Source organism: Melospiza melodia, chromosome 26 (genome assembly GCF_035770615.1).
Source record: "Melospiza melodia melodia isolate bMelMel2 chromosome 26, bMelMel2.pri, whole genome shotgun sequence".
Classification (NCBI taxonomy): Eukaryota; Metazoa; Chordata; class Aves; order Passeriformes; family Passerellidae; genus Melospiza; species Melospiza melodia.
Window position 1 is genome coordinate 572,624 of NC_086219.1, and position 113,364 is coordinate 685,987.

The 113,364-nt window shown below is 55.7% G+C and overlaps 2 protein-coding genes across 5 annotated transcripts; one reads left to right on the top strand and one right to left on the bottom strand.

Moving 5' to 3' along the window:
* Positions 1 to 5,443: 5,443 nt before the first annotated feature.
* On the top strand, positions 5,444 to 27,186 carry NOC2L (NOC2 like nucleolar associated transcriptional repressor). 2 transcript variants are annotated; one of them, XM_063176689.1, is made up of 19 exons: positions 5,444 to 5,485; positions 5,617 to 5,796; positions 6,196 to 6,367; positions 6,764 to 6,880; positions 7,911 to 8,028; positions 8,364 to 8,454; positions 8,696 to 8,774; positions 10,506 to 10,616; positions 11,522 to 11,635; positions 12,939 to 13,127; positions 14,779 to 14,918; positions 16,590 to 16,701; positions 18,306 to 18,419; positions 18,576 to 18,677; positions 21,119 to 21,262; positions 21,537 to 21,650; positions 24,187 to 24,322; positions 25,039 to 25,173; positions 25,651 to 27,186. In XM_063176689.1, exons 1-19 carry the CDS (start codon positions 5,466 to 5,468, stop codon positions 25,803 to 25,805), a joined length of 2,343 nt encoding a protein of 780 aa, XP_063032759.1. In that variant the 5' UTR covers positions 5,444 to 5,465; the 3' UTR covers positions 25,806 to 27,186. The 2 variants fall into 2 exon arrangements, with proteins under 2 accessions (XP_063032759.1, XP_063032760.1); XM_063176690.1 differs by having other exon boundaries at positions 6,199 to 6,367.
* Positions 26,536 to 93,325, bottom strand: SAMD11 (sterile alpha motif domain containing 11). 3 transcript variants are annotated; one of them, XM_063176687.1, is made up of 14 exons: positions 92,524 to 93,325; positions 90,891 to 90,931; positions 76,411 to 76,592; positions 73,991 to 74,041; positions 66,324 to 66,448; positions 54,281 to 54,373; positions 47,127 to 47,294; positions 42,640 to 42,787; positions 35,625 to 35,740; positions 35,165 to 35,243; positions 34,112 to 34,791; positions 30,118 to 30,242; positions 29,344 to 29,454; positions 26,536 to 27,952 (listed from the first exon to the last, which is right to left on the bottom strand). In XM_063176687.1, the coding sequence occupies exons 1-14, from the start codon at positions 93,299 to 93,301 to the stop codon at positions 27,719 to 27,721; spliced, it is 2,931 nt and encodes a 976-aa protein (XP_063032757.1). In that variant the 5' UTR covers positions 93,302 to 93,325; the 3' UTR covers positions 26,536 to 27,718. The 3 variants fall into 3 exon arrangements, with proteins under 3 accessions (XP_063032757.1, XP_063032756.1, XP_063032758.1); XM_063176686.1 differs by having other exon boundaries at positions 90,840 to 90,931; positions 92,524 to 93,324; XM_063176688.1 differs by lacking the exon at positions 92,524 to 93,325 and adding an exon at positions 91,632 to 91,764 and having other exon boundaries at positions 90,840 to 90,931.
* Between the last annotated feature and the right edge of the window lie 20,039 nt (positions 93,326 to 113,364).

Genomic DNA, 113,364 nt, shown 5'->3' on the forward strand with positions numbered 1-113,364 from the left:
CCATTCAGCTGTGCCTGTCCAGGAGCCAGACGCCAGGCAGGCACTGAACCCAGGCAGCTGTCCCCAGCAGGATGTGTCACCCAGCGCCACTGACACAGAAAATGAAACGCTCTGGGGTCCAGGCCTTGCTCAGCCCGCAGCCAGGGAGCTCCCACAGGCACTGACAGCATCAGCAGCTCCTTGTGAGCTCAGCCTGGAAAGCTGAGCCTGGAAAAGCTCAGCCTGGGAGAGGCAGGGCTGGCAAGCAGCAGAGGGAGGGAGCTGCTCTGGCACCAAGGGGATGCTCTGAGCTGCAGATCCTCATCGCTCCCCACAGCAGAGTTTTGCACCTGTGCAGAGCTCAGGGCTGAGATTTTGGATGGAAGTGGCAGCAAGGGAGCTGTCCCTCCTGGAACCAGCCCTGCCCTGGGGAGGGAGCAGGAACTGGGGAGCTGGCAGTGCCAGGGAAGCTGGGGACCCAAGGACACACAAATGGGGTGAGCAGCAGGGACAAGGAGCACAGCCCGGCCCTAAAAACCCCTAAAAACCCCTCCAAACCTCCTAAAACCCCTCCAAACACCCTCTCCTGCATCCCCTGCTGCTCCTGCAGCTTCCTGGCACGGCTGTGCTGCCTCAAGGCAGGGCAGGGCAGCACAGACAGCGCTGACTCTGCAGCACTGAGAATCCCCAGCTCCCAGGAGGGCTGGGGCTTTTTTATTTATTTAATTTTTTTTTTTTTTTAAATGAATTAGGCATAACTGACACGCACTGAATCCTCCTGTCTAGACATCTGCAAAGAAGTGACAAGCTGCCAGGGAGGATGTGGAGCCTCAGCAAGGGGGTGGGGAGGACAGGGAGAAGCTGCACTCAGCTGCCAGCCCCAGGCACAGGGGCACTGCTGGCTCCAGGCAAGGAGGGCTCTCGGCACCCTGACCTGGGCACGGCCTCCCAGCCCCTCCTGTAATCACCACGCTCTCCTAATTACAGCCTGGCTCCTCGCTGCTCCCTGGGGAGTTTTGCTGGGAAGCTCCAACTGCTCTCAGTCACCCCAAAAAGTGAGCATGAGAAAGAGGCTCAATGCCTTGGGAGATTCCCACATATCAGGGGGATGAAGAGCATCCTCACCATCCTCATCTCAGTGCCCACAGCCTTGTCCTCACCTCCCCCAGGCAGCAGCTCCTCCAAACTCAGCTTTTGTCCTGCAGCTCCAAGCAAGGCTCCATGCTTGAGGGGTTCTGCGCCAAGATTTGGGTCATTTTCAAGAAATTGGTGGTGAGGGTCAGCACTGAGGAGGTTTGGGACTGCTGAACTCCCGGGCTGGGGAGGAACAAGGAGTGGAAATGGACTCCTGCCAGAAGGTGCAGGTGCCAGCTGCACTGGGTTGGACTGCAGCTCCCAGAGGCCAGCACAGAGCACACCAAAAGCTGAGCAGGACGAGCCCTGTGGCTCTGAGAGCAGCTGCAAATGTGGGTCATGTCCTGATTCCCCTGCCCAGCGTCCCCAGCAGCAGGGCTGGGCACAGCTCTGGTCACCAGTGGGCACTGCTGGCTCTGCCCTCTCACACCAAGGGGAAGGGATGGTTCCCAAAGCCTCCTCCAGCCAACAGAGACCAGCCCAGCTCTGCACCTCCTGCTCTGAACCAGCTCTGAGCTTCTGTGGAGCAGTTGGAAAGCCATTCCAAGGCAGGAAACAAAAGGATTCCCTCCCATCTCCTGGCCAGCAGCGGCACAGGCCACATCCCCAAACACAGAGAGAGCTACGTGACACCATGGCCTTGAGCTCACTGGCACAACGAGGGCCTGCCAAGGCCAGCAGGTCCCAGCCCTTGGAGGAGCTGGAGGAGCTCAAATTCCTGTCCCTGAGGAGCCACATCCTTCAGGGATGGCTACAGCAGCCCAGATGGAGCCTCTCAGGCCTCCCAAGCCCAGGCTGTGCCCAGAGCCAGGAGGCAGCACTGGGGCATCAGTGGGGCTGCTGAAATGGAGCAGGGAATGGGCCCAGAGCAGCTCCCCAGCAGATCTGCACATGGAGTTCATGAAACACAGCAAAGAATGGGCCCAGAGCAGCTCCCCAGCAGATCTGCACACAGAGCTCATGAAACACAGCAAAGAATGGGCCCAGAGCAGCTCCCCAGCAGATCTGCACATGGCTGTTCCTGACATGGAGCAGGGAATGGGCCCAGAGCAGCTCCCCAGCAGCTCCCCAGCCCTTCAGAGGACGCCTGCTCTGATTCCCAGGCCGTCTCCAGCACCAGGCTGGCGCAAGGGAGCGGGGCAGATGGTCACAGCCTGTGCTGGCAGAACAGAGCCCTCCCAGTGCCACCCCCGTGGAGCTGCCCCGGGCTGGCAGCAGGCACAGGGACCCCCCAGCCCCCCGAGGTGCCCGGGAGCTGCCCCCTGTGCGTGCTGGGCTCCCTGGCCAAGGGAGCAGGTGCCTGCTGCGCCTGCCAGCGCCTGGTGTGCTCTGAATTAGCTGCTCTCCGCTGTGATTCATTAATCACTCAGTGCTCAGGAAGGAAACTCGCATCTCTACACCCAACATCTCCCCGGGTCTTACTCACTGCTCTGCTGAATAAAGGGTTTCCAGCAGATGTTCACGGGCCAGGGAGAAACTCGGGGTGCAGAGGGAACGGGGCTTGCTTTGAAAACCAAAAGGTTTTCATCCCTGAGGGGTCAGTGAGCCCCAGAACACCAAACCTGCAACAAACCAGCACCAGTGAGCCCCAATACACCAAAACACCAAACCTGCAACAAACCAGCACCAGTGAGCCCCAATACACCAAACCTGCAACAAAACCAGCACCAATGAGCCCCAGAACACCAAACCTGCAACAAACCAGCACCAATGAGCCCCAAAACACCAAACCTGTAACAAACCAGCACCAGTGAGCCCCAAAACACCAGACCTGTAACAAACCAGCACCAGTGAGCCCCAGAACACCAAACCTGTAACAAAACCAGTACCAGTGAGCCCCAATACACCAAACCTGTAACAAAACCAGCACTAAACACAAAATGCACCCAGAAACATCCACGTGTTGCTGAATCACCCCAGAATCACCTCCAGCAATGCAGAGCCCCCCGGAACAATGCTGTGGGACAGCAGGAAGTGACAGCAGAGCTGCACAGAGAGGCACCAAAGCAAGGCCACAGCTCCTGCGGGCTGGCACCGCACAGGGACAGCGCAGGGACAGCCAGGGACAGCCAGGGACAGCCACCCCGTCCTTCCCTGCCGAGGTGCACGGCTCTGCTCCCCGGAGAGGGAGGTTTTGCTCAGCCAGCAGAACCAGCCCAGCTGCCAGCCTGGCCTGAGCTGCAGGACCAGCTCCAGCCCCAGCTCCAGCAGCGATGCTGAGGCTCAAGGAGAGCCCTCTGCCCCGGCAGCCCCTGCAGAGGCCACCAAAAAGCTGCGTCCCACAAGTTTCCAGGAGGGCAAGTGCCTCTCCCTGTGCCCTTCACTGCCAGCCCCGAGCCCCCCAGGGCAGGGGACACCCCGGGGCTGCGGCTTTCCCATTTCCAACGGGATCCGGCAGCGCTTGGCAGAGGGCAGACGGGAGGAGGGCACAGGGATGTTGCCGGCCCGAGTTGATGCAGAGAGAGCGGCCGCACGGGCTGGGGAGGGCACCGGCCGCTCCGAACCCCTGCAGATATTCGGGAACCACAGCGGCTGGGCCAAAACCTTCGGAAGGTGCGGCGGGGTACCCCGAAAGCAAACTCGCTCTGCGAGGAGGGATGTGCAGGGGCAGCGCCGGCAGTGATGGAGCGGCGGCTCCTCCGGGGGTCCCCCATCATCCCCGGGGACCGCTCCGGTGTGCCCCCATCCCGTTATCCCTCCGGTGTGCCCCATCCCCGGTGTGCCCCATCCCGTTATCCCTCCGATATTCCCCCATCCCCGGTGACCCCTCCGGTGTTCCCCCATCCCGTTACCCTCCGCTCCCGCTCCTCCCGCGGCCGGGCCCTGCGGGAAGAGGGACAGAGCGAGAGAGAGAGAGGAGGAAGAAGAGGGAGAGGAAGAGGCAGCCGGAGAGGAAGAGGAGCGGAGGCGCGGGCGGCAGGGCCGTGCCCCGGCGGTACTCACGGCTCCGGGGCGGCCACGGCCCGAGCCGGGCGATGCCGCGGGTCCCGCTACACCCGCAGCGGCCCCGCGCCGGGGATTCGGGGCGGGCCGGGGGCGGGCAGGTGCGGCGGCGGCTCCGGGGCTGCGGCTTCCTCCGTCACCCGGAATAACCCCGCGGCGGCCCGGCCCGGCCCGGCCCCGCACGTGTGGCCGTGTGTCCGTGTGTCCGTGTGTCCGTGTGTCCGTGCGCGGGCCCAGCGCTCCGCACCCAGCGGCACCGGCCCCGCTGCGGGCCCGGCACCGGCACCGGCACCGGGGGCGGGGCCAGCGGGCGGGGGCGGGGCCAAACGGGGAATGAGGCGGGGCGATGAGCAGAGGCCACGCCCCCGCTGCCGAGCGCCGCACAAAGGGTGAGGGGCGGGGCTAATGCGGGGGCGTGGCCAGTGCTGGTGGGCGTGGCCTGAGGGGTGTCCCGAAATAATTTATGCAGGGAAAGAGTTTTGGGTCACGGGCCCATCAGCACCTTGTCACCGCCCAAAGTACTGAGTGCCGCCTCCAGGAGCTCCTGGACACCTCCAGGGAGGCCAGCCTGGGGCTGATGAACTCCTTGTCACAGCCCAGAGCACTGAGTGCCACTTCCAGGGATGGGGACTCCAACCCGTCACTGTGCACCCCCTGCCAAGGCCTGATCCGCCTTTCCATGGAGAAATTCATGCTGGTGTCCAACCTCAAACCAGCCCCGGTGCAGCTTAAAACTCCGTCCTCGTGTCCTGTCACTTGTTACGTGGGCAAAGAGACTGACCACTACCTGGCTACAGCCTCCTGTCAGGTTGGTGTGCAGCGTGAGAAGGTCCCATCTGAGCCTTCTTTTCTCCAGGCTCAGCTCCTTCATAGAACATGTGGCGCAGACCCTTCCCCAGCTCCATTCCCCTTTGTCAGACACACTGCAGCCGCGCAGTGTCCTTCCAGTGGACACACTGCACCCCAATATCCTTCCAGTGGACACACTGCGCCCTGATACCCTCCCAGTGGACACGCTCCAGCCCTTCAATGCCCTTCCAGTGGACACACAGCATCCCAACCCCCTTCCAGTGGACACACAGCAGCACCCCCAGTGTTCTCCCCGAACTGAGGGGCCCAGAACTGGTCAGGGCACTCGGGGCACGGGCTCTGCACTGCAGAGAAGGGAGACAATCCCATCCTTTCCCTCCCGTCCCTCGCTGGCCCCCATCCTGCCCGGGAATGCCCGGGACAGAGGGATCGGCGGGAGGGGCGGGGCCAACACAGAGGGGCGGAGCCAGTGTTGTTATGGGGCGTGACTAAACAGGAAAATGAGCTAAATTTACATATTTGTGGGCGCGGTCTGATCGCCCCGCCGCGCCCGCGCTGTACGCCGGGACCGGAAGTGGCGGCCGCGTGGCGGAGGCAGCATGGCGGCCCCCGGGAGGAGGTGAGCGCGGCACCGGAGGGGAGCCGGGAGCGGGCCCGGACACGCCGGGATGGGCCTTCCCCTCACACACGTTCCTGTCTCTCCCCTCACACACGCTCCTTTCCCCCCTCACACTCTTTTGTCCCCCGCAGAAAACTGGAGGAGCTGAGCCTGGACGAGTTCCTCGCTGCCGGCTCGGACTCGGAGCATGACGGCGGCTGGGAGGATGAGGAGGATGAGGAGGAGGAAGGCGGCCGGGCCCTTAATGGCACTGCGAGGCAGAGACGGCCGAGCGGGAAGGCGGCCCAGGGGCTGCAGGCGCGGCCGGGCAGGTGAGAGGCGCTCAGCCGGCACAAAAGGAGATTTTTCTGCTTTCCACAAGCCCCTGACAGGAGGGGACAGCCCCAGGCGGGGCTCTGCTCCCAGGGAACACCCTCAGTGTCACCAGGGCAGGCTCAGGGGGGTCATCAGGAGGAATTTCTCCATGGAAAGGGTGGTCAGGCTTTGGCAGGGGCTGCCCAGGGAAATGGTGTGGTCCCCATCTCTGCAGCTACTCTGAGGAACTGAGGAACAGATTTGTGATGGTTTTTCCATGTGTTTCCATCTATCCCACTGCAGTCTGGTATCTTGCTGTCAAGATTTCTTAATCCTTAACGAAATGTTCTTGTCCCAGCCTCAGCAGAGCTCCGAGCAGTTAATGAACAGTTAATGAACCATTTATTCTGTCCCAGCAGGAAGAAGGGAAAGGCGTCAGAGCACAAGGATCAGCTCTCCAGGCTGAAGGACAGAGACCCCGAGTTTTACAAGTTCCTGCAGGAGAACGACCGCAAGCTGCTGGACTTTGACGCCTCGGACAGCTCAGAGGAGGAGGAGGCTCTGCACAGACCCCCTGACACCCTGGAGGTACCTGCTGGCATCACACACCTCAGTGCCATGGGCAGTGTTTGTGTTCCAGTGCCAGCCCGGAGTGATTTGGGCTGGAAAGGGACTTGGAACCCATCCAGCTCCAAGCCCAGGCTGCTCCAAGCCCTGCCCAGCCTGGCCTGGGGCACCTCCAGGGGTGGAGCAGCCCCAGGTTCCCTGTGCCAGCCTCACAGGGAGGATTCATTCCCCATACCCTGGGCTGTCACCCCATCAGGTGTTCGTTCCATCTGAAGCATCCCTGCTTGGCACAGCGTGCTGGGGGCAGCGCTCCCCACCAGCCCTGCCTGCCTCCCTCCTCAGCAGTGCTCAGGGAGAGCTGGGGCCAGCCAGGGCTTGGAGAAACCTCTCCTCAGTCCCTCCTGCTGCTCTCTCTAGGAAGCCAGTGACGAGGATGAGGATGAAGACGAAGAGCAAGAAAAAGTCAAAAGGAAGAAAGTTTCCCTCATCCATGTGAGCTTGAAGATGGTGGAGGAGTGGAAGAAAGCTGCCCAGGTGAGCAGGGAGTGGGAGCACACAGCACTGGGGGGTTCTCCTCTCTGCCTCTAAAAGGGCCAGCTTGGGGTTTGTTCATCTGCCACAAAGTTTATTTATTTATTTGTTCATGTGGCAGAAAATTTATTTATTTATTTGTTCATCTTGCACGAAATTTATTTATTTATTTGTTCATCCAGTGCAAAAATTATTTATTTTTATCTTTATTATTTATTTATTTATTGGTTAATCTGGCACAAAGTTATTTATTTATTTGTTCATCCGGCACAAAAATTATTTATTTATTTATTGGTCCATCTGGCACAAAATTAATTAATTTATGTATTTATTTATTTATTTATTGGTTCATCTGGCACAAAATTATTTATTTATTTGTTCATCTGACACGAAAATTATTTATTTGTTTGTTTATTTATTGTTTCATCTGGCACAAAAATTATTTATTTATTGGTTCATCTTTCACAAAATTTGTCTGTTTGTTTATCTTGCATAAAATTTATTTATTTATTTATTTATTTATTTATTTATTTATTTATTTATTTATTTATGTATGTATTTATTTATTTATTTATCTGTTTGTTTGTTCATCTGGCACAACATTTCTGTCCCCAGCCCCCAGAGCTCTTGTGCCTTCAGCTTGACTTTGGGCTGTACAATTCAAGTGCTGCCATCCCATATGAGGGGGAAGCTGCAGAAGTGTGGCTCAGAAGAGGCCAGAATGATCAAATTTGGGGTTTTTACCCTCTGGCAGCTCCAGGAGCTTTCTTAGTGCCATATTTAGCAGGATGGAATAGCTGAGGGGAATGAAGCTCAAATTTGAAGGTGCTTGCTGTTGATTAATTCCTTCAGCAGCCTCAGCAATTCAAAGCCAATTTCAGGGAGGGCACTGAGTTTGTTAACCCTGCCCTGATGCCTGAGGATGGAGCTCTGTTTGCCATCAAATTCCCAGTGAATTCCAGTCCCCTGTCCCAGTCAGGAGCTCCAGGAGATCCCTTGCTTCCCTTAACACCCCCTTTTCTTCTCTCCCCAGAGGAATCTCACCCCAAAGCTCTTCCATGAGATCACCCAGGCCTACAAGGCAGCTGTGGCCACCACCAAAGGGGACAGTGGTGGTGACCCCAGCAAGTTCCAGGTGACTGACACTGCAGGTGAGGGAAGGGGAATCATCTGGGGGAGTTGGGATGAGCCCTGGCAGGAGTTATTCACCCTTTCAGTGCATCCAGGAGCTTGTCCTGCTCTGCTGCTCTGGGAGCTTTTCCTTCAAGGGTGGCTTTGGTGCTGTTTCCTCGGGGAGGTGGCCCCTGTGTCTGCTGATCTTTGATAAAAAATGGAATATGAGGCAGACTGGGGGTTCTAGAAGGAAATGCAGGAGTTCTGCCGTGGAAATCACTGGTTTCAGTTCCCCAGGGTCCCCTTTTCCCATGAGGAAAGCCAGAATTCATGGAAAATCACTTACAGTGCTTTCCTGCCTTGTTTCACCCAGTGTTCAACGCCCTGGTGTCCTTCTGTATCCGGGACCTGTTCCACCTCCTGCACAAGCTGCTGCTCCCCAAAGCCCCCAAGAACAAGCTCAAGTGAGTCTGGGGGGTTTGGGATGTTCAGGAAAGCTGGGGGGGTTTCCAGAGCTGCCTTTGGACCTGGGGAAGGGATGCCAGCTCATCCAAGCACTGAGTGCCTGCTGCTGCTCACAGGGCTCTCCTTTGCTTCCCCCAAGGAAGAAGGAAGAAGGAATTGATCTCACTGCTCATTTTGCTGCTGAAATCTGATTTATTTGGGTTTTTTTTAAAGCTAAACCCAGCTCTTGCTCCTTTCCAGAATGGTTCTCCCTTCCACCAGCCCCCTGTGGGGAAAGCTACGACTGGACATCAAAGTTTATCTTGGCTGTACCATACAGGTAAGAAACATGATCATTTTCTGGTTGTGGGTCAGTCTGTGCCTTGCTGGGCTGTTTTGGGGTGAGGCAGGTGGGGTTTGCCCCCATGAGATTTGTGTTCATTGTTTCCCTGGGTTGTTTTGGAATTACTTGGTCCAATTAACAACGTGGAGCTTCAGAGGATGCTTGGGTCAGAGTAGGTAAGGCAGTAAAGAAGGGTTGAATTAACATTCTGGCAGCTCTCTCTGTTTAATTTGTCTGGCAGATTAATATTTAATAGGCTTTAAAGGAGTTTGCAGTGTGTGTTCTGCATTCTGCATCATTAATTCAGTTTTTGGTGCTGTGATCTCTGCACTTGAGGCAAACTCTGAGATGTTCTCTTGGTGATCTCACATGAGGCATCTCTGACTATGACAAAGTTCCATCCCACCCATGCGAAATTTCTGGTGTTTCAGAGATGATTTATGGATTATTTCTGGAGGAAACTCCTGCCCCCACTTAATTTTATTTTGAGATTGCTTTGTTAGTATCCCCAAATTGGAATATTAAAAGCAAACCAACACTGATTCTTCAGCACTGAGGGAAGGGATGCCAGGAGTGACAACCAGGAACTGCTGTGCCTCAGCTGGGAGCTGGCACAATGACTTAGCAGAAAGAGCAATTGGATCAGGAGAGCTTTTTGCTTTTTCTTTTTTTTTTTCTCTCAAGCTGTGGTGCCTCTCTCCAGCAGCAGAGCATTGCAGACAGGGAAAAGCTGGGAATGCAGTCCCTGGGAATGCAGTCCCTGGGAGCAATCCCTGCCCCTGGGCTGTCTCCTGAGAGCCCTCAGCCCCAGCCTTCACCACTGTGGGTTTTCTGGCACCATTTCTGAACAAAATCTTCTCCTTTTGGTGTCCTTGGCCAAGTCTGCTCAGTCCAGAATCCTTGCAGAGCGAGGAGGAGGGTGAGGAGGCAAATTAACTGTGGACAAAATGCCTGTGCTGCTTCCAGCAGCTGGGGCTGCATCAGGCAGAGCCTCTCAGAGTCACCTGGAGCTCACCTTGACTGGAATCTGGGTTTGCTGCAGTGAGCTGAGCTGGACAAGCTGCACACACACAGGTTTGGTTCCTCACATTTTGTCAGAGCCTTTCCTTGAGGGAGAGGTGACCCAAATACCCAGAGAATTCCACCTTCCCACCCAGAAATCCTGGAGAAATCCAGCGTGCTGCCAGGCAGCTCAGGTCATGTTTCCTTGTGCAGACTGAGGGGGAGTTGGGCCATTCTGGTGTCCTGCACTGCAGATAATAAAGTGGAGCCCCCAGTCCCAGGCTGAGGGACCTGCAGGGCAGCTCTCACCCTCTGCCCTGGCCATTCTGGTGTCCTGCACTGCAGATAATAAAGTGGAGCCCCCAGTCCCAGGCTGAGGGACCTGCAGGGCAGCTCTTTCCCCTCTGCCCTGGCCATTCTGGTGTCCTGCACTGCAGATAATAAAGTGGAGCCCCCATCCCCAGGCTGAGGGACCTGCAGGGCAGCTCTTTCCCCTCTGCCCTGGCCATTCTGGTGTCCTGCACTGCAGATAATAAAGTGGAGCCCCCAGTCCCAGGCTGAGGGACCTGCAGGGCAGCTCTCACCCTCTGCTCCTGCCCTGATCCAACTGTTGGGTTTGTGTGAGCTCCTTCCTGGCCGAGCAGTGCTGGGAACCGGTGAAATTCGGCTGGCACAGGAGGGTGACAGCCCTGCCTGCCAACTGGGGTGTTTCTCTCTCCTCCACAGCTGCTGTCCTGCCTGACAGAGGCCTCAGTGGGTGCAGCAGTCCTGCAGCACGTCAACTCCACAGTCCCATACTACCTGTCCTTCCCCAAGCAGTGCCGGGCCCTGCTCAAGGTAAGGGCACAGCTGGGATGTGCCATTGGCCTCTGAGGTGCTTTTCCCTCCTTCAGCTGAGCATTTGTGGTGTTTGGGCTGCACCCCCTGGCAGGCAGTCCCCTGTAGAGTCCCCTGCTTTGCTGCTGTTCCTGCAGAGCATTCCTGCCTCTCTGCAGGTGCCACGGGGTGATGCCAGGCTGAGGTGGCTGTGGGGGTGGCTCTGTTTGGTGCTGCTGCTCCCCAGGGAGGTGTTTTGGGAAGCTGCTTCCTCCTCCCAGATGGAGGGATTGCTGCCAGGCCCTGGGAATGCCTGTGCTGGGGGTGGAATATTTCTGTGGCAGCTCAGTCTCAGCTGCTGAGCGTGAGCAGCAGCACAGGAGGTGTGGGGGACACGGGGGCAGCAGGGTGGCATTGACTGCAAACTGCAGCTCTGCAAGCAGCCGGGGAGCCTTTGGTGCTGGAGATGGCTGGAGTCAGGCAGGGCTGGAGGCTGGCACGCCTCCCAGCTGCTGCAGGCGTTTCTGAGAGGGCTCTTGCAGCCCTGCACTGAGCCCCCTCTGTGCTGGACTCTTCACTGCTGCAGCTGAGCTGGCTGGGTGTGGGGGCACCGGGTGCTCCTGGGGGAGATGGAGTCACTCAGGAGAGTTCAAATGCGTGTTTAACCACACAAATGAAAGCTGAGTATTGTTTAGAGGTGCTGGTTTTGGACAGGTTCCTTTATTGACCATGGGAACATCAGCCTGGGCTGTGTGTGTGGTGTCCCAGCCAGAGTGTGAGGACAGGAGGGCTGCCAGTGACTGACTGAGAGCACATTGTGTCACCTCTGTGTCACCTCTGCTGGGAAGGACAGAGGTTCAGGCCTGTGTGTGGCCAGCCAGGAGCTCTGTGTGCCTTCACTCACCTGTCTGTGTGCTTTGTCCCAGCAAACCATCACTCTGTGGAGCACAGGGGAGGAGACAGTCAGGGTCCTGGCCTTCCTGGTGCTGAACAAGATCTGCAGGCACAAGAAGGAGGTTTACCTCAGCCCCCTGCTCAAGGTAAGCCTGGCTTTGCTGAGCTCTGCACCTTTTCTTCCTCAGGTTGTGTGCAAATACCTCAGAGCCTTGAGCTGCAGCTGAGCAGGTGCAGGAGGTGATGCAGGCAGCCCGCAGAGACCCAAAGAGGGCAGAAATTCTGTGAGCTCAGGGGGATTCCTGCTTCCCACTGCTGGCTCCTCCAGAGACCCAAAGAGGGCAGAAATTCTGTGAGCTCAGGGGGATTCCTGCTTCCCACTGCTGGCAGCCTCCAGAGAACCAAAGAGGGCAGAAATTCTGTCAGGTCAGGGTGGTTCCTGCTTCCCAGTGCTGCCCTTGCTGCTGGGGGCACAGAGACTGAGCAGGGGGGTCTCTGGTGTTGATGAATCTGCATCCCCAGGTTCCTGGGTGCTGCCATCCTCCTGAGCTGCTCTGGCCTCCCAGCTGGGTGCCCAGGTGTATTTTCCTGCCTGCCACAGTGGCACTGAGCAGGAGAGCTGTGCCCAGCCATCCCCAGGTGTGCAGCCCCTCCTGCAGCCTTGTCCCCTTGCTGCCAAGCAGTGCTGGGCACATGGCCAAGCCAAGCTCCTGTCTCCCCTGCAGAAGGGACAGGCTGGGTTACTCCTTTCTGTGATCAGAGCAGCACTTCAGCCCTGGTTTGGTGTTAAATATAAGCAAAACCTTACAGAAGAAAGGCCTTGTAAAACCTAGTTTAGGCCTTACTAAGAGAGTATGAGTATTCTGATGGGAACTTGCCTAGCTAAGCTAGCCTGACGAGTTCCCATAAGAATAAAATCCTATAACAGTGAAAATGTGCTTATTCTCCAAGGCTGTAACTGTTAACAGCATCTGTAAAAACTGTCCTGAATCATTGAAAGAAAAATGCAAACAATATCTAGAAAGAGACACAAGCGTGCAACCACCTAGTGAAGTGAGCAATCAGACAAGGTAACAGCTGGTTACCAACCAATTAGAATTAGGAACAATAGTTATAGAAAACTGTGTAAATTCAGGCTATGCTTTATATTTTTTATTTATATTAAATATTATTTATACATATTATTTATTTTAAGTGCTTTGTATTTATTATTTCTATTAAATAATAATATATGTATTATTTCTATTAATACATTAAATATTTATAATTAATTTTCTTCTTAATTTATAATTAGTTCACTTCTTTCACTGCTTGAAGAAGAGTGTGCCTCATCAGTCTCTAACCTGAGCTTATGGTGACAGTTTGGTCACACTGGGAGGGGCAGAGGAGTCCCAGAATGCTTTTTACTCCTGTTTTACACGCTGCTTTCTCATCCTCTTCCCCTGGCAGCAAATGTACATTGCCTTTGTGAAGAACTCCAGGTTCACCTCTCCCAACGTGCTGCCCATGATCAACTTCATGCAGAGGACACTGACGGAGATGCTGGCCCTGGACAGCGCCACGTCCTACCAGCACAGCTTCATCTACATCCGCCAGCTGGCCATCCACCTGCGCAGCGCCATGACCCTCAGGAAGAAGGTGGGCACCCTCCTCATCCTCATCCTCATCCTCCTGGGGCTCCCTGCAGCAGGGCTGGGCACAGTTACCGGTGTAAAGAGGGGATTTGCTGCTGGGCACCCTCCTCATCCTCATCCTCCTGGGGCTCCCTGCAGCGGGGCTGGGCACAGGTACAGGCGTAAAGAGGGGATTTATGACATGGCATACACCACGGGCAGGACAGGAGCCTGAGGGAGGCTCTGTCAGTGCTGAGGAAGAAATGGCACATTGTAAGCAGAATATATCACAGTGTGCAGCAGCCTCTGGTGTGAAACAAGCAGGTAAAGCACATGTGGGTAGGGTTATGGAAACCACAAAGCGCAGAGCTCCAGGCACACTGCAGCTGCAGAAGGCGTCCCAAGGGGAACACAAAACTGCCACAACATGGCTGTCTCTGTGGCTTTTTCCTTGCAACTAGCCCTAGGCTGGTTTTACAGCTCTTCCTAGGCCACCCTGGGGTGTTGCAGCTCCCCAGCAAATTCTGGGGCGTTCAATGGACTTAACAAAGCAGCTCAGAGCATTGGGAGCAGCCCTGGTTTCAGGCACCTCCAGTGTGACCTGGGAAATCTGAGTCAGATTGCTAATCCTGGATTTTGTCCTGTTTAGCAAAACAGACCCCACAGATTAATTGCTGAGCTGCCCCCAAACAGGGCAGGGTTGGTGCCCAGCTAAATCTCCTGGCCTGTCAGACATAGGGATAAATAAGCAGAGATAAATGAAGTCTGGGCTGCAGATCCCCTAATTGGATTGCACTGGCTCCTTACACCCTCAGTTGTGGCCCAGACAAGAAGTAAATCCATTTGATTTCACAGCTGGGGGGGCTCGTGGCCCTTCAGATGGGCATGGCACCACCAAAGTGTCCAAATGCAAGCACTAAGCCTGTCTGAATGGGCAGGGATGGTGCTGGAAGGTGATTACCAGAGCAGATTGCTCGTCTGCTCTGTGCAGGAGGAGCTGAGAAAATCTTATGGTGCATCCCAGTGACCTGGGCTGAGCTGGCACAGCCCTGCCACGTCCAGCTGTGCCTTGGCTCAGGGCCCTGCTGCAAGGCTTGACCCAGTGGCTGCAGTTAAGCATTCTGTGCCTGTCTCAGGACTGTGCATCATCCTGCTGCTCCATGCAGGAGAGATCAGCTGGGCCTTGGAAATCTGGGAAAAACCACAAATGGGGGCTGAGGCACCTTGTGAGTGCAGTCTGCTGGTTTGGGCAATACCTGCAGAGCTGCGGGACTGAGGGAAGGGTTTCCTTCAGGGAATCCTGCTCCAGCTGGGCTTTTATATTTTATTATTATTCAGGATTCCCCAGAAGTGCTGGGCTGATATTTGCTGCATTGCTCAGCTCAGGATTCCCCAAAAGTGCTGTTTGATCCCTTCTCCAGTGCTCAGCTCAGGTTCCCTGTCCCTGGCCAATCCCAGTCCCTGCTGTGAGGTTGGGAACTTTTCCTTCTCAAAGCAGCCCCACTTAGCACAGCAGCCTGGTTTTATTCACTTCATTTCCTTCAGGCACTGGTACCAGTGAATTTGCTGCCCTGGGGATGGCAGCTCCAGCGTTGTTATTCCTCCCTGGGCAGGGAGCAGAGTGAGCACCTCTCAAATGCCACATTTTCACTTTTCTGCCTTTATTTTTCCTGCAGGAGAACTTCCAGTCAGTGTACAACTGGCAGTACATCCACTGCCTGTACTTCTGGTGTCGAGTTCTCAGCACCATCCACCCCAGTGAGGTCATGGAGCCCCTCATCTACCCCTTGACACAGGTCATCATTGGCTGCATCAAGTGAGTGGGGTTCCTCGTTCTCTTTGCTCGGCTTTGGTGTGTTATTTGGTGTTATGTGGGTTATTCTTTCTTCTTTATACAAGAGAAGTCTCAGCCTGAATAACCTGGGCAGATTATCCTTGTGACTGCAAGGAAAATGATCCAGAAAATCCTCACCCTCAGCTCTGTAAATGCATTCAGAAGCTGCATTTTTGGTGCCTGTTTGTTGGGACTGGAAGAAGTGGGCCACAGTTGTTGTTTTCAGGGTGTCTGCTGAGAATTCCCTCCTCACATCAGCTCAGATGGATGAAATGTTTGTGCTCTGAGGTGCCTGTTAACATTAGCATTGAGGGAATTTGGGGATCTCGGGTGATCTCCCAAATCCTGTTAGCTCTGCTAACCAGATTCTCAGCTCTAAAGCCAGCTCTGGAGGAGCTCCCCACGGTGATGGAGATAAGCAGATTTAAACGATCAGATAAGAGGATGCAAACATCCCCCTGGCACCCCCCTGCTCTGGGATGGATCCAGGCACCTCCCTGCCTGTCCTGCAGGTCACCCAGGGGCTGGGGCTGGGGCAGGGCATGGGGTGAGGCCCAGCAGGGTTTGAGCAGCTTGGCATGAGCTGCAGGAACTGCCTGGTGAGGCTTTGGGGGCTTGGGAACCCCCCAGGTGGGTTTGGGGTCACCTCACTGTGCCCTTCCAGGAGCTGAAGGAGCTGCAAGGGAGATGGAGAGAGGATTTCCAAAGGATGGAGGGACAGGACACAGGGAGTGGCTCCAAACTGAGAGAGGGGGCTTCAGATGAGAGAGCAGGAAAAAATCCCTGCTCCTGAGGGTGGGCAGGCCCTGGAATGGATGTGCCAGAGCAGCTGGGGCTGTCCCACCCCTGGCAGTGCCCAAGGCCAGGCTGGACAGGGCTTGGAGCAGCCTGGGACAGTGCAAGGTGTCCCTGCTATGGCACTGGATCAGCTTTAGGTCCCTTCCAACCCAAACCATTCCCTGATTCTGTGATTCCAGCCTTGGGAAAACAGAGTCAGATCCCACCTGGATCCCCTTGGAGCCAGGCTGGGCTGTGGAGGAGGCAGAGTGGCAGCTCTGGGGGCTGTGGCTCCATGGGACGGGCACTGTGTTTTTATTTAATATTTTTATTATTTTTATTTGAATTTATTTTTATTTAATATATTTATTTTTATTTATTTTTATTTAATAATTTAGGTTTTTTTACTATTTTATTTCTTTTTATTTAATATTGTAAAAATGTATTTTTATTATTTTATTCAATATTTTATTTTTATTTAATGTTTTTATTTTAATTTAATTGTATTTAATTTTTTTATTTTTATTTACTATTTACTGTTTATTCTTTTTATTTAATGGTTTAATATTTTTATTATAGTTTTATTTAATATATTTTTTATTTCTTTTTATTTAATATTATTATTTTTATTTCTTATTTTTATTATTTAAATTTTGTTTAATATATTTGTTTTTATTTGTTTTATTTAATATTTTAAATTTTAATTTTATTTAATATTTTAAATTTTATTTAACATTTTTATTTCTTTTTATTTCATATATTTTTATTTATTTAATATGTTAAAATTTATTCTTATTCAATATTTTAATTTTAATTTATTTTTATTTAAGATTTTTAATTATTATTTCTTTTTATTTCTCTGTTTTTGCTGCCCAGGCTGGTGCCAACGTCTCGGTTCTACCCCCTGCGCATGCACTGCATCCGTGCCCTCACGCTGCTGTCGCAGAGCACCAGGACCTTCATCCCCGTGCTGCCCTTCATCCTGGAGGTGGGTTGGTGCCTGCTGCACGCCCTCAGCAGCAGCTCGGGGCTCCCACTCCCCCAGAGCCCTGGCAGGCAGCGCCACAATTGCTGAGGAAAAAGAAAAGGGAAGCTGGAATTCAGCTTTTACTGTGTGGGAGCTGTGCCTGGGGCAGCTGGGCGCAGCATGGCCCCCCAGGCACAGGGGGAATTCAGAGCTGCAGGAATTCTTCCCCAGCCCCATCCTGCTGCTGTGGTCATCTCTGGTGAGGGCACAGTGGTTCCTGACTGCAGACAGTGGGAAATGGAAGGAAAAAACACTTCAAGAATGAAAAAAGCTTACACATATCTTCCTGAAGGAGGCCTGGGAGCTGAGAAAATGGAATTGCTGCGTCCCAGCTCCCTGCCCGCTCCCCACGTGGCAACTGGGAGTGCCAGAAATCCCCGAATCCCTCTCCTTCCTGCCTGTCCTGCCCTCAGTCTGCCTGTGGTTTCCTGGTGAGGTTCTGTGGCCCTGGTCCCTCATTATCCCCTCCCAGCCTGCCCCCAGGCTTCCTGGACATCAGTGAGGCCGTGCCCAGCCTGGCTGCACCCTCAGCGTGGGAGCCACACTTCCTCCCTGCCCTGAGGCCCTGCCAGCGCCCCTGGCTGCCCTCCCCTGCCTGCCTGGAGGGTGCCAGGGAGCCCCAGAGGCTGAGCTGGGGATCGATAGCTGTGTTTGGGCCACAGAAATAACTGTGCATAACGAGGTTTGTGCCATCGATCCCCCAGGCAGGGCCTCTTTGTTTGCACTCCTGTCCCTCCCTCCCAGAGAACCTGGATTGACAAATAAAATGTCAGGAATCAATAGCAGCCTCCTGCTCCTGTGGCCTGGGGGCACTGCTGTGACCTGAGCAGCCTCTGCCTGCTGTCAGCCTCCCTGTGCTGCATGCCCTCCATGGGGATGGGCTGCGGGTGGATCTGCTGCTGCTGCTCACAGGGAGGGAAATGGTTCCCTGCTCTGGAGGGCAGTCCCACAGTGTTTGGGCACTGGAGAGAGGAGCTGGGGCTGCTGCAGGGCGTGGGTGAGCAGGAGGGGCTCCTCAGCCCTCTCTGGGTGCCAGCAGATGTCATCAGCTGGTGGCTTTTTTATGTTTAAATGACATTGGAGCCTTCCCTGATGGCCACATGGGACCTTGCTTCAGACCAGTGGTTGGATCAGGTGTCCTGGGACAGTGATTTCAGTGACAGTAGTGAATTTGGTGTGAACATCACTTTGTGTTGCTTTGGAACTCTCCTCACCTTCAGGGACAGCTCCAAACCCCACTCCAGCTCTGGGGTGCAGCCTCTGACCGTGACAGAGTGGGGCTGAGGAGCAAACCCCAGCTTCCTGTGCCCTTGCCTGTGTTGGTTTCCTCTTCACACCTTGCACAGCCAGGGCTCCACAGCCTCAGGTGGGGCTTTGTTTGCTCCCTCCCTGTCCCTGCCTGGGATATTTGGGAATGCTGTGGGGCAGTGAGCAGGAATTGGGGCTCCTGGATTGTTTTCTTGGCTCTGCCACCACCTGCCTGCCCTTGGCTGAGTTGTGTGCTGGTTGATTTGTGCTGTGATCACCTTTACACTCTTTTTTTTATTTTTTTTTTTCTCTCCCAGGTTTTCCAGCAAGTCGATTTCAACAAGAAGCCAGGACGGATGAGTTCCAAGCCCATCAACTTTGCTGTGATCCTGAAACTCTCCAATGCCAACCTGCAGGAAAAGGCCTTCAGGGTGAGTGGGACCTGGGCTCCCTGTGACAAGGAATGTGCTCCATGTCCCTGTCCCCAAAGGCTGGACACGCCTTTCCCAGGCTGGGTTTGGGTGCTGTAGGAGTTCTGTGGGGTTCAGGTCGTACCCAGTCCCGTGATTTGTGTTTCTCTTGCTCAGGATGGGCTCATTGACCAGCTCTATGACCTGCTGCTGGAGTACCTGCATGGCCAAGCCCACAGCATTGGCTTCCCAGAGCTGGTTCTGCCCACTGTCATCCAGGTAAGGGGGCAGGCACTCTGGGGGTGCCATGGATGTGCACAGGGTGGGATGAATGATTTAAACTAGCAGTGACCTCAGGATGGCCCTCAGAATGAGAGGAGAGCCATTTACCTGTGCTTAATTTTTATTTTGAGTTTTATTTGTGTTTTGGGGGAGAACAGAGGCATCCCATCCAGTTAGGCTGGAGGCAGGGGAAGGTGCTCTGGAGTTTGCCACCTGTTGGGAGCCAGAGGCTGCAGAACTGCTCTGGGATGGGGCTGGGATGGTGAAGTCAGCTGAGTTCTTGGGCGTTCAGAGCTGCTGCTGTGGGGTCTGGGAGCAGAACCTGCTCTGAGCCCCAGCTTTTCCTTGTGCTCAGCCTCCCCGAGGTGCTCTCCACAAGATGGCAATCTTCCCTGCCAGTCTGGCCTTCCCAATCTTTCCCTTCCCAATCTTTCCCTTCCCAATCTTTCCTTCCCAATCTCTCCTTCCAGTTTTCCCTTCCCAATCTTCCCTTTCCCAGTCTTCCCTCCCTTCTCAGGCTCCCTTACCTGGAGCTGCAGACAGCCCAGCTCAGTGTGCCACTGTTGGGATGTGTTCCCTCATTCCCTCTGCTTTTACCTCAGGACTGGCTGCTGTCACATCCTCTGTGGGGACACGAACCTGTGCTTGTCCTGCTGTGTGCCACCAGCCCCTGCACACCTTGGGGTGTCCCTGGTGCTGGGGGAGCCCTGGCTGTGCCCCACAGGCTGTTTGGGGTGTCCCTGGTGCTGGGGCTGTGCCCCACAGGCTGTTTGGGGAGCAGAACTCTGCATCCTTTCTGAGAGCTGGCATCTGTCAGGGGCTGGCATGTGCCAGGCTCTTGGCTGCGTGCCCCGGGCTGGCACAGGGCTGCCTTGGCTGCTGGGAGCTGGCAGCCCCTGTGTGAGCAGCCAGAGCAGCTCCTGAGCCTGTGGCTGTGCCTGTCCCCCCTGTTGGCAGCCCTGTGCTGCAGCCAGCAGCTCTGGGAGCTGTGCAGGGCATTGCTGCATCCCTGCATTGCTGCATCCCTGCATTGCTGCATCCCTGCCTGGCTGCTCTGCCCACAGCCCCGGGGTGTCTGCCAGGCTGGGGCTGCCCTTGGCTCCCAAAAGCTGCCTGGGGAGAGGATTTTCTGCTGGAGAGCTTCCAGCCCAGCCCTGCTTCCATCCATGTGTGCCCAGCCTGCCTCCCTCCCTGCTGGGCTGCTCCAGCTGGCAGCGGCCGTGTCCCTCCTCCTCCTCCTCCTCTTCCTCCTCTGCTCTGGGGGGAGCTGGGCTGAGCTTCCCAGGCTCTGCTTCCCAAATTCTCTGCTGCAAGGCAGGAGGCCCTGGCAGATGAAAGGAGAGCCAGTGGGGATGGGAGGCACTTCAAAGCTGCTGCTGCTGCTGCTGCTGCTGCTGCTGGCCCAGGGCTGACCCTGGGGTCTCTGCCTGCAGGGGCTGGGGGCAAGAGCCCCTGCCCTGCCCTGCCCTGCCAGCAGCTCTCTGCTGCTGCTGTCCCCAGCCCTGTCCCAGGGCAATGTCCCTGTGCCAGCAGGGAGCTGGGCAGGGTTTGGCTCCCCTGCAGCACTTCCAGTCAGAGCAGCTGGGGTTTTGCTCTGGGGTTTTGCTCTGGGGTGTTTGAGGCTGGCACTGGGACAGAAGCAGCCCCAGCAATGACAGGGCTGGGCTGGGAAGCCTCAGTGCCATGTCCACAGACACACGTGGGTGTGCTGAGTGCTTCACTCTGCTGAGATCCCCTTGCTCCGTTTGGCAGAGCAGGGAAAAGCACACACAGACCCTGCTTTTCCCCTCTCTGTCCTTTGTCCTCTTTTACTGCCCTGGTTGTGTCCCTGCCTCTCCAGCCAGGGCTGAGATCTCGTTGGGTTCCATTAATTTCTGTGGCAGCCAGGGGTGGGACTGTGAGGGGAGCAGGGATGGAGCAGGGGCTGTGCAGGGATGGAGCAGGGCCTGTGCAGGGAGCACACAGCTGCAGAGTGCCCTGGCAGAGCCCAGAGTGCTGCAGGATTTCTGGTGACACTTTGTGGAGCACACAGCTCCAGAGTGCCCTGGCAGAGCCCAGGACTCTGCAGCATTTCTGGTGACACCTTTGCAAGGGAAGAACAATGATAGTGGATGTGGCAGCGATGGAATGGATCTGAGGCTGCAGCTGGGGGCTCAAGTGAGATAAATCCAATGACAAATGCATCTCTCAGTGGAGATAAATATGCAGCACCTATAAAAAATAAGTATTTTAGGAGGGGAGGGTGAGGGCAAGACAGGCTTCAGCAGCAGAGGAATTGTGTTGGTGGTTTCTTTGTGCTTTGGGGGAGGCAGGGAAGGTCTGGCTCTCAATTCCCATTTTTCTGGGCTGTGCTGTGCTGGCAGCTGGGGTGTGCTGGAGGGACAGGGACAAGGCTCCCTGCCATGGCTTCAGTTCTTCCTGTCCCTTTCCTCCTGCAGCTGAAATCCTTCCTGAAGGAGTGCAAGGTGGCCAACTACTGCAGGCCCATGAGGCAGCTGCTGGAGAAGCTGCAGGAGAACTCAGCCCACATCTGCAGCAGGAGGCAGAGAGTGACCTTTGGGGTGGCCAGCACAGCTGCTGTGGTGAGCATGGGGACAGCCTGGGGACAGCATGGGGACAGCCTGGGAACAGCCTGGGGACAAGGGACGGACACTTTTCCACTTCAGTTTTTGGCTCCCTGTGTGTTCCTGCAGTGCCCAGGCCTGGGGGGCAGTTCCCAGTGCCACCACTCCTGACCCAGGAGCTGGGAAAATGGGGTTGGAGAAGGGTCCCCACCGTGTGCCCCTGGCTGCCTGTGCTGGTTGGAAACAGCCTGGAAACCCTTGGAATGTGTGTGTGTGTGTCCTTTGTCCACAGGAGCAGTGGGAGAAGCAGCTGAAGGAGGAGGGCACGCCCCTGAGCAGGTACTACATGCAGTGGAAGAAGCTGAGGGAGAAGGAGATCCAGCTGGAGATCAGTGGCAAGGAAAGGGTGAGCAGCAAACCCTGGGTGTGACCCTGGGGACAGCAGAGCCACAGCCTGGGGACAGCCAGGGAACGGGGTGCTGGGATAGGGACAGCAATGGGGACAGGGGGACAGCCTGGGAATGGGGACAGGGACAGCCCAGAGTGGGGCCAAGCTCCTGCCCCAGACTGGCCCTGCTGCTGTGGTGGGACATTGCCCTGCTGCTGGAGCAGCTCTCTGCAGATTTGGGATTTTTTTCTGTTCAGAAAGGCAGATTTGGGGGTCTTTTTCCTGTTAAGAAAGGCAGATTTAAGGGTTTTTTTCTGTACAAAGAGAGGCAGATTTGGGGTTTGCTCTGTTCAGAAAAAATCAGATTTGGGGTTTGCTTTCAGCAGACAGAGGCACATTTGGGGTTTGCTCTGTTCAGAGAGGATTTGCAATGCAGAGAGACAGATTTGGGGTTTGCTGTGTTCAAAGAGAAGCAGATTTGGGGTTGCTGTGTTCAGAGACAGACAGATTTGGGGTTTGCTGTGCTGCAGGCTGCCCTGCTGGTGAATGGGGCTGTTATGTGCCTCGGTGGGGACTGGTGCCTTAATGATGCAGCTTTGTGAGCCCCAGCAGGAGAGGGAACACCATGAGGCCCATTAGGGCTGGGAAAATCCATGTCCCATTAGCAGCCATTGGGGAAGAAAGGCAATAACAGGAGAAAAAGAAAGCCAGCCTGGCTGGGAGCTGCAGCCTGCCTCAGACAGCAGCTCTGACCCTGCCTGCCCATTCCATTTGCTTTTCCCAATGCTTTTTAATGGGATGGGGACTAATCAGCTTGGTGAGTCCCTGCAGATAGCAGCCCTCTAGCTGGGGATTAAAAGGCTGGCCCCCTAATTAGCTAATTAGTGCTTGTGTGTGATGAGCACAGGGCTGTGGGCTGTGCCAGTGCAGGTCTCAGTCCTCTGGGGCCACTCCAGAGCACGCTGGGTTAATGTTGTGCCCATCCTGAGGGGTCTCAGAATGGGGGAGTGGCACAGCTCAGCCAGCACCAGGTCGTGCTTGGTGTGCTGAGGTTGTGCTGATGTCCCCCAGAGCTGCCTTTGCAAATGGGGATTTTTCCCTGTGGGAATGTGGAACCCCAGCTGGCAAACCCCTGCTGCCAGGACAGGAGCCTGCCTTGTGCCCCAGAAATGGGGGGAATGATGGAAATGATGGGAATTGTGGCAAACGCTTTCAGCCCTTGGTGGGGCTGCAGCATAACCAGCCTGGGGCTGCCCCATCCCTGCACAGTGCAGGGCCAGGCTGGAGGAGGCTCTGGGCAGTGCAAGGGGGCCCTGCCATGGGGCTGGGGGAGATTTGGGGTCCTTTCCTGCCCACACCAGCCTGGGGCCCTCTGAGCAGCCTGGGGTGGATGCCAGCCGTGGGGGCAGGCAGGTGAGAGCAGCACTTTGGCCGTGCCTCTGTCCATTTTGCTGTCCAAATCTCCTCCTTGGCACCTCTGGGCTGGGTGGTTTTCAAAGCCAGCCCTGAGCTGCTCCCAGCACAGACAGGGAGGAGCAGAGGCCTCTCCCCTGTGGCAGGAAGAGCAGGGGGAGGATGGTGATGATGATGATGATGATGATGATGATTTAAAATGAGGCCCCTGCGGTGGTGGAGGGTGATTTATTCCCTTCCCTACCATCCCTGCTGGGCAGTGCTCAGCCCCAGGATCAATATGGCCCAGCTGGGGACCATAACCCTGGGCAGGCTGGGGGAAATGGCTGGAATTGGCTGCAGGAGCAAAGCCACAGCTCCATCTCCTGCCCCTGTGCCTGTGCTCTCCCACTCAGGCTGTTCTGGCTGCTGGGGGTGGCTGTGCTTGGGCTGGAGAGGCTTTGGGCTGCTCTGGGGGTGCCAGGGGCAGCAGATGAGTGCTGAGTGTTTCCAGGCCAGCCCTGGTGAGCGTTTCCAAGCCAGCTGAGCATTTCCAGGCCAGCCCCGGTGTGTGCTGGTGCCCCAGTGCCTCCCAGGAGGGGTGAGCAGCCAGGCAGGCTGAGCTCTCAGAGCACTTGGGGTTTCATTTGCGTTCTGATTGTCTCTGCCCTGCTGGCCTGAGCCCTTGCAGGTAAATCCTGCCCCTAATCCCCCTCCGGAGAGGTGCAAAGAGCACCGAGGTGGTGTCAATGGAGGGCAGTTAATGGCATGATATTGGCTGCCTGCCCCAGGGGCCCCGGGCCCATCCATCTCCTGCAGGGCACGGATGCAGCCCTTGAGCATCCCCAGCACCTGGAACGCTGAAATTGCACCCAAACCCAGGGGGTGGCTCAGGATCTGCTGCTCCTGAGGTGCCCCATGGACGGATATCCTCATCCTCATCCCTGCATGTTCCAAGAGCTAAGGCAGTTTGTGAGGGCAGGATCAATGCAGAGCAGAGCTCTGTGAGCCCCCCTCACCCCGGGCACCCTCACAAGTCTGGCTGGCAGCTCACAGCCCCAGCTGCTCTGGGCAGAGCCAAGTTCTGCCTCTAAACACAGCCTTTGGCACTCAACGGCACCAGTGAGGGCTGCTCCTACGCTGGGGTTTGTTTGCTTTCCAGCTTGAGGACTTGAACTTCCCAGAAATCAAACGCAGGAGGCCGGATGAGAGGAAGGAGGAGGATAAGAAGGAATTCAAGGATCTCTTTGAGCTGGACAGTGACTCTGAGGAGGAGAATGGTGGATTCTCTGTGAAAGGTACAGGGCTGGGGCTGGGCTTGCCTTCTCCTTGTCCACAGTCCCCTTTTCCTTGTCCACAATTCCAGTTTCCTTGTCCACAGCTCCTTTTTCCTTGTCCACAGTCCCCTTTTCCTTGTCCACAGTCCCCCATTTTCCCTTTCCACAATCCCTGAGCAGGTTCTGTGCATGGCAGGGGCTCCCACCAGCACGGGGACCTTTGCTCCTGTCCTTGCTGCAATTCTGATTAATTTCTTTAATTTTGTCATTCATGTTATCCTGCCTGATGCTCCCAAGGAGCCCAGAAATGCCGGAGAGCAGGGGCTGGTGTCACCTGGCTGTGACCACGAGAGGGCCACAGGAAATTGTGCAGCCTGCCTGGAAGCTGAGCACAGAGTTTGGGATGAATCTGGGAGTTCCCTGGGGTTTGGGATGTCCTGGGTGTGTGAGAAGGGCAGGAAGGGAGGGAGGGGAATCTGCAGCCCCGCCTTGGTGCTGTGGATCCAGGGGAGGCTCCTGCTCTCCTGTTGCCAGCAGGATTTCTGGCAGAAAGGGAAAGCTGGGAATTGGGAATGGCTCAGGAGGAGGTGCTGGGCCCCTGCAGCACAGGGAAGTGCCTTTGGGGGGATGTCAGTGAGAAATGAGGAGAAATCTGCCCTTGGGTGAGTCCGGCCCTCCTGAGCTCCCTCCCTCACCTGTGCTGCTGCTCGTGTTCACTCACACCCTGAACCCCTCAGGGAAGGGCACGGCCTCAGATGACAGCTCAGAAGCCAGCAGCAAGGAGTTTGGGGAGGAGGATGATGATGAAGAAGGAAATTACGAGGTGGAGGAGGACGAGGAGGAAGAGCTGGAAGAGGACAGCGAGGCAGAGGGTGAGTGGGGAGTTGCTGACAGCACCAGGGCTTTCTGTCCTGCCAGGGTGCCAGGAGGGGCTGCACAGGGGTTAAAGTGCACACAGACCCTGCAGGTGCCACCCCAGGGTGCCCTCACCCTTCACCTGGGGCACAGGGGCACGGGGTAACCCTTTCCTTGCTGGAGAGCTCCCAGATTTCCCTTGGTGTTCCAGCCCCAGTGGGGCACTCTGGCCTCCTGTTCCTGGGGAACTCTGGGCTCCTGTTCCTGCCCCAGGGGGGAACTCTGGGCTCCTGTTCCTGCCCCTGTGGGGCACTTTGGGCTCCTGTTCCTGCCCCTGTGGGGCGCTTTGGGCTCCTGTGCCCCCCAGGCACGGCTGCTGTGCCCAGCCCTGCAGGGCTCTCCAGGATGAGTTAATGAGTGCCTGGCGTTAATTAGTGACCCCTGGCAGGCAGGCAGGCAGGCAGGATCCCTGACGCGGTGTCTCTCCCCAGCAGAGGAGGGCAGGGAAGGAGCCCAGCGTGCCCAGGGTGCCCAGGGTGCCCAGCAGAGGCGGAGCTGCCCCCGGGGCCTGTCCCGCGCGGACCTGCAGCAGCTGGCACAGGGAGGGGAGGACCTGGTGCAGGACCTGGAGTTTTCTGATGAGGACTGAGCAGCCCAGCCCTGTCCAGCCCGAGCCCTGCAGCACCTGGAGCTCAGCTGGGACCAGCCCCACATCCACAGCCTGGACTCTGCAGCTCAACTTGGACTTCTCCGGCTCTTTCTACCAGTTCTGCTTTTGGTACCAATAAACCCGAGGCCGAGCCAAACTGCTCAGCAGAGGGAATAAAACCCCATTAAAATCTGCTTTCAATAGCACAGGGTTCACTTGCAGCTCCTGCTGAGTGAGCTGAGCAAGGGCAGGGTGAGGGCTTGTCCAAGGTTCCCCCTCTCTGCCCCAGCAGCCACCCCAGATTCAGCTCTGGGGCCATCCCCAAACCCTCCTGGTGCCCAGAGTGCCTCAAGGACTGCAGAGACTCCACCAGAGCTTTGCAGCTTCCCTGGAAGCCCTGATCAGTTCAAGCTGCCCCAGGTGTGCTGCAGAAGGAAACTTTCAATTAAAGTTTCTTGGGTTAGGGACGTGCAGGCATGAAGGAATAAAGAAAGGCAAAACCGATAATTTAGGAAACTGCCCAGGTGAGAACTGCACCACTTTAACTGTAAAAAAAAATCACTTTGTAGAGGATTTTAACTTACCTGTCATTCCCAAAGAGAAAGGAATTCCCTTTTTCTCCTGGCTCTAACTTGGCTGCCTTGTGCCAGCTGGGAGCCAAGCCTGGATGGGATTCCAGGCAGGAATGTGGAAAGGAAGGACAGAGACTGCTTGGGTAAAGCCAGGTACCATCTGTAAATTAAGTGTTTTTCTTTTTTATTTAAATTGATTGCTGGAAAGCATTTTTATCGTGATGTGATGGATAATGAATTTTTTTTTTCCTTTTTTTACAATATAAAGAAGCTAAAGTACCACCAAAGCTATTCTGTAAGAAAAACGGCAGCACGTGCAACGTTTAAACAAAAAACAAACCCAAAAATAAAAAGGGGATGGGGGGGGGAGGAGAGGGAGGGAGAGAAAAGTACCACATGTGATTGTTGCTCACAACTGTACAAGTCACAGGAGGTCACCCCCAGCAGTTCCCAGCTCATTCACAGTAGTAAAAACTCTGCCCATTGCTTCAGCCTGGCCCCCTCCCTGCAGCCAGGGCTGGGGGGGCAGGGTCTGTCTGGTGGGCCACAGCAGCCAGATGTGCACTGAGCCGCCTCTGGAACCAGCAGCCAGGTGTGCACTGAGCCACCTCTGGAGCAAGGCTGCGCACACAGGAGCCTCCTCCCCGAGAGCAGCTGCTGCTCCTGGGCCCGACCATCCCAGGGAAATCCATCCAGCCCTGCAGGGCTGGGGCACGGGCACCGTCCCCTCTCTGGGCACTGCCAGGCCCCCGTGCCAGGGCAGGGTGGCTCTGTACCATCCGCACGAAGTAAACATGGACGGGAACTTGCCTTCTGTCCTTTTGTTTTTTTTGTCTCTCTTTTTTTTTTGTCTTTTTATCCTTTTTGTCTGTCTTTGGTATTGTTTTCAAAGTTGCTAGAGATGCATAGAACACCTGAATGAGGACGTGAGCCCGGTTGCAGGGAGGAGGAGAGCTTGGCTGGGGTGCCCGTGGCTGGGATTGTTTGCTCGAGGTACTGGGGCAGCAGCAGAGCCCCTTCCCCTCCCCGTGGAGGCAGAGAGCAGCCTGTCCGTGCCTCCCTGCAGGGCTCTGCAGCTCCACTGAGCAGCGTGGAAGGGACGGCAACGCTGCCTCCATCCTCCAGCATCCTTCTCTTCACTTGGCGTCGTCCCACGACAACATCTTTGGATCATTTTCCTTCCTTCCCTTTCAATCTTTTTTTTCTTTTTTTTTTTTGACAGTTCAGAAATCTCCGTGGTTCTTCTTTTATTTTCCCCAAACAAATAAAAAAAAGCAAACGCATCCAAAATAAAAAAACCACCCGAAACAGACCGTTCCCGCGGCGGGGGCGCTGGCCCCGTTAGGACGGGGGCTTGGTGGTGTCGCCGAGCAGGGCGGCGTTGCCGTTCTCCTGCTTCGGGGAGCCCCGGCTGGGCGCGGCGCCGCCGAAGGGCGAGGCCACGCTGCCGGTGGAGGCCGGGCGGAGCTCGCCCGGGGCCGCCTCCCGCTCCGGGGGCCGCAGCCCCGGCGGCTGCAGCGGCAGCGCCAGCGGGAACCCGGCCATGCACAGCACCCGGCCCAGCCGCTTGGCCACCTGCGGGAACGGGAAACACAGGGTGAGGGTGGGAGAGAGGGGCAGCACCCAGCGGCGTGCAGGACGCCGGGGCTGCTGCTGAGAGAAGCGTTCAAACAGCCCCGGGCGTGTCCGAAGGCAGCCTGGACACCCTGGAGCACCCGGGGACAGTGCGAAGCGTCCCCCCATGGCAGGGCTGGCACGGATGGGATTGATCTCTATGGAGCAACCCCATCCCAGTGCCCCTGAAAACCAGAGCAGGGCCGGTTCCTCCTCTCCTCTCCTCTCCTCAAGGATTCTGTCCTGCAGCCCTGCTCCTGGGCACTGCTGGAGCCCCAGGGCTGCCCTGGGTGTGCTGGGACAGCCCAGCTGAGGGGCCCGGGCTCATCCCTGCCCTCCTACCCACGGACACTTCACAGGGCGCTGCTCTCCCTCTGCCCAGGGCGCAGCGCCGCAGGAATTGCTCTTCAAAGGGCCGAGGCAGGGAGGGAAAACAAAACTGCTGAACCTCTCCCTGCTGCAGCAGCTCCTGCCTCCCTGCCAGCACCTCCACAGCTGCTTCCCATTTGAGCTTAACCAAAACCAGGGGCTGCTGCTGGACCCAGACAAGTGGGACATTATTCAGGGAGCAGCATCGGGGCTCTGCTCCCCCCGTCCAACCCCCAGCCCTGCCTGGTTATACAACTTTAAATGCTATTGATGAAATTGAAGGCATTTTTCAAGCTCGTATCTCACATTCCCCCCGCCCCAAGCCCCATCTCCGAGCTGTTCAGGGCTCTCTTGTTTTTTAAGGAACATAAGAGTTTTATTTCCTCCTGAATTGACCCACGGGGAACAATTGCCCACAGACCCTTTTTACGAGCCCCCTCATAAACAGGGAGGGCTGCAGGGAAAGCACTAAAGTCTCTCATTGTTTGTTCCAAGGCAGCACGAGCAGCGTGGGCTGGGGAGCCGTGCCAGGGCTGGCACTGCCACAGCCCTGCAGGACAATCCCAGGGCACACAGCACAGCACGGGCAGCAGGGACTGCCCAGCACTCAGAGGGAAAGGATCCAGCAGGGATGCTCTGGGTTTGAGTCCCGCTGAGGGGAGGGGGAAGGGAGCTGCTGTGGCTGGAACCAGCCCATTGAGAGCTTCCCTGTTATTCCCTCACTGCATCCCTGTCACTCCCTGCCACCACTCAGCCTGGAATATCCATTTCTGCCCCTGGGCAGGGAATTCTGTCAGTGGTTTCTCCCTGAAACAGCTGTGACAGCTTTCAGGTGAGGCCATGGAACATTTTCAAGGACAAATAAAGCGTTCTTGAAACAGAATTGCAACTGAATTATTGCTGAATAAATGACATTCTATAAACCACGTTTCTGGACACCCCAGGGACAGCTTCACCTGTTCTGGGAGAGGAGATTTTCCTACCTGTGACCTGATCTTCAGGGCAGGCCCCAGCTTGAGCCCCATGTTGTTCAGTAAGTGCTCTTCTGTCAGGAGGGGCAGGGTCTCCCCATCGATGGCCTGCTCTCGGAATACCTGAGGGGACACACAGGGACACACCTGAGCCACCCTGGCACCCTGGAAAAGGTGAACTCAAAACCCTCAGAGCCTGGATTCATCCCCCAGGGGTGTTTGCAGCCCTGTACCCACAGCCTGGAGCCATCCCTCTGGAGCCAAGGGGATTTTCTGCTCTTGGACCCAGCACAACTCACTGCACCCATTCCCATTCCCTTCCCCTCCTCTGCAGGAGCCAAAACTCTCCCTGAAACACTCCACAAAAAGCCTGCACTTGGGAAAAGCATCCCCTGGGGGCAGAGACAAAGCTGAATCCCAGCCAGGCTGGGGCAACTCTGAGTTGTGCTGGAGTTCCCTGAGATGTGGTTCTGGAACCACAGCATTCCAGGGAATCCTGCAGGTTTCGGATGATGAACATTCCAGGGAATTCTGCAGGGTTTCCTGGCTCTGGAACCACAGCATTCCAGGGAACTTTCCAGCATTCTCCTGGCTCTGGAATCACAGCATTCCAGGGAAGCTCCCAGGCCCCATCCCACGGCTTGGCCGGCAGCAGGCTCAGCAATCCATGAGGATAAAAGCCAGGAAGGCCCTCGGGGCTCTGAGATGGAGCTCCCAGGAGGGACAAGCCCAGCTGGGAGGGAGCAGACCCCCGGGGAAGGAGGATGCTCCTCCTTTCGGGCGTACCTGAGTGTACTCGGTGCAGCCAGACAGGTTGGACACGAAGCTGCAGACGTCCTCCACTGTCCATTTGCTGATGTCCTCCAGCGCTGGGCTCTCCTCCCCATCCAGAAACAGACCTCCCATGGTGCCTGGGGTGTGGGAAGGACGGGAGGAGAAAGGAACATAAATCATTAAAATCCCACACGGACAACAAGCAGCCTGCAATCTGAATATCTGTCTCCAGCCACACATTCATCTTTAATGACCTGTCAATTAAAGCTCTGGGCAGGGTCAATTCATAGGCCTCTTCCTCCTGGAGGTCCCCGGCTGGGGGAGGGAAGGAAAAATCCCAGCTAATGCATTTCATGTGTGCAATGCTGCTCAGCTGCGGGGGAAGCGGGGAGGGCAGGGCAGCACGGAGCCTGCAGGAGTTTGTGCTCCCGGAGCACAGAGCTCTGCCTGCCCCGGGGCTGCTGCAACAGCCCTGCTCCTGGAACGTGCCAGGAATGACAACGACGGCAGCTCCTGCTGCTTCCCGGGGCTGGAACGGTAACGGGATCACTGGGCAGCTCCTGCTCATTCCCATTCCCATTCCCAGGGCTGGAATGGTAACAGGATCACTGGGCAGCTCCTGCTCATTCCCATTCCCATTCCCATTCCCATTCCCATTCCCATTCCCAGGGCTGGAACGGTAACAGGATCACTGGGCAGCTCCTGCTCATTCCCATTCCCATTCCCAGGGCTGGAACAGTAACGGGATCACTGGGCAGCTCCTGCTCATTCCCATTCCCATTCCCATTCCCGGGGCTGGAATGACAACAGGATCACTGGGCAGCTCCTGCTCATTCCCATTCCCATTCCCTGGCTGGAATGATAACGGGATCACTGGGCAGCTCCTGCTCCTTGCCAGGGCTCCAGTCCCACCCTGCCCAGCCCGAGCTGTGCTGTCCCTGCAGCCCTGTCACTGTCACACAGAGCGTGTCACCCAGAGGGTGTGACAGTGGCTCCCAGGGGCTGGGGCAGCCCCCCGGCCCTGCAGCCTGACAGAACACCCAGAAAAACCCCAAAGGGAGCCAGGGACAGGCACAGGGGGTGGAAATGGGGACAGGAACACTCAGGGACTCAGAGCTGCTGTGGGGGAAAGGTGAGGACACAGAACAAACCCAACCCCACAAACCAAATCCCACAAACCAAACCAATTCCCACAGAATACCTCTTTAGGGTGGGGAAAGCCAACACCAGCCCCTGGAACTGGCTGCTGGCTGCTGTTTGGACCAGCAGAGCACAAGGACGTTTACAAGGATGAGAACATCCAGGATTCTCAGGCAGGGAAAGAGTTTATGAGGGGTGTGAGCTGCTCTGCTCAGCGCATGGAGAATGCAATTGCCAGGAGAAAAATATTTCTCCCAGGAGCCTGTCATGACAGAATGATCTGTCCTGTGGGCTTGGGGCTTCTCCCGGGTGGATCAGATGGATATAACCCCTGCTTCTGCCCACAACTGTGGGACAGCACAAGGGAAAAACAAATACAACAAAGCCATGGAGGGGAGCACAGGCCAAGGAGCAGCCAATTCCCTGGGGAATAGCCCAGGGCTGAGGGAACAGGCAGGGAAAGGAGCAGAGCCACACACAGGGCCTCCAGCACATGCAGGGAGGCAGGGAAAGCTTGGGATCTGCAGGGCTAGCTACGGTGCCAGGGAGATGCTTTAGGGCAGCAGGGCCTGCCCAGGGAGCAGGCACAGCCTCTGCAATCGTTCCCACACGTTTCCTTCCCATTTCCTGCTCCCTGGGCTGTCCCTGGGCAGGGGACAGCTGGGGCTGCTAACCCAGAGCCACAGCACCCTGTGATCCCTGTGTCCCCTCCCTGCTCGGGCAGCCCAGACAATGAGAACAAATGGGTGCCAGGGGCTGCAGCTCCCGTGGCAGTAATGACCTGTCAGCTCACAGCAGCCACCGAGGGCAGCACCAGAGCCGGGCCTGCTCTGCCTGGCTGCCTGATAAATGATGCTCCGGGGCTGCAATGGACTGGGGAGCGCCCCAGCAGCTCCTGTGGGGCTGGGAGGAACCCATGGTGCCAGGACAGTGTCCCCAGCCCAGGCACACAGGGCCACCCTGGCACCACAGGGCCACCCTGGCACCGGCCCACCTCTGGGCTCCATCAGCCCCGTCCCCATCCCTGAGCACCCCCTGTGTCCCCCAGTGAGGGCTGGGGTCAGCAGCAGCACAAGGCTGCGCTAATTGCTCTCCAGACTGCAATCAATAGAAGGATTTTAGCCTCCTGCACACTCCATCCTTCACCTCTTCCAGAGGACGGGGCTGCACAGGGCCCTGGGAGGAGGAGGAGGAGGAGGAGGAGGCTGAAACCTTGAGGAGATGAGGTCATGGAGCCACAGCCCCAGAAAGCCGCTCTGGGAATGGAGCTGGACCAGCAGGGACAGAGCAGCTCCTCCTCCAGCTGCCTCCAACTCCTCACCCTCCTCAGCTGGGTGCAAAAAGGGGTTCAGGAATTGTGTGGCACAGGGGTTCAGGTGGGTGCAGCCCTGCCTGCCTGCCCTGGGTGCTTTGTGCTCCCCCAGAGCCGCAGAACACATTTGTCACCCACCCCAGGACGGCTGGATCAATACAACCCTCAATATTTCAGCTGCTGAGCTCCCACCTCGAGCCCTGGTGCTGCATCCTCCACACCCCCTGTCCTCCCGAGGCTGTGCAGGCGGGAGGATTCGCTCTGGAGCAGCACAAACCCTCAGGGAGAGCAGCCCCACGCTGGGTGAAACCAGCCAGAAGCCAAAGAGCCCTCGGGAAGAGACCCCCAGCCCTGGCTCAGGCTGCACAAGGCAGGGGAGGAGGGCAGGGAAACCCAGCCCGGAGCTGTGCTGGTGATATAAATCCAAAGTGATAATAATAAATGGGCTATTAGAGCATCTCACACACGGCTGGGGGAGGCAGGGAGGGCAGCCAGCCCCAGCCCAGCTCCCCACAGGGCCAGCAGCACCGTGAGCTGAGCCCAGCCCTCTCTAATGGCCGGGAGGAAACGGCTCCTGCAGCAAGGCTGGGCAGCCCGAGGCAGCAGGAATATTCATCATCCTGGCCACCTGCCTGCCGCTGAAACATCGCTGAAACATCGCTGAAAAATCGCTTCCTCCTTGCTGCCTGGGAGGCAGCTCTAATGAGGGATGGGCAGGCAGCTCCTGGTGTGGGGAACAGCACGGCACAGCACGGCACAGCACGGCATGGCACGGCACGGCACAGCCCCTCTCCCTCCCCGTGTGCCCTGCCTCCTGCTAATTGCCCTGCCAGGTAATGAGCTGGGGCAGGTTTGGGTTCTGGGCTGGGCTGGCGGGGCTCCCTGGCTGTGAGACCACATTTGTGCCACCCCCAGCCTCTCTCAGGGCTGGCAGTGACCTCCCTGTCTGTCTGTCTGTCTGTCCGTCCCATCCAGCCCAGCTCTCCCAGTGTCTGTGACACAGAGAGGCACCACAAAGAGCCCCTGCCCTGGAACAGGGCACCTGGGAGCCAGGCTGGAGAACCCTCCAAGGCCATCAAATCCAACCTTTGCCCAATGCCCACCATGTCCCCAGCTCAGAGCACCACGTCCATCCTTCCTTGGCCACCTCCAGGGATGGTGACACCATCACCACTACCCTGGGCAGCCCTTCCAACACCTGACCACCCTTTCCATGCACAAACTCTTCCTTTAGACACAAGAGAACCTCACAAAGCAACCACAACCATGAGCAGGGGGCAGAACCCCCATTCCAGCTCCATCAAATCCATCCCTACTCCACACCACCATCTCCACAGCCTCGCCTGCATGGAAGTAGGGGCCCTTGGACATTCCAGGGATGGTGACACCACCACCTCCCTGGACAGCTCTTCCAATGCCCAACAACCCTTTCCATGCACAAACTCTTCCCTTAAAGCCAAGAGAACCTCACAAAGCAACCACAACCATGAGCAGGAAGCATTCCAGCCCTTCCCAACCCATCCCTGCCCCGCGCCAGCACCTCCCCAGCCTCACCTGCATGGAAGTAGGGGCTCATGGTGTAGGGGAAGCCGAAGGGCAGCGGCTGCGGGGCGGGCAGCGAGGTCGGAGGCAGGTATTTCACCTCGGCCTTGCCCACGGCGGGCCCCAGCAGGTGGCTGGGGGACTCGGCGCTGGAGGAGCCGCAGGGCACGGTGCCGGGCGCCGCGCCCGCCTCGCCCGCCTCCTTGGCGCCCTCGCAGGCCTTGCCCGCGCCGCCGTCCTTGCCCTCCTTGGGCTCCGCGGCCGCGCCGCCCTCGCCCTTGAGCGCCTCGGCCTTGTCGTCGCCGTCGCTCTCCGAGTCCTTCATGTCGTCGTCGTTAGAGTCCTGGGCGCCCGCGCGCGGCTCCCGCGGCTCGCCGGGGCCCTGCGGCTCGGCCCGCGCCTGCGAGGGGCCCTTGCGGCCCGCCCGCCGCGGCTGCTCCTTGGCCGGGGCGGCGGCGCCCGGCGCCAGGGACAGCAGCGGCGCGTTGTTGTGGCGCAGCACCAGCATGGCGTTGCGCCGGGACAGCTCGTCGCGCAGCGCCTGGCCCTCGGGGACGTCGTGCACGCTGCGCAGCGCCGGGTGGTCGGGGGGCAGCCCCGGGTGCAGGCCCAGCGGGTCGGCGGCCAGCAGCCTCTGCCGGTGCAGGTTCTCCAGCTCCTTCTGGCGGATCAGCTCGGCCGACATCTCCAGCCTGTGGGGAGAGGGGATTGTGGTGAGGGGTCGGGGGAATGTGGTGCCAACCCAGCCCTGCAGGAGTGAGGTGTGACCTCCACACCTGGCCAACATCTCCAGCCTGTGGAGAGAGGGGACTGTGGTGAGGGGTCAGGGGAATGTGGTGCCAACCCAGCCCCGCAGGAGTGAGGTGTGACCTCCACACCTGGCCAACATCTCCAGCCTGCGGGGAAAGCGGATTGTGGTGAGGGGTTGGGAGAACGTGGTCCCATCCAGCCTCGCGGGAGCCAGCTGGCACCTCCACACCTGCACAGGCCTCACTGGGACCCTGCTGTGCCATCCCCACCCAGCTCACCCCGCAGCAGGACAAACCCAGCCCTTCCCACTCCTACCTGGCCAGGTTTTGCTTCCGTAGCATCTCCTGCTGCCGTGCAAACATCTCTGCCTGTGCCGGCTGCAGGAACCCGTAACCTGGGCAGGGAGAACATTGCAGGTTATTGCTGTCAGCACTGACCCCTGGCTGCCCCAGGGCCAGCTCCCCAGGGGAAAAAAGGACACCTGAGTGTCCCACCTGAGTGCTGCTTTTTGTTCCAGAGCCCAGCTATCCCCCTCACTGCCATGGCAGGAACACAGGGCCAGGAAGAGCAGCCAAGGAATCTGCTCCTCTGGCTGCAGAACCAGGGGCAAGTTGGCACAGCAGCCATGGGGAGACACTGAAATGTGTGTGGGGTGTGTGGCTGCAGGGCAGACTGTCCCAGCAGCCATGGGGAGACACTGAAATCCTGTGTGGCTGCAGGGCAGACTGTCCCAGGCTGCCCCTCTGCCCTGCCCTGGCATCACCTGGGCGCTCACCTGGAGTCTGGCACAGTGCTGAAGGCACCCCGAGGAAGGGAGGCCTCAAGTGGGGCCCCAGGGCGATGTGGGGAGCGTTCTGGGGCGACAGCAGAGGCGGAGGGTGGGAGATCTCCCTGCAGGAATCACAAAATAAAGCCCTGTTGGAAACCTGGAGGCTCCCAAGGGCTCAGGAAGAACATCTTGGCTCCAGATGAGCTGCATCCTGCCCCAGAGGCTCTCTCTGCCTCCTCACCCTCATGCGGAGCTTCTGAAGTGGAGAGAAAAAAGCAAAAAGAGCAGAACCAAAAGGGGAACAAAGCAGCCAGGACTCCACAGGTCCCACACATTTCCCACCTTTGCTCCTGTGGCCTTTCAGCCGGGCTGTCCAAAGGATTTGCCCTGGCAGCTTAAAAGGGAGGGCTGAGGATGCTCCATGTGCCCCTCCCTCATCACATTTGGGTTTCTGCCTCCACTGCCTCACACCTGAGAAGGAATTCTGTGCTTGGGGAGTGGGTTTGGGAAGATCTGAAAGCATCACTGGCTTGCAAAAACCCCTGTCCTAGCTGGGCTAAGGGATGACCTTTAATCATGGAGAGGAGAGCTGAAGTGAGGCAGAGGGAAATACAGACAGGAGAGGGATGTGAGCAGGAAGGGCAGTGGGGTCAGGGGGAAGGAATCCTGCTGGAGAAGGGTGGGTGAAGCCAGGCAGAATGGGCAGAGCAGACGCCAGGGGCTGGGGAGACTCAGAGCGGCAGCACTGGGTGGTGGGAAGGGGACAATCCTGGAGAGAGGCAGGGAGCACTTGCAGCAGCAGGAAAGCAGGAAAAAAAAGGCAGGAAGGGAATAAGAGCCAAGGTCTCTTCCATTAGTCAAATCTGCCCTGGGAGCCTGCAAGCAAATCTGCTTTCCGGCTGCACGTCTCTTAATTCCTTTTGATGGCCACTTACAACATTATTACCTTCAGCAGGGCATCCAGAGGCACAGCCAAGTGCCGGGCCGTTTATTTTCATTTTACAGTATCTCCCTGCAAAAATCTGCTCTGGGAGAGGCTGGAGGCCAAGGCACAGGGAGGCAGAAGGTGCCTGTGACTTTGCAACAAGCACAGCACGTGCAGAGGCGCTGCTGCGGGGGGATAACAACGGGAGCATCCTGGCCATCCATGGATCATTGTGGGCACGGATAGTTCATGGGCATGGGTCAGAACATGGGCATGGATGGTTCATGGACGTGGATCATATTGTGGGAGTGGATCAGATTGTGGGAATGGATAGCTCATGGGAATGGATCAGAGTGTGGAAATGGATCAGATTGTGGGCATGGATAGTTCATGGGAATGGATCAGATTGTGGGAATGGATCAGCTCGTGGGCATGGATAGTTCAGGGGAACGGATCAGGTCATGGCCATGGATCAGACCGTGGAAATGGATCAGATCACAGGCATGGACCAGGTCATGGAAATGGATCAGCTTCTGGAAATGGATCAGATCACGAGCATGGACAGCTCATAGGAATGGATCAGCTCATGGCCATGGACAGTTCATGGGCATGGACAGCCCATGGACAGCCAGACAAGGATTCCTGAGCACAAAGTGGGCGAGGAGAGCCCTTCCCAGCTGCACTTTACCCCACTCTGCGCATCCACTACACCACACTGAGCCGGCTGCGCTGCCCCTCCCCAGCCCCTCTGTTCCCGGCGCCCCCTCCCCGCGGCCTCTCCGGCTCCGTGCCCCCCTCCCCGGCTCTGCCCTAACCTAATTGCGCCCCGGCGGTGTCTGGAGGCGCGGCGCGGATCGATCGCGGCTGCCGCAATGTTAATGCCGCCCGCGCGCCGCTGGCAGCTCCAATTAATCTCAGGTAACGCCGCGCTCGACCTTCGCCTCCGAGCTGGGGCAGCAGCCAAGCGATGCTTATGTAATTACACCGTGAAGTGTGTAATCACCTGCCCCGATCCCCGAGGCCTCGCAATTAGCCGGGCCGCGGTGGCGGGGCTGCCAAGTGCTGCTGCCACCCGGGCCGGCCGCCGATGAATGAGGGACAATTAAAGCGGCGTGACGGGGGCTCCGAGGTGTCCGCTCGATCGTAATTAGCTGTAATCACGGCGAGACGAGCCTGGCAGACGTGCTGGTCGTTTTATAAGAAGCAATTTAGGAAATCAAGCCGCTGTTAACCATCGCGTGGCCGTGCCCTCCTTCCCCCGCCTTGCCTTGGGGATGTGCAGGGTGCTGCGGGACAGCCACGCTGCCCATGGAGAGCCCAAAACCAAGGAGCTCCTTGGCTGGTGCCAGTCTGTGCCCAGGGAGCAGAGGGTGGGATGGCATCAGGGCTGGGAGCTGGAAAAGGAGAGGTTCTCCCATGCTGGCAGCCCAGTGCTCTCCCCAGGTTGTTTTGATGCTTTCATGTTGTGCTACGGGCACGACTTTGATCCCTGAGGAATTCACATCTGCTCCAGACTCTGCAGTTCATTCCCTCAGAGCTTCCCTGCCTTCCTGGGCCGGGCAGAGCCCCGGGGAGCCCCTCAGCTGTGTGACACGAGCGACAGACCCTCTGTGCCAGCCCACAGAGCCACCCACGGGCACAGAACCTGCTGGAGCCTGCCCTGCTCCCTGCCAGCCCCTCTGCCCCATCCCTGGCACAGGAGGAAGGCAGCAGCACCACGCTGTGCCCTGGCACAGCCTGGGCATCCTCCCAGCCTTGCCAGCCAGCTGGGAGAAGAACTGGCAAGGCCAGAGCACAAAGCCCCCGAGACCTCAGCAAAGGCTGCCGTGCCTTCAGCCAGGTGTGCAGCAAACGCTGACCCTGCATCCCCTCCCAGGTACCTGCCAGCCTCAGATCCCCCATCAGATTCCCAAATTCCTTCCTCATCTTTCTCCTCGGCTCAGAGGCAGAACTGCAGTGCCCCGCTCTGAGGAGGTGAATTTAGCCCCTGGCAATTACATCTGATAAGCCTTGTCCTTCCCTGGAAGAGAGCAATTCTGTGCTGCTCACATTCCTCCCCCTGCCCCCTTTTCCTTTTCCCCCCCTGAAATGCCAGCTGGAGGCTTGTGAGCTGGGTATTAGGGGATTTGCACTGCACGCTGCTAAATTTGATATGTCCTTTAACAGGAGACAAATGGTTCTCGAGGCTTAAAAAGTATCGACTTTTCTTTAACAATAAGCACTAATGGCCTTCAAATAATCAATATTTAAAGTCATTATGGGGTTACACATTATACTGTTAAAACCAAGCCTTTCACTTTAACCCCATGATATCCTCCCCAGGCTGGAGCAGAGCTCCCCCCTGGCTCGAGCCAGGCTCTGGGGGCAGGCCGGGAGCACAGGCTGTGACTGGAGATGTGAGAGGGTCAGGAAATGCAGATTGAAACCGGCAAGGCATGGAAATAAATTTAGAACGGATGGAAGAAGAGGGAAGGGAGGGGGGCAAAGAACGCATGAAAGCTCTGCTTTCTTCTGCTCTGCATTTGATAGGAAGAGACACTTTAAACCCGAGGTAACAGGCAGGAGGCACAGAGCTCCTGGCTGCTCTGCCTTCCCCAGACACTGCCAGCAAGGGAGAATAAATAAAATCAAAGGCCTTGCTAGAAATGCTGTTTGGGATTTCCAGGCAGGAGAAGAACATGTGCTGGCACTGGAGAGGGGCTGCTTTGTGCTGCCCCCTCAAAATGCAGACTGCTGAAACCAAACTGCTTAAACCAGGGCAGGATCTTTGGCCTTTGCTCTGCAGCGCCTTCAGCCAGGTGGGAACCAGGGAGGAGGGATCCTGGCAGGGCAGAAATCAGCACCACAGAGCCTGCAGAGAGGAGAGGGGACACAGGGCTGGGCTGGGTGAGAGCAGGAGAGAGATGGTGCCCACAGAGGGCAGGAGCTGTGCCCAGACAGGGCAGGAGATGGTGCCCACAGAGGGCAGGAGATGGTGCCCACAGAGGGCAGGAGGGGTGCCCAGAGAGGGCAGGAGATGGTGCCCACAGAGGGCAGGAGATGGTGCCCACAGAGGGCAGGAGGGGTGCCCAGAGAGGGCAGGAGATGGTGCCCACAGAGGGCAGGAGATGGTGCCCAGACAGGGCAGGAGGGGTGCCCAGAGAGGGCAGGAGATGATGCCCACAGAGGGCAGGAGCTGTGCCCAGACAGGGCAGGAGCTGGTGCCCACAGAGGGCAGGAGATGGTGCCCACAGAGGGCAGGAGCTGAGCCCAAGGAGCCAGCAGGAAAAGGAAAACCTCCCCAGAGCAGGGAGGAGGAATGAGGCGGTGGAGAACAAACCGCAGCAACAGCAGATGGGAGGAAGGGAATCCAAAAAGCCAGGCTGGGTATTTTGGGCACATCTCTGCTGAGAGGAAGCCTCTGGCTGGTGCAGGGTGTCTGTCAGCCCCTGCAGGGAGGCAGGGGGTGTTTTAGGGGGTGCCTCTCTCGGGCTCCCAGCCCAGCTCAGTGCTGCCAAGGGGCTGGGCTTCCCAGGAGCCCGGGCTGGGGGTGCTGCTGGCACCTCAGCCTGGCACATTCCGTGCTCCTGGCACTCCTGCTGCCTCCCCCGGCTCCTGGGGGACGAGCTGTGCTCCCCCTGCCTGCTCAGAGCCACGCTGCTTGTGCCAGCACCTGCCTCAGCACCTGCCTGGCTCTGCCCTCTGCTCCCGTGAGAGGGGTGGGACCCCCAGAGCCCACAGTGCAGGCACAAAAACCAACTCCCAACAGCTGCCAGCACAGAAAAACGCACCCAACACAGCCAAGGAGCTTCACATCAGTGAGCAGAGAGGGCAGCACAGGAACCCAGCCCTGCCCCAGCTCCTCTCCAAGCCCAGTGAGCACAGAGCCCAACATCTCACCCAGCCCTGCCCCAGCTCCTCTCCGAGCCCAGTGAGCACAGAGCCCAACATCTCACCCAGCCCTGCCCCAGCTCCTCTCCGAGCCCTTCTCCGTGCAGGCCATGGGAGATTTCCCCTCAAGAGGAATCTTTCCCCGCGCAGAGAGAAGCAGGGATGAGCACCCCGGGGAGGAAATGCCAGGCTGAAGGAGCCCAGCAGAACTCTGCCAACAGGCCCTGGAGGCACAGCCGAGGAGCAGCACCCCAGCAGCTCTGCAGGGTACAGCCACCTGCCAGCCTGCAGGAGAGGCAGCAGCGTGCAGATGGAGGAGCTCCAGGCTGGGGTGCTTACGGTGGCACCTTTCAGTTGTACCCTCTCCTCTTCCAAGTCTTTTTATAACACCGAACTCGAGCATCTTCCCAAGCAGGCCGCCAGGCCCTGGCATCCCAGCTGGATCCATCTCCAAAGGGATCCAGGAAACCAAAACCACGAAGCCAAATGAATTCTCCAGCAGACTGTGCCTTGGGTCTGCTGTTGGCAGGATGCCTCAGTTCCACTGACTCCAGGGAGCACAGAGATGAAGGCACCAACCACTCTGCCACAACCACGACCTGGGCCCAAGAAAATCCGGATCTGTGTGTTTGTGTGCCTCATCCCCACAGAGCCAACCTCCCAGCCCCTTTCTGACCAGCAAAGATGCAATAATTAATTCATTAATTAATGGCACCCCTGGACCTCCCCAAGCTCAGTTCACCCCTCCTGCCAGCAGCACCTCCCCGTGAGCAGCCTCCAATTAATTAATATTTAATTAATTAATGGCACTCCTGGGATTACATGGACCTCCCCACGAGCAGCCCCTCCCTGTGAACAGCCTCCAATTAATTAATAATTAATTAATTAATGGCACCCCTGGGTTCCTCTGGACCTCCCCACAAGCAGTCTCCAATTAATTAATAATTAATTAATGGCAGCCCCGGGTTCCTCGCCAGCAGCCCCCTCCCCAGAGCAGCCCCCAGCCTGCCGTGGACGCTTTCTGAGGCAGCCCCGGGGCCGGGCTGGCTCCTCTCCAGCCCACACAGCGCCGGGGAAAGCGGCTGCAGGAGGCTCCTCCGCGCCTGCATTCCTCCCAGGTCTGCTCAGGAGCTGGGATTTATGGCCTGGGTTAGCCAAAGCACACGCTGTGGGAGAGACAGAGCCTTCCAGAGCTGCCCGGCCCCTCCACAGTGCCAAGGTGTTGCTGGGAGAGCAGGAAATCCAGGCGGGATCTCCAAGGCTCTGAAAGGGGGAATTCTGGGCTCGGCACACCCGTGCACTCACTGCAGGGCTGAGGGTGCAGCCCGCTCTGCCCCCAGCCCGGCACAAAAGCCAAGAGAAGTGGAAATGCCAGAGCCCTTCACTGCTCATCCCACGACATGCACAGCCCGCGCATCCCCACAGCCCCCTCCTGCCCCTCCGTCGCTGTCAGGAACGCACACAGCTTTAATTTAATTTCCCTCTGAAGTTCTTGATTGCAGAGGGAATGGCTCGTGGCACAGAGCAAGATAAATGAGCTAGAATTTCCTGGGGGTGGGGGATATCAGCTTTCCAGCACTCCCGGCAGTGGGAGAGGCAAGCTGAGGCTCCTTTCCCTAACAAAGAAAACTTCTTCTCCCTCTGTTCCACCTCAGAGCGCTTCTCCTCTCTCATTATCCGGGGATGCTACGAAATGCAAACTTCAACACCTCCACTTGCTCTGTGCCCACCGACGGGTGAGAGTGGCACCTCCAGCACAGCTTTGGGATCATCCCAGCCTGGCACTCACTGCCCTGGATGTGGATGTGCACAGGCAGAGACTCCCCCCTTTCCACAGAGACACCCCTGAGCGGGGCAGGAGCATCCCCACCCAGCACCTGCACAACCCCAGAGGAGACGGTCACACCTTGCCAGGGAAATCAGCTCTGCCCAGCTCCGAATTACACAACCCCAAATTCTGGAAAAACCCTCTAAAATCACCGAGTCCAGCCACCACGGACACCACCATGGTCACCACCAAACCACGTCCCCAGTGCCACATCCACACGCTTTTTGAACGCTTCCAGGCATGGTGACTCCCAAACTGCCCATCCCATGGATCCCATCCCATCCCATGGATCCCATCCCATGGATCCCATCCCATCCCATCCCATGGATCCCATCCCATCGCAGCCCTCCCAGCCCGGCAAACCCCGGCAAACCCCGCCCCGGGGCCGTGCCTGGTACCTGTCGGGGAAGTGGCTGTCGCGGTGCTGGGGCAGGCCCTGCTTCCTGCGCTGGCTGGACGAGTTGCTGCCCGAGGGGATGTGCGCTTCCATCGCGCCCGGGGTCCGCGCCGCCGCCGCCGCCGCCTCCTGCCGCGCCCGGAGCAGATCTGGGGACACGGGGGAGCGAACGGTCAGGAGATGCTGGAGGAGCTGCTGGAGCTGCTGCTGGCCGCCCCGAGCCCCGCTCGGACACACGGACACGCACACGGACCCGCTGTGCCCCGGGGCCGCTCCCCCCGGGCCACGGCGGCTCCGCTGCTCCCCGCTTCCCGGTCTGTTCCCCCTTCCCGGTCTGTCTCCCCTTCCCGGTCTGTTCCCCCTTCCCGGTCTGTCTCCCCTTCCCCGGTCTGTTCCCCCTTCCCCAGTCTGTTCCCCCTTCCCGGTCTGTCTCCCCTTCCCCGGTCTGTCTCCCCTTCCCGGTCTGTCTCCCCTTCCCGGTCTGTTCCCCCTTCCCGGTCTGTTCCCCCTTCCCGGTCTGTTCCCCCTTCCCGGTCTGTTCCCCCTTCCCCGGTCTGTTCCCCCTTCCCCGGTCTGTTCCCCCTTCCCCGGTCTGTTCCCCGCTTTCCCGGTCTGTCTCCCCTTCCCCGGTCTGTCTCCCCTTCCCGGTCCGTTCCCCCTTCCCCGGGGCCAGCCCGCGGCTCGGGGCGGCTCTCGGGCGCCGGGGCGGCGGCGGAGCCCGGCGGGGAGCGGCGGCCCCGGCTCGCACTCGGCTCTCACCCGGCGGCCCCGGCTCCGAGCGGCTCCGGGCGCGATCCGCCCCCGCCGCCCTGGGAGTCGGGCGGCGGAGGAAATTGTGCAACTACGGCAGGGGGGTGGATTTGCGGCTTAATTGCCTTCCTGCCGGAGGGAGGGAGGCAGGGAAGGAGCGGAAAAAAGGGAGGGAAGGATGGAAGGAGGGATGGATGGAAGCGAGGGGAGCGGGAGGAGAGCGCGGCGTTCATTGCCCGCACTCCCTCTCCCGGCCGGTCCCGAGCGGAGCCGCGCTGGCACCTGCCCCGCTCCCAACGAGTCTGTCGGGGCTCTGTGCCCCGGGGGCTCCGCAGCGCTGAACCCGCCCAGCACAGGGAAGGGCCGGGCCCCGAGCAGCTGAGCATGGGGCACAGAAGGGGACCCCCCTCCTATCCCGAGCAGTGCCCCGAGACAGCTGCAGGTGAGCGGGAAACGCAGCCCTGCACTGTCCTGGGACCATGGCAGGACTGTCACATGTGTCACCACCCTGTCTGTAATACCTGTGACACCCTGCCTGTGACAGCCAGGTCACCCTGCCTGTGACACCCTGCCTGTGACATTTGTGACACCGAGCCTGCAATAACTGTGTCACCCTGCCCTGTGACACCCGTGCAGTGACACCTGCACGGCCCCTTGGGGGGTCAGTGCAGCCCACACGGTGCCCTGGGATGGACAGAGCAGGCAAGGCCAGAATCACACATGCACACGGCCAAGGAGCCCCAGGGAGGGGCAGGTGATGCAGGTACAGCCCAGGTGCCCTGCCCTGGCCCCAGGGAACAAGTGACGTGGACACGCCTGTGCCAGGAGCCCCTCAGTGCCGGTATCAGTGTGAAATCCCCCTGCACACAGCTCACACCCCACCCAGAGCCTCTGCTGCCCTTCGCGTGGTGCACAGGAAACATCCCCGCAGAGGAAACCTCCCTGACACCATCAGCGTGCCACAGGAAACCACAGCACAGCTGGGGAGAGCAGCAGCACGGGCAGATTTACCTCCCCGAGCACAGCCTGGGCAGGATCAGCTCCAGCACCGACCCTCAGAGCCCTCACACTCAGCAGCACATGCACCTCATGCACCTCTTCCCACTGCAGAGCTGTAGGAGCACTGCAAACCCTGGGAACGCCACACTTCCCATCTCTGTGTCTCCCTTTTCCCCACCAGGCTCTTTCTGCAAATCCCAGCCAGCCCTCCTGGCACCAAGGTGTGCCCAGCCCAGCCTGAGCTCCATCAACCACAGCATCCAACACCGTGGTGATGCTCAGGGCTGGAGCCCCGTGCTGGGCTGGGAACGTTCCCACAGCTGCTGTTTGTGCTGGCAGCAAGGGGGACAGCAGTGCCCAATTCCTGCCCCAGACAGGGGGACAGCAGTGCCCAATTCCTGCCCACATTCCTGCCCCAGACAGGGGGACAGCAGTGCCCAATTCCTGCCCTGGACAGGGGGACAGCAGTGCCCAATTCCTGCCCACATTCCTGCCCCAGACAGGGGGACAGCAGTGCCCAATTCCTGCCCTGGACAGGGGGACAGCAGTGCCCAATTCCTGCCCACATTCCTGCCCCAGACAGGGGGACAGCAGTGCCCAATTCCTGCCCCAGACAGGGGTACAGCAGTGCCCAATTCCTGCCCACATTCCTGCCCCAGCCGAGGGGACAAACACTGAAACCATTCTGAACTGCACGAGCACGCAAGGAACAGCCAAACACCATCAGATCACAGAAAAGAAAAAACCCCGAGAATTGGCCGAGGCAGGCAGAGCGTGCAACCTTGCAATGTTTATAAATTAATTATCTGAAAAGCCCAGGTCAGTGCTGATTGCCACGGCGGCTGTAATTTAGAGGGCTGGCGCGCAGCCAGCTGCAGGAGCCGCATTGATCCTGAGTGACCGCAACAACCCCCGCTCGCACCCCCTCCCCTCCCTGCCTTCCCCTCCCTGCCTGCTGCCCGGGCCCCCCCGAGGATCTGTTATTTACAATCCCACCCTGACAGTTGGGAAATCAGATTGATTGACAGAGGGACGCTGGCGGATGGAGGTTCCAGGCACGGAGACAGACTGAATTCAGAATGTGGGATGAATGCCACTGGGAGAACGGGGGAGGAGGAGGGGAGGGGGGGGGCTGGAAAGCAATTAAAAAAAAAAAAAAGATTTCTAAATTATTAACATTTTTTAAATTATTAATGTTATTGGTGCCTCCGTGTGAGCCCGCAGATAAACTGCGCTTTGTACTGGCACTAATAATTTATAGCCCAACCAGAGCCCTGTGGTGTGGAGACAATCCAAAAATACACCAAGTTTTGTCTTGTCAGAGCTCCACCAGCCAGTGTGCCTGTGCAGGCTCCTTCTCCCCCCAAACCCCAGCGTGACCCCCACCAAATGCTGATGAGGGAATTTAATCATCACCACAAAAACACGCCGGGCTCTCAAGGTAATGAGCTCCTCTCGTTATTCTGGGGGCAGGGGTGACCCAGCTGTCCCCCAGCACACTCCGGAGGGATGGACACGTCCCTGTGGCCAGCAGCCACCAGGGCCAGTGTCTGTGCCAGCCCCGGTGCCACCCCACACTCTGTGCTGTGCCCGAGCCCTGCCAGGCTCCAGTCTGAATATTCAGTGCCACCCTTTTGTCACCCTCTGTGTGTCCTATGTGCCATCCCGGCCCTGTGGCACACAAACTCGGCCACCAGAGCTGGGTTTGCAGGGGCTCTGCAGTGCCTGGCACAGCCCAGCCCCAGCCCCAGCTGCTGCCACCTCCCCACGGGGCCGGGGCAGGTTTGTGTTTGTGCCTGTGCTGATAAGCAAATCCTTCCTCCACAGCAATCCTCGCTGCCCCCAGAGAAGCCAATCAAATCAAACAGAGTGGAAAGAAGACAGCCTCTTCATTAACCTAACAAGGAGCCCTGGGGATTCACACTGGGAACACAGATCCTCCTGCAGCTCCAGCCATGTTCTGCTGGGGCTGCCGCTGCTCCTGAGGCAGGCAGGACGTGCCAGCCCTGCTCTCCACCTGTGCAGGGATGTTCTACCTGTGCAGGGATGCTGTACCTGTGCAGGGATGCTGTACCTGTGCAGGGATGCTGTACCTGTGCAGGGATGCTCTACCCGTGCAGGGATGCTCTACCTGTGCAGGGATGCTGTACCTGTGCAGGGATGCTGTACCTGTGCAGGGATGCTCTCTACCTGTGCAGGGATGCTCTACCTGTGCAGGGATGCTCTACCTGTGCAGGGATGCTCTCTACCTGTGCAGGGATGCTGTACCCGTGCAGGGATGTTCTACCTGTGCAGGGATGCTCTCTACCTGTGCAGGGATGCTCTACCTGTGCAGGGATGCTGTACCTGTGCAGGGATGCTCTACCTGTGCAGGGATGCTCTCTACCTGTGCAGGGATGCTGTACCTGTGCAGGGATGCTCTCTACCTGTGCAGGGATGCTCATGATCCTGCAACCTCCTGGTGCCCCCTTTAGGCACAGCCCAGGACGTGCTGGATGCAGCCAGCTCCCTCCAAACCATCTCCCAGACCCATCCCAAAGCAGTCCAGAGCTCAGGGACAGCTCCCAAACCCATCCCAAACAGCCCCAGGGCTCGGGAACATCTCCCAGATCCATCCCAGACAACTCCAGGGCTCAGGAACATCTCCCAAGCCCACCCCAAACACCCCCAGGGCTCGGGGCCGCCCCCGTGCCACTCCCCCGTGTCAGCAGCCCCCGTGCCCGTGCCGGCCGTGCCTACCCCCGTGGCTGGGCACTGCCATGCTGTTGGCCAGCTGGAAGAGGCGCTGCTGCTGCTGCTGCTGCTCCTCGAAGGAGCCGTGCTCGTTGAGGGCGGACATCATGCGCCTGTAGTGCTCCTCGGGGGTCATCTGCGCCACCTCCTCCAGCGCCGGCGTCTGCGACGTCTCTGGGGACAGACGGACACACGGACACGCTCAGCCCCGGGGAAATGGGGCTGCTGGGACACGGGCTCTGCCCGCAGGACAGCTGGGTGTCCGCTCACACTGGGTATTTATGGGGAGTACCAGAGGGGATGTGCTGGCTGCACCGAGGGGAATTCAGGCTGGAGGTTGGGAAGAAGGTTTTTACAGAAAGGTGATGATGTTCTGGAATGAGACCAGGGCTCAGGAACATCTTCCAGACCTGGCCCAAAGGAATCCAGGACTCAGGAACATCTTCCAAACCCATCCCAAGTGAGTCCAGAGCTCAGGAACATCTCCCAAACCCATCCCAAAGGAGTCCAGGGTGCCAAGGTTTAGTTGAGATGTTGGGGCTGAGCTGGACTCAGTGGTCTTGAAGGTCCCTCCCAACCTGAGGATTCTGAGAATTTGGGGGAATTCTGTGAATGTGAGGGAATTCTTTCCTTGTAAGAACTTATAAGCCTGTTGGTAATTCAGAACTCAGCAGAGCAAGGCCTGACAGTGCTGACACCCTCCCAAGGGTCAGTGCTGCCACCCACCCCAGGGACAGTGCTGCCACCCACCAAAGGGACAGTGCTGACATATACCCAAGGGACAGTGCCACCCACCGCAGGGTCAGTGCTGCCACCCACCTGCCCAGCCCTCAGCAGGACACCTCAGAGCCGCCTGTTTCCCCTCTGGGGGGGCTCCCAAAGCCCCTCCCTGCCCGTGCAGTGCCCGAGGGATCCCGGGCTGGCAGGAAAACCGCAGGGGTTTGTGTTTACTGTAAGCACAGCTCTCAGTAATTACTGCTCTCCGCCCTGGCTGCTCCAGCGCTGCTTTATCTCACATCTCTCCCACAGGCAAAGCCTTTTCATTACCCACAGAGGAACTCCCAGGCACAGGGGAGGGGGTGGCAGGGCTGGCACGGACAGGGCCACCCTCCTGCGTGCCCAATTCCTGCGCAGGGCTCACGGGGTGGCACCTGCCACAGCACGGCACTGGAAATGCTGCTGGGGGCTGAGAGAGGGGCTCCCGTCGGGAAAGGGGCAGCAGGAGCAGCCCAGCACACACAGGGGCTCAGAAATGGGGCAGCTCAGGGGCTGGCGCTGCCTTGGTCTGACCCAACCCATGGGGCTCAGCCTTTGGGGGTGAAACTTTCCATGGGTTGTAATGAGACCACCACCCCCTCCCCAAAATACGGGAGGGAAACATCATCATCATCATCATCATCATCATCATCACCATAATATCATCATCATCATCATAATATCATCATCATCATCATCATGATATCATCATCATCATCATCATGATATCATCATCATCATTATCATCATGATATCATCATCATCATCATCATCATCATCACCATAATATCATCATCATCATCATAATATCATCATCATCATCATCATATCATCATCATCGTTATCATCATGATATCATCATCTCATCATCATATCACCATCATCTCATCATCATCCCAATAATAAATTATAACAATAATAAAATAGAAAAATAAATAACAATGAATAATGAGTAACTATAACAACAATAATAATGATTGTAATTATGGTTATTGAAATAATAATAATAATAATAATAACAATAATAATAATAATAATAATAATAATAATAATAATAATAATAATAATAATAATAATAATAATAATAATAATAATAATAATAATAATAATAATAATCCTCCGAGCTGCACACCATTTCCGCACGGCAGGGCTGCATCCCCGGCTGCCAAGAGCAGCAGGGAAATGCCTCCAGCTCAGCGCAGCCCTGCAGCAGGGCCAGGGCTCTGCTCACACAGCACTCTGGCTGCCCTGCAGCCCCAGCCCGTGCCCCAGTGACCCACATCTGCCCGCTGCTGCCTACCCAGACCCCGAGGGCAGGGCAGGGGCTGCTCTGGGAACAGCCCTGCTCCCCCAACCCCATCCCGAACCTGCAGGGCAGCCCTGGCAGCAGCGGGGCAGGGAGGAGAGGGCAGAATTCCCTTCCAGGTCTCTTCCCAGCAGGGAGGATTCCCTCCTCCTCCTCCTCCTCGTGCCCCAGGGATGCAGGAGCTCACTGCCTCAGCTCCCTCCTGATGCTCTTACCCAAAGGTCTCAGGAGCAAAGCCACAGACCTGATTTAGAAAAACACTGATTTATTTTTTTTTTTTTTCTTCTCCCCCCACAGCTGTGTCATTAGAGCAAAGAAAAGGGAGGGGGGAGGGGATTTAATAACACTTAATTACCATAAACTCCACGGGATCAGCCGCAGAGCAGATTTCAGGTGCAGGGAGGGGAGGGACAACGGGGGTGGCTGAGAGGGGAGGCTAAGAGGAAGGAGGAATCCAGGGAAAGGCTGGATTTCCATGCTTAAAACTTGGGAGATTTCACATGACTCAGCCAGCAGTAATTCCAGCTTTGCTGGAGCTTTGCTGTCTGCTTTTGTCATTACCAGGGGTAATGCTGGAGACTGATCTGCCAAAGCTCCCGCAGGCGCCAGGTGTGAAATGGACTCTGGCCAGCCCTGGGCAGGCTGTGAGAGCCAGGCCTGGCATCTGCTGGGCCCTCTGCAGCCCCAGCACATGCCCTGAGCAGCCCAGCCCAGCCCAGCCCAGCCTCCCATCTCCCACCTTCCCATCTCCCATCTCCCACCTTCCCATCTCCCATCTCCCACCTTCCCATCTCCCATCTCCCACCCCAGCCAGGGCAGCCCCTGGGCACTCAGCTCCTGCACAGCCAAGGACATTTCCCTGCTGCACCAGGGCATCTCTCCAGGCTCATCCTGCCCAGGCAATGCAGACGAGGCAGGAGCACCCAGCCTGTCCATCAGCACACCCCAGACAGGCCAAAGTTCCCTTTATTGAACCCCAAGGACCTGCAGCAAACCCAGGTGAGCCCAGAGCCCAGGGCTGGCTCAGCAGCCTCAGGGGTTTCTCCTGCCTGTGCCCACTCCTGGCATGTTCAGCAGCCTGGCTTAGGGGCACTGATGCTGTGAACAGGGCCAAAACCTCATTTCTTCCCCTGGCCTAACTGGGGAAACAGCTGCCAAAGCCACCAGCATGTGGGTGTCCCCCCAAGGAGAGGGACAGACGGACAGAGGCTGGGTCTGAACCGCTCAGCTGCAGTCCAGCTCTGGTTCTGGGCTCCCCTGTTAAGCAGAGGTCTTGTTTTGGTTTAACTGGTCCCCAGCAGCACAGAGAAGAGGATGGCAGAGCAGCAGCAGCCTGTGAGCTCACCCCCATGCAGGGTGAGAGCCCCAGAGCCTTCCCCGGGTGTGTTTCCCAGCCCTCCATCCAGCCTGCTTTCCTACCTCTCCATCCATCCAGCCTGCTCCTGCTCTCCCAGCCCTCCATCCATCCTGCTCTCCCACCTCCCCGAGGCTCCCACCACAGGGATTCTCCAGCTGCTCCAGCAGGAACTGAACGCTCTTCCCAATTTTCCCTTTCCCATCCTCCAGTTCCAGCCTCGAGGCGCTGGGGAAGGAGCTGTGCAGGCAGGCAGGAGAGGATTCACTGGGGAAGGAGCTGTGCAGGCAGGCAGGAGAGGATTCATTCGCTGGGGAACCGTGTCCCCCTGCCCTGGCAGCCCAGGCCTGGCTCCAGAACGTTCTGCTCCGTTTGGCAGGGCCCCGTTTCCCCAGCCCAGCCAGGGCTCCCCTTTGATCTCTGGAGCGAGCTCTGGGGAGGGAGCAGGGCAGGCACGGGGGCAGTGTCCCCCTGGGAGGGTTTCCAGCCCCACAGGTGTTTTTGCACTCAGCCAGGGAGCAGCAGGGATTGCCTTGGCTGCCTCTGCTCCCCTCGGCGCGCCAGGAGCGGCCGCGCAGCGCCAGCGGGGCCACGGGCTCTGCCCTCCTCCAGAGCTCCTGTTCACAGCCTTCCCTTCCAAAGGCTTCCCTTCCAAATCCTCCTCTTCCAAAGGCTCCTGTTCCAGAGCCTTCCCTTCCAAAGGCTTCTCTTCCAGTCTCCTCTTCCAAATCCTCCTCTTCCAAAGGCTCCCCTTCCACATCCTCCCCTTCCAAAGGCGCCCCTTCCACATCCTTCCCTTCCACATCCTCCTCTTCCAAAGACTCCCCTTCCAAAGGCTCTTTCAGATCCAGCCCAGCTGTGCCTGAGCCAGAGCTGCTCCCAGGGCCAGTGTGGGATGGAGAGGGGCAGATCCTGCCCTGGATCTCGATCACTGGAGAGGGGCAGATCCTGCCCTGGATCTCTGGCACAGAGAGGGCAGGTCCTGCTGGGATCTCTGGGATGGAGAGGGGCAGATCCTGCTGGGATGTCTGGGATGGAGAGGGGCAGATCCTGCCCTGGATCTCTGGCACAGAGAGGGCAGGTCCTGCTGGGATCTCTGGGATGGAGAGGGGCAGATCCTGCTGGGATGGAGAGGGGCAGATCCTGCTGGGATCTCTGGAGAGGGGCAGATCCTGCTCTGGATCTCTGGCACGGAGAGGGCAGGTCCTGCTGGGATCTCTGGGATGGAGAGGGGCAGATCCTGCTGGGATGGAGAGGGGCAGATCCTGCTGGGATCTCTGGAGAGGGGCAGATCCTGCTCTGGATCTCTGGCACAGAGAGGGCAGGTCCTGCTGGGATCTCTGGGATGGAGAGGGGCAGATCCTGCTGGGATGGAGAGGGGCAGATCCTGCTGGGATCTCTGGAGAGGGGCAGATCCTGCTCTGGACCTCTGGCACGGAGAGGGCAGGTCCTGCCTGGAGCCCATCCCCAGCGCAGGGATGCAGGAGGTGCAGCAGCAGCACCTCCAGGAGGCCCAGGACCCCCAGGCTGCAGGAAAAGGGGTGCCAGGAGATGCTGCAGCCCTGGCTCCCCCAGCAGGACACGTGGGGCTGGTGGGAGCCTGAATTCCAGGCAGCCCTGGCCCCCCTTCCCACTCCCAAATCCCCACGGTGCCCAGCAGCCCCCAAAGCCCAGGGCAGCACCCACGAGGGCCCATCCCATCTGGGAATGGTTCCCCACACGAGCTGGAGCCTCCTGCTCCCTGGGACACAGGGATTCTGTTTTCCCCATGGCATCCATGGCACAGGGATGCTGCTGCAGCCACAGCAGGATGGGAGCTGCCGCTGCTTGGGGTGGGACACAAACCCTCCTGTCACCCCCTTTTCACAGCACAGAAACCTCAGCCCCTCACCCTTCCAATGAATTCCAGCATCAGCACAGCCTGGGCTAACATTCCTGCACAGCTCTGGGGGCTCCCCAAGGATTTAATAAAAAAATGGGAGATCAGCAAAAGCCCCAGTTCCCAATTTCCATTCTGCCTCACCTCAAAGTGGGAGCAGAGAACAAAACTTTGCTTTATTCAGGGTTTCCTGGTACCCCTCTGTTCAAAGGCTGGGGAATCCCTGGAGCTCTGGGAGCCAAGGGCAGGATTCAATCCTGAGTGCTTCCTGCAAAGCCAGGGCTCCTTAGCCCACTAAATAAAGGTGGGGAGTCCAAAGGGAAGGAACAGAGTGACAACACTTGACCCTGTGCCCCAAACATCCACCTGTGCCAGCTCGGGCACTTCTTCAGGATGAATCCAAAGCAACCCCTTGGCTTGGGTGAAGTTCAGCCCATTCCCAGCCAGGCCCCACAGGTTCCCTGCACTCAGCTCTCAACCAGAAACTTGGGATTACCAGGGGCACAACCTCAGCTAAATATAAATATAAATATAAATATAAATATAAATATAAATATAAATATAAATATAAATATAAATATAAATATAAATATAAATATAAATATAATTATAAATATAAATATAAATAGTGTGTCCCAGGGGCCTCGTGCCTGATGGAACAAATCTGTCTCTGCATGAACCTGTGGAAGCATCACCTGGAACTCACCTGCACAGCCACCATAAACATTTCAGAGATAACAGGAATAGAGCAGATGGGAGAAAAATTCAAGGAAAACATGAGGAGGAGCAGTTTAAAGGGTTCCCAGCAAGATCTGAGGCATTTCTGCTGCCATGAAAGAGTTAATGGGCAGGAGAGGGTTGCATCAGAGAGAGGATTTGGTATTTTCCACAGTCCTCTCAGAGAATTCTGCCCCCAGAGCATCCTGTGGGCACAGGGAGGGCAGAGCCAGGGGCGCTCTGTGCCACCAGGATGCAGGACAGGTCCCACAGTGCATCTCCACAAGGCAGAACGTGGGGTGGAGGAGGCTCCAGGACACAGTGCTGCCCTTGGAGATGCCCTGGATGGGTCCCTGGGATGCAGCTGGGTCCGTGGGGCAGGATCAGCCCCAGAGCTGCTCTGGGTGCTCAGGGAGAGCAGGTTTGGGCACAGGCACGGAGCTGGGTATCACTGACAGCTCATTAGCCCGATATTAACAACAAAGCCTTTCTGTAAACGGCCTGCAAAACCTCATTTACCCAACCTGGAGACAAACTCATTAACTGCAGGCTCCATTAGCCAGCCCACTTTGCCACTCATAAAGAAAGTTTAAAAATCCTGTTTATAGGAAAGAACTGGAAGGCAAATCAAGAGATAAAATAAATAAATAAATAAATAAATAAATAAAAAGACAACAAACCGAACCCTAAATAGAGAAACCTTCTGCAGATTCCATCTCTATAGGAACGGTGCCATAAATGCACAAGAGAAAACTCAGCAGCCCCATTCTCCCTGGCAGGCTCCCTTTTTCCCTTTAAAGGAGCAGATGCCAGCACGATAAGCCCGTGTGCACCTCTCACATTGAACATGTCACCGAGACATTTCTGCCTGAAGAAAGCAGGAACACCCCTGAAATCCACCTGGAGGGCTGCAGCCTGTTTTGTTTTTTGTTTTTTTTTTTTTTTTTTTGATCACGAAGCAATTACAGCAATTAAGAGGCAATCCCTGCGCGCCCTGCCAGCAGATAAAGGGAAGCAGAGCCTCCCCCTGCAGCCCCGGTGCCAGACACAGCTCCCACCCCACAGCCCTCCCTCCTCCATCTCAGTGGAGCTCCACGGGGGGAGAGCAGAAGGCAGGGGAAGGGGATGGGGAGCAGAGCAGCACTTACCCTTTGGGGACTCACTCCGGGCTTTCTTGCTCTCCAGAGGACACTCACTGCTGCTGTTGGGGGAGCATACTCTCCTCTTGCCTAGAATCTCATCTGGAGGGAGAGCAGAGAGCTCAGTGTCACAGAGGCTGCACTTTGCAGGAGAGACCAGAGACACTTTGCTGTTTTGCTGCTCTCCCTCACACACACACACTCTGATATTACGAGCAGAGAGAGAAAAAAAAATGAAAGTAAGAAAAATCATCATCCTGAGAGCCTTGATCTGCTTTCCTAATCACGCAGCCCAAAAGCACATAATGACTATTCATACTCTGATCAATGCAACGTTTTCCAGCCATAAATTCTGAATCCAGTTGATTTCCTTACTGAGTTTCATCATTTGCTCTGGTGCCTTTTGTCCCCCCGGTGTTTCCACTCCTTTCATGCCCTGATGCAAAGCAACTGGGGGGGGAGAGGAAGGGGAGGAAGAAAACAACACAGGGAAGGGATAAAAAAAAAAAAAAGCACAACAGATCTCTGAATCTTCCTAGCACAGTATCTGTGTCTGCCTCTGTCTCTCCCTCTCAGTCTCTCCCCTCCCTCCCTCCTCCTCCTCCTTCAAAACCTCAAGGTCCTCAGCAATCTTCCCCCTCTGGATTGCACGGAAGCGCTCGAGCCCTGTGCATTACTGCAGCCCTCGGAGCAGCCCCGAATCCCTGAGACACAATTACAGCGTCCCCGAGCAGCTTTGGAATCAATATCCTCCCTAATAACGCCGGGGAAACTGAAAGCATGATGGTGCATATGGGCAGGAAGGAAGAGCCTGCTTGTCACTGCAAGCACCAAACCCTCGTCTATCAAGGGCTTGTTAAAGATGCAGCATCTTAAAGGAGAGAAAATGATAATAATAATAATAAAAAATTGAGAAACGAGGAGAGAGAGAGAGGGCTGGATGTGCCTGAGAGCCCAAGCACTGCCAGGCTGCTGCAATGTGGGGGTTAAGGGAGGTTACAAACCCCCTGCTCCTATTTATAACAACAACAACAACAACATCCTCCTGTTCCAGGGGACATTTCCAGCCAAGAACTGTCCCCAGCACTCAGCATCACTCCCCAGCACCGGGGGTGCAGCTGGGCAGCCCAGGTGCTGCCGTGGCTGGGATTTATTGGGGATGTATTGGGGAGCAGAGCACAGCAGCCCCAGCAGGCGCCTCTGCCCAAGGGGCATCTCAAGGCTTTCAAAGAGGCATTTCTGCCTCCAAACCCAGCCTGCCAGGACCCTGCCACCAAATCCTGGACAGAACTGGCACTGGGGATGGTGCAGAACCCAAAGGCAAGGAGGCACAGCAGAGCAGAGGGGCTGGGGAGAGCCAGGGAAGAACAGAAGCACCCTGACAGCTCTCAGCACTCACATCCCGGCTGCCTGTCCATGCAATTGGGATTTTCTCACTCCTCCTGCCTCAGTTTACCCCTCAAAAAACTCCTGCCCAGCCACGTCAGCTCCCCAAGCTCGAGAGTAGCAGGGAGCACACCCAGACCCTGTCCACAAAAATCAGAATTCTCCCACTCTTCCTGCCTCAGTTTACCCCTTACACAACTCCCGCACAGCCACATCAGCTCCCCAAGCTTGGGGCTCGCAGGGAGAACATCCAGAGCCCGTCCACACACTCAGAATTTTCTCTGTCCATGCAATCGGAACGTTCTCTGTCCACACAATCGGAATTTTCTCTGTCCATGCAATCGGAACGTTCCCTGTCCACACAATCGGAATTTTCGCTCTCGCTCCTCCCGCCTCAGTTTCCCCCTGTCCAAGCTCAGGGCTGGCAGGAGCACTCCCAGAGCCCCCGTGTCCCTCTCCCTGCCGCGCTCCGTCCCTCAGCGCTCATTTTCCTGGAAGCTCTGCCCCACGCTGCAATCCCCAGCGCTGGAGGCCGAGATCACACATCCTGCTCCTCCGCAGCCAGGGCTGCTCCCAGCCAGGCTCCGTGGCTTTGGAGCCAGCTCCAGTCTGGGCTCTGCCGGGCTGCAGGCAGAGGAGGCTCCAGGCACGGAGCTGGTGGCAGCAGCACGGGCTCCATGTGACAGCCCTGGGATGTGAGCAGTGAAGATTCCTCGCTTTCACAGCTCTGCCAAGGCTCCTGTTCCCCCTCGCGTCCCTCCCGCTGCTCCTCTCCCACCCCCGGGCCCATCTGCCGGCAGCGCTGCTCCCTCGGGGCTGCTAGGCACTGACATGCCCAGATATTCACAGATATGCACAGATATTCCCTGCTATGCACAGATATTCCCTGCTATGCACTGACATGCCCAGATATTCACAGATATTCCCTGCTATGCACTGATATTCACAGATATTCACAGATATTCACAGATATTCACAGATATTCACAGATATTCCCTGCTATGCACTGATATGCCCAGATATTCACAGATATTCACAGATATTCACAGATATTCACAGATATTCCCTGCTATGCACTGATATGCCCAGATATTCACAGATATTCCCTGCTATGCACTGATATTCACAGATATTCACAGATATTCCCTGCTATGCACTGATATGCCCAGATATTCACAGATACTCCCAGATATTCCCTGCTATGCACTGATATGCCCAAATATTCACAGATATTCCCTGCTATGCACTGATATGCCCAGATATTCACAAACATTCCCAGCTTTCCCAGATATTCCCTGCTATGCACTGATATTCCCAGATATTCACAGCCATTCCCTGCTATGCACTGATATTCACAGATATTCCCTGCTATGCAGAGATATTCCCACTTTTCACAGATATTCCCACTTTTCACAGATATTCCCAGCCATTTTCAGCTATTCATAGCCATTCCCAGATACTCCTTTTCACAGATATTCACAGCCATTCCCAGCTTTCCCAGATATTCCCAGATATTCCCAGCCATTCCCTGCCCATTCCCAGCCATTCTTAGTTTTCTCAGCTATTCCCAGCCATTCCCATGTCATTCCCATGTCATTCCCAGATATTCCTTGCTATTCACAAACAGTCCCTGCTATTCCCATGCCACTCCCTGCTATTCCAAGCCATTCCCTGCCCATTCCCAGCCATTTCCTGCCATTCCCATATATTCCCAGCCATTCCCACACACCTCAGCCCCATCTCCCTCCCAGCCAGGGGCAGGGCAGCACCAGGATCCCGCAGAGCTCTGACCTGGCACCAGGTTATTGCCCAGCCTGGCTTCATCACTCCGCAGTTCCACTGACAATGTCTTTCACTCTCAGCTGTGATATTAAACCCTGCCCTGACCTGCCTCCCTCTCAGCTGCAGAGCTCTGCAAGGAGGCAGAGCAGGGACTGGGGGAGCAGAGCCCCAGATGTGCCTGCCCATCCTCTCAGGTGATGCTCTGCACCTCCTGCAGGTGCAGGGCTGAGCAGAGCCCCAGATGTGCCTGCCCATCCTCTCAGGTGATGCTCTGCACCTCCTGCAGGTGCAGGGACTGGGGGAGCAGAGCCCCAGATGTGCCTGCCCATCCTCTCAGGTGATGCTCTGCACCTCCTGCAGGTGCAGGGACTGGGGAGCAGAGCCCCAGATGTGCCTGCCCATCCCCTCAGGTGATGCTCTGCACCTCCTGCAGGTGCAGGGCTGAGCAGAACCTGCCTGGGGCTCTGTGCTGGATGAGCAGCAGGCACTGGAAGCACAGCCTGGCTCTGGGAGGGGGCCGAGGCATCCAGAGCTGCTCTGCCAGCTCATTTGCAAAGCAGATTTGGGTCTGCTGCTGCTGCTGCAAAGTCAGGGGCGATGGGCACGGGCTGCTCCCACCCCGGCTCTGTGTGTGAGAGGGCTCAGGGCGGCAGCAGGACGGGAGCAGGGCACTGCCCAGCTGGCACAGCTGGCACGGCAGCCAGCCTGGGGATGTTTTGTCTCCTGGCTGCTCTAATCCTCAGGCTCCCCACGCCGAGCAGAGCCAGCCCAGCTAAGCAGCCCGAGGCTCTGATCAGCTTCCAGCAGAGCCTCGGGCTGGGGGATTAGAAACCCTATCCCCAGGATCCCCAGAGGCACAGGGGGGCTTCGTCCCACCCTGCACGGGGATCTGCTCCAGGGACACCCCTGGGCACGGGGGGACACCGGGCAAGGGAATCGGGGAGGGCTTGGCTGAAGGGGCTGCAAAGGGTCCCAGTCTGGGCCCAAACCGCACAATGGGGAGGGATGGGGACCTGTCTCACGCTCCCCACCCAGCTCTGGGCTGCTCTGAACGATTCCTGGAGCACAAAGCCCTGAGCAAACACAGAATGGAGCCAAGTTCCACGGGAAAGCACCCAGGCTGGGCCAGCCAGCATCCACGGGAGCACAGCCCCTCTCCCATCTCCTCCCCATCGTTTTAGGAGAGGGGAAAAGGGAAAAACATCCTCCATCTCCTCCTCATCACTTCAGGAGAGGGCAAAACATCCTCCATCTCCTCCTCATCGTTTTAGGAGAGGGGAAAACATCCTCCATCTCCTCCTCATCACTTCAGGAGAGGGGAAAAAAGGGAAAACCATTGTGCCTGGCTCTGAGCTGCAGCCCTGAGCAGGACAGTCCCCACTGGCCAGCCTGGGATGCCCTGGCAGCCTCTCCCTGCTCTCCTTTGGCAGGGACAGCTCCCACAGAGGAGCTGTGAGCCCAGCCCGGCCACTCCTGCTGTCCCTGTGCCCAGCCCACAGCCCTGGGGACACCCTGGGGACACCCAGGCCCCAGGGGTGACCCAGAGGGAGGTGCAGGGGATGCTGGAGCCATCCTGCTGCCTCTCATCCATCAGGGAATGTACCCCAGCATCCCCCTGGCTCCCAGGCTCTCCCAAAATTCATTTTTACAGCGAGCACCGAAGGCACAGGGAGGTGGTAAATATTCATAGTGCGAGAAAGGCTCGTGGAAAGGATATACTGCACTTAAGAGAGAGATGTGAATTAATTTTATATGCTGCAGAGAGGCTTTTTAGCAATCACAAACTTGTGAATCTCAACTTTCTTTTAGAAAAGCTCTAAAGGACGCAGCTGGGAGGGTGGGCTGGAAGTCCAGGCTCATTTCCCTGCCTGGAAAGGAGCAGGAACAGTGGGAATTGTGACAAACCAGAGGCACAGGCACAGCCAGGCTGTGCATTCCCCATCCCTGGCAGTGCCCAGGCCAGGCTGGGCAGGGCTGGGAGCAGCCTGGGGCAGTGCAAGGCGTCCCTGCCATGGCAAGGAAGGCTCTGGGTGCTCCCTTTTAATTTAATTAAAATTAAATTTATTTATTTATTAATAAAGAAAGGATTTTTATTTATTATAAATTTATAAGAAATTTATAATTTTATTATAAATAAATGTATAACATATATTTTATTTTTAATTCAATTCGATTTTTATTATTTTATTTTTAATTTTTTATTAATTAATTTTATTTATTTATTTATTTAATTAATTCCCTTCCCACCACTCTGGGGTGCCGTGAGCACAAACCTCTTGGGCAAAGCCTGTTTGGCCTCATGTCCCTGGGCCCTGGGGGTGTCCCCTGGCCCAGGGACTGCAGCTCTGTCCCCCTGCAGGCTCAGGAGGCAGCAGAGCTGCTCCAGCTCCCTGGAATTCTGCTTTTCCTGCCCCTTCCAGAGCGTTCCCTCAGCCCAGCATGGCCAGCAGAGCTGCTGGTGGGGCTGGACCCCCTTAGCACCATTTAAATGTCCAATTGCACTCATTCGGCCCCTGAAAAAAGCCCTGCTGCTCCTGCAGCCCGTGACAGCTTTGACAGCCAGACTCCTTAATTCCTTTTTCTTATTCCCTTAATCTGTCATCTTTATCAGGCTGGGGAAGTGCCAGGCTGCGAGCAGGAGCCCCGGCCCCGATCAATCTGCACATTACAGCTGACAGAATGGTGCTAATAACTTATTGATCTCATGTTTGCCAGGCCCCGGTGGGGCTGGAAGGCTCCCATTGATTGGCTTGGGGGAAGGAGGGTGGAAAACCTTCAAATTGTCTCCTTCCCCAGGAGCTGGGCAGGGAGGGAGGGCAGGGACCTGCTCAGGGAACCCGGGAGGAGGAGGAGGAGGAGTGCAGAGGAAGAAGGATGTGCGTGAGAGAGATGGGGATTAGGAATGGAAAAGGAACTGGGGGGAAAAGGGTTTGAGAAGAAAGAAATGCAAGGAGGAGGAGGAGGAGGGGGAAGAGCAGGGAAGGGGAGAGAAGCAAAGGAGAAAAGGAACTGGGAACAAAAAGATTGTGCTGAGCTGAGAAATGAATGAAAGAGGCAGCTGAGCCTCTCCTTGCTCACAGCAAATCATTAATAAAACCCTCCCCATGCCCGGCCCTCCATCCCTGAATAACTCTTCCCAATCTGCTCGTGGCTGGCACAAAGCAACGCTCACTGCCTGGGCAGGGTGGGAGCAGAGCTTTACTGGGGCCAGGGCAGCAGCAGCAGGACAGTCCCCTCGGTGACAGAGCCACAATTCAACCCTGGAAAATCCCAACTCAGCTCCTTCATTTCCCCTGAAGAGATCAGGAGCCACCAGGGATGCTCCTGGCAGGGTGGGAGCAGAGCTTTACTGGGCCAGGGCAGCAGCAGCAGGACAGTCCCCTCGGTGACAGAGCCACAATCCCACCCTGAAACCCCAGATCCTCCTTCATCTGCTCTGCAGAGACCAGGAGCCACCAGGGATGCTGAGCCCTGCCCAGGCTGGCCTTGGTGATCTCAGAGGTCTTTTCCAACCGTGAACTCCAACAACAGGGCCTGGCCTGCCTCAGCTCCTTCTGCTCCAAAGCCAAGGGTAAAACCTGAGCAAAAAAATCTGCAAAACCCTGCCCTGACCTGTGCTGGCACAGCCAAAGGAAACACTCCCTTCCACCTTGGCTTTTCCCACTTCCCAACTCCTCTGCTGGTATTACAAGGGCTCTTGGTCACATCCCACTCCTGCAAGGCCTCAGGAGGTGCAAAACCAAATTTAAACAGAGCCCAGAGAGGGGAAACAGAGCCCCATCTCCAAGGGCCGGGGATGCAGGGCAGGGACACAGCCTGGACACTCAAGGTAAACAATTGTCCTTCAGGGTAAAACATGTCAACAACAGGGCCTGGCCCTCCAGCTCCTGGCTGCCCATTTGGTGCTGATTTTCTGCTCAATTTAAGGCAGCAGTCCAATAAAGGCTGCTGCTTTTTTCGCCCGTTGTTTGGCTGAGCTAAATGAAAACATGTCTGCAGCCCAGCTCATTACCCCAGCCCTGTGCTGGGATGCTGTCTCCAGCCATTAGCAGCAGCATCCCTGATCCCAATTCCTTTTCATGCCCAATATTAACTCCTCCTTAGCATATGAGAGCTCTGGGGCTCAGTGCAGAGGCAAACCAGGTCACTGCAAGGCCATGGCAGGGACACAGAGCCCAGGGCTAGGCCTGAGCAGCCAGCTGTGCATCCACACTGGGGATAAAAACCCCAAATTCTCACTTTTGAAACTCTTTACAGCCCCAAAATTCCTCCTTGCCCCTTGCTTGGCCAACAGGGAAAGATGGGGCAAGAGGGTGAGCACAGAATAAATCCTCTCCCAGGGACACAGCTCAGCTCTGTGGTGTTTTTGAGGTAATAAAACCCCAAATTCTCACACCTGAATCTCTGAATTCTCACATTTTAAGCTCTTTACAGCCCAAAATTCCTCCTTCTCCCTTGCTTGGCCAACAGGGCACCACGTGGAAAGACTGGGCAAGAGGGTGAGCACAGAATAAATCCTGGGAGAGGTTTTTGCTGCAAAAGCACCAGGAACACAGGAGCACCTGGAAAAGCCTCTCTGGGGCTCTGCAAGGCTCTCAGGTTTCTCACTCCCATCACACTGCCCAAAATCCCTGGAAAAGCCCCTCTGGAGCTCTCAGGGTTTGTCACTCCCATCACATCACCCAAAAACCCCTGGAAAAGCCTCTGAGGGTTTCTCACTCCCATCACATTGCCCAAAACCCCTGGAAAAGCCTCTCTGGAGCTCTCAGGGTTTGTCACTCCCATGGCACTGCCCAAAACCCCTGGAAAAGCCTCTCTGGAGCTCTGCCCTGCTGCTGCTGCTGCCTGCCCCGAGGCAGGGCAGGCTCAGCCCCAGGTGCTCCTGCTCACAGGGCATTTCTCCTGCCTGGCGCAGCACTGTCTCCCCTCTGGGGCCTCTCGGAGCCCCTCCAGCCAGCACAGCAGCTCCCTGAGCACGAGGGGCAGAAGGAGGAGAGGGAAGAGCTACCCACCTTCCTCTAGCATGAGGGAGCCTGAATCCTCCACTTCTATCCATGCAAATAGTCCTACTGCCACTGGAACCCCATGAAATCTGGCACTGCAGAACAGAGGGTGTGTGAGGAGAGAAAGAGGAGAGATTAACAGGATTTTTGGGCAGGACAGGGATGAATCAGAGCCCGGGGAGCAGGAGCCAAGGGCTGCCTCAGGCCCTACAGCAGCCTGGGGAAGGCACTTGGAGACCCCCAGGGAAGCACAGAGCCCATTCCATGCACCTTTCCTCTCCTCTGAGGTGTTTTTGAGATAAAACAACTCCCCTTCCATCCCCAGCTGCAGTGCAATTAGCACCAAGGAGAGCACTCCCCACTGCAGAGCCAGCAGGGAGTCCTCTGCAGGGTCAGACCAGCCCTGGTTTGTAGGGAAACTGCTCTGGGGGCTTGGGGAATCCCAAATCTGCTTCTTCTGCCTGGCCCCTGTGCAGGCTGGCTTGGGGAATCACCAAATTGGCTTCTTCTGCTGCTCCCAGTGCAGGCTGGCAGTGCCAAGGGGAACCAACCTCACCCCAGCCCCAGGCAGCTCTGCCCTGAGCCCTTTCCTGCCTTCCTGAAGTCAGAAAAGCCCCAGAACCACACACAATTAATTTTCCAGCCCATTTCTGCATTTCAAAGACCATCCAGACCCAGTGATATTGCTGATTTCCCAGCCCACGCTGCTGGAAACTACAGCACTGCCTCTAATCCTGGTCGTACCAACCAGAGAAGGAATTCCCTCCCAGCATTAACCACGGAGCAGCCAGCTCCAGCCTTTCTGCTGGCAGTGAGCACGTCTGTGCCGTTTGTGCCCTCCTTGCTCCCCATCCTCCCCGGGGCTGGGGCAGGGAGGAGCAGGCACTGCTGGGTCCCGCTCCAGCAGCACCCTGAGCTCCTCCTGCCCTGCCTGGCCCCCAGTCCCACCCATGGAGCAGCACAGGAACATTCCAGCAGCACCAGAACGTCTCCGAGCAGAGCCCTGCAGCTCCCAGGCAGGACTCTTTGAACCCCAGCACCATCTATTCAGCGTGGTTCGTGCGCAGGAGGGGGAGATTCTCACAACCCAGCACACGGGGCAGTAACTGCGGGCAAAGCTCCTCTGCCCTTCTGGCTGGAACAAAATGGCTTCAACGACAGCAAGCAGTGCTTCAGCGCCTCTGAAAACTCTGTGTAAATTCATCATGGCCCAGCTCCCCTCCCAGCACAACCAGCCCCAAAGCACAAATGCACCTGGCCCTGGGGACAGGTGACAAAGTGACAAAGCCCCCCCTGTCCCCTCAGACACCTCCTGTGCCCTCCTGAACACCCCAAACGTGTCATTCCTTAGAGCTTTGTCACTGCCTTGGTGCCTCCTGTGCGCCTCAGCCTCTTCTTTTCACTCCTGAACGTTCCACAGGATCAGAAAGGTTGGGAGAGACCTCCAGGGCCAGCCAGGCCAAGCATTAACCAGCCTTAACCAACCAGCCTTAACCATTAACCAACCCACATCCCCCGGTGACCTGGACACCTCCAGGTGGTGACTCCACCCCTGCCCTGGGCAGCCTCTTCCCCCTGGAAATTGTTCCTAATATTGATAATATTTCCCCTAAAAATTGTTCCTAATATTGACAGTATTTCCCCCAGGAAATTGTTCCTAATATTGATCATATTGTTCCTAATATTGATAATATTTCCCCCAAGAAATTGTTCCTAATATTGATAATATTGCTCCTAATATTGATAATATTGTTCCTAATAATTGCTCCTAATAATTATCATATTGTTCCTAATAATTGTTCCTAATATTGATCATATTGTTCCTAATTATTGCTCCTAATATTGATCACATTGTTCCTAATATTGATAATATTGCTCCTAATAATCGTTCCTAATATTGATAATATTGTTCCTAATAACTCATCCTAATATTGTGCCTCTGCTGGCACAACTTGAGGCCATTTCTTACAGTTTCCTAATTTAAAAACAAACCAGAGCAGCTCAAACACCAATTAAGAGAGAGGAGTCAGAGCTCCTACACCTCATCCCTTCTCCTGGTGGGAATGAGAAGAACCCTTTGCATTTCTGGGATGCCACGGGTCCCAGAGAATTCCAGCAATGCTGATCAAGCCCAGCAGCTTCTCTGCAAAGCAAACAAGACTGAAACCCACTCTGGCACCCAGGGTCAGCTGAGCCACGCAGGCTGCAGCAGGGTCACGGGGAAAAATGGATTTATGGCCAGTTTGGCCTTTGGAGCTGCGCAGGGAAAGGGGCTTTGGGAAATTGTTAATGATGAGATTGGAGATTCAGCTGTGAGAGCAGAGCCTGGGAGCTGCCATGGCTGATTTACACACACACACACACCACAAACCCCTCCTGAGTCCATCCTGAAGATGTGATTGAAGTTTTCACCCCATTCCCAAAGATATTCAGGTGTGGGGCTCCCTCTGGATCTGGGGTTCACTCACACACTCAGCAGAATGACTGACAAAACACATGAACACAACCAGACAGACTTTCTGAAAAGGCCCAAAACAGCACACAGGGAGGTGCAGCTCTGATTTGGAAGGACAGGGTATAAAACTGAATAAAACGCTATAAAAACTGACAGAAACCCCAGCTTTTCCTCAACTTTCATTTCTAACTGAAGGATCCTTCAATCATCAAGCAGACGTTGGTTTATTCATCCCACACTGCCACTTGTGGACTTCTGCACCCCCAGACCCCCCTCCCTGAGCCCAGGGCAGGATCCCACAGGAGCATCTCTGGTTCCACGCTGGGTGCGTTTCAAACCAGGGCACAACGCAAACCCTGCCCAGAAACCCACCCCACCGTGCTCCCAGAGAGCTGGCAGCCCTGCAGCAGCGTGGGGAACCCGGGATTAATGAAATTACAAATCCAATCACGCTCCGTGCGAGGCCTTTCTGCCTCACTTGGCACCAGCCCTGGGGACGCTGCCGCGCCGCGTGCCTCAAGCTCCTCTGACACGGCCCACTGGGTTTGGGCACCTCCAGAGGGCTTCTCCAGCACCACAAAACCCTTCCCACCTTCTTCAGCCACCCTCCCCACCTTCCTCTTTAGCCACAGCACCACAGGACTTCCTCCAGCTAAAATGCAACGTGGAAAAATCCAACAGGACAACAAAGGGACCGGGGAGTGAGTGTAGCCGTGATATTCTATGAAAAATCCTTTTGCCAGGATTTCTCTCCTGAGAAGCTGGGAGGCCTCAGGAATTAAATGTAATCAATGGTTATCTGCTGCTGTGGAATGCAACAGGTGCATCTGTGATTGGTCTCATGTGGTTGTTTCTAATTAATGGCCAGTCACAGTCTGGCTGTCTTGGACTCTCTGAGAGCCACACGAGCTTTTGTTACCATTCCACTTCTTTCCTTCTGATGAAACCCTTTCTTCTGTTCTTTTAGTATAGTTTAAATATATATTAATATATATAAAAACTATTATATATATATAATATACATCATAAAATAATAACTAATCTACATAATAAAAAATGTATATCATATATCATAAAATAATTATAATATATAATTATATATATCATAATATATAATACTATATAGAAAATAATAATAATAATAATAATGATAATGATAATGATAATGATAATAATAATGATAATAATAATGATAATAATAATAATAATAATAATAATAATAATAATAATAATAATAATAATAATAATAATAATAATAATAATATCTATAATAAAATAATGACTCAGCCTTCTGAAACACGGAGTCAAGTCAAGATTTCCATCTCTCCCCTCGCCCCGGGACCCCTGTGAGCACCAGCACAGGCGCGAGGGAGCGGAGGGGAGGGAGCCCAGGAGCCCGGGGCCGCAGGGGCGCCCCAGCCCTCACCTGCTGCTGCCAGCCCCACGTCCAGGGGGTTCCTCTTGAGCTCGCAGCGGCTCTGGCTCTCTGGCATGCCGAGCTGGCGGCCCTGCTGCAGGCTGGAGATGATGCTGGACAGGTCGGAGTCGCGGCTGCGGCAGAGCACAGAAACCCCGCGTTAGGGAAACCCCGCCTCTGAAGGAACCTGAAGTACCTATTACCCCAGAACTGATTCTTTCCCCAGTGTGAGCACAGCTGGGAGAGGTTTTTGTGTGCTGCAGCACTGCTGGATTGCAGGATTGCCCCTTCCTTCCTTCCCTCCCTCCCTCCCTCCGTAACCTCTCCCGGATTTTTGAGGATTCCAAAGCCCTTCCCAAACTCCCCTCTCATTTCCCATCAAGGGCCCTGCAGCTGCCAGAGCTGCTGATTCCTGATCCCAGCCCTGCCAGAGAGAACTTGCGTGGGCCAGGACTCGCATCGAGGATGGAAAATCTGCAAGCGGAGGAATTGGCAGAGCTGCTCCAGAATGAATAGGAAACTTGAACTGAAATAACTGATAGTTTTCTATCAGCTGCCACCCTTCTATTCTTGCAAACCCAAGTTTTTCCATTCCATCAGTGCTGGGACAAAAGGCTGTTTGGTTTGATTGAATGATGGTTTTCTCCTCAGAGAGGAGCCCACCACGAGCCTGGGCAGCAGCGTTCCCCAGAGCTGAGGGCATAGATTTATTTACAAAACCCATTTTCAATTCCCCCTCCAACAGATCCTGAAACAATGCTCTTCCTTCTGGGAAAAGAGACTGCGTTAGAGCAATTCAGCATTATTTTGCCTGCTCTCCTTGCATCACACTGCTGCTAACTAGGCTTGGTTAGTCCTTTTTTCTATTTTTTTTTCCTTCTATGGAGATAATGAACACAACAATCAATTTGCTGTAGCAGATACTGCAGCTCAGTGGTGAATTCTTTTGCTGGCAAACCACTCTCCAGTTGCAAAACATTCCTGAGTCAAGGATCTACAAGGAGTGAGGAGGAAGAAGAAGGTGGCAGGAGCTGGTGGTGCAGGAACATCTCCCTTTGGTTTGTCTGCTTGCAGGAGATGCTGAGCTCCCATCCTGCCAGCACCAGGGGCTCACCCCCAGCTAAACAGGACAACTTCTCCTGCCCTGTCTCTGAAGGGAGGATGACAGCCAGGAGAGCCAGAGACACTTGGCAGAAAGGACAGAAATGAGGAATAAATGAGGAATAAAGGAGGAATAAAGGAGGAACGCTGCCCTCCCTGCCCAGCCACAGCTCCCGCCCTGCTCCCACCCGGGGTGTCCTCACCTGGGCCCGGCAGGGCAGCCCGGAGGGTGCATTATCTGCAGCATTACCCAGCCCTGATCTGCCTTAAATATCCCCCCGGTGCTGCTGCCCGGCCCGAGCAGCTCCGGGGCTCCGGCCCGGCCCGGCTGCAGCAGGGACGGAGCTAATCCGTGTCTAGCTGCTGCTAAGCTCATCAGCCCAGGACAGAAAGTCTTTAGGTACTTTCAGCGGGCGTCTGGCCGCAGATTGCGGGGCAGGCTGCAGACACAAACAGCCCCTGATTCCCTCCAGGATCCCCATCCCCGGGGGGATCAGCAGGAGCAGGGATGCTGGGCTCCCAAATCCCCCGAGCAGCCTCCCACCTCCCCCCGGAGCTCCTTATGCAAGCACGAGGCTCATTACTTAAGCAAGCCCACAGGTGAGTGGGAAGCCCATTTCTCCTGTGCCAAGCAGTTTTGGGTCTTATCCTCTTTTAGCTGCCACCTTTAAGATGCATTATGCAAATATTTTGGTGTCTTAAGTCATTTATGGGATTAATGTGAAGTGATTATCAGTTCTTTTTAATCATGCCAATCAATAAGCGGCTGTCAGGGACAGAGGACAAATGCAGATAAACGCTGCCATCAGCACAAGGCCCGGAAAGGGCGGAGGAGAGGAGCCAGGAGAGCAGGGAGTGGGAAGAGAAAAATGGGATAATTACATCTTTGCATTTGCACGCTGCCTCGCATCCCAACGGAGCCCGGAGCAGGCTGCTGGGCAAACACCTTCAGCTGCTGCGAGGGGTTGTTCCAACCAGCAGGAAAATGCAGCCCCTCTCTATGGAGCAGCTCCTCAGAGCCCAGGGAGGGCAGGACACCGGGAGGGATCCAGGGAAAACAGAGCCCAGGGCAGGGAATCATCCCCACCAGCACCAGCAGCGCTGCTCTCCTGCCCCAAAAAAACATCATGGTGTGCTGCTCGCCTGCCCCAAAACCTCCTGCTGCCTGATCTTCCATGGTTTGAAATAAAAACCATCGAGGTGCGCACAGGTGCATCAGCAAATCCACGCTCAGGGGGGCACAGACACAGTCCTGCCTCAGTTTACCCGTGGAATCAGGCAGAACCCAGTCCCATTGTCCACCCCAGCCCCCCGGCTGCTGGCCTGTGACCCCAGTGGGCACAGAGGTGCTGACAGACGTCCCCGAGGGTCACAGCCACCCCCAGCCTGCCCAGGCAGACCCAGGCTGGCACAACCCTCCCAGATGTGCTTCATTTGCAGCCATTAGCAGCGAGTGCATGTCTGAGGAGGAGAGGGATGAGCAGACTAATGGCTGGAGACAATTAAGCAGAGGATAAATCAGTGTCAGGCCTCTGCAGAGCGCAGGCAGCCAGGCGCCCGCAGGCTCTGCTCGCAGACTGCACGGGGGAAGGAGACAGCCCGGGCAAAATGGGAACAACTCCCACCAGGGGCTGCCCTTCCCGGGCAAAATGGGAATGACTCCCACCAGGGGCTGCCCTTCCCTTCCTGCAGCTCCCTCTGCCCCCAGTGAGGAGGTGCTGGGGCTGCTCCCAGCCCCTCATCCTCCTCAGGGGTGAGGCTGAAGGAGCCGGGCAGCGTCTGCCACCCTGCTGGCACTGCCAGCTGTGCCCTGCCCTGAGCCCCAGGGTCACTGCAGAGAGATGCCAGCCAGAGGATGGGCAGTGCCCGGCAGAGGAGGGGTTCAGCCAGCTGCAGCTCCGACAGGGCTGCTCCACAGTGAGGTGTGGGTGTCAATGTGGAGCTCCAGAGTGAGGTGTTGGTGTGAATCTGGAGCTCAGGCTGTCCTTGCCCTGCTCCAGAGTAAGGTGTTGGTGTAATTTTGGAGCTCAGGTTGTTCTTGCTCTGCTCCAGAGTGAGCTGTTGGTCTAATTTTGGAGCTCCAGAGTGAGGTGCTGTGTAATTCTGGAGCTCAGAATCCCCCTATTCTGCTCCAGTGCAAGGTGCTGTGTAATTCTGGAGCTCAGGCTGTCCTTGCCCTGCTCCAGAGTGAGCTGTTGGTGTGAATCTGGAGCTCCAGAGTGAGATCCTGTGTAATTTTGGAGCTCAGGCTCTCCCTGCCCTGCTCCAGACCTCTCTGGGCTGGCAGCTCTGGGATGCCCAGGAATGGAGCAGACAGCAGAGCCCACCTGGCCCTGCAGCCTCAGGAGCTCCAGAGAGAGCTGGGACAGAACCTCAGGGACTCCCAAAGCAGCAGGGACAGAATTCCACAGGTCCAGGAACGGCAGGAGAGCTGAGGGAATGGGGAACAGACCCAGCACCACACCAGAGTGGGGAACCTTCCCTAAAGCTCCATCAAATCAAAGCAAAGCTGGGAAAACGCTCAAAATTCTCTGCAGGAATGCAAAGCAGGGGACTGGAAGAGAAGAGAGACTCAGAAAGTGAAATAGGAAGGAAATAAAATGGAAAAACATTTCTTTTAGAACACATCCCAGCGGCTCTCCATCCCCTTAACGATCAGGCAGTAAGTGCAGGGATTATATTAAATTTTCCTGATCAATACAGCAGCCATAAAACTGCCCCGACCCTCTGCCCCTCCCTCCAATAAAGAAAGGGAAAATCCAATATGCAAAGGGAGGGATGTCAGAGCTGCAGGGAGGGGACAGCAGGGCAGGGCCCGGGGCAGGGGCAGCTGCTCCATGGCTCAGGTGCAGGCTCAGGGCTTCCCCTCTGCACTGCAAACCCTGTGTGTCATTCCCCGCTGACCTGCCTGGCCAGGCTGAGGCACCCACAGGCATTCTGAGCAATCCGTGTCTCCAGCAAGGGAACAACTGTCCCTGGCTGTCCCTGGCGTGGCCCCCGAGCAGGGTCAGTGTCCCAGGGCAGCATTAAGCCGGGCTCCTGAGTCAGCAGAGGCAGGGCTGGGATCAGGGAAAGCCTCGGCTCAGCCCCACCGCCCCTCCTGGCCACGGTCACCTTGGGCAGAGCCCCAAAGCCACCCAGGGCACCCGGGGCAGGGATTGGGGTCAAGGGGACAGGGCAGGGTGGGGGCAGCAGCCGGAGCCCTCCTGTGGGGCTGGCACCCTCCCGGCTGGGCTGGCACCTGTCCTGCAGCACTGTCAGCTCCCTGGCACAGCCCTGGCACAGCCAGCCAAGGCAGCTCCTGGAAATGCCCCCCGCCACAGGAGCAGGATGCTCCCCATGGGAATTAATTCTGTTCTCTAAACAGAACCCAGCAGGCAAAGCTCAGGGAAAGCCTCCCCTTATTATTATTTTGATTTGTAAAATATATTTATATATGTTTATAATATAAATATAGTGTATAGTATATTTATACTGTATATTACATTGTATATATTATATTGTATTATTATATATTATTATACTCTATTATATATTATATGTTATATTATACTATACTATACTATACTATACTATACTATACTATTATATTATATTATATTATATTATATTATATTATATTATATTATATTATATTATATTATATTATATTATATTATATTATATTATATTATTGTACATATTATATATTTTATTGTATTATATATTATTATACTCTATTATATATAATATTGCTATATGTATTGTATTATTATATTTATTCTATTTATTATATATAAAAATATATATTATTAAATACTAGTATATACTATAAATACATTATTTCTTGTGTATTATAATATTATGTATATGTATATTATGTTTAATATATTATATTGTATAGTGTGCTTCTTCTTCTTCTTCTTCTTCTTCTTCTTCTTCTTATTATTATTATTATTATTATTATTATTATTATTATTATTATTATTATCTATATTGAATTTGTATTGTATTTTTATTGCTCTGTCTTTTGGGTAACTTTTCCAACTTCCCCCCTGGTACAAAGCCCTGCGTGTCACTGTGTCCTTGTCACACGTGGATCTGCCAGAACAATTCCCCAGCCTCCCCCTCTGCCTGCCAGGGCCCCGCACCCCTGAGCTTCACCCAGCAGCACCAAGGGAAAAGGGGAAATGAGGAGAGGAAAAGAGGGAGGATAAACAAAGTTTTCCCAAATGGAGGGAGCAGAGAGGCCTGAAAACCCCAACCCTCCCCATGGGCAGCACAGCCCTAAACCTCCCTGCAGCCTGAGCCTGGAAAAACAAATTAATCATCCTGCAATGTCCCCAGCAAAATGCCCATAAAATTTCATTAATGCTCATGACAGTTCATAAAAATGATCAGTAGGGCTGGCAACTCCAAAATAAGGTGGAAATAAGTATGAAGATGTTTTCACTGTAAGCCTGCTCTGTCATTCAGCTCCCTGCAAGCTCATAAATAAAAAGCAGCTGGAATTGCAGCACCCTGAGGGAGGGAGGAGAGGCATCCCTGAGTGTGGGACCTGTCAGGAGATTTCTGCCCAGCAGGGACAGGGACGTGGGGCTGGCACAGCTGATGGGGCTCAGGGCTCCTCCAACACCCCAGATTCCCTTCACTTTCTCCCCTCACCAAGGGCAGCTGATGAAACATTAAAATAATATTAAAATAATGCAACGCGGTGTATAAAATAATGGGAAAAATGGAAAATAAAATGAGCAGCTCTGGTGCCACTGATAATGTCACCTGTGTCACCCAGCAGAGCTCTGCTGAGTCAGGAGCAGCCTTGACACCTCCACCAGCAGCTGCTTCTCAATCCTGCCCTGCTCTCCTTTCCAAAGCACAGAGCTAAATCACTGCAGTTCCCATTTTCTCTGCTTCTCCCATCTCCTTTCCCAGGTGTTTTTCACCTCCTCCTTTTCCCCAGCCTGATTTATGTCCCTTTTCCCCCGTTCCATTCCCCTTCAGCAGCTGCACACCCAGCAGGGCAGGTCTGTGACAGCACCTGAACCTGTCTGCCAGCCCTGCTGGAACTGAAATCTGCTTTACTGGGCTGGTGCTGCTCAAATACAGAAAACCCCAAATCCTTCCTCTGCCACACAGCACAACCAGGTTTGTTCCCTTGGGAATGGGCTGGATGGGCAGCTTTTGGCAGCTGGGCTCCTCAGGAAAAGCACAACTTCTGCTCCCAAGAGGAATTACTGAGGTTTCTCCCAGGACAGAGCTAAACTGAAGGGAACAGTCAAGCTGAGGAAGACCAGGAAATGCATCTGACATAAAAACCACACCATTATTTTATTCCACACACTGCAAGCTCAGAATTATTTTTTTAAGACAGGGATTCTAATTTCCAAAGGTGTTGGCACCCTCAGCTGCCATTGTGCAGAATCATTGCTCACAGGGCCATTAATTAAGGCACTGTCAGCACTTCCATCCCAAACCTCTGCCTTTTAGGAGTTTATAACAGCCATAAAATTCTGCTCTGGGCTGAAATTTCGCATGGAAGGAATCCATCCCTTTGTATTTGAGAGTCCCAGCACTTGGAGCAGCCAGGCAGGGTTTGCAGTCTAGGGCTGCCTTTCCCAAACCTGCTTTTATGGTGCTGAGCTGCTGCACCGGCTCCTGGTGCTCACTGTGGGCTGGGTTTGTGCTCCTAATGCTGAAAATTTGGGAATTGTGCGGGTTTGTGGTTCACAGCTGCAGCCTGAAACACCGGTTAAACACCAGAGAATTGCTCTGCCCTCACTGCTCCCTGCTGGAGGATGAGCCCACGTGGATTTCCCACCTTCATTATTCCCATGGCCAAGGCTGAATCCCTCTCCAGTTAAAGACATGGACATTGCTCCATCAGTAGCAACAATTTCCCTTTTTTCCATCTCTAACTGAACAGGCTCACACAAAACACCAAAAAATTCCCTTTCAGCAAAACTCCAATTTCTCCCTGGGAGCAGATCCTGATTTCCCCAGCACTCAGGAGTGGAGGGAGCCCCCCCAGACCCCACCCTGCTGCTTTCTCCTCCCTGAGAAGTTTCCCAGCTGCTCAGATTTATTGTTCTCATTCCACAAACCAAGCAGTTCTCTACAACTCAAGGGCTGCGTCCTGATCTGGAAATCCAGAATGAAAGAGACCTTTCAAAATGGCAGGTTTTAGTGCAAATTTCTGGATTTTTAAAGGATGAGAGGAGTTTGTGGCTGCTGGCAGCACATGAAGATAATGCACCACGCCCAGGATATCAGGGGTCACAGAGGAATATTCAGTTTGCAACTGGAGAGCTTCAATTTATGAATTTCTACCTTCTTAGGACCAGAGTAAACTCATAAAAATCGGGCTTTCCTTAGCAATCTCATCAATTCTCTCCTCCGACGTAAAAGGGACTGTTTGCCCCACAGCTTCCCCCAAAATAACAACAAAATAGAGGCTGTGTGGGAAGGGGAGGATGAGGAACAAAGGGAGGAAGAAATAAACCCCAGAAGTGCCAGAAATGTTCATTTCCATCCATCAGCACCCAGGAACAATCAGAAACTCTCAGCCCACCACACAGAGAGTGGCCCAAAAACGGTACCTGCAAGAGCTCTCTCGGAAGGAGATGTTCAGATCCCAGTGGGTGTGAATCCTGCAACAACAAACAAACCAAAAACAGAGCTCAGAGACAGGGCTGAGCACTCATGTCCTGCCCCTGAACCCTGCTCCAGCCTGGGGACCCGCAGAGACCCCCAGCCCCAATTCCTGCCTTGGCCAGCCCCCAATTCCAGCCCCAATTCCTGCCTTGGCCAGCCCCCAATTCAAGCCCCAATTCCTGCCTTGTTCAACCCCAATTCCAGCTCCAATTCCTGCCCTGTTCAACCCCAATTCCAGCTCCAATTCCTGCCTTGTTCAACCCCAATTCCAGCTCCAATTCCTGCCCTGTTCAACCCCAATTCCAGCCCCAATTCCTGCCTTGTTCAACCCCAATTCCAGCTCCAATTCCTGCCTTGTTCAACCCCAATTCCAGCCCCAATTCCTGCCTTGGCCAGCCCCCAATTCCAGCTCCAATTCCAGCCCCAATTCCTGCCCTGTTCAACCCCAGTTCCAGCCCCAATTCCTGCCCAATTCCAGCCCCAATTTCTGCCTTCTCCAGCCCCAATTCCAGCTCCAATTCCTGCCTAATTCCAGCCCCAATTCCTGCCTTGTCCTGCCTTGTCCAGCCCCAGTTCCTGCCTTGTTCAACCCCAATTCCAGCCCCAATTTCTGCCTTCTCCAGCCCCAATTCCAGCTCCAATTCCTGCCCAATTCCAGCCTTGTCCAGCCCCAATTCCAGCCCCATCCCAGTTTAACCCAGGTTTGCTGAGGGAGGCCTGGCCCAGTTTCCCATCCCAGTTTAACCCAGTTCTGCTCTCAGTGGAGGCCAGCAAAGCCCCTCAGCCCAGGGGGAGGCCACAGCAGGTGAATTAAGTCTGGAGCAGATGGGGCACAGCCCCTGCAGGGCCCAGCTGTCATGTCTGGGCTCTGGGGCCGCTGTGCTGCTCCTGATGTCCCCAGGGCCATCACAAGGGGGTCAGGCTGCTCCTGATGTCCCCAGGGCCATCCCAGGCCATCAGGAGGGGTCACTGTTCCATTCTCCCCCCACTGGGACAGGAGACCCCTGGGCTCCCCTGCCTGAGGGATGAATGCTCAGGGATGCTGGGGCTGGGAGCAGGAGATGCTCCCTGGGCACTGAGCACTGAATTCCTGGTTTTTCCAGCTGTTCCTGCCCTCGGGGGAATTCTACCTGTCCCACCTGCCCAGCATACTGCAGCACAGGTCCCAGGGAAGGAAAGAACAAATGCACAAAATCAGGGAAAGGAAAAGAGCAAGGGCACAAAATCAGAGAAAGGAAAAGAGCAAGGGCACACAATCACAGACAGATGAACCCAGCTGGGAGAATCCTGCTCCCACCAAGGAAATTAAAGTTAACCAAGGGGCACAAACTGCAGGAGAGCACATCCCTGGCAGGCTGGGGATCACTGCCTGGGAGCTCCCACACATTCCTCCTTCATTTCCCAGCAAACCAGGCACAGCAATTACAATAATTAAAGATTTGAGATAGGGGCACTTTGTGTTTGGGGGGCCCAGCGTTATCAATTGCAGTTATCACGTTGTTCTCCCCCTAATGAGACAATCCAGCACTAATTCTGCTGCATTAAAAGCACAATTAAAGGGGCAGGAGGGGCAGGGCAGATCACCAAAGCTCCCTGGGAGGGTTCCCTGAGCTCCTGAGCAGCCCAGGTGCATCCCAAAACACATTTCCATTTCCAGCAGCACCCCTGGACAGCTGCAATGATAAAATTAATTACGGGAGGCTTTATGGGCAGAGCTGGCTGCTCCTTCCCTGAGCTGCTGGGGGTACAGAATCTGTCTGAGCAGGGGGAACAGCTCCTGCACTGCCAGCCAAGGAGCACATAAACCACCAGGAAAGCAATTACAGCCCTCAGCTCCCTCTGCTCTGCTTTTACAGCCTTGTCTCAGGAGCTGAGCCCTGCTGTGCATCACGGGGAGGGGACAGCCCAGGGGGATGGGGCACAGTCCTTTGGGGCTGTGCTCTCTGGGGTCACAGATCCTCTGAAATTCCTGCTTTTCCAGAGGGCTGGGAGCACCTGGAATTTGGGAGCTGAATATTGAGGGCACTGAGGCCTCCCAGGAGAGGATCTGGAATTTGGGAGCTGAATGTTGAGGAGAGCCCAGATGAGGGTCACCACTCACTCAGGGCCATCCCTTCTCCTCCTCCTCTAGGGCTGCACAGTCCCAGGAGGAATGTCCATGGCACTGAGAAGAACAGGACCAAAATCCAGCAGCTCCTGCTCCCTGCTGCAGCTCCAGCATTGCTCCCCTGCTCCCAGAGGCTCTCAGGATGCTCCGAGGCTTGGAACCAAGCATCAAACCCCACAACACCTCGGCTCCCCGGGGCAGGGCTGCCTGTGCCCGGGTTCCTGTGCCCGTGTTCCCCCCAGCCCTGCCTGCAGGCACCTTCTTTTCATGATACTGATGTGCAGATCCTCCTCCTGCTTCACGTGGGGCTGCTGCTGCCCATGGCTCCTGTCGCTGTCCTGGCTGTCCTCGCTGGGGGACAGGAGGGGGCCCAGCTCCTTCTTGGGGACCCTGCTGGGGGGCAGGGGGATGCTCCTCTTCTCTGCCAGCCGGCCCCGGTTCTGCCACGGGAGAGACAAAACCACAGGGTTTGGTGAGGAACCGCAGCATTTCCACAAACACCAAACACCACCGAGAAACCTCAGCATTTCCACAAACGCCAAACACCACCGAGAAACCTCAGCATTTCCACAAACACCAAACACCACCGAGAAACCTCAGCATTTCCACAAACGCCAAACACCACTGAGGAACCTCAGCATTTCCACAAACACCAAACAAAAACGTGTTCATCTCTGTCAGAAAGCTCCTCCTGACCAGTCACGGCTGTCACACACGGCTCACAAAGCACACGTGGCTTACGCTCTGTCACTTTTCAAAGGACTTTGCAGCTCAGGCGCTCCTGATTGTGGTTTCTCCAGTCCTGACCAAGCCCTGCACCTCCAGCCTCTCCCAGCCCTTCATCCCCAGCCTGCCCCTCATCCTCAGGGAGAGGAAAGGGAGGAGGCAGCACAATCAGGCTCCAATCTCTGCCTCCGGAATATCTCCCACCAAATAATCCCACGCCACCATTCAGTGAAAGCTTTCCCAGGGAATTCCTGACCCTGCCAGCAGCAGGAACACCCTGCAAACCACAGAGCAGCACTGCCACTGCCACACAGAATCTGCAATTTCAGCCAATCAAATGGAACTGGATTTCATTTTTAATCCAAGTTCCAGTGGGCCAAGAATTGGAAAATATCAAAGCTGTTTGCAAGGTGATTCACGTGCCTGTGATTCAGCCCTCAGAAATAATTGTCATTGGATAAAAACCTGCAGGGGAAAGCAGCCCCTGCTCCCAGGTAAGGCTGGGAAGCACAGGGAGCAGCCAGGGAATGCTGGGGCAGCTCTGGGAGCAGGAGCATTCTAAATCTCTTCCATATGTGAAGGAAATCCTCGAGCCCAGACAGCATTTTCCCCCTCTTTTTATTGATAATAAAGATAGGGGAGAGGAAAGGGGGAGGCTCAGAGAGCCTGGGATGTTTTCCTTTGCTTTTCCCAATAACAAACGTGGGGAATGGCTTTAATTAGGGCATTACAGAGCAGTGGGGACACATTCCCTGCAGGAGTGGCAGAGTTTGCACTCCCCCTCAGCTGTGATCAGTGCAAACACCTCCCAAGGGCCGGGATAATCCTGCCCTGTCCCTTGGGCCTTCATTAGCCCCGAGTGCTCCAGGGAAACATCCAGCAATTATTAAATAATAACATAAATGATAATATAAACAACAACAATAAACAATAATTTATAAATATAACTATATTTATAAGTATAAAACTACTTATAAATATAAATATATTAATAAATATAACTATATTTATAAATATAAAACTAAATATAAATATATGTGTACATGAAAATGTAAATATAAATATAATTATAAATGTAAATATAATTATAAATATAAATGTAAATATAAATGTAAATATAAATGTAAATATAAATGTAAATATGAATATAACTATTTTATACATATAAATAAATGTAAATAATAATTATGGATAATAAATCTATATTTTAGATTTAAATATCGAAATAATACATTTAAATAATAAATAGAAATAATAAATCTAAATAATAAATGAATTTTTTTTCTCTGGAGACATTTCCCCATCTCTCAGGTGAAGGGACAAGGAGCAGAGGCAGGTTCAGAGGATGCTCTCAGGCATTTCCCCTCTGTTCCCAATGCCAGCTGTGGCACCTCTGGAGCAGCAGAACAACAGGAGCAGCTCCCAGGGCTCTCCCTGTCCCCAGCACCTTCCCTGGCACCACACACAGAACGCTGCAAAACCACCCAAAAATGCCAATTCCCCTCCCCTGTGCCCCTTCCTGCAGTTTTACTCCTTCCCCAGCCTCCCGTGCCTCCCACCCCACACAGCCCCGAGCCCGCAGCCCAGCTCTGCCATTTCCCTGCCACACCTGGGGGATTTCCCAGCAAATTGTATTACTTTATTTGGTCAATTGGCCTACAAATTGATTTTCCTGTACAAATAATGAACATTTATGGTTATTTTCCCCATAGACTGCTTTATTTCACGTGTAACAAAGACTGATTTCCTGCAGGTTTCAGACCTGAGCTGCAGTTCCTGTGACCCCTGGCTGATGGATGGCAAAGGGCTCCAAGCACAACTGGAGGCTTTGGGGCTTTTTTTTGTACCCTGAGGTGGCTGCCGGAAGCAAATGTTGGTGCCAGAGCAAGGTATTCCACAGAATAAATGGGAATAAATTGTTTTAGAAGAGATTCAGTGCTGGGATCAGGCCAAGGAAATGCAGGGGAAGGAGATGGGGATAGAGGGCAGAGCTGGGGTGGCCAAATCCCTGCTCATGACAGCCTTGGGGGACTGGCCACATTAACAATCACCAGAACACACACCCAGCTGCCAAGAATAAACCCTGCACCCCAAAAATCACCAGAACACTCACCCAGCTGCCAAGGATAAATCCCTATATCCCAAAAATCACCAGGAACACTCACCCAGCTGCCAAGGATAAATCCCTATATCCCAAAAATCACCAGAACACTCACCCAGCTGCAAAGAATAAATTCCTGTACTCCAAAAATCACCAGAACACTCACCCAGCTGCAAATGATCAATCCCTGCACCCCAAAAATCACCAGCTCAGCACTCTGTGAGCCCCACCAGGTGACACCACAGGATTTTACAACATTAGTGTTTATAACTAACACTGGGAAATGAGTGACCAATAAATTCAGTGGCTTCCCAAGGAGCACAAGGGAGGGTGCAGGGGGTGTTGGGAGTTGTGTGTTTTGAAGGTAAACACAAAGAGAATATAAAAAAAAGTAATACTAGAGAGGTAAATAATTCATCAAAAGAGTGGAGAACAAGAAGCTGGGAGGGAAGAAAGGAAAAGGAGCAATGCCAGAGGGGAGAGTCTTCTGAGAAGGTGAAAAAATCCCAATCTCACATGGGAGTGGAAGCAGAACCAGAGTCAATTGGAGTAAAACAGAGGGGAAGTTTGGAAATTTAATGTGGAAATGGCCTCTCCCCTCTGGGCACTGAGGAATTCCAGGGTGGGAAGCAGAGCTGGGGTCTGACACCATGGACAGAGCCCTGCAGCAGGGCTGGGGATGCCTGAGGGAATTCCAGGAGCAAAAACCACCCAGAGCCCCAGCCCTCACCTGTGACACACTCAGCAGGGCTGGGGATGCCTGAGGGAATTCCAGAATTCCATCAGCCATCCCACCCCGAGCCCCCAGCCCTGACCTGTGACTGACAAAGCAGAGATGGGGATGCCTAAGGGAATTCCAGAATTCCAGCAGCAATCCCACCCCGAGCCCCCAGCCCTGACCTGCTGCACGCAAACCCACACTAACACACTGTGCCCACAACCTGGAGGTTTCCTCAGTTTTTGAACCACGACCTGCTGCACAGCTGGGTTTTGCTGCTGGCCACCCTGCAGCTGCTTTAAGCCCCAGCCCACCTGCAGAAAGCCAAGCGAAACCACACAATTTCAGAGTGAACACGCTGGGTCTGTCCTGCACCCCAGGCTGGAGTGATGCTTGGAAAGGCCCAGGATGAGGTTCCACCTGCATGAGCTCAGGTAAAACACACCTGTGCAGAGCAGGGGAGCTGCGAGAGCACCTCCTGCACAGCAACCTCAGAACCCCAATTTAACCTTTACCTGCTGATTTCCCAGGCAAGCAGGAGCTGCACCAGTGACGCTGCGGCAACCCCAAATCCCCTGAGCTGCAGCAGCCTCGGGCTCCTCCTGATCCTCTTGGGCTCTGCTAAGCAGCTCTGGGTCACCCCTGGGCACTGCAGCGGGCTGGCACAGGGAAAGTGAAATCACACCTGGGCCTGCTTTCCATCTCCTCCTGCAGGAGCCACCGCCTGCAAATCACAGCTTTGGATTCACCCCTGCAGACAGCCAGAACCAGGGCGGCACCGGCTTCACAGGCCAGGGAGGAATTCTGCTCCAGGGATTTGGGCCATGGACAAATCCTGCTCCAGAGATCCTTGTCATGGATAAATCCTGCTCCAGGAATCTCTGCCATGGACAAATCCTGCTCCAGGAATTCTTGTCACGGACAAATCCTGCTCCAGGAATTTGGGTCATGGATAAATCCTGCTCCAGGAATCTCTGCCATGGACAAATCCTGCTCCAGGAATTCCTGCCATGGACAAATCCTGCTCCAGGAATTCTTGTCATGGACAAATCCTGCTCCAGGAATCTCTGCCATGGACAAAACTTGCACCAGGAATTCCTGCCATGGACGGCCCTGCCACGGACAAATCCTGCTCCAGGAATTCCTGCCATGGACAAATCATTGCTCCATGAATTCTTATCATGGACAAATCCTGCTCCAGAAATTCCTACTATGGACAAATCCTGCTCCAAGAATTCCTGCCATGGACAAAACCTGCACCAGGAATTCCTGCCATGGACAGCCCTGCCATGGAGAAATCCTGCTCCAGAAATTCCTGCCATGGACAAATCCTACTCCAGGAATTCCTGCCATGGACAAATCATTGCTCCATGAATTCTTATAATGGACAAATCCTGCTCCAAGAATTCCTACCATGGAGAAATCCTGCTCCAGAAATTCCTGCCATGGACAAATCCTGCTCCAGGAATCTTTCCCTGTATTTCCCTCACTCCAGCTCAAAGCAAAAGTAAAACACCAATGTCGGAGCACAGCACCATGTGCTCTGCACTCCACAGGGCATGGAGCACCATACCGATAATAATTACTTTTACTTATTTAACAGAGGCATCTCTGCACAGGTAAAACCAAGATCAAACCCAGCACAAACCCAAATTCCCACGGAGAAACAGCCAAAATAAGGGTTAAATCAAACCAGGGTCAAACTCTCACACCGCAGCTCAGGTGTGAGGCAGCTCCTGAGCAGCGAATGCCCCATTAAAACAAACAGCATGAGGAGCACAAATCCCTGCAGAGCCTCCCCAGGCCCGGCTGGATCTGCTGTCCCTGAGCTGCTGAGGCAGGGGAGCCCTGCCCAAACACGGCAGCAGCACCAGGCACACCCCTGCCTCTGTTTGGACACTGCAGGAAAATCCCCTCTGAAACCACATTTGGGGTCGGGAAGGCAAACAAAAGACAAGAGCAGGATTGTGAAAAACACAAATTAAAGGAATAATAACTGCAGGCTCTTCCACCCAGGCAGCCAAGGGGGGACTTGGGGGAAGGAAGTGATTTAGGGGGAAGCAGTGATTTAGGAGGTGTCCGAGCAGAAACTTCCAAAATTATTCAGGTTTAAATCAGCAAACTTGCGTACTTTGCTCTCAAAGACTTGCAGAATTCCAATCCAGGGAAGTTCTTGTGACACTTCAGGTTTTTAATGGGCCTCAGAACAATGAGGAAATACAAGGTGAATGGGAAAACACAGCACTGTGACTGTATTTTAAAAAGCTTAAGCAGAATAATCCCAGTAATTTTATAACCCCCAGGAGAAATAATGAAATAGAGGAAACCGAAGAAGTAATAATAAATTAACAGGGGGTGATATAATTTATGCAAATTAAAGCTTGTTAATGGAAAATATGTTAAACCAATATATCTTTTTTTGCTGGGACAATAGTGCCAACACAACGTGCTTGGGTTTCTGCGAGGATGGAAGTTGTGCAGCCCAAGGAAAAGCTCAGCAACTCGGAGCCCATCATTTCAAACACCCTTTAAACACACTTTGTGCAGGTCCTGCAGTGCTTTAAAGACAACAGCACAGGCAGAGCTAAATCCTCCCAAAGCAAGGATGATTTCTGCCCTCTGCACACGCCAGGGGACAGAAATGCTCCCCAGCCTTTGGAATTACTCTGAACTCAACTTCTGCCTCAGAAATCCATCACAGCAAGGTGAGACTTCAAAAAAAAAAAAAAAACCCAAACCCAGATCCACAGTGCTGATACAAACCAGCCCAGATCCTGACCTGCGCCAGCAGCTCATGAATTTCAAGCCAAAGACATTGTAAGAAATCACACTGCTAATGCAGGAATTAGAGAATGAATTGGATTTTAATTCTGAATTAAAGGCACTCTGCAGAGGAGCTGTGATTTCTTGTGTTTTCATGTATTTTCGTATTTTCGTGTATTTTGCCATGAATTTTGCCATGAATTTTGCCATTATTTCTTCTATGAATTTCCCATGAATTTCCCATGAATTTTCCATGAATTTTCCATGAATTTTTCCATGAATTTTTCCATGAATTTTTCCATGAATTTCCCGTTAATTTCCCGTTAATTTCCCGTTAATTTCCCGTTAATTTCCCGTTAATTTCCCGTTAATTTCCCGTTAATTTCCCGTTAATTTCCCGTTAATTTCACCATGTATTTGCCATTAATTTTCCCATGAATTTCCCATGAATTTTCCCATGCATTTTGTATTTTCATGTATTTTCATTTCCTTCCTTTAACTCTAGAACACTGTAATATCTAAGAGTGATGGTGGGCAGTGCTTAAGCAACCCCAGAGCTGTAAATTCCAGTGCAGTGAATCATCCCTGGAGAACCCTGCAGTGCCCTCCTCTGCAAGGGCACCTTAGGGTTAAGTGGGTGAATCACAAGGGGGAAATAAAAGAGGAATTGATATTATTTGTCCCCTCTGGGAGGGGAAAAAAGAAAATAAAATTAAAAAGAGGCAGGTTTGTGTGGCTCACCCCGTGCCACAGAAAAAGAGATCTCAAGAACCACAGCTGCGACGAGCAGCAGGGAAAGTTATTGATCTGAAAGAATTCATTTTTATTATAGGGGCTGGTACTTTTACTTATTTAATAAAGGCCTGGCGTCAAATCAGCGAGAATTCCAGGATTATCTAATTCCATCTAATCTCATTCAATCAGCGATGCTGCAGAGAGGAATGTTTGCCCTTTCCTGTCTGCAGGGGCCATCCCTGGTTGTCCTGGCAACCCAGCAGCAGCAGCAGCAGCTCCATCCCAGCTGGGATGAGGGGATCACGGAGGGCCGGGGTCCCCGGGGGCTCTGGGGTGGGATGGGATGGGAGCAGGAGCTGTGGGGTGGGATCCAGCCCAGCCCCAGAGCTCGGAGAAACACAAACCCCAGGCAGGGAACGGCCAAGAGTCCCGCCCAGGAGCTGTGCTGGCTTACAGCTCCTTTAAAGTCCTTTAAAGGTGCTTTAGGAAAGTCCTTCAGAGGTCCTGGAGTCCTTTAAAATCCCAGAGCTGCTGCTGAAACCAATCCCTGCACTGAACTGGGCACCAGCTCCAAGCAAACACAACTTTTCTAAAATAACACAGAAAATACAGAAAATAATATTTTGGGTCAAGGAATAATTAAATAAAAACAGGGAGGATTTCTTTTCCAAACCCAGGGCCAATGACAAAACCCCAGGCGTGGAAGGAACCCTAAATCCCAGCCCATGGCAATGGCAAATGGCCAATTCCAGCCCTAAATTCCTGTCCCACGGTGGCAGGTGCCCCACGGCAGGGACAGCTCCAGCAGGATTCCAGCAGGGACCTCCTCCTGCTCTCCCTGTGCCACAGCTGAGCCACAAGGAGCCCTCTGCAGAGCCCAGCACCCCTGCAGCCCTGACCTGACGGGCAATTCCAAATTAACGAAGGTTCTGAGGGCACCCTTTGCCTCCCAGCTCCCTCTGAGCCAGGCCAGCGAGCCTGGACACACAGCAGAGCAAATTAACACCAGGTGCCTGTGCCCTGAAGCACCACAGACAGCCCTAAGCGCTTTAATGACATCTCTAAATAATTCTGACAGCAAAATTACTTCTCCTGTGTCACCTCTCGGCTGCCCTTGACGCGGCACTAACGAGGTGATGCTGCTCCCCCACGTTTATTTGTCTGTCTCTCCTTCCCTCAGAGCGGAATTCCAGCAGCACTGCCGGGCTGCTGGGTCGCACTGAGGGCTCAGGAATTGCCTTTTCCTGCAGCAGGGCCCAGCACACTGCAGGGAATGCTGAAGGGCTGCGGGGTGGGGGATCCCTGGGAGCATCCCAAGGAGGAGATGATGTGTTCCCTCCATAGGAGCCCTCCCACACCAAGCTCAGCTGGGGTTTTCCTTCCCTCTCTCCCCTGGCCTGGTTTCCACAAGCCCTGACCTCACACAGGGCCCCTGCTCTGCCCCTCCATCCCCACTGTCTCCTGTCCAGAGCAGGGATCTTCACCTTCACCAGGCAAACCTCACCCCTCTGGAGCCCCTCAAAGCCCCTCCGAGATAAAATTATTTCCTTAAACCACAGCTGCTCCTACATCTCCGCTGTTCCCTCCCAAGCCTGCAATCCAATTAATATTTTCCTTTCCAGAGGGTATTTAATAATCCACAAAATTAAATCCTTCAGCATTGTGCTGGCACTGTCAGTGCCATTGATCTGGGCCGGTTGTGCCTCTGTGCAGAACAATAACTGCTCCTGCTGCTGCTTGTGCTGCCCAGGAGCAGAACTGGGACCATCAGCAATAACTTCCACCCCAAAGAGCTTTCACAGCCACCCTGATCCCCATTTCCAGGTGTTTGCCATGGAGAAGAGGATGAGGAGCAGAGCTGGGACCATCAGCAATAACTTCCACCCCAAAGAGCTTTCACAGCCACCCTGATCCCCATTTCCAGGTGTTTGCAATGGGAAAAGAGGATGGGGACCATCCCATGCAGAGCTGGGACCATCAGCAGCAACTTCCACCCCAAAGAGCCTTTCAGAGTTCCTTTCCAGCCACCCTGATCCCCATTTCCAGGTGTTTGCCATGGAAAAGAGGATGAGGAACAGAACTGGGACCATCAGCAATAACTTCCACCCCAAAGAGCTTTCAGAGCCACCCTGATCCCATTTCCAGCTGTTTGCCATGGAGAAGAGGATGAGGAGCAGGGCTGGGACCATCAGCAGCAACTTCCACTCCAAGAGCATTTCACAGCACCTCTCCAGCCACCCTGGTCCCCATTCCCAGCTGTTTGCCCCCCAAATCCCCCTCTGCAATGCTCCCTGGCCCCACAGCAGTGGATTTTGGGGACCTTTCTGTGTCAGCAGCAGCACAGGGGCTCCCACTGCCCCCAGAGCAGGAGCCCTGGGAGCTGGACCAAGCTCAGCACCCCAAACTCAGCACTGGGGGGGCTTTGGGGGTCCCTCACCCCATTTCAGAGCAGGAGTCACCTCATCTCCATAAAGCTGAAACCTGACAGAGATTGAACCAACTTCTGCTAAGAATTCACCCTGCAAGTCTGCAGTGCAGCACAGGTTAAAATGCACCTGGGCCAAGTCCTTTAAAACAACAAAACAGAACCAAAACAACCCTGCAAACAAACAGAAAGAGCCCATCTATCCCAAAACCTCCAACAAACACTAACCTGAACTGAAATGAGCTGGATTAAAAGCAACAAGCCAAATCAGCATGAAACCACAAATAAAAACCAACAGACTGTGCCAAAGTCCTTGGGGGGATTTGGAGGTTTGTAATTCTGCTTTGCAGAGGGGCTTTTTCCACATTCATGAGGCTGCCCCGAGGGCACAAAGGCAGAGTTATGGAAACAGCCCCTGCACACAAACCCCAACATTCTCCAATGCCATCCCTGAACCCAGAGCAGCTCAGAGAGGAACCCAAATCTGATCTACTCAGTTAACAGTGAAATTTCAGAATTAATCCTGCCAAGGAAATTCTGCAGCAGGCAAAGTCCCCTTGGCACAGCAAAGTTCTCCTGGAAGACTCGTGCCTGGTATGGGAGATTCCCTTTTTGATGAAAACCTCTGAATTTGGATCCCACCATGCCCTGGAGGCCCTGGATGTCCCTTCCTTGCCCTGCTCTGCTCCCCAAGGAAACTGTGGAGCAGCCAGGGAAGGACAGAAAGGAGCCCAGCACCAGGAGTGGCACAGAGCCACTCTGGGGACACTCAGAGCTGCCTTCCACCCAAAACAGGGCCCAGGAGGAGGCTCAGGAACCTCAGGGCTAACAAACAGATTTGCTCCTCACTGGCATTGTTGAAGTTAGCAGCACAGAGTTCCTCCCTCCATCCCTGACAAAGTCTTGGACTGGGGCCTGAACCTCGGGGCAGCAAAGGAAAACAACAACCACGATGAGGAAAGCAAAAAGCAGCAAATAAAGGAATCACGCATAAATCAAACCAAGAGCAAAACACAGCCCAGCAAATTAATTCCCACTGTCAGTGCTCAGCCCTGCACAGCCACCCTGTGCCTCTGCATGGGATGGACAGGGGCAAACCCCAAACATCATTTATGGCTCCTTTTGTTTGTTTGTTTGAATGTGGCCATGCCACAACAGATCCGGGGAAAGGGGTCTTCTCTACCTCAACCCCATAAGAGCCACCTTTCCAACAGAAACCCTATCCCAGAAACCAAATATCCATGGGAAACAGAGGGAAAAGAGGATGAGGAGCAGCCAGCCCCCAGCCCTAACTCCCCTTCAGAGGCCGCACCAGAGAATGGAACACACAGCAAGGGTCACACTCTGTCTGTAAGGGAAACAATCCAGTGGTTAGCTTTGTCCGTCCTAAAGAGAAGGGAGGGAGGGGCAGACAGAAGGATGGAGGGACAGAAGGATGGGTGGGCAGACAGGGGGATGGAGGCAGGGATGAATGGAGGGACAGAAGGACAGATGGAGAGAAAGACAGATGGAGAGAAGGATGGAGGGATGCATGGATGGATGGATGGATCCATGGATGGAAGGATGAAAGGATGGATGGATGGACGCATGGATGGATGGATGGATGGACGCATGGACGGATGGATGGATGGATGGATGGATGGACGCATGGACGGATGGATGATGGATGGACGCATGGACGGACGGATGGATGGATGGATGGACGGACGCATGGACGGATGGATGGATGGATGATGGATGAATGGATGGATGGATGGACGCATGGACGCCTGGCTGCCGGCCGGCGGCGCGGGGCAGGCCGGGGGCGGAGGCGCCGCCGGGGCCGCTCCCCCCGGGGCCCGGCGCAGGAAACCGGCGGGGCGGTCGGTGCGGAGCGGCCCCGGCGCCGGCCCCGTCTGCAGCTGCAGCGCGGGCGGCGGGGGGCGGGCGCCGGGCCCCGGGGCCGCCGGGTCACGGGCGGGGAACGCGGCGCCAGCGGCGGCCGGGGGGAGCGGGGGGAGCCGGGGGGAGCGGGGGGCCCGGGGCGCTGCCGGCGCGGGGCTGCGGTCGCTGCAATTTCCCCTCCAGACCGAGCGCGGGGCTCGGAGCCGCCGGCGCTGCCCCGGGGCTGCTCGGGACTGGCAGGGGACACACACAGGGGACACACAGGGGACACGCTCGGGGATGCCAGGGGACACACACACGGGACACGCGCAGGGGACACACACAGGGGACACAGTCACCGCTCCCGCCCGGACAGCCGGAGCACAGCGCTGCCTTTGCTGCCCGCTGGGCTGATGGATCACGCAGAGGTGCAGAGCCTGCCTTGCCCCTGCCACGGCACTGCCCGAGTTTCGCCGGCCCATCCCCGCTGCCCAAGGACCGACTGCAGAGCGCGGAAGCAGCTGCAGACAGGATGAGCTCCCCATCTGCACAGCCCCACCGATCACACCGGACCAGGCACTGCAAGTCTCTGTCATCTGCATTATAAATAAAGCATTTCTGCTTCTGAGGAGAATCAGCCCCTGGATCTCAGCGGTGCTCGAATGGGCAATCACTAAATGGGGAAATAAAAACCATGCCCAATTCCTTATCCTCCTCCTTGTGTGGCTGCTCTGGATGTGCAGTGGATGCAGCTACCACAAAGAATTCAGGTTCAAAATGTGGAACTGTCCTTTGGTCAGGGACTTGAGCTAAGTACAGCACAGAAAGTGCAGGGAGCACTGAGAAACAGCTCTGACAGAGCTCCTCACTGGGCTCTGGCCTTGCTGTGCAAATTCTGACATCCTAAACCCCTTTCCCAGCTGGGGAAGCAGTGGGAGGCAAATCCAGAAAGATTTATTTCTCCTTGCCCAAAGCTGCACCAACCTTTTTTTTCCCCTCCATCTGTACTTTCCAAACCCAGCTCTCAAATACTGTACCACACACTGGCTTCATGCAGAGCTGTCTGTGCTGGAAATGCACCTGAAAACCCTGAAAATGCTAATGCTAGGAAAGTGCATAGTGAATTTTGGGTACTGCTAGCCCAGAAAACACCCAGCAGCCAGCATCACCTGGCCAGGCACTGCTCACATCCCCAGCACAGCATCACCTGGCCAGGCCCTGCTCACATCCCACAGCATCACCTGGCCAGGCCCTGCTCACATCCCCAGCACAGCATCACCTGGCCAGGCCCTGCTCACATCCCCAGCACAGCATCACCTGGCCAGGCACTGCTCACATCCCCAGCACAGCATCACCTGGCCAGGCACTGCTCACATCCCCAGCACAGCATCACCTGGCCAGGCCCTGCTCACATCCCCACACAGCATCACCTGGCCAGGCACTGCTCACATCCCTCAGCATCACCTGGCCAGGCCCTGCTCACATCCCACAGCATCACCTGGCCAGGCACTGCCCACATCCCACAGCATCACCTGGCCAGGCACTGCTCACATCCCCACCCAGCATCACCTGGCCAGGCCCTGCTCACATCCCACAGCATCACCTGGCCAGGCCCTGCTCACATCCCACAGCATCACCTGGCCAGGCCCTGCTCACATCCCACAGCATCACCTGGCCAGGCCCTGCCCACATCCCACAGCATCACCTGGCCAGGCACTGCTCACATCCCCACCCAGCATCACCTGGCCAGGCCCTGCTCACATCCCACAGCATCACCTGGCCAGGCCCTGCTCACATCCCACAGCATCACCTGGCCAGGCCCTGCCCACATCCCCTCACCACAGCACATCCCTGGCACCGGCAGATTCTGGCTCTGAGCCACACAAGTGACAAGACAGACAGACAGACAGACAGACAGACAGACCTCCCAGCTGGAGGGAACTGCTCACACCCCATCCCACCTTGTGCCACCCACTCCAGGGGCTGGGGAGAGCCAGGTTCCAGCACAGTGGGGTCAAACACCAGGCAGGGCTGTGGGGTGGCTGTGCCACACCACACAGGCAGGACACATCTCCCCGTTCATTTCTGAGCTGCTGGTTACTGCTCTGAACCCTTTCCCGTGGTGTTTGTAACACACAGAGGGCACTAGGCAGGAAGGACTGGAACTCCCAGCTCTGTCCTTTCCAATCACAGACACTGCATCTGAGCATCTGAGCACAGACTGCCCACTCCAGCCCAAGCAAGCAACAAAACCAAAAATGGGTGCTTTCCAGTGGATAAAATCACGTAAATTTCCACCTGGATTTGTTTCCACAATGTTTTAAGTTGTTGTTCTTTCAGACCAAGAGCTGCTTCTGCCCCTCCCAGTTATTGTACCTTATGGTTATTTTTACACACCATGAACTGTTTTAAGGCCTTACTTTACTACGATTCCGGTCACCTTTTATTTATACCATCAACATCTTTCCCATGAAAATCCTGATGAGAGAATTTGAAATTCTCGGGTTAAAAGCAAGAACACACAAGGAACCCCAAATCTGGGAAGGAAAGATCTACAAGAGCCATAAGTGAGCTATGGCACGAATGATGCTCAAGCTGTCAGCATTTGGGTTGTTCCTCATGCAGCTCACTTCACCAGGGTTTGTACAATGCCTGCTCTCACTCTAACACGTGGGCAACAATTACATTTCCCTTTTGCTTTATTTAGCCACTTTCACACCTGTGCACAACGCACAGAAACCAAGGGGTGGGAACACCAAAGAGGCTCCTCAATGATTTGCCTCTGCACACACACAGAGCTCCCCCTGAAAACAAAAAAATGCCACCATGTGCTGCTTCCCTCGGCTCAAACACTGCCCAATAAATGCCACCGAGTGCTGCTTCCCTCTGCCCAAACACTGCCCAAAAAATGCCACCGAGTGCTGCTTCCCTCGGCTCAAACACTGCCCAATAAATGCCACCGAGTGCTGCTTCCCTCGGCTCAAACACTGCCCAATAAATGCCACCGAGTGCTGCTTCCTTCGGCTCAAACACTGCCCAATAAATGCCACCGAGTGCTGCTTCCCTCTGCCCAAACACTGCCCAATAAATGCCACCGAGTGCTGCTTCCTTCGGCTCAAACACTGCTCTCTTGCCGTCTGCTCTGCTTCCAAGCTCCTGTCTAACACTGCTGGAACCCTCCCAGGGCAGGCAGGGCTCTGGCAGCCTCCACGACCCTCGCAGATCACGGTTCCACCAGCACAAAAGCAAAGAGAATTTTTCTTCTTTTTCTTTTTTTTTTTTTTTTTTTTAAGGGAAGGAGGCAGAGGAGAGGGAAGATGTCTTAACCAAAGCACATAGTTTAACAATAATCTTACCACTGGAGACGAAATTCGACACCCAGGGCAATCACAGATTGGAGGATGTACCTGTAAGATTCCTTTGGACATAAGAGTCTTCAAACTTTTCCCTATATGCAGAAGAGGAGAAAAAGCACAAGAAGAAAAAGAAATCAGCACGTTTATAAAAGGAAAGTATTTAGGGAAGGGGGGACGGGGGAGGCACGAGCCTGCTTCCATATAAACAGCCTGCCTGCCCAGCAGCACCATCCCCAACTGCAACGCAACCGAGTTTGTGCCCCGAGGGTCCCGGGGAAAGGGAGCCCAGCACAGCCCGGCACGGCCCCAGCAAGAACCGGGGAGAGGAGCCCGGCACGGCCCGGTACAGTCCCCGCGGGTCCCGGGAAGGGGAGCCCGGCAGGAACCGAGAGAAGCCCGGCACAGCTCGGTACAATCCCCGCGGGTCCCGGGAAGGGGAGCCCGGCAGGAACCGAGAGGAGCCCGGCACGGCCCGGTACAATGCCCGCAGGTCCCGGGTGGAGGAGCCCCGCACAGCCCGGCACAGCTCGGTACAATCCCCGCAGGTCTCGGGAAGGGAGCCCGGCAGGAACCGAGAGGAGCCCGGCACAGCCCGGTACAATCCCCGCAGGTCCCGGGAAGGGGAGCCCGGCACGGCCCCCGAGGGTCTCAGGCAGGGGAGCCCCGCACGGCCCCCTCAGCCCCGCCGGGCTCGGTGCCGGCGCTGCCGCAGCCCCGGGGAAGCGGAGGCGCTCCCGCAGCCCCCGCAGCGGGCACGGCCCCGGGCACCTCCCGCCGCTCCTCCTGACTCACCCCAGAGCGACTGAGGCTTCCCGAAGGCAGCGGGAGCGCAGCCATCAAAGCGCCGGGCGGCGGCAATTAGCGCGGCCCCCGCTCTCCGGCGATCAATGCCGCGCCGAGGTGTCAGTCACCTCCTAATCGCTCCTCAGCGCCCCGGGCCGCCGCCTCCAGCTCTGGGCTCATTAGGAGCCGCCCGGGCCGTGCCCGCCCGCCCCCGCCGCTCCCCCCGGGCCCGCTCTCCACCTGCCGCCCGCAGCAGCGGAGCCGCGACTGGGGCGCCGGCTCGGGCGGGGAGGGGAGGGAGGGAGGCAGGGCAGGCGCCCGTCAGCAGCCGCCGGCGCCGCGGAGGGCCCGCACCACCCAGCTGCGAGGGGAACACCCCCGAGCCCCGCCCGCCGCCCCGCCGGTGCCGGCCCGGGCCGCGCTGCCGCTCCCCGCCGCGCCGCCGCCGCCACCGACACCGACACCGCCGGCGGCTGCAGGGGCGGGCGGGGGGCCACCGAGCACCGCGAGCCCCCGGCACCGAGCACCCCGATCCCCGAGCACCCCGAGCCCCCCAAGCCCCTGGTACCGAGCACCCCAAGCCACCGAGCCCCCCGAGCCCCGGGGCTCGCACCCCAAGCCACCCGCCCGCCGTTCAAATCTCTCTCCGCCCGCGCCACATCAAACTTCTCCCCGGCGGAGAGGAGCCCCCCAAATCCCCCCCGCCTTCCCCAACGCCCAACCCCACCCCAGAGGGAAGCGTTCCCAAATGGCTCGGAAAAGTTCGGCGGTACCGGGGCGCGGCGATCCGCAGAGAGGGGCCGGGGCAGCGGGGAGGGGGCTCGGTTCTGCCCGAGCACGGGGCGAGAGGGAGGATGCGAGGAGGAGCGGGGCGGCGCGGGGACCCCGGCGCTGCCTTTACCTTTGTGCCTGATGCTGCGCTTCCAGTCCTTGGCCGTCTCCCTGCCGCTGACGAACTGGAACTCGTTGGGGGTGAGCCACTCTCCCCGGTACCGGATGGAGGGTCCTTTGCTGCCTTGGCACAACTTATTGATGTAGAGCAGCGCCTTGTTCTCCCCGCACTCCACCTCGATGCAAGGCTCCCCGTTGTCAAAGAAGGGCTGGAAATCCGGGATGGAGGAGAACCTCTCCAGCATCAGGTCCTCGGGGAGGTGCTGGGGGTGGTGCGGGTGGGGCTCCTGGAAGCCCAGGTACGCGCGGTGGGCGAAGATGTGCTCGTACGCCGGCGGGTGCGGGGTGACCACCGGCATGGCAGCGGCGGCCAGGGGCGCCAGGTACTCGGGCAGCGTTTCCATGGGCTGGTTGAAAGCCGCCAGGGCCATCTCCTCCCTGTCAAGTCGCTCCTTCTTGATGGCAGGCATGGTGCCGCCGCGCTCCCCGTGCGCCCCGGCGTCTCCGAAGCACAGCGGCTCCAATGCCTCCGGCTCAACTTGCCCTGGCTCCGGCTGGAGTTTGGCTGAAATGCGCCAGCAGCAGCAGCAGCAGCAGCACGGGCACCTTTGGCGCTCGGGTGCCGGAGGTGGCTGGTATCCCCCGGAGCAGACCGCTAACAAATCTCCTGGGCTGGCTCCCCAGCAGAGCTGTCCGGGATCCCTCTCCCACGGAGAGCCTAATGGACCGTAGACCCGGGAGCTGCCGTGTGCCTCGCAGATCTGCCCCTCCGGACTAATACCTGACATCTCGGAGAGGTCTCTGCTGCCGTAGACATTATTTTGGTTTAAGGAGGAAAAAAAAAAAAAAAGCTTATTGATTCCCCTAGATCAACCCACCTTCTCGCCAGGCTGGAGGGTTCCCCGCCGCCCAGCCAGCCAGCCAGCCAGCCCCCTTTCACCCTGCCCCCCTGCTTCCTTTAAACTGACACCTGGTTTATTTATTTATATGCAATAATTAAAATTAAACGCTGCGCCCCCGCCGCCGCCGCGCGCCCCCTCCCCGCCCCGCCGGCGCCCGGCGGGAGGACGGAGCCGCGGCCGGGGCCGGCTCTGCCCGCGGGGCTCCAGACGCCCGGGCGGCGGCGAACTTTCCCCGGGGCCGCCGCCTCCTTCACCTGCGCCGCGGCCTCGCCCCGCTGCCGGCGGAGCCGCTCCGCTCCCGTTTGAATCCCCGCTCCCGCGGGAAGCGTGCACCAACGCGGGGCCGCGCTCCTCGCCCCTCTGTGTACACACATACAAATAGATATATATATCTATGAATACGAGCGCTCCGCACACGCACAGCCGCACGGACATCTACAGAGCCGTCCCCGCCAGCGCTGCGCTCCCCGCAGCCCCCGGGCCGGGCCGGGCCCCCGAGCCGGGACAGACACGCATTGATCGGGGCTCAGAAGTCACCGCACAGTTCGGAGACTCCGACCAAACAAGATTTCCCTCCGCCGCCGCCGCTTCTCTAACTTGGCCCATTTAAACAGCGGAGGCGCTGGGAAGCGCCGCGCCGGCGGCGGCGAGGGGGTGAGCGACGGACGGCGGGGCCAGCGCCAGCTCAGCCAGCCCGGGGCCACCGCGGGGACACAGACCCGCGGGGACACGGCCGGGACTCGCTGTGCCACCCCCCGGCACCCCCGGGCACGGGGCTGGCAGTGCCCGGCCGATGGGAGCTGGATCCGGGAGGGAGGGATGGATGGATGTGGAGAGATCCATGGATGCATGGATGGATGGATGGATGGGGATAGATCCATGGATGCATGGATGGATCCATGGATGCATGGATGGATGGATCGCGGGATAGAGAGATCAAGGGATAGATGGATCCATGAATCCATGGATGGAGGGATGGATCCATGGATGGACAGAAGGACACACTGGGTGAATTTGTTTTCTGTCACAAACTGTGGCAGACACAGCACAAGGTCCATGTGGAACTGCCCCGAGAGGATGAGGTGGCCCAAAATGAAGCTGTGTGGTTGTCACAGGGATGTGTCACCTCAGCAGGATGGAGTTCCCTGCCTCTGGATGCCAAAGTGGGATCCAGTGGGCAGGAGGAATCCTACCCAGGATGGGAACAACAATAAATTATCCCCCTAACCATGGGACAATAAATGTGCCCACGAGTCTCTGGCGGTGGCAGAGCAGTGGGAGCTGTGTGTGAGCGCTGCCTCAGAGCTCCCAGAACTCCCAGTTTGTCCCAGGCCGTGTCCCCTGACTTACCTTCCTGCAGGGTGGGCTGGGGACAGTCTGACCGTGCCCTGCAGCTGGTGAGGAGTGGCTTTGCTGTGTGCCATCAGCCCCTGGCAGAGCTGGCAGGGCCATTGCTGAGCCACCTGACACCGTCCTTGTTTTGTGCCATTTTATCCTCCAGCAGCTCCAGCTCTGGGATCCATCTTTGGCTCTGATGAAGGAGGCACATCCACAGACCCATCAAACCCTCTCATTGAGGCTTTCAGGCTTAGGCTCTTATTCTTAATGCTCCTGATTGCCTGAGATGACAGGGGGAAAATCACTTTCTATTATCACCTAATGATCCAAGGAGAATGCTTGGGAGAGGCTGTGGGAGACACAGACATTGCTGTGGCAGCCAGAGCATCCTGGATGGAGGGCAGAGGGGCTGTGTGGTGCGAGGGGCTCACTCTTGGCTTCCAAAACCCTTCACTCTATCACATCCAACTGCACTGGGCTCTCACTCTTGGCTCCCAAAGCCCTTTATTCTATCACATCCAACTGCACTGGGCTCTCACTCTTGGCTTCCAAAACCCTTCACTCTATCACATCCAACTGCCTGGGCTCTTGAGAGCCTTGGGTTCTTCCTCAGCCTTCCCTTGACTCCATCTCCTTTGGAGCTTCCTGGGCCTGAATTCCTTGCACTTTTTTAAGGGAGTGGGGATATTTTCTCGAAGCTTCTTTCCTTTACAGCCATCAGGGCTGTCACCCTTCCACCTCCAAGGGCAGGGACAGCTTGGCCACAGGCTCTCCAAGGGAAGGCCCCGTGTTTGCTCCAGGAGGGGTGACAGGAGAGCAGGGCAGCAGCGGCCCCCATCCTGCAGGACCCTCTCCCACCCGGGGAAGATGCTCTGGCGGATCTCAGGGAAGTTTGGGGGTGCGAGAGGCACAGGCTGGGACTGATGCCATCCCTGTCCCAAGCACGGGGGTCACTGAGGGCTCCTGCCTGCAGAGAACAGAGCTCTGAGCTCCCAGCAGAGCCCGGAGTTGCTCAGCTCCAGTCTCTAATAGCAGAGCTTTTGGGATTAGCGTAAACAGATTCACCTCTGGAGAGCAGATCAGAGAGCAGCAGGCAAATCCGTGCACATGTGGAGAGAGGGGAGCCAGGTTTGCTCTGCACACTCCCCAGACTGGAACAGGTTCCCAGTCTGGGGCAGGGACCTCTCTCTGAGCTCTTTGTTGTTGTGTGTTTCCAGGGCAGCAGGCAAAGTGAAAGCATGAGTCTTCATTTGCTCACTGCCACAGCAAACAGAGTAAATAGCGATCATTTCTCACCATTCCTTCCCCACCTCTGGGATACATCACCTGGGATTGAAACAAAACCTCTCTCTCAGGTCAATGCGTCAACAACTGCCAGAGTTACCTGTGCCAGAAAGTGCTTCCTAAGTGGAGATAATGCTCCAAGCACAGCTCTTACGCTTAAGAAAGAAAGATTTTCCTCCACATCCTATCACCAGTTTCAGGGACAAATTCCTTATCTTGGACATTCCTCCACTATTCAACCAATAAAAGAAGAGAAAACTTCCTAGATGTGACTTATTTACATGTGCTTCAGCAAACCCCTGAGTTTCTAACTCACATCAAAGGTCCTTTGAGCTGTTTTAAAACCTGATTGCAGGGGCAGGCCCTCATGGCAGGTACAGGAAAGACAGGTTGAGGCTGGGAGGAGAGAGAAACCCAGCTACCTGTGAGGTGAGCAACCTCCAGAGAGGGATCCAGAGCTCCTGTCCCTGCAGGATCCAGCACAGATTCCATCCAGGGCTCCTGGATCCAGCACAGATTCCATCCAGAATTCAGCACAGATTCCATCCAGAGATCCTGGATCCATCCATAAACCCATCCATAAACAGACCCCATCCACAATCAGGTGCCATCCACAGCCCAACCCTCTCCCCAGCAAAGGACAGGGAGGAGAGCAGGGAGCCACCCCAGCAGCTCCTGAGGCAGCCAGAGCCATCCCTCGGGCTGTCCCCAGCCTTGGGGACACCAGGGCTGTGCCCCAGCCAGGCTTCCCTGGGTTTGTCCTGCCCTCCCAGCTCCTGCCAGGGATGGGGAGTGCAGCAGGAGCAGCCCCAGGCCAGGCTGCTTCATTAGCAGAGATGTTCTGACAGCCCAGCCAGCCTGGGGAGGGCACAGGTGGCTCTTCAGGGCAGGGAGGGCACTGGGAAAGACTTTCCCTATAAAAATGCTTTCCCAGGAATTCTGGGCTCTTCCCTTTAATCCTGCTGCTGCAGAACGCTGCCTTTTGTCGGGCTGGAAGTGGAACACCGTGGTCCCTCCTGCACATTGGTTATATTGGGGCAAACCCACCAAAACCATCCCCACAAACAGTCCCAGGCACGAGCAGTGAGCTCACAAACACAATCCCAGAGCTCTGTACTCAGCCCTCACTCACTCCTGGGGCAGGACCACACCAGGGCTCCTCTTGTTTGGTTCCGTTTTCTTTCAAATCCTACAATCCAATAAAAACAGTCTCCTGGATGTAAACCATGGCTGCGCTGCAACAGAGGGCTTTAATCAAACAGAAACTTAGATAGGAGATAAGGAAGGGATAACCAAAACAAAACAAAGGGAATTTCAAAAAACATGTAAATAGGCGTTTGCATATTTGGATCTTCTCGTGGTGATTTGAGTTTCTCAGGAGAGGAGCAACTCTGCTCCTTCACCAGTGCAGAGGAAAGCTGCTGCTGCAGCTGCTCACCACGGAGCTTTGTTTGTTGTCAGCCTTCCAGAAGGGATCTTTTCTACGTGTGGAGTCGGGCATTCCAACCCCAGCCTGCTCTGCTTCCCTGTGGGACTGCAGCAGCACCTGGGGACCGCAGACTCAGGTGCTTCACTCTCCAGCCTGGGAGCAAACGTCTCTGTGAAACTCCTGAGGCGCTTCCAGCCCATCCTGGGGATTTGCAGAGCTCTGCTTCTCCCAGGTTCAATAACTGAGCCTCTGAGCAAAACCAGGGAATTGTGAGCAGCAGCACAGCACACGTGGCAAAGGCAGAAATGTCAGAGCAAGCTGCCTACAGATCATTTTAATGCCTAAAATTATTATCTGAGCTCTCTGGCAAACACAAATCACTGGGAAGGGTCTGTTTGTCACACATCCTCCTTTAACCAAAACTGCTGCACCCAGCCATGGCACCCTGGGTTCCAGCACACATTTCCTCCCTGATTACCTGGGAAAGGCTGGCCAGGAAGGTGAGGCCCAGCCCCGAGGATGAGGAGCAGAGGAAGGAGACCTTTAGGAGTTCCTGTTGTCCCTTTTAGGTCCAGCCAGCAGCAGCCACTTCTCTGCACCCATCAGCCATAAAGCACTGCTCGGGGGTTAAAGCAGCCCTGACCCCCAAATAAAGGAGCCTAATGCACTGTAAATATCCAGGAGACCCTCGAGTCTATTACAGCCCGGTTTTTCAGGAGTCTGTCTCTCTGCTATGGTCTGTGCTCACAATTACAGCAAAGCACTGATTAGGGTGCACATGGGAGCAGCACAGGAAGCAAATATAAAATTGTCCTAAGCAAGTAACTGCATTTGTAAGGACGGCATTGCTTTTAATTAGCCTTAATTTCCAAAGAATTATTGCTTGCTCAAAAAAAATATATAAAATCTTTATGGACCATGAATTATTGAGCACAGGGTTCTCCCCCTGCCTCCTGCTGATACCTGGGGAGCAGCCCCAGCATTACTCACCAGGGAATTCTGAGTTTGACTGCAGGAATGCCTGCTGCTCCAGCCCATTCAGTATTTCTGTCAGAACCCCAAGGACTGGATCAGCTCTGGCTGAGTGAAAATGGAAATCAAGTCCCAGTCTGGATTAACCTCCAGAGCAGCACCAGTGTGCTGTGTTTGCTGGGAGAGATCTGTGTTTGCACACAAGAAAAGGGAACTCCAAGGATGTCTGTGACAAAAAAGAGTACATTCAAGAGAAAACAGGAATAAATCTCAGCAGTACCTCAGCAGGGACTGGGAGGTGAGTGGTGTCCCCAGCATTCCCTCAGCAGAGCACTGGAAACACCCCTGGCATTGTCCCTTGATTCAGGACACCTCCCTCCCTCCCTCCCTCCCTCTGGAACCCCCTCCAATTATCAGATGAAATGCAGGAGGATCAAAGGCAGAGTCCCTACTCTCTCGAGGATAATCAGAGTGGGGGGTAATTAGTAATTGGTAATTAGCAGCCCTGAGTGCTGCTGAGCACCTTTCCCTCCTTAGCAATGCCCAGCTCCCCTCCTGTGTCCCCCCTCACCAAGAGCTGCCCTGACCCAGCTCTGGGGAGCCTGGACATGGCCACAACCAGGGGACACCACAACAAAAATAATAAATATACAGTGAAACAACAGCTACATCATATTCCCATTGCTGCCTGCTTTCCCTTGCGTCCCAGGAGCTCTGTCAGTGTGGCAGAGCTGTTCCCACTCTTTCTCACCTGGGTAATGCCCCGCAAGCAGCACACAAGGTTCAAGTCTGAAGGGCCCCTTAATGATCACGGGATCAGCTGTCAGGAGTGAGGCTGAATTATGAGTTCCTTGTCCTTGCAGGAGAAATGGGGTGGCCTGTCTGTCGCATGTGGGGACCCTGGAGTTTCTCAGAGGACCAGGGTTAAGTGCCTGTGCTCTCCAGGGAGAGCAGCAGCCAGGAACTCTACTCCATCCAAGGGACAGACCAGGCCAGAAGGTGCAGAAGGGAAACTTTACCCTGAAATCCCCATCACGAACAGAATTCCCCCAAAAATGGGGGAATTTCCAGCCAACAAGTCAGGCCTTGCCCTGATGTCCCTGTCCCAGCACCTGGAGCAGCCTCACACCCCAACACCAGGGACAAAATCCATGGGAGGACACACAGCTACAGCCAGGGGAGCCAAACTGATGGGGCTCACAAGGAATTTGCATGCAAGGAATCACGCGGGCTGAAATGAGGCTGAAATGTTAATGAACATTGTCTGGAAAGCACTGGGAAATCCTTGGATTAGAGGTATCCTAGGAACACAACACAGCCTGTGACAGCAGATAAGGTCAGCCTGGGGACTGCATCCAGCTTTATCTAAAAACCCAACTTTGCATACGGTGACTCGACAAAAACGCCATAAATGTAAATGGTGTAACAGTGCTGCCCTGTGGGTTTTGGGTCGTTTTTCATCAGGCCTGGCTGGCAGGATGCCACAGCTCTGACCCCACTGCCCAGAGCCCGGGCTGGGGCTGCTGGAGCCCGGGCAGAGCCCCCAGGGCTGTCCCAGGCAAGGCTGTGCCTCACTGTTACCGTCTGATCTCGGGGATGGGCAGGAGCCAGAGTGAGCCCCAGCCCTGGTCTGCAGTGCAGCTTCCAGAGCTGAAAACCCACGGAGTGCAGGCTCTGCCAGCCCTGCCCGGCCGGCACGGCTGCCCTCCCTGCACGCCTGCAGACCCACATTTCCCGTGATTAAGGAACGGCAGAGCGTGTTTGGGGAGCGGGAGCCTCAGCCCAGCGAGACTGGGATGCTCCGCTGGATCCTGTCTCCATCAGCACCGACCCAAACCACGGGCACGGAGGCACCAACCTCCCCTTGCCCAGCTTAGCCGGGGAGCTTTTCAACATCGGTGCGCAGAAAAGCCTTTCCCTGCTGCCTGTGCCGTTCCGAGCAGCGCCGGGAACGCTCCGGGAGTGCCCCGGGATAGCGGGTGCACCTGGGGCCGGGAATGCTCCGGGACAACGGGGGCACCGCGGGCCGGTGCCGAGCGGGGACAGGGACGGGGCACGGCCGGGCTCGGAACGGCACGGCCGGGCCAGCAGCAGCCCTGCCAGGCTCGGAACAGCAGGGCCGGGCCAGCAGCAGCCCTGCCAGGCTCGGAACGGCACGGCCGGGCCAGCAGCAGCCCTGCCAGGCTCGGAACGGCACGGCCGGGCCAGGAGCAGCCCTGCCAGGCTCGGAACGGCTCGGCCGGGCCAGGAGCAGCCCTGCCAGGCTCGGAACGGCACGGCCGGGCCAGGAGCAGCCCTGCCAGGCTCGGAACGGCTCGGAGCGGCTCGGCCGGGCCAGGAGCAGCCCTGCCAGGCTCGGAACGGCTCGGCCGGGCCAGGAGCAGCCCTGCCAGGCTCGGAACGGCACGGCCGGGCCAGGAGCAGCCCTGCCAGCCCTGCCAGGCTCGGAACGGCACGGCCGGGCCAGGAGCAGCCCTGCCGGGCTCGGAACGGCACGGCCGGGCCAGGAGCAGCCCTGCCAGGCTCGGAACGGCTCGGCCGGGCCAGGAGCAGCCCTGCCAGGCTCGGAACGGCACGGCCGGGCCAGGAGCAGCCCTGCCAGCCCTGCCAGGCTCGGAACGGCACGGCCGGGCCAGGAGCAGCCCTGCCAGGCTCGGAACGGCTCGGCCGGGCCAGGAGCAGCCCTGCCGGGCTCGGAGCGGCGCTGCCCGCCCGTCGCTGCTCGCGAACCCCCCCGCCGGTGCCCGGAGCCGCCGCGGGTTGCTGGCAGCGGCCCCGGAGCCGCAGCGCTGCCGCCGGGGAGAGAGGTAATAAATAACCCGGGGAGCGCGGCGCGGAGCCCGGCGGGCGGCGCAGACTCTGACCTGACAAACACCCGCTGGAAAATCATCACCTCCCGCCCCCGGGAGCCCGGAGCCAGCCCCGGGCCGGCCCCAGGCGGGGGGCGGCGGAGCCAGCCGGGCCCGTCCGGCCGCGCCGCCGGGGGTGGCGGCAGCGGGGGCGGCAGGGCCGGGCCGGGCCGGGCGGGGATGCGGGGAGGGGATGGCGATGGAGCACACACACACACAGACACACACACACACACACACACAGAGCGGGTCCTGCCTCGCCTCCGCCGCGGCTCCCCCGGGCCGGGGCGCGGGGAACGGGCGGGACCGTCCCGCACAGCGGCGGGGACGGATGGGGATGATCCTGATGGGAATGGGGACATTCCTGCTAGGAATGGTTCTGCTCCTGCCAGGAATGGGGATGGCCCTGCCGGGAATGGTGCTGGTTTTGCTGGGAATGGGGATATTCCTGTTGGGAATAGTGCTGTTCCCTGGGAACGGTGCTGTTCCTGTTGGGAACGGTGCTGTGCCTATTGGGAATGGGGACATTCCTGCTAGGAATGGTTCTGTTCCTGCCAGGAATGGGGATATTCCTGTTGGGGATGTTCCTGCTGGGAATGGTGCTGTCCCTACTGGAAATGGGGATATTCCTGCTGGGAATGCTGCTGTCCCCACTGGAATGGCGATATTCCCACTGGAGATGCTCCTGCTGTCCCCCCATGGTCTGCCTGTGCCATGGTGGGTGCTCAGCCCCGGAGCCTCCTCAGCTGCCCCAGGAGAAGGCAGCACCCAATTTCCCAGGGGTGGAGAGGAGGAAAAAGGGGGGGATGGAGAGGGAGATGCTTTATTTTCCGCCCCGTGCAATAAAGTGTGATTATAAAGAATATAACAGGGAGCACAGCTTGAATTCCAATCGGTGCAGGGCCCGTTGTTAACCATCAGGGAACTATTTATTCTCCAGCCTTACTGGTGCTCCTTGGTCAATAATGATAAAGGGGGGAAAGGAGAAGAAGTTGAAGCCATTATAAAGCAGCAATCCCATTACAGAGGAGCAGCAGCAAGAGCCCCCCCAGAATCTATGATTCCCTCAGGTCATGTCTCGTGCTCAGAGCACTGGCCACTGTCAGGATTTACCCTGCATCATTAACCCACCAAAGAGAGGTTTTTTCCTTGCCAGAAATGACTGATTTCTCCAGCCTGATGGCAGTCATCGTTTGGGAGACAGAGCAGCACTCCCCTGCTGCTGAGCTATCTCCAGAGATATTTAATAAATAAATAAAATAGCTGGATGCTCGACCAGCTCCTGGGGAAGAGGGAAGACAATGTGGCTGTTTATTGTGATTAAATACTTGCTGCTCCCTAATTCTGACACTCACTCACACACACAGACAGGCAGCACCCGTGTGTGCTCCATCAGCTCCCCAAACATTATTTATCATTTGCATTTCTCCTCCAGCCAGGGCCAGGCTGTCCCAGGCTGTGCAAGGAGCAGGAGCAGCCCCTGTCCCACCCAGCTGCTCTTCCTCTGCCTCACTGGATTCCACGTCAGCTGTGCCAAGGTTTCCAGCAGGATCAGATCCACTCCGGGCCAGCTTTAGAAACCTCTGGCATCCAGTCTGGATACCAGATCACAAACCCCAAGCTCAGCACAGAAACCTAAGCCCAGAGCTTGTCTCCTGTGCTCTGCCCCGGGGGAAGGGGCTGGGTGGGAGGTTTGGGCCTCCCTGGGGGCTGCACACCCAGCAAAGGGGCCTGGAGCCTCCTCACAGTGCCCAGCCCATGGAAAACTGAGCCGTGCTGGCCTCAGCCACACCTCACCCCTCACTGCTGCATTCCCAGCCCCAGGAAGGCTCTCGGAGCCCTTCCCCAGTGCAGATTATCCTGGCTGTGTCCACCACCGTGCCACCAGGGAGCGGAGGCTGGGCTGGGGCTGTTTTCATGGCTGTCATGGCTTTGCCATAACTCACAAACCCTGAGCAGCTCTGGGAAATCCCTGGCTCCTGGCAGCTCTGCCTCTCCCCTGCGCATCCAGGAACGGCCTCAGAGCACAGCAGTGCATGGGGAGAGAGGAGGAGGAGGCTGAGGGGAGCGTGGCTCTGGCAGGGGATGGAATCTGGGGGGAACGAGCTTCAGCCTCCTTTACATTTATTTAAATATTCTGCCTCCTTTAGTTCTTTAAATATCCTGCCCTTACCTCCAGAGCAAGCTCCTTCTTCCGGCTGAGTTGTCCTGTTACCCAAACAGGACCTTTTGGCTCAAAAGCTGTCACTTACAGGCTGAGGCTCCTCCAGGCAAACACTGAAACGTTTCTGGCAGCTCAGCCAGCATTTTGCACTGGATCTCTGTTATTCACACACGGGGACCCAGGTGGGAAGCTCCCACCCTTGTTTTGAGCCTTGCAAATGTCCCTCAGCTGTGACTGATTTGTGGAGTGCCACTGGGTGAAGCTGCCCTAAAGCAGCCAAGGCAGTTCCTCCCCAAACAGAACAAAGATTGCTTCAAGGGCAATCATTAAATTAATCTCTTTTAATAGGCAAGATGGAAATGAAGACCTACAAGAAGCAGCAGAAGGAAGGACAGCAGCAGAGGAACTGGAGACCATGAGTTTAGATAAAAGCTTGACTTGAAGCCTTGGTACAACTACACCCAAATCCTTTTGTGGGAGCCCAGGAATGAGGTTCCTGCTGGGGAAGAAAGCCATGTTTCTTCCCCTGAACAGGGCTGCTGTCTTCCTGCTGTGTGATGCCTTCCATAAGCTCTTCTGGGGATGGGGGCATAAATCATCATAAAGCCATGGCACGGCATATAAATCATAATAAAGAATAATGATACGTAATAAGGATGAATAATATTAGGGGGAGAATTGTGTGAGAGCCCTGCACACGCACAAAAACACACAAAAACACAAAAACACACACAGAGCTGTGCAAGCAGAGGTGCCTGTGCCTGTCCCTGCCAGCACACCGACCCCAGCACACTGCACCCCTTCCTGCCCACCCTGCGCAGGAATTTCAGTGCTCACAGGGGCCCAGGAGCAATCACAGAGCACTTTAACCCCCCCAGCGCCGGGGCTGCCTGCACACAAAGCTTCCCCTGTGCCAAACTGCAAATTGACCCCACCTGCCCCGCCTGTCCCAGGCGATGGGACAGGGACACGCTCCATCTGCAGCCCCCAAGGAGGCAGGGATGGAGGGGGAGTTCTGATTCCCAATTCTGCTGATTGCAGCCCTGGATCAGCACCCCAGGCTCCCCTGTGTTTGTCAGTGAGCAGCGAGGGAGGGAAATAAATCCTGGCTTGAGATCTTCAGGGCGGGACGCAAAGAGCAGCTGAAGTCAGTCCCCAGTGCTTGGAGAGCACAGGAATCCAAGTTCCACATCCTCCTCCTCCTCTGGCCTGCTCAGCTCCTACACAAATTGAATCATCCCTGCCTGCACATCAGCCAAATTTGGGGGTTTTGTGTGTTTGGGACAACAGATTCTCCACAAGAGCCCGAGTGGAAAAGCTCGGGGATCACGAGATTCCAGGGTCTCTGACCAGCCACACAACAGGGCTGGTGTCACTTACAGGATCCAGTTATAGCTGACTAAATTTGGGCCACTGGGCAAGAGCCATCCAAAATTATCTGCTGGCTGAGCAGGGCAGCTCCGTTCTGGGCAGGAGGAAACAGCTCCCAGGCACTGAACATCAGCACCAGGGGAACATTGTTAAACCTCCCTGGTTAAATGTGTATTTAAAATGCTGATAGCCCACACCGAGACCCCGGAAGAAAATGTATTTATCATTGTTATTAACAGTAATAGAAATAAAACCAGTTCTAATAGCATGCAGGGTTTGATGCATTTCCCAAATAAAAGGATTTATTTGTTTAGAGCCTGGGTATTTATTTGTTTCTCTCTCCCCAGTCCTGCCCCCCCCTCCCAACCCTGCTGAATTTTTAATGCCCCTTGTTTCTAATGTCAGCCGTTTATTCTTGTAAAGGTTTTTTGACATAACTTTATACTGCTGCATCCTTTTGTTGCTGCCATTCCCCATCCTTGTTAGAGACTCCACTTCCCTAATGAAGCTCAGCTCCTGCCAGGATAATAAAAGGAAATAGATCCAGGGCTGAGGAGAGCCTGGGAGAGCTCAGAAATGGGGGTGACACAACACAAATACAGGGAAAGTGTCCTCTGGGGACACCCACGGCTGTCCCTGGGACTGAGTGTGAAATGCACAGACACACAAATGCACAAAGTTTGTGTGGGTCTGTGTGCACGCTGAATGTGCACTGATGTCATTTTGTACACACACACTGATGGGCTGGGAGGAGACACTGGGAAAATGTGCCCTGCAGGTGCCAGAAGTTGGGGACATTCTGCCAAATTAAAAAAATAGGATTTAAAATATCCCCTTTGTGCTTTGGGAGGGCAGCTCACAATCTTACTGTAAGTTATGAAAAAAAAATTACCAAACTCTACAAAGCTGCTTTCTCCTCTGTGCATTGAGGATGAGAAACTCCTCCGCTTTCTGTGGCTCTCCTCCAGTGACAGCCAGCAGTTCAGAGAGCACAGTGGCTCCAGCTGAAACTGCAGGGCCTGGGGATCTGTTCTGCCTGGTTTCCAGGGGGATCTCGGGCTTTTAAACCCATCAGACACATTAACATGAGGAGAACCTCCACGTACTTGTGGCTTCCAGCCTCTGAAATATTTAGGGCCGTGCATGGCCCCGCTCAGCTGTGCCACAGGCCCGAGAGAAAACTCTCATTTCTCCCTAGCAGACCAATTCTAAAATTCAAACCCCAGAGTCATCATGTCTAGGCTTGGCTTACGCGCTAATTCTACCCTGAAAAGCTTAATTGAAATTTCAGGTGGAAATTAATCTGGCCACCTCTTGTTCCCTAATGGATTTTGATCTACTTCTGCACACTGTGACAATTCCTGGCATGGTAAGTGATGTCTGTTTTGAAGAAGGCTGTAATTATGAAGTCTGCAGGGAACTGTGGGTCAGGCCAGAGATGCAATGACATAGCTCTTACTAGACCAGAAAAACAGGAATGACGAGGACTCCTGACACTGCAGCAGCAGTGACAGATCAGCAAGGAAAATCCTTGCAGCAGATCTGTCTCTATTTTGTTATTTTTGAGCTGTATTTTCAGAGCTATGGAAAAACATCTCACTAATTTTTATAACTAGAACATCATTTACTGTTCTCCTTCCAAAATTCTGTCCCTGAGGACAGGACACAAAATTCTGTCCCTGAGGACAACCATCTCCTGGTGACAGGAACCAGCCCCACTGTGCCTCAAGGTGTGTGTGTTCCTCAAAAGCCTTTTTTGACCTCAAAGAGCTGCAGAGACCTTTTCCAAACCAACCCCAGGGTTAGGTTAATCCTGCTCCCTTCTGCTTGTTGGGACTGAAATTCTCCACCCTTATCTCACGGTCTCCTTTTATTCACCCGTTTTGACACCCTGTCCCTGGCCAGCAGCTCCTGACTCAGGACGTGCCCAGGTAACATTACCTCCACCTTTCCTGGAGAGCTTTCCTGCTCCCGCAGGGCGGGATCTGTTCCCGAGGGCTGTGCCTGTGTCCCAGCCCGGGATGGGCTCGGGGTGGGTTCGGTTCCCGCAGGCTTTGCCTGGTTTTCCAGCCCAGGATGGTCTCGCTCAGGTGGGTTCGGTTCCTGTGGGCTTTGCCCGGTGCTCCAGCCTGGAACACTTTCCCCGGGGCTGGGTTCTGTTCCCGCAGGCTTTGCCCGGTTCTCCAGCCCGGGATGGTCTCGGGGTAGGTCCGGTTCCTGCGGGCTTTGCCTGGTACCCGTGTCCGGCCCGGTCCTGGCCGGTTCTCGGCAGGGCCGTGTTCCCCTGGCAGGGCTGTGTTCACTTCACAGGGCTGTGCTCCCCCGGTTCTCGGCAGGGCTGTGTTCCCCTGGCAGGGCTGTGTTCACTTCACAGGGCCGTGTTCCCCTGGCAGGGCTGCGTTCCCCCGGTTCCCCTAGCAGGGCTGCGTTCCCCTAGCAGGGCTGCGTTCCCCTGGCAGGGCCGTGTTCCCCCGGTTCCCCTAGCAGGGCTGTGTTCACTTCACAGGGCTGTGTTCCCCTGGCAGGGCCGTGTTCCCCTGGCAGGGCCGTGTTCCCCTGGCAGGGCTGTGTTCACAGGGCTGTGTTCCCCCGGTTCTCGGCAGGGCTGTGTTCCCCTGGCAGGGCCGTGTTCCCCCGGTTCCCCTAGCAGGGCTGTGTTCACTTCACAGGGCTGCGTTCCCCTGGCAGGGCCGTGTTCCCCCGGTTCCCCTAGCAGGGCTGCGTTCCCCTGGCAGGGCTGCGTTCCCCTGGCAGGGCTGTGTTCCCCTGGCAGGGCCGTGTTCCCCCGGTTCCCCTAGCAGGGCTGTGTTCACTTCACAGGGCTGCGTTCCCCTAGCAGGGCTGCGTTCCCCTGGCAGAGCCGTGTTCCCCCGGTTCTCGGCAGGGCCGCGCTCCCCTCGCAGCCCCCCGGGCCCTGGGGGATCGGATCAGAGCGGGCGGTGCCCGCAGCCCGGGGGAGGCAGCGCCGGGCCCGCCGCGTTAATTGAGCCGTGGCGGCGGCTCCGCTGCGCTCCGACCGCGGCGGCGGCGGCGGCAGCGCCCGGGGGGACCGAGCGGCGCCAGCCCGGGCCGGCCCCCGGCCCAGCCCCCGGGCCGAGGCACCGAGGCTGCCCGCCCGGCCCGCGTCCCGCCGGGCTGGATACGGGGTGGAACCGGGGTGGGCCCGGGGGGGATCCGGGATGGACCCGGGATGGATCAGGGATGGGCCCGGGATAAATCCGGGATGGATCAGGGATGGATCAGGGATGGGCCCGGGATAAATCTGGGATGGATCAGGGATGGATCAGGGATGGGCCCGGGATAAATCCGGGATGGAACCGGGATGGACCCGGGATGCCGCCCTGGCCCCGGGATGCCGCCCCGGCGGGAGGAACCGAGGGGAGCCCCCCGAGCTGCTGATGTGCCGGGAAGGAGGAAAATTCTAAAATTCTCCCCTAATTCCCGTCCCCGCTGTGAAAGTAATTGTGCACGGTGGAGCGTTCCCAGAGATGGCGCTGGGATTAGGGGAAAACCTCTTCGCTCGCTGCTTTGATTCCGGAGAGGAGATAATCGGATTACTCGCAAAGTCCCTCTGATGCGCAGCCTACACGGGAAGTACAACGCCGCATTGTTTTGTCTCCCCGCCGATCCGCACACCCTGCCAGAGACACACCTGGAGATGTTCTTTCTCTGTAGCACGGATTTTTAGTTATTTCCCCCCTGTTTTCCGTGTGTACTCACCACAGAGATTAAAGGAGGGGCTGCAGGAAGGGCATCCTGAAAGTGTTTAGAAATAGGGGAAAAATTCCTCTTCTGGGAATCCTGGAGTCAAATATCAAATGTGAGGAATGGGGTGGAGGGATCGGGAGGGTGTGGAACTGTCCCCAGGTGGGGTCACCCACAGGCAGGTGGAGGCCCTGTTTGACACATCCTGCCCGTGGCACAACTCCAGCTTGTTCTGCACAAAGCACGGCCCTGGCAGGTGCTGATGGCGGCCGAACAAATGTGAAATAGGTTGTGATAAAGGGAGTTCTCCTGGGAAGTGGAGAAAGCAGCGATAAATATCTTGGAACTGCTGGATCACAGGAAGAGTGAAGATGTGTTTGTTGGAGCACTTGGGGACTGCCCTCCAATGCATCAAATGTTTCATCTGGGGGCCTGATGAAAGCTTAAGATTTCAGTTAAGTTTGCTTTCCTTTTTCTCTTCAGCATTTTCCTCTCCAAGGATAGACATTTGCATATCCCAAGGAGTCACAATAAATTTGGTGCTATTTTGGGACCTTTGTTCTAAACATGGTGAAGGAAGACATGATTTTGGGTCCCGTCTCAGCTGATCTGGGTTAGAACTTGGTGGCTCCATTTCTTCCTTGTCTCTGGCTCTTTCTGCTAAGATTTCAGTCAAGTTTGTTTTCCTTTTACTTTTCAGTATTTTCTTCTCCAAGGAGGGACATTTGCCTGCCCCAAGGAGTCACAATAAATTTGGTGCTATTTTGGGACCTTTGTTCTAAATGCGGTGATTTCGGGTCTCCTCTCAGCTGATTTGGGTTAAAACCTTGTGGCTCCATTCCCTCCTTATCTCTGGCTCTTTCTGCTGCCAGTACCTTCCTGCTCAACCCTTTTTCCAGCATCTGCTTCCCAAGCATCCACAGCCACAGCCAGGCCTCAAACTTCTCAATCTTCCCCCGGAGCAGCATCCATCCAGTGCAGGGCCTGACTCCGTGCCAGGGCTTCCCTCCTCCTCCTCTGCCCGGGATGCTCTGAGCTCCATCCTCCTCCTGCTGAGCTCCACACACGCAGTTTGCTCCCAGCAGCTCGGTGACAGGAGCTGGCAGCGTGCTGGGGCTGTCGCTGCCTCAAAAACGGGATTTTCACCCAAAACCTCGCTGGCAAACGGCACAGGAGGCACGGCCCAGCCCAGCTGGGGACCCTGGCAGGGAGTAGAGCAGGAGGGAGCTGTAATTAAAGATGGAAAAGCCATCCTTGCCGTGCAGCATGAAATAGGAGCGAGGCTGAGGGGCTGGCTGCCGGCGATCCGGCCGTGGCAGCATGAAAAATGAGGAGGAGCGCGATAAGAAACTAATAATTTATGTTCCAAGCACAGCCTCGCACCAGCACGGAGGGAAATTCATGCCAATAACTCCTACTAACTCAGAAAGGCACGCAATCTTTTATTGCACAAATTATTAACGACCAGGAAATAAATGACTCTGTAATCAGGTTGGTGCTGCCGGCGCTCCTCGCCTCTCCTTCGTTTGTGTAAATTCTGCAGCCAGCAAAGCTGAGGCAGGGGGAACTTGTAGGGCCCAGCGCCTGACAACAGAGCAGATTGAACAAGGTTCTGGTATCTCTGTCTGTCTGAGATGGGTTTGCTCCACAGGCATTGCCCCAGAGGAGCTCTGTAGGCGCACTGGGCTCCTGCTCTGGGTGTCCAGTGCAGAACGACTGGAACAGCCAGAGAAGAGCACAAATGGCAGCTCCCAGTGCCTCCTCTGTGTTGTCTTATATATCCAGTGTTCTATTGCCATCATGGTGCAAGGATTCCATATCACCAGAGCAACTGGAACAGCCAGAGAAGAGCACAAATGGCAGCTCCCAGTGCCTCCTCTGCGTTGTCTTATATATCCAGTGTTCTATTGCCATCATGGTGCAAGGATTCCATATCACCAGAGCTTCACACCTCCTTGGTGTTTCTCACAGGCAGCTCCTCCAAGCGCTGACTGTTCCTGTCCTTGCAGCAGCCATCACCTGACTCCAGGTCCCACCAATCCTCTCTTTCACACCGCTGTTCTTACTGGCTACAGGTGTGGCCTGTTATATCTGGCCTGCTCCTAATCTTCAGTAATTGGTGCAGCTGCAGCTCGTTGGGGGATAAGATTACATTCCATACCACCTTCATTTACCCAAACTGTGTCCCCCTACACTCTGGGCCCTGGCCTTCTCCTGGCTCCTTTCTCCACATCCTTCCTTTGCCCTTGGGCTGCTGCTGTTGCATTCCCCGTGCTCCTGCTCTGCTTTTTCAGCATTTGTGCTCAATGCTCAGAGGTGCTGAGCACCTCCAGCAATCACCAGAGGTTCTGGAATTAGGGATCCTCAGGCCAAGGGGAGTGTGGTCCTTGTACCTGCATGGGGAAAGGAGCACGAGGAGTTTATTTACCTGGAAACACAGCACGGAACACTTCCCTACCCCTGCACATCCTGTGATCTGTTCTCAGGGACAATCTTTATTGGGATGATGAAGAAAAGGAGCACTGATGAGCATGAGACATCCTGAAGAGAAAAGCCCTGCCTGTGACAGCCCAGAAAAAGGAAAGCCCCAGGCTGGGATGTGGACAGGAGGCTGTGGGGAGGCTCCTGGCTCTGATCCCCCAGGTGTGCTGTGCTCCAGGTGAGCTCTGCCAGCCCAGGTGAGCTCTGATTCCCCAGGTGTGTTGGTTCCCCCAGGTGAGCTCTGCCAGCCCAGGTGAGCTCTGCCAGCCCAGACCCCTGGCTCAGCCCCTCTCAGCCCCTGCCCAAGCTTTGCAGGTGATGTCTCCTCGCCAAACAGGACCCTGGAGGATGGGAGTTCTCTGGATGGCACCAGCAGCTCTCCTGCTCTCCCTGTGTTCCTCAGCTGGTGGAGGACACTCCTGAGGGGCTGAGACTTCTCTCCCCTGCACTCCCCTGCCCTGTTTTGATTATGTGCACCATATGATAAGGGAGAAAAGTGTTCCCATTGTTAATTCAGCCCATTTGTTATCGGTGGCACCATCTCCCTGATGGCTTCATCTGCAGGGAGGAGGGAGAGCTGCTCCCCCTGCCCTGCTTTATGGTCAGGGGGTGCTGGGGAGGCTGCAATAATGAATAATGTGCAGATTGTTCCTGGGCCTGGGAGTGTTTTATTAAGGCAGGTTTTCTTAGACTGAATGCCCAATCACCACAGAACCATGAAACTCAAATTGCCTCACAGCTCTCTCATGAACATAGTTTTAATCTCATTGACCTGTCGTTATACTACAACACATAAATCCACATTTGGAGATCTTATGTCGAACCATAAATTGGGCTGGCAGACTTCCGACCAACAGAATAAAACTGTCTCCTCTCAGGGGGGGTTTATTCATCAGGGCTGGGGGGCAGTCAGCTTTTCTTAATAAACCATTCCTTTAAAAAATGGAGAGAAATAAGAAACCCATCGTGAAATTCACAGAGAGAAAAAAAATAATAATAAGGTGACTTTTAAATAACGTGAGCATTAGACATAAAGGCAGAAGGTGGAAAGCTGGGAGTTGAGGGATGTTAACTCCTGCTAACATCACAGAGAAAGGAGAGGAAAGAGAAAGGGAAAAAGGAAAAAGGAAAACAGCTTCCTCCTTTCCTGGCATTCAGGCATTTTCCCTTCCCCAGCTCAGTTCCTCCCCCTGTGCTCCTGTGGGGCTCCTGTGTGCAGCAAATAAAGCCCACGGTTCAGCACTATCCATCTAATATCTTCTGACTGCCTTTAATCATAGCGTTTTCCATTTAATTGGGAAGGCAGGCACACTTTGCATATTAATCCAGCCCAGGCTGCAGCTCCTGAGCTCTGCAGCCGTGCCTGGGCTGTGTTCCTGAGCCTCCCTGGGGCTGGGATGGGTTCCACGGGGCTGGGGACCTGCTGGGGCCCTTCAGCAGCTCTGTCAATGAAATCCAATTCAAATCCACAGCCACAGCAAATTCCCCCTTCCAAAAACCACATTTCTATGGATTGTCCCCATTTGAGGAGCTGCTCTGCAGGCAGGGCCACTGTGCCATGCTGTACCCATGGTCTGCCCCAGATCCCAAAGGGGAAAATATCATCTTTCCTTGAGGGGCTGCTGGCTGTGGAGCACATTCCCCTTGTGTCCGTCCATCCATCCATCCATCCATTATCCATCCATCCATCCATGCATCCATCATCCATGATTCCATCCATCCATCCATCCATCCATCCATCCATCCATCCATCCATCCATCCATCCATCCATCCATCCATCATCCATCCATCCATCCATCCATCCATCTATCCATCCATCCATCATCCATCCATCCATCGTCCATCCATCCATCCATCCATCCATCGTCCATCCATCCATCCATCCATTATCCATCCATCCATCCATCCATCCATCCATCCATCCATCCATCCATCCATCATCCGTCTATCCATGATTCCATCCATCCATCCATCCATCCATCCATCCATCCACATCCATCATCCATCCATCCATGATTCCATCCATCCATCCATCCATCCATCCATCCATCCATCCATCCATCCATCCATCCATCCATTATCCATCCATCCATCCATCCATCCATCCATCCATCCATCCATCCATCCATCCATCCATCCATCCATCCATTATCCATCCATCCATCCATCCATCCATCCATCCATCCATCCATCCATCCATCATCCATCCATCCATCCATCCATCTATCCATCCATCCATCATCCATCCATCCATCGTCCATCCATCCATCCATCGTCCATCCATCCATCCATCCATCCATCCATCCATCCATATCCATCCACATCCATCCATCCATCCATCCATCCATCCATCCA

What these genes read in the sequence shown, in the direction of transcription:
- NOC2L (XM_063176689.1), top strand. Translation starts at nt 5,466, where the DNA reads ATGGCGGCCCCCGGGAGGAG. An exon ending in CCAGGTGACTGACACTGCAG is followed by an intron (nt 8,029 to 8,363) that starts GTGAGGGAAGGG and finishes TGTTTCACCCAG; the next exon opens with TGTTCAACGCCCTGGTGTCC. An exon ending in CCATGACCCTCAGGAAGAAG is followed by an intron (nt 13,128 to 14,778) that starts GTGGGCACCCTC and finishes TTTTTCCTGCAG; the next exon opens with GAGAACTTCCAGTCAGTGTA.
- SAMD11 (XM_063176686.1), bottom strand. Translation starts at nt 93,301, where the DNA reads ATGTCAGGTATTAGTCCGGAGGGGCAGATCTGCGAGGCACACGGCAGC. An exon ending in TTCCGAGAGAGCTCTTGCAG is followed by an intron (nt 66,449 to 73,990) that starts GTACCGTTTTTG and finishes GCTCTGCCGCAG; the next exon opens with CCGCGACTCCGACCTGTCCA. An exon ending in GCTGCACCGAGTACACTCAG is followed by an intron (nt 29,455 to 30,117) that starts GTACGCCCGAAA and finishes GTGTCCCCTCAG; the next exon opens with GTATTCCGAGAGCAGGCCAT.